This window comes from Molossus molossus, unplaced genomic scaffold (assembly GCF_014108415.1).
Source record: "Molossus molossus isolate mMolMol1 unplaced genomic scaffold, mMolMol1.p scaffold_m16_p_3, whole genome shotgun sequence".
Classification (NCBI taxonomy): domain Eukaryota; kingdom Metazoa; phylum Chordata; class Mammalia; order Chiroptera; family Molossidae; genus Molossus; species Molossus molossus.
The window spans coordinates 105,303,742-105,407,852 of NW_023425366.1; the positions used below are offsets into that span (position 1 = coordinate 105,303,742).

General features: G+C 44.2%; 6 protein-coding genes, 2 non-coding genes and 1 pseudogene across 10 annotated transcripts; 4 read left to right on the forward strand and 5 right to left on the reverse strand.

Annotated features, from left to right (window-relative positions):
* LOC118642118 overlaps nucleotides 1-6,019 on the reverse strand; it is a 7,508-nt pseudogene extending 1,489 nt beyond the window's left edge.
* A 6,717-nt stretch (nucleotides 6,020-12,736) lies between these two features.
* Nucleotides 12,737-14,427, forward strand: NUPR2 (nuclear protein 2, transcriptional regulator). Its single transcript, XM_036280305.1, has 2 exons — nucleotides 12,737-13,061; nucleotides 13,338-14,427. The coding sequence occupies exons 1-2, from the start codon at nucleotides 12,759-12,761 to the stop codon at nucleotides 13,374-13,376; spliced, it is 342 nt and encodes a 113-aa protein (XP_036136198.1). The 5' UTR covers nucleotides 12,737-12,758; the 3' UTR covers nucleotides 13,377-14,427.
* A 5,914-nt stretch (nucleotides 14,428-20,341) lies between these two features.
* CHCHD2 (coiled-coil-helix-coiled-coil-helix domain containing 2) lies at nucleotides 20,342-25,358 on the forward strand. Its single transcript, XM_036279511.1, has 4 exons — nucleotides 20,342-20,482; nucleotides 22,248-22,497; nucleotides 23,289-23,445; nucleotides 25,067-25,358. The coding sequence occupies exons 1-4, from the start codon at nucleotides 20,433-20,435 to the stop codon at nucleotides 25,075-25,077; spliced, it is 468 nt and encodes a 155-aa protein (XP_036135404.1). The 5' UTR covers nucleotides 20,342-20,432; the 3' UTR covers nucleotides 25,078-25,358.
* A 3,313-nt stretch (nucleotides 25,359-28,671) lies between these two features.
* On the forward strand, nucleotides 28,672-38,259 carry PHKG1 (phosphorylase kinase catalytic subunit gamma 1). The gene is made up of 10 exons (XM_036279603.1): nucleotides 28,672-28,803; nucleotides 30,905-31,019; nucleotides 31,564-31,742; nucleotides 32,184-32,238; nucleotides 36,079-36,144; nucleotides 36,416-36,579; nucleotides 36,981-37,071; nucleotides 37,196-37,349; nucleotides 37,513-37,638; nucleotides 37,953-38,259. Exons 2-10 carry the CDS (start codon nucleotides 30,937-30,939, stop codon nucleotides 38,196-38,198), a joined length of 1,164 nt encoding a protein of 387 aa, XP_036135496.1. The 5' UTR covers nucleotides 28,672-28,803; nucleotides 30,905-30,936; the 3' UTR covers nucleotides 38,199-38,259.
* Nucleotides 38,260-38,313: 54 nt separating this feature from the next.
* Nucleotides 38,314-50,404, reverse strand: SUMF2 (sulfatase modifying factor 2). 2 transcript variants are annotated; one of them, XM_036279604.1, is made up of 9 exons: nucleotides 50,292-50,404; nucleotides 47,985-48,141; nucleotides 45,616-45,730; nucleotides 45,129-45,173; nucleotides 44,073-44,223; nucleotides 42,743-42,798; nucleotides 40,938-41,022; nucleotides 40,619-40,763; nucleotides 38,314-39,420 (listed from the first exon to the last, which is right to left on the reverse strand). In XM_036279604.1, the coding sequence occupies exons 1-9, from the start codon at nucleotides 50,353-50,355 to the stop codon at nucleotides 39,336-39,338; spliced, it is 903 nt and encodes a 300-aa protein (XP_036135497.1). In that variant the 5' UTR covers nucleotides 50,356-50,404; the 3' UTR covers nucleotides 38,314-39,335. The 2 variants fall into 2 exon arrangements, with proteins under 2 accessions (XP_036135497.1, XP_036135498.1); XM_036279605.1 differs by lacking the exon at nucleotides 50,292-50,404 and adding an exon at nucleotides 49,276-49,388.
* A 1,302-nt stretch (nucleotides 50,405-51,706) lies between these two features.
* Nucleotides 51,707-63,809, reverse strand: CCT6A (chaperonin containing TCP1 subunit 6A). The gene is made up of 14 exons (XM_036280362.1): nucleotides 63,588-63,809; nucleotides 63,097-63,160; nucleotides 60,110-60,244; nucleotides 59,087-59,260; nucleotides 58,223-58,326; nucleotides 57,279-57,389; nucleotides 56,852-57,011; nucleotides 56,676-56,758; nucleotides 54,852-54,948; nucleotides 54,401-54,548; nucleotides 53,852-53,985; nucleotides 53,348-53,450; nucleotides 52,363-52,435; nucleotides 51,707-52,114 (listed from the first exon to the last, which is right to left on the reverse strand). The coding sequence occupies exons 1-14, from the start codon at nucleotides 63,722-63,724 to the stop codon at nucleotides 52,042-52,044; spliced, it is 1,596 nt and encodes a 531-aa protein (XP_036136255.1). The 5' UTR covers nucleotides 63,725-63,809; the 3' UTR covers nucleotides 51,707-52,041.
* On the reverse strand, nucleotides 54,212-54,351 carry LOC118643023. Its single transcript, XR_004961916.1, has one exon. It is a non-coding gene; the product is annotated as a small nucleolar RNA SNORA15 (small nucleolar RNA).
* On the reverse strand, nucleotides 59,388-59,522 carry LOC118643025. The gene has a single exon (XR_004961918.1). It is a non-coding gene; the product is annotated as a small nucleolar RNA SNORA22 (small nucleolar RNA).
* Nucleotides 63,810-78,541: 14,732 nt separating the features above from the next.
* PSPH (phosphoserine phosphatase) lies at nucleotides 78,542-100,066 on the forward strand. Of its 2 annotated transcripts, none has more exons than XM_036280196.1 (6): nucleotides 78,542-78,687; nucleotides 94,502-94,660; nucleotides 95,276-95,410; nucleotides 96,041-96,186; nucleotides 97,392-97,540; nucleotides 99,668-100,066. In XM_036280196.1, exons 2-6 carry the CDS (start codon nucleotides 94,521-94,523, stop codon nucleotides 99,773-99,775), a joined length of 678 nt encoding a protein of 225 aa, XP_036136089.1. In that variant the 5' UTR covers nucleotides 78,542-78,687; nucleotides 94,502-94,520; the 3' UTR covers nucleotides 99,776-100,066. The 2 variants fall into 2 exon arrangements, with proteins under 2 accessions (XP_036136089.1, XP_036136088.1); XM_036280195.1 differs by having other exon boundaries at nucleotides 78,663-78,687; nucleotides 96,104-96,186.
* The last annotated feature ends 4,045 nt before the right edge of the window (nucleotides 100,067-104,111 follow it).

Genomic DNA, 104,111 nt, shown 5'->3' on the forward strand with positions numbered 1-104,111 from the left:
GGGAACCGAACCTGGGATTCTCTGGTCCGCAGGCCAATGCTCCAACCACTGAGCCAAACAGGCCAGGGCTCCCTTCCTTCTCAATCGCTCAATCTGATTCTCACCAATGACCTCCAGGGCTTGAATCTATCAGACACAAGGGCTTTTAAAAAGTAGTAGGGGTGGCCCAGCCACTGTGGCTCAGTGGATTGAGCATCGTGGCATGGACTGAGAGGTCCCATTCTATTCTTGTCAGGGCACATGCCCGGTTTCGGGCTCGATCCCCAGTAGGGGGCATGCAGGAGGCAGCTGATAGATGTTTCTCTCTCACGTTGATGTTTCTCTCTCTCTCTCCCTTCCTCTCTCCAAAAAATCAATAAAAACATTTTCTTTTAAAAAACAGAGAACGGAAACATTTCTTAATTTTACTTTTTTTTTTTTTTTTCCTCACCTGAGGACATTTTTCCATTTTTTGTTCAGGTAAAGTGGGAGGGAGAGAGAGGAACAGAGAGAGAGAGAGAAACATCGATGTGAAAGGAACACATCGAGTGGCTGCCACCCGCACGACCGACCAGGGCCGGGGACAAACTGCAACCAAGGTATGCGCCCTTAGCGGGAACCGAACCCGGGTCTCTCAGGACCGCAGGCTGACGCTCTAACCGCTGAGCCAAACCGGCCAGGGCCATTTCTTAATTTTAAAAAAGTACACTCTGGTTTTTTTGTTTGTTTGTTTGTTTTTATCCTCACCCGAGGACATTTTTCCATTTTTTTTTTTTTTTGTTCCGGTAGAGTGGGAGGGAGAGAGAGGAACAGAGAGAGAGAGAGAAACATCGATGTGAAAGGCATACATCGAGTGGCTGCCACCAGCACGACCGACCAGGGCCGGGGACAAACTGCAACCGAGGTTTGTGCCCTTAGCGGGAACCAAACCCAGGTCTCTCTAGACCGCAGGGCCATGCTCTAAGCACTGAGCCAAACTTTCCAGGGCTACATTCTGTTTTTTGACATCTCATTATTTGAACACTTTCTTCACAACAGAATTTTCCAGGTCCACCTTATACATACATTCTCTGCCCAAGTCTTGTCTGAAATAAGTCATTTTTCAAGGAGCCTTGGCTTCCTTTAATGGGGAGTACTATTTAGGAGCCAACATGGGTGCTTGACATGCATGTTCATTACTATTAGAATGTCACTGTTCCCAGGCCCTCTCAGTGGACAGAACAGGGAATAAATGTATGTCTATACCCCCTCTCACACACACTTTTACATCTATACTTATATCTATAACTCTCTACATTATAAAGCATGAATTTATACCAACCATTCAAATTTTTTTTCTTTATTGATTTGAGAGAGAGAGGAAGAGAGAGGGAGAAAGAGAAACATCAATGAGAGAGAACATCAATTGGCCGCCTCCTGCATGCCCCCTACTAGGGATCTGACCCACAACCTGGGCATGTGCCCTGACCAGGAATCGAACCAGCAACCTCTTGGTGCATGGATCGATGCTCAACCATTGAGCCACACTGGCCAGGCCCAACCATTCAAATTCTGAGCCAAAACATCAAAGGGCTCATTCTAGTTTTCCCTTTCCACCACATTTATACCTCTTCTTTCTTTTTACTTTTGTAATCAATATTTTTTATTTAGTGTTTTTATTGATTTTTTAGAGAGAGAGGAAGGGAGAGAGAGAGAAACATCGATGTGAAAGAGAAACATAGATCAGCTGCCTCCTGCATGCCCCACATTAGGATCGAGCCCAAAACCCAGGCATGTGCCCTGACTGGGAATTGAACTGGGACCTCTCAGTCCATGGGACATGGGATGATGCTCAATCCACTGAGCCACACCAGCTGGGCTATAACTCTCTTCTTTAACGGCAAAAAACCTGGCTCCCAGTATTCATTCTGTGTGTGTGTGTGTATGTATATGTATATATATATATATCCCCCCCACTCCCTTGTATATAGCCAGTCACTTGACCCCATAGGGCTGCCCAACCACCCCACTCCTATGCTGCCCTCACACAGGCCACAATTACCACCTCATTTGAGCTTGTCAAACCTAAATTTGGACTGAATTAGAATGGAAGAAATAAAAGGAGGAAGGGGAAACAAGAGAAAGAAACAAGGAAGGAAGGAAGGAAGGAAGGAAGGAAGGAAGGAAGGAAGGAAGGAAGGAAGGAAGGAAGGAAGGAAGGAAGGAAGGAAGGAAGGGGAGGGAGGGAAGGGAAGGAAGGGAAGGAAGGGAAGGAAGGGAAGGAAAGGAGAGAGGGAGGGTGGAAGGAAAGGGAAGGAAGCTGGCCCCTCCAGTTACAGGAGTCCTGCCCTGCCTTTCCCATTCCCTCCAATGATTGTGCACCTTACCTTACTACCTCTTGCCTTTTCACTCCACACCCTCTCACTGGGTGAAATCATCCCCTCACGTGACCTTCATCTATTTGATGGTCACACCAAAATATGCACCTCCATTCTATATTCCTTTCCTGAGTCTCTAAGTTGCGTATTTATCTATCTACTAGAATCTATACTAGGATGGCCACAGGCATCTCAAATTTAGTATGTCCAAAAAAGCATCTTATTACAATCGCCCCAATCATGACCCCATTTCTGCAATTCTCTCTGCGAAAAACACAAACAGAAGCACCTGTTGCCCAAACAGAAGCCCAGACATTACGTTTAACTCTATTCACCAACCCTCATGATTCTGCTTTCTCAGGATCACCTACATCCATTCATCCTCTTCATCTCGTCTCCTTCTTGCTTGCTTTGGGTCTCCTGCAATCCCAAGAACCATTTGCTCCTAACCAGTGCCTTCTCTGTATAGCAACTTGAGTGATATCTCTACTCCACATATCTGATCACATCACTCCCTCACTTAAACAGTCCCTGCTCTGTCCTACTTCTGCTCTGTCCTACCTCACAAAGCAGCATTATTATTTTCCCCTATCCATTTTATCTGTGGTCTAGCCCTACTGAACCTCTCTGCCCCCCAAATGCCTCACACTCTCTCTCTAGGGAGCCTCTGGGGTGTGTTGTATCCTCTGCTTGTAACACTCTTCTTAAACCCCTACTCTTTTAAAAATAATTTTTATTTTTCAATTACAGTTGACATACAATATTATATTAGTTTCAGGTGTACCACATAGTGATTAGACATTTATATAACTTACGAGGTGATCACCCTGATAAGTCTATACCCATCTGACACCATACATAGTTACTACGATATCATTGACTATATTCCCTGTGCTGTACTTTACATCCCTGCGACTAGTCTGTATCAATTCGTACTTCTTAATCTCTTTCCCTTTTTTACCTATCCTTCCAACACCCTCCCATATGGCAACAATCAATATGTTCTCTGTATCTATGAGTTTATTGGTTTTGTTTGTTCATTTATTTTGTTTTTTAGATTCCACATACAAGTGAAATCATATGGCATTTGTCTTTCTCTGTCAGACTTACTTCACTCAGCACAATACCCTCTAGGTACATCCGTGTTGTTGCAGATGGCAAGATTTCATTCTTTTTATAGCTAATATTCCATTGTATACAAGTACACTCCTTTTATTTTTATTTTTTTCAAGTGACTTAGATTTTATCATTGGAAGAAAACTAAGTGGAAAGCTTACAATAGAGAAGAATTACATGTCAGTGCCTTTTGCAAACTGAGCTGGGACAGAAAGGTCCTGAGGCTGCCCCTCAACCTGACCCCTTCCAAACAATAGCATCCACAGTGCACCTGGCAGCCTGATTCAGGGAAGGGGCAGACTCTGTGGGTTGGGGTCACGTTACCCACCACCCACTCCTGGCTAGCATTAGGAGCCCTGCCTTGCTGGCTCTGGTGATCACCCTTCTTTCTGTGGCCTGTGATGATGTCATCAATCCACAACAGCAGAACTACCATCTCCACTGCTGTCTTATATGTTTGTAGCTTCACAGTGAGTGGTTCCTAGATGTCCAGTTCTTTATGTCCACCAGAGTACCTGTCTCACCATTTATACCCCAGGTCTCCTGGGTGTGCTTAGCTCACATGGAGATAAAAACATGGACAGTGCTTGCCCCACTGTTCTGGATAAGGGTATGAGGAATGACCTCTAGGGCCTGAGCAACAGCCCTATATGACCATTACTCCACATATAGGTCATGGCCTTAGGTTTTTGTGTCAAGCATAAGCCAGAGCTATCTCACAGGCCCCACCTCCAGCACCAGCTGAGGGTTCAAGAGAATGTTGTAGCACACTTGCCTGGCATCCGAGAAGTTACATTCTACTTCTGAGAGTATCTCCTTACTGCCCTCACTCACCACCTGGAGGAGTATGGTACAGGCCTTAGGGTCTTTACTCAATGATGAAAGTAAAATACTCATATCCAATTTTCTTTATTTCCAACAGGTCTGATCCTGTCCCAGCATCATCTTCTCTCAGTTCCTCTGGTCAGCTGACTATGTGGGCCCCACAGGCTCCAACAAAGTGATTATTGTCTGTCTTCTGCACTCTATGAATGGCTGTGATATTGGCCCAGAAAAAGTGCTGAGCTAAATCTGAGACACCCTTTTCAGTGATGACCACATCAGGCCTCAGACGGATTGTGTCCTCACAGAGCTGACTAATGTACTGTTCTTCCACTTGGAGAATTTTCGTGAAGTCTTCTTTCGTGTGATCTCAATGTCAGGCTAGCTTTCTTCTTTCTTGTATTCCAGAGAAGAATCCAGCAACACAATTTTTTTTTTTTTATGAATTTTTATTTATTTTTTTGTTACAGATATTTTACCTTTTTACCCCATTGGCACCCCCCACCCTACCCCCCCTCCACCCTGTCCCCGGCTTAGTTGTCCATGTCCATTGGTCATGCATACATGCATATAAGTTCTGTGGTTTATCTCTTCCCACCCCCCACCCCCCCCATCCCCTCTTCTGAGGGATGTCAGTCTGTGCCCTACTTCCATGTGTCTGGGTCTACTGTATTCCTCAGACTGTTATGTTCATTATATTCCGTATATAAGTGAGATCATGTGGTATTTGTCTTTTTCTGCTTGGCTTCTTTCACTTAGGATAATACTTTCCAGGTCCCTCCATGTCGTCTCAAAGGATAAGAGATCTTTCTTTCTTACCGCTGCATAGTACTCCATTGTGTATATGTACCACAGCTTTTTTATCCATTCGTCTACTGGTGGACACTTGGGCTGTTTCCAGATCTTAGCTATTGTAAATAGCAGCAACACAATTTGAGAGTTCTTAATATAGCACCACATTCATGGATGTGTTACATCTTTGTTTGTTTTTTTTTGTTTGTTTGTTTTTGGTATGTGCCCCTAGCAGGAACCAAACCCAGGACTCTCTGGTCCGCAGGCCGATGCTCCAACTGCTGAGCCAAACCGGCCAGGGCACATCATGACACCATGTAAGACACACGAGTATTCAATGATGCCCCAGGCATCTTTTCTACCCTTGCATATTTGTTGATGTTGTTCTTCCAACCATTCTCAAACTGTACAGGTTTGACGGAATCCAGGGCAATGTTGCAAGCCAAAGAGGACCACCGACTGATTGCTTTGGTAGTAATGAAGCTGTTGATAATGTTTAGCAGCCTATCTCAGTTGTTGCTGTCGATGGGGGTACTGATTTTCTTAAGGGTGCTAATCATATCATCCAATGCATTTTGGTAAGCACTGATCATTACTGTTGGGTGCATCTGCTGCTCCAGGAAGTGCTCAACCACAAACAGCATCTTCCCTGCAAGACTAATTATGGATGTGATCCCATTACCAACCTCTTTATCCTGTGTCCAGATAACTTCAATCATGAACTTGGCTGCTGGATACTGAATCTGAACCCCTTAAAGAATGGCATTTCCATCTTTAGTCATGACAATGCTTCCCTTTAGGTTAAAAAGCATCTTCATCATGAACTTGGGTCTCAAACATGTTCGGATGATATCTGCAGTAGTCTTAGCAGCACTGATATTTCAAGATTGAACTTTTCTTCCAGTTTCACGCTCTGTGTTCAGGCTGAGCATGAGCACCAGATTATGGTCCATTATGGTGGCATGATGCAGACAGAACCAGGTACCCAGAGCTGGGGAACTCACAGAAGCTTCTGGAGAGCTGTAGCACTTCTTCTTTATCCATCTATTGATGGACACTGAGGTTTCTTCCATATCTTGGCTATTGTAAACAATGCTGCAATGAACATATGAATGCATATATTTTTTCAAATTAGTGTTTTGGGTTTTTCAGATAAATACCTAAAAGTAGAGTTGCTGGATCCTTCTTTGTCTTGTTACGGACTTTCTTTTAAACTTTATTTTGTCAAGTGTATATATTGCTACCCTAGCTTTTTTTTTCATTTCCATATTCAAGAAATATCTTTTGCCATTCCTTTACTTTTAGTCTACGTGTGTCTTTTCTTTTTAATTTTTTTATCCTCACCCAAGCACATTTTTGCATTGATCTTCAAATAGAGCAGGAGAGAGGGAGGAAGAGAGAGAGAAACATCAATGTGAGAGAGACACATCGACTGGTCACCACCCACATGACCCCAACTGGGGCCAGGGACAAACCGCAACCAAGGTATGTGCCTTTGGCCGCAATCGAACCCAGGACTCTTTGGTCCAAAGGTCAATGCTCTAACCACTTAGCAAACTGGCCAGGGCTATTTTTATTTATTTATTTATTTATTTATTTATTTATTTATTTATTTATTTAAATCCTCACCCAAGGATATTTTTACATTTATTTTCAGATAGAGTGGGAGGAAGAGAGAAAGGGAAACATCGATGTGAGAGAGACACATCTATCAGTTGCCACCTTCACGACCTCAACTAGGGCCGGGGACAAACTGCAACCAAGCTACGTGCCCTTGGCTGGAATCAAACCCAGGACTCTTTGGTCCACAGGCTGATGCTCTAACTGCTGAGCCAAACTGGTCAGGGCTATACTAACTTTTTAAATTCTTTTTTCTTTTTGCTCTTCTGATCAATGTTTTCTGCTACCTTGTCTTCCCAATCGCTGATCAATTTACGAAAGGCTGTAACATGAGCCAAGGCTCAGCACTGGTGCTTCAGGCTGGGGAGCTCAGTGTAAGGATGGTACTCCTTGCTTCTCAGGGGGTGCCTCTGCAGCTAAGATATCCCTCCTGTTTCTCAACCACCATACATGGATATGGACCAGCCTGTTTTGTGTCTCCACATCTCCTACCAGTCTTGACATGGCTTGTTCTTTTTTTTTTTTTTTTGTATTATTATTTATTTACTATTGTATTTCCCTTTTTATCCTCACCCGAGAGGACATTTTTCGATATTTTGTTCAGAATGGGAGGGAGAGAGAGAGAGAAACATTGACGTGAAAGGGACACATCAAGTAGTTGCCACCCACACGACCCAACCAGGGCCGGGAACAAACTGCAACCGAGGTACATGCCCTTAGCAGGAACTGAACCCGGGTCTCTCTGGACCGCAGGCCAACACTCTAACCGCTGAGCCAAACTGCCCAGGGCTGTATTTTCTTTTTTTAATTAATTTATTTTTGTTACAGATGTTTCTTTTTCCCCACAGACTTCCTCCTCCCTATCCAGCCCTCTCCCCAATCATTGCTATGTCCGATGGTTACACATACATGTATATAAGTTCTTTGGTTTATCTCATCCCTCCCCCTTACCTCCTCCCCTTCAGGTTTGTCAGTCTGAACCATACTCCTTTCCATGTCTCCTGGTCTGTTTTGTTCATCAGCTTTTTCTGTTTGTTACATTCCACAAATAAGAGAGATCATTCGGTATTTGTCTTTCTCTGATTGGCTTATTTCGCTCAACATAATACTCTTCAGATCCCTCCATGTCTTCTCAAAGGATAAGAGATCTTTCTTACAGCTACATAGTGTTCCATTATGTATATGTACCACAGCTTTTTTATCCACTCATCTATTGATGGACACTTGGACTGTTTCCAGATCTTAGCAGTTGTAAATCGGATGAACATAGGGGTACATATATTCTTTCTGATTGGTGTTTCAGGCTTCTTAGGATATATTTCTATAAGTGGGATCACTGGGTCAAATGGCAGTTCAATTTTTAATTTTTTGAGGAAATATCATATTGTTTTCCATAGTGGCTGCACCAGTCTGCATTCCCACCAGCAGTGTATTAGAGTCCCCTTTTGTCCACACCTTCACCAGCACTTGTTTGATGATTTATTGATGGCAGCCACTCTGACAGGTGTCAGGTGAGACCTCGCTGTTGTTTTAATTTGCATCTCTCTGATGATTAGTGACATTGAGCATTTTTTCATATGTGTCTTGGCCATTTGCATGTTCTGTTTGGAGAGGTGTCTATTTAGGTCCTCTGCCCATTTTTTAATTGGGTTCTTTGTCTTCCTTTTGTTGAGTTGTATGAGCACTCTATATATTTTGGAAATTAACCCCTTTTCTGATGTGTTGTTGTCAGTTATGCTCTCCCATATAGTGGGTTCCCTTTCCATTTTGATGGTTATTTCTTTTGCTGTGTAGCAGCTTTTTAGTTTGATGTAGTCCCAACATGGCTTGTTCTTTATATCCTTAGTTATAGGACTGTATTTATTGATTTTTGAGAGAGAGAGAGGAAGAGAGAAAGAGAGAGAGAGACATCGATCAGTGGCCTCCCATATACAGCCCAACTGGGGACCAAGACCACAACCTGGGCATGTACCCTGACCGGGAATTGAACTTCTACCTTTCAGTGCATGGGAGGATACTCAACCAACTGAGCCACACCAGCCCAAACTGTCCTGCTATTATTTTCTTTTTTTTTTTCTTTATTGATTTTTAGAGAGAGAGAAAGGGAGAGGGAGAAATAGAGACATCGATTAGAGAGAACACTGGCTGACCACCTCCTGCATGCCTCCCACTAGGGATCAGGCCCACAACCTGGGCTTGTGCCCTGACTGGGAATCAAACCGGCAACCCCTTGGTGCATGGGTCGATGCTAAACCACTCAGCCACACTGGCCCGGCTGTCCTGCTTTTCTTGTCAAAATGTATTTCAGGCCCTGGCCAGTTTGGCTCAGCGGCTAAGCATCGACCTGTGGACAAGAGAGTCCCGGGTTCGGTTCCCGCTAGGGGCATGTACCAAAAAAATAAATAAATAACAATAATGAAATACCCATGAAACCATGAGATAAAAGTTTAATGTGGAACTTTACGATTGCAGGGACAGGTTGTCACCACCTGAGCCCATTAATCAATCACAGCATTACTAAAATTGGGATGAGGAGCCACTGTGAATCTTCTGGTGTGATGCCAAAACACATCACTTCCTCTTTACCGAACCTCAATTTACAGAAAATATGGGAGAGAAAGGAACAAGTTAAATGACACCACAGAAAGCAGAAAAATCCACATTTTTACAGGACAACTGACCCAGTTTCTGCCATAAGGCAACGTCAGAAAAATAAAAAGGGCAGGGGAACTGCTCTAATATAAGAGACTTAGAAGTCATACAGGCAAATTTTATGTGTAGATTTTGTATGTATTCTGAGTTGTATGTATTTTGATGTTTTTTAGACAATCAAATTTGATCTGGGCTGAGTATTAGATAATAACAGGACCAGTTGATTTTGTCAGGAGTAAAAATGGTATTGTAGTTATATAAGAAACGTCTAGTTTCTTGGAGCTGTATTTGAGATATACAGGGGTAAAATGACATAAGGTCTGTAATTTGCTCTAAAGTGCTGCAGCAGAGGAAAACAGAACATGATAGACAAAGCAAATGTTACAGGGTCTTGATAATTGTTGAATCCATGTGATGGGATAGGGATTCCTTGTTTGTTTCATCTTTGAGAATGTCTGAATATTTCCATAAGGACAAATCCTAAAGAGATTTTAAAAAAGAGATAATGTGCCCAGGCAGTGTGGCTCAGTGGCTGAGCATCGACCCATGCATCAAGGGGTTGCTGGTTCAATTCCCCACCAGGGCACATACCCAGGTTGTGGGCCTGATCCCCAGTGGGGGGCATGCAGGAGACAGCCAGCTCTCTCATCAATGTTTCTGTCTCTCTCCTTCTCCCTTCCTCTCTTTCTAAAATCAATTTTTTAAAAATTTTTTAAAAAAGAGATATAATGTATGGGAGAGTGGTATAGGGATAAATAGTAGTTTCTCTTTTTTTCAATATCATATGTAAAAGGTTAGAAAATAAAAAAATAAGAGAAATCCCCTCTGGTGTTTAATTAAAAATACTCTCCTGGGACTTGTTCATTTAAGGAACCACCAAAATTACCCTCAGAGCATGGTATGTAGGCCACGCCCCACCAGGGATAAGGCTTCATAACACAGAAGAAAAACCTCAAATCAGCAACTTGGTCACAGACAAACTTAGCAGGATCAAATATCTCAGAAGTCCTTTTTTTTTTTTTAGAGAATTATTTTTTCAAGCTACTAAAAAGAAAATCCCCAAGGGGGCCGAAGGGCTGCAATTTTTGTGGCAGTTGTCAAGGTGAGAAACTTCCAAACATATAGAGAAGTTTTTATTTATTTTTTTAATCCTCACCCAAGGACATTTTTCATTTTTTGTTCAGATAGAGCGGGAGGAAGAGAGAGAGAGAAACATCAACATGAAAGGGACACATGGAGTGGCTCTCTTCCGCACAACCCAACCAGGGCCGGGTACAAACTGCAACCAAAGTACGTGCCCTTAGTGGGTACCAAACCCGGGTCTCTCTGGACTGCATGCTGACGCTCTAACTGCTGAGCCGAACCAGCCCGGGCTATAGAGAAGTTTTATATGAGTTTATTCGAGATAAACTGATAACATATGCCAGGGAGGAAGATCTCAAATGCTCCAGAGAATAATGGTTTTGCAGCTTCTTTTACAAACTTAAAACTAAGGAGGGAATTTGTTTTTTGTTTTTATCCTCACCCGAGGACATTTTTTTCATTTTTTGTTCAGTAGGGAGAGAAACATCCGTGAAAACATTGAGTGGCTGCCACCCACACCGAGATACGTGCCCTTAGCAGGAACTGAACCCGGGTCTCTCTGAACTGCAGGTCAACACTCTAACCACGGAGCCAAACCGACAAGGGCTAAGGAGGAAATTTAAGGAAGAATATAGGAAGGCAGGAGAAATAAGCCTCTCTTGCTTCTCAAGTGCTCTCTTGAGGGTGATTACCGTGTATTTCAAAGGTATGTTAACTAATCTAAATTCACAGAAACAATGAACCTGGCTTGCTTAAGTCAAAAAAAAAAAAAAAAAGCCAAAAAGTTGCATGAGTACCCACCATGAACTGCCCAGGTAGGAATTTATGGTCAGATCACCCTGTGAGGTTACTTTCCATAGTAACCCCTTTTTTCCCCACATAATTAAACCAAACCAAAACAAAGGTCTTCTGCACAATAACTCCCAGAGTTTACTGTGCTCAGTTCACCTGACCAGATTCCTCATCTCTGCTGGTTTCTGGAGCACTCTCCCCAATGCTGCAGCTCAGGACTCTCTGCCCTCATCCAAAGCTGCCAACACATCAAGTCATCAAGTTTATGCCTCTTGACCTAGGATAAACTGAAATTTCGCTGGTTCTGGGCCTTGCAGCAGGAAGGGGGCTTTTCCTTTTAATCATTCCTAACACAATTAACTCTTACTCCTTCTCAAAAACACGAACTTGAGTAAAGGAAAAAGAATTAATGTATAACCCTACCAAGCAGAAACACTTTTAGCGTTTTGATGAATTTCCTTTCAGTTATTTATAAACAGTTATGTTTTTTAAATAGTCTCTGGAATACTGGTGGCATTTCTTCAGAAGCTAATTTTTCACTTACATCATTATTGAGCACTTTATCCTGACATCAAATAGCCTAACAATATGTTTATTTCTGATAAAAGTTCTTCCAAGGGGCCCCAGCCAGTTTGGCTCAGCAGTTAGAGCATCAGCCCGTGGACCAAAGAGTCGTGGGTTCGATTCCAGTCAAGGGCACATATCTTGGTTGAGGTTCGGTCCCCAGCTCTGGTAGGGGTATACAGGAAGCAACCAGCCAATGAGTTTCTTTCTCTCACCCTCCCACTCTATCTGAAGATAAATGGAAAAATATCCTCAGGTGAAGATTTTAAAAAAAAGTTCTTCCAAGAGTCAGCTAGTGTGGCTCAGTGGTTGAGCATCAACCTATGCACTGAGAGATAAGGGTTCAATCCCTGGTCAGGGCACATGCCAGGGTTGCCAGATCCATCCCCAGCAGGGGGCATGCAGGAGGCAGCTGATCAATGTTTCTCTTTCACATCAATGCTTCTCTCTCTCTCTAAAAAAATCAATAAAAACGTCAAAAAAAAGTTTTTCCAAGGAATACACAGCCCCACATTTTCTTTAGGCGGTCCCTTTGGACACTTGAATAGTTTACCTTTTTCTTTTTCTGTCTTAAACAACAGAAATTTATTGTCTCACAGTTGTAAAGGCTGGAAGTCTAAGATCAATTTGTCAGCAGGGTTGAGTTCTCCTAAGGCCTCTCTCCTTGGCTTGCAGATGGCCACCTTCTTGCTCTGTCCTCACGCGGCCTTTCCTCTGTGCATGTTAGTTTACCATTTTTGACCAACATAAACGAAGCGACGGTTGGATCTTGCCAACTGCCTTTCTCAGGCCGGGGGTACACAAGCCTTGGCGCAGGAAGGGGTCACGGTTCCCCAGCTGGAACTCAGACAGGGTGCAAGCCACAAGCCCGGCTCTGTGACGTCAAACCTAGGCCCCGCCTCCTCAGGCGGGGCCAATCGCAACCCGGAGTGGGGCTCCCCGAGGCGCGCGCGTGCGCGGGCCGGTGGCCACCGCGGCACGATGGACCTGGCCCTTTCCAATGGCCAGACTCTGGCCCAGCCGCCGTCGCCGGACTTGTGGCCGCCGGTGAGCTCGGAGGAGGAGCTCTCCGATTGTCTCGATTACTACTACCTGCGCGACTTCCCGGCTTGTGGGGCCGGACACAGCAAGGGCAGGACGCGGCGCGAGCGGGAACTGCGCACCAACCGGCCGGTGCCTGGAGGCCACGAGCGCAAAATCGCACAGAAGCTCGTCAACGGCCAGCGCAAGCGTCGCCAGCGCAAGCTGCAGCCCCGGCCGCGCACCCGCCTCGCCTGTGCGCTGGTGCGTACGGGCCACGACCGCTCAGGGCCCCGGGAGCGCCCCGGGCCACTTCCGTTGGTCCCCTACGACTCGACCCGGGCAGAGTCGCCCCTTCTGAGGCTGTCCCGCCTTAGCGAGTCGCAGGTGGACCCCCTTAGCCCTCAGCTTATCTCCTGACTGCGGTTGGAATGGTGGAAGGGGCTAGGAAACAGAACATCATTTTAAAAAATCCTTTCAGTGCTGATGCTCCGGCTAAAGAAAATAACAGATTTTTGTTTTTGTCTGATTTTTCTACAGGATACCGAAGGACCTGATAAAAAAAAGTCTTTTCTCTGACTCCAGCTGTAACTGTGGTCTTAAGGGGGAGAGAATCCATGTCGGTCAACAGAATTTGGTTTTGACATGGCTTAAGTTTACTGCTTCACTATCTTTTCCTTACTGGTTGTTAGCTAAGTAAGATCCAAGTGGATATGCCTTTTTAGGGATTTTAATTAAAACAGAGCAGCAGCAAGAGTGGCATTTTAACTTATGTGGTTCTTTTTTTAGTTGTTATGGTAACTCGTTTTAAGTCTACAAATATTTGCGTTCTGCATAAAGAAAAGGTCACAGATGAATGGGGGAGGAGAACAAAGATAGGAATTAGCACAGGATGTCAACAAAAGTGTCAGACTACTCTGCAGGTTTAATATTTGTTTTCCAAGAAAGGAGTCCTTTAAATTGTGTCTGTTGAATCTAGTTGCTAAGTTCTCTGCACTACAGATCCCACAACAATCATTTGAGGTAGATACTGTTACCTCCATTTTATAGAGGGGATTCTTGAGGCTCAGAGAGTTTACATAACTTTCCAAAGGCACACAACTGGTTAGAAAGAAGATGGGCTTAACAGATACTTTTATAAAGTATTTACTCCTTCCAGGATCACAGTTTTCCTCAACTGTACACAATGTTCTTTGGTTCAGAACCACCCACAAACTCCAGGTCCAACAATAAGAGCTGAGTTTTAGTTTTAAAATTATGCAGAATATGGCAGGGTAGCTTTCCTTTATCTTCAGTCTGCATCCAGTCGGGCCTCTGCACCCAGTGGTGAGTCCTTGATTAGGAGAGAAAGGTGTGTACTGGAAGGAGCAACCTTAGTATTAATCCAAGCTGTGACTGTTCATCATTCTGGCAGCAAACTTATGAATGGCAACTACTTCCAAGTTCCACTAAGCCTCAGGTTTCTCATTTGTAAAATGGGAATAATATTGGATTACCTTGCCAAACTGGGTTATAGATAAAATATATGAAACACCCAACACAGTTAAGGACCTGAAACATAGTAGGTGCTCAATAAATGAAAACTATTTTTAAGTTTACAGAATATAATCCCTCCTCCTTCCTCTATGGTCACAAAGTTTTACATTATTTCACTCACATTAATTCTTTTAAAATATGTCCAACATCATACAGTGTGGTATGATAGCAGTCCTGGCTTTGGAGTTAAATGGTACTGACTTGGGCAAGTTGCTTAAACTCTAGACTAATCTACCTGATGACCATTTTAATCATATAAAACCCTCAACCTTATAGGATAGCCTAGATTTCTTATATTGTGCTGGAAGTAATCTGAATTTTCTTAAATTTTGACCCACAACTTCCAAAAACAATGATTCTTGACACAGATTTTCTGCCCTCTAAACTCACCAGAATTCTGTTTCTTGATTTGAATTTGTGCTATCCTATTTAGCATGCCCTTCCTCCCTTTACAATTTTAATCCTGAAACTAATTCCATCTATACTTAAATGCCACTTTCTTCCTAAAGCTTTCATCCACATCGAATGTCAATTTTTTGAAATCTTATAGAACTCACATAAGCACTATTTAACTACTTGTTCATATAGTATTTTGTATTTTTAGCTGAATAGTTAAAAACCATATGTGTAAATTCTTTTATGTCTGATAGGTACAAGGCACTATATGTCATAGTTATAAAAAAACTACATTTAGAGACTAAGAATCTCAATTTTTCAAAGATCTCAGTTCCTACACAATTCCTGCTGTAAAGTACAGCATACCCAGACATAAGCCATGTTAAAGCAACACTTTAGTGTGCTCTAACTAGACTTTGCTCATTTTAGATATTAGAACGTTTACAATTAAATATAGTAACTGTAGAGATTGTGTATTAATTACTTACTGTTATGTAATAAATTACTCGAAAACCTAGTGGCTTAAAAGAACAAATATTTATCTCAGTTTCTGTGGGTCAAAGATTCAAAGTGACTTAACTGGGTGGTTCTAGGTCAGCGTTTCATGAGGCTGCAGTGAAGCTGTTGACTGAATCCAGTCATGGGAAGGCTGCTTCCAAAGTGGCTTGCTCATGTGGCTGCTGGCAGGCCTCACTTCCTTGCCACATGAGACTCTATTAGGCTGCTTGAGTGTCCTCATGAAGTGACAGCTGGCTCTCCCCAGAGTAAGTGATCTGAGAGAGTGAACAAAGATGAAGCCACAGTACCTTTTAAGACCTAGTCTCTGAAGTTGCACACCATCACTTTTCACTTTTGCTTTTTTCTATCCATTCAGAGTGAATACCTAAATCCAGCTCACACTCAAGGGGAGAGGAATCAGGCTCCACCTTTTGAAAGGAGTGTCAATCTGTGGGCATTTTAAACCACCATGGTGTGTTTAATGTAAGTGTATTCATTGAAGAAAATATGGACAAAAAAAGGAAAAAACTACTATCCAATGGATAACATCACTCCTTGGGTATATATAATGCCAGTCTTTAAAATACATAAATTTTTGCCCTGGCCAGTTTGGCTCAGCGGTTAGAGCATTGGCCTGTGGTCCAGAGAGACCTGGGTTTGGTTCCCACTAAGGGCACGTACCTCAGTTGCAGTTTGTCCCCGGCCCTGGTTGGGTTGTGCGGATGTCAACCACTCAATGTATCCCTTTCACGTCGATGTTTCTCTCTCTCTCTCCTGCTCCCACTCTATCTGAACAAAATATGGAAAAATGTCCTCGGGTGAAGATAAAAAAATAAATAAAATACATATTCTCAAAATATAAACATACTATGTATAATATTTTATAAACTGCTCTTTCATTTATATATTGTGAAGATACCTTTCATGTCATATCTTCATAACATTTTAAATGGCTGCATAACTTAAATTAATTCTATATTGTACAACGCTTAGGTTGTTTACAGGTTTTTCCTATCTTACATATTTTGTTAAACATCCTTATAACTAATTTCACATACATTACTGTTTTTCTTTTCTTTTTTTTCATGGCTGTTTCTTACATTCCCAGACATGGAATTTTTGAAACTGTTTGCACTTTATTTTTTATTTATTGATTTTTTTTTTTTTAGAGAGAGGAAGGGAGAGGGAGGGAGATAGAAACATCGATGAGAGCCCTGGCCGGTTTGGCTCAGCAGTTAGAGCATCAACCCGCAGACCGAAGGGTCTTGAGATTGAATCCTAGTCAAGGGCACATACCTGGGTTGCAGGTACCATCCCTGGCCCCGGTCAGGGCCATGGGAGAGGCAACCCACATGGATGTGTCTCTCTCACATTGACATTTCTCTCTTCCTCCCTTCCACTCTTATCTAAAAATCAATGGGAAAATATCCTCGGGTGAGGATAAAAAAACAAACTAGTTCTAATTAACTTTTTACATGTTTTTGTTGTTGAATAGAGTGAATATATTAACTGTTTCAAAATCCAAAAGATAGAAAACATTATCAGTAAAAGTCCCACTCCGTGTGCCACAGCTACCTAGTCCTACTGCCTGAAAGCAAGCAGTATTACTAGTTGCAGATATTTTATGCATATGTAATATGGTCTTTTCTATTTTACACAAACAATAGCACACTATACTCAATTCTGACCCTTGCTTTTTTCCCCCTGATAGTTTATCTTGGAAATCATTCCACATTGATAGAAAAGCTTTCTTCTTTTTTATTGTGAATGTGCCATGATGTTTTTACACCAGAATTGTACTATCAGGATATTAGATTGTTTCCAATCTTTTTCTATCACAAAATAATCTTGTACAAACAACCTAATATTCTCTCTTCAATTTAGGAATTAATGCTTAGTCAAGAATGATTAAAACTGTCTCTGTTCTGGTCTGGATGCCCGCCTGTCTTGATTGTCCAAAGTTTTCTATTGAAGATCTTGTGCCATGCCCTGGCTGTTTTGGCTCAGCAGTTAGAGTGTCACCCTGCGGTCCACAGAGCTCCGGGTTCAGTTCCTGCTAAGGGCACGTACCTCGGTTGCAGTTTGTCCCTGGCCCTGGTTTGGGTCCTGTGGGAGGCAGCCACTTGATGTGTCCCTTTCATACTAATGTTTCTCTCTCTCTCTCTCACTCTCTCCTTCCCACTCTATCTGAACAAAAAATGGAAAAATGTCCTCGGGTGAGGATTAAAAAAAAAAGATCTTGTGCCATGGTGACCTTTATAAGGTTCCTTTTCTGTGTCTCTACTTATGAATTATCCAAAGGCAGGTACAAAATCTTATCATTTATAAAGCTTTAATTTTTTATTTTATCTTATTAATTTTTTTTTTATTATAGATGTCCCTCCTTTTTCCCCTATTGACATCCTCCCCACTCCTGTTCCCACCCCCCACATTCACAGTATTGGTGTCTGTGTCCATTGGTTATTCATATATGTATATAAGTTCTTCGGTTTATCTCTTCCCACTCTCTCACCCCCCTGCCTCTGAGGTTTGTCAGTCTGTTCCCTACTTCCATGTCTCTGAGTCTATTTTGTTCATTATGTTCCACAAGTGAGATCATGTGATATATGTCTTTCTCTGATTGGCTTTTTTCACTTAGCATAATACTATTCAGGTCCCTCCATGTTGTCTCAAAGGGTAAGAGATCTTTCTTCCTTAATATCTGCATAGTATTCCACTGTGTATATGTACCACAGCTTTTTTATCCACTCATCTACTGATGGACACTTGGGCTGTTTCCAGATCTTAGCTATAAATAGTGCTATTATGAACATAGGGGTGCATATATTCTTTCTACTTGGTGTTTCAGGCATCTTAGGACATATTCCTAGAAGTGGAATTACTGAGTCAAATGGCAGCTCAATTTTTAATTTTTTGAGGAAACTCCATACTGTTTTCCATAGTGGCTGCACCAGTCTGCATTCCCACCAGCAGTGTACTAGAGTCCCCTTTTCTCCACATCCTTGCCAGCACTTGTTTGAGGATTTGTTGATGACAGTCATTCTGGCAGGTGTGAGATAACATCTCATAGCGTTTTTATTTTCTTTTTTCTTTATTGATTTTTAGAGAGAGGGGAAGGGAGAAGGAGAGAGAGATAGAAACATCAATGAGAGAGAACATTGACTGGCCGTCTTCTGCATGTCCCCCACTGGGGATCAGGCCTACAACCTGGGCATGTGCCCTGACCAGGAGTCAAACTGGCGACCTCTGGGTGCATGGGTTGATGCTCAAACACTGAGCCACACCGGCAGGGCCCTCATAGTCATTTTCATTTGCATCTCTCTGATGATTAGTGATGTTGAGCATTTTTCATATGTCTCTTGGCCATTTGTATGTCCTGTTTGGAGAGGTGTCTATTCAGGTCCTCTGCCCATTTTTTAATTGGATTCTTTGTCTTCCTTTTGTTGAGTTGTACGAGTACTTTATATATTTTGGAAATTAACCCCTCATCCAATGTATCATTGGCAATTATGTTCTTCTATACAGTTAGTTCCCTTTTCTTTTTTTTTTTAAATCCTCACCCGAGGATATTTTTCTATTTATCTTCAGATAGAGTGAGAAGAAGGGAGGGAGGGAGGGAGGGGGAGGGAGAGAGAGAGAGAAAGAAAGGAGAGAAACACTGATGCGAGAGAGATCGATTGGTTGCCTCCCACACAACCTGGACCAGGGCCAGGACCAAACCACAACCAAGGTACATGCCCTTGACTGGAATTGAACCTATGGTTCTCTGGTCCGCAGGCCAATGACGCTCCAACCACTAAACCAAACCGGCCAGGGCTCCCTTTTCATTTTGATGCTAGTTTCTTTTGTTGTGCGTACACTTTTTAGTTTGACGTAGAAAGCTTTGATTTAATAAGTCCTATGAAAATAAAACTTTGTTTTTCATGAAAGGTTTTGCATTTACCCTTCCATTCCACAACATCCTGCTGTTTCTGGAAAGGTTGTATTAAACTCTGCTACCTCTAGTGGAAGCGGGAAATTTCTGATGGCATCCAAGTAGAAATGGATGTTCTACCTCTGTTTTCTCTCCTCCAAAAATCCCACCCCATCCCCAAAGGCTTTCCCAGGAAGCCCACCATAAAATGCCACTAGTCAACTTTCCTCCTACTGAAGAATCTCTAAAATGCTATTAATAAAAGCATTTCACACCAACTATCACTAAAGCACAGACCTTTGGGGCCTTGGCAATTGCTGTTCCCTTTACCTGGAATGCTCTTACCCTTGGTAAGCAAATGGCTTACTTCACTACAAGGACTGTGTTCAAATGCTTGCCTCCTCAAAGAATCCTGTCCTCCTCCAACCTAAGTATCTCCCTTACCCTGCTTTTGTTTCCTGTCACCACTACCTGAACTATATTGGCATTGGTGTCTCCCCTCCCTGAATTTAAACTACATGAAGGTATAGTCTTGTTTTATTTGGTGCTGTATCTCAACTTAGCTAGCACTTGTAGATCATTCAGAACATTTTTGTTTATCAGTGAATACTATTGTAATTATGGGCACAAATTCTATAACATATATGAAATGACTGAAAATGTAGAGTAACACATAAGTGTAAGACTGTCTCTAACTTTTAACTGGATCCGCAGACAAGAGAAATGCAAACAGAACCAACTTTGTTTCGTCGATTCCTGCCTAAAGATCTCATTTTCCTTCAGTTCATATTGCGTACCCACACTGTACCTCAAAAAATATTTATCCAAATAATGCAATGCTGAAAAATGTTAAGTAACTTGCCCAAGGTCCAGTGGTAGTCCCGACAGAGATCTGACTCTCAAGGTTGGATTTGACGTGCCACGTTAATAACACAAAGCCTTGAAAGAAGCAACAAAGGTCCTTGTACCCTAAATCTGCTAGCGGCTCTGACTCATGGTAGGCAGGGACGGTAACATTTGCCCCGCGACCACAAGCACTTCCGATTTTCTAAACAGTCCCGGCGCCCAGCTTCTGACGTCAACCGCATGCGACGAGACGCCGACGCGTCGCCGTGCTCTTCCAGTGACCTTCAGGACCCACGGAGACGTCAGCAAACGGAAGAGCTTTGCCTGTGCGCTGATTGGTCGCGCGCTGCCAGCCCCGCCCCCTGTTTTCCGCTCTCCTGCTCAGCAGAAGTTGTGGAGGTCTCCGAGCTTCTCTGTCGTAGACGTCGAGCCCTTGTGCAGTTGTGATGCCGCGTGGAAGCCGAAGCCGCACCTCCCGTATGGCCCCTCCGGCCAGGTGAGGCCACAGCGGGGTTTGGGGCCCTGTCGGCACCGTGACGCAGAGGGAGGCCGCGCTAGGCGGAGGCGCGGCCGGGCGGAGGTTGGCGGAGGCCGTGACGAGGGCGTTTGAAGGCCGATGCGGCTTGGGCCCGAATCCGTTGGGCGCAAGCTGGTTGTAAATGGGCTTTGGCTAGGTTTTCCTTTAGTGGCAAATTTTCTAATTTCGAATGCTCGTGAATTGTCTAAAATGCCCCCTAGTTAATTTTAAGTTAAAACAGCCAAGTTGTAAAAAGAAGTGAAAATTTGTAAGTGTAAACAGGCTGAAACGTCAAAGTAGCAAAAAAGCGTAGAATAAAGATAATATAATCGGGAAATGATCGAATTTCAATTCAGTGAATAATCTTTGAGCACTTGCCGTTAGCAGTAGGCGTTTTAGGGTCTTAGCCTAATAGAGAACACAGTAAGTAAAGTCCTCGCGTGTATATGACGTTTTCTAGTTCATAAAATACTTTTTTTTTTTTTTAATCCTCATTTGAGGACATTTTTCCATTTTTTGTTCAGATAGAGTGGGAGAGTGAGAGAAACATCGTAGTGAAAGGGACACATCAAGTGGCTGCCACCCACACAGCCCAACCAGGGCCGGGGACAAACTGCAACTGGGGTACACGCCCTTAGCGGGAACCGAACCCGGGTCTCCCTGGACCACAGGCCGACGCTCTAACCGCTGAGCCAAACTGGCCAGGGCACATAAAATACTTTTAAATAAATGTACTGCTAATTACACCTCGTGGTAACCCTAGAGATCGATGTTGTTCCTTTCTTACAGAAGGCTATGAAACAGGACACTCAATAAATGACTTGCCTGAGGTCATACCTCTAGTTAAGTAGGAAAGCCAGGTCTCAGACCCTAGTTTTCCAATGACTAATTCAAGATACTTAGCACAGTACCTATTGCTTCACTGGATTGTGTCATACAGTGTGCTGGGAGTGTAGGGAAGGGATTCATTTATGAAAAGGATCGGTAACCACATTTTTGTAAAGTGAAGTCATAAACTTTGGACCTGGCCTTATTTAGGGGAAGAGCACACAAGGAAACGATCTAAAAATGGAGAGAGGGACCATAATATACATGAAGATTTTTAAAGCAGCACCGGACATATTAGTGAAATTGTTGAAAGCATCCAAATGTAGTACAGATGGGAAATCGTTTAAATTAATTTTGGTATAACAGTTCAGGCAAGCCACTTCCAGTCACTGGGCTTCAGTGTTCTAATCTGTAAAATGAAGGAATTAGACTAGATTATTTACCCAGATGATTATCTGCAGGTCTTCATTCAAATGTTATCAGCTCAGGGAGACCTCACTTGACTATCCTTAAATTATTATGTCCCACCACTCTCCTCTCTCAGTATTTTTTAACACTTGTGATAAATTTCTATAAGCATATTTTAAACTCATAATCATATTTTATGATTTTTATAAAGCATTGGAATAAGATACTGTGGGCTATGTGAATATATGGAAGTAGTTTCAAAAAAGCAGGGAAAATAATTTATATTTGGTGATTTAACAAAAGGTTAAAGGATAAAAATGTAATAAAATGGTTCAGGGAATTGTGTTCTGTAAAGTTTTCTTGTGTGTATGTAGTATTTGTGTTTAACAATTTAAAATGAAAATCCTGATGTTTGTTTTAACATACAAGTTTTTTTTTTCTTAAGTTAACAATTTCAAAACCTGGTTGGAAGTGGGAACTGCATACTTTTTGTTCTTTACATTCACAGCCGGGCACCTCAGATGAGAGCTGCGCCCAGGCCAGCACCAGCAGCTCAGCCACCAGCACCAGCTGCACCATCTGCCGTTGGCTCACCTGCTGCTGCACCCCGGCAGCCAGGTCTGATGGCCCAGATGGCAACCACTGCAGCTGGTGTGGCTGTGGGCTCTGCTGTGGGCCACACGCTGGGTCATGCCATTACTGGGGGCTTTAGTGGAGGAAGTAATGCTGAGCCCGCAAGGCCTGACATCACTTACCAGGTAAGATTTTGAGTGGCATTCCCCATCGGTAGTATATTTTATGAGAAAACCTAATTATTTGTAAGTTCCTTCTGTGTAAGAACTGTCTGTAAATTTAGAATCCACAATGCAGTTAACAGAAAATGTTTTATCAAAAGTCACATTTGGCTGTTGAGTTAGTGCCTTAGGCCAACATCAGCAAGTACTGTCCAAATAGTATGTTTTCCCAAGGAGTAGAACTGTAGTAGTTCAACCTGGTTCACTGTAAAACTGCCATTTCCCCCTTATTTTAAATATTTTGTCTTGGTTACTCTTAACTAATTTAGTCTCAATCTTTGTTAAGCATTCAAAAAATCTCTTTAATAGCTCTTTGCTCTCTGATCTCCTACCTGACATTTGCCACTGCCCCTCTTTCTGAGGTATGTGAATTTTCTCCTCTGATGAGCATGGGTGTGTACTCTGTTGTATTTCTGGTATACTTGAAACTCTCATCCATCTATTTTTCTATAGTAGCCTTATTTTCGTCCTCCATGAAACTTCACTAAACCACTGGTCTTTAAATGCCCAGATAACTATTGCACTTTATTTGCATCTTTGTTCTTGAATCTTGCTGATTACAACTGGAATTTTGCTAAAGCCCATTTTCTGCCTTGAAAACACTTCACTTTCCATGTTATCAGATGGAAACTTTAATTTGCAGCTGGGTTTAGTTCTATTTCCCCAGTTATCCTCAAATATGATGGATGCTGGTTTTTGTTCAGATGTAAATTTGATTTCCTTTTTAAACATCCTGAATGTTAACACCTTTGCAGGAGCCTCAGGGAGCTCAGCCGGCATACCAGCAGCAGCAGCAGTTTGGCCCGTGCCACTATGAGATGAAACAGTTTTTGGAGTGTGCCCAGAACCAGGGTGACCTTAAACTTTGTGAGGGTTTCAGCGAGGTGCTGAAACAGTGCAGATTTGCAAATGGTAGGTAATATATCAATTCATGATTGAACTTGCATATGCTCAATTCATTTAATGGTTGTGCTCCTGAACCCTATAGAACTTAGGGAATGTGTGTTTAATAAAATATTTGACAACTTTTGTTAAAATTACTCTAAAAATAAGCTAACTTCTAACAAGGAGCTGGTCCAGAGGTTTCTAGTCATTATTTTAATCTTTTAACAGTTATGTTCTGAATCTGATTCTTCCTTAAACAGATATAGATTTGTTGTGCCAGATCTTACTGTTGCTAACTGCATGTGAGTGATCTAGACTTAAGGCTATGAATACAAAATTCTGTTTTCATCGAAGTCCAGGACTGCACATAAAGACGCTGGGGACATTTCTGGAATACTTTGGTCAATCCCGTGGCGTTCTACATGCCTCATTTGAGAGAGACAAGTTTATTAAATTCCTCACCAGAACTCTGAGATTTTGCCTTTCCAGGATGTCAGCTTGTTTTCACATAATTTCCTTCTATCCACCTAAGAATTCACCATCTATTAAAATGCTTATTTTCATTTTCCCACCTTCGTTTGGGGTAGGATATAAGAGAGAAGTTAATCTTTTCCAGGTGGTTTAACTGTTGGAAGTAAGAGAGTGCATGTCCAAGTTTATCACAATTGTGTGGGATTTTTTTAAAGGTTTTTTGTTATTGTTAGTCCTTACCCGGGGATACTTTTACATTGAATTTTAGATAGAGTGGAAAGGAGGGAGGAGAAGAGAGAGAAAAACACGTGGATTGGCCCTGGCCTGTTTGGCTCAGCAGTAGAGCGTTGGCCTGCGGACCAATGAGTCCCTGGTTTGATTCTGGCCAAGGGCATGCCTCGGTTGCAATTCATCCCCGGCCCTGGTCAGGGTCGTGCAGGAGGCAGCCAGTTGATGTGTCTATCTTTCTCTCCTACTCTATCTGAAGATAAAGAGAAAAATATCCTTGGGTGAGGATTTTAAAAAAACAAGCAGATTTGTTGCCTCTTTCAGGACCCTGACCAGGGCTGGGGATCGAACCTGAGACCCTTCTGTCCACAGGCTGACGCTCTGACTATTGAGCCAAACTGGTCAGGGCTCTCAGAATTCTTTTTTTTTTTTTAATAAGAACATTTTGTTTTATTTTTTATCCTCATCCGAGGATACTTTTCCATTTTTTGTTCAGATAGAGTGGAGGGAGAGAGAGAGAGAGAGAGAGAGAAACATCAATGTAAAAGGGACACATCGAGTGGCTGCCCCCCACACGACCCAACCAGGGCCGGGGACAAACTGCAACCGAGGTACGTGTCCTTAGTGGGAACCGAACCCAGGTCTCTCTCAACCACAGGCCGACGCTCTAACCGCTGAGCAAAACTGGCTGGCACCAGAATTCTTTAATGAAGCTACATCTAGTATCAAAGTGGCTAATTTCTACTCAGGATTCTGTCCCCAGACATGTGCCCTGTCTTTTCTCAGTTGTGGCAAAAATGCAGAGTTGAAGTTTTGTTTCCTGCAGGATGCCTTCAGTAACTTAGGAAAGAAACCCTGGGTTATTTATCTGCTTCATAATTGGGAGGGCTTCTGTTTGGTTGAGACTATACAGCAAATGCTCTTCTAAATGTACCTTTTTTGTTTGCAGGATTAGCCTAATCAAGAAGTTCGCGTTGAAGAAATGGAAAATCTTCTCTCTTGTCCAAGTTAATTTAGTATAAAGATGTAATTGATAGTGAAAGTATAAAACTTCCAGTTAACTCTATCATCAGTAGTTTCCTTGCCTCAGAATTGCAATGGAAGGGAGTGTTCTTACTGTATAGAAAGAAGTTCATTGAGATGGTATTGAGTTTGAGTCTAGGCAGATGTTTATGTGGCCTCCAGCTTTCATGATGTTACTATTTGTGAATCTATTACAATAAAGTGATTTTCTTCCAAAATGGTGTCTGGTAAGTGTAAGGTCATAAATTAAATATGGTATATGCATGCTGAACATACGTATTTTGCATAAGAACATAATTGTCTCAACATGTGTTTAAGTTTATCTAGTTTATTGTCCTGGATATGGAATTAGTATCCACCCAGAGGGTCTGGTAGAGCTCCCTGAGGAACTTTTGTAGAGAAATAGTTATGTAAGAAGTGTTCACTAGCAAACATGCTGCTCATTAAAAAGGTTCCAGGTACTATAGGCCCTTGGAGCCAATGTTCAATAAACTGAGCAGTAACAAGAAACTGTTTAAAATATTAATTGTTCTAATCAGATGAATGACAAACGGGTTCCCTGTGGCCAGGTGAGCACATGTCACTGTTCCCCTAGAATACCCAATTAGTTGGTCAGAGATGAAAACCATTCTGTTAATGCGGTAGTTCCCTTGTAGATGTTTTTCTAGTACTTAGGGCATTGTAGCTTCCTCTTCCTGACTCGGGCGAGCTACAGTTATCTTGAGATAGACTCAATTTGAGGTACACATTATTTTTAAATGAACTAAGCTGCAAACCTCAAAGAACAGAAAAAAAATTTTAATTTTTTTCTTTATTGATTTTATAGAGAGGAACGCAGAGGGAGAGAGAGACAGAAACATTGACGAGAGAGAACATCGATTGGCCGCCTTCTTTATGCTCCCCTACTGGGGAATGGGTCCACAACCTGGGCATGTGCCCTGACCAGGAATCGAACCAGCGACCTCTTGGTGCATGGGTTGACGCTCAGTGGTTACTGAGCCACACTGGCTGGGCCAGAAAATTTTATTCACTTAGGAGTTGACTTCCAGGTCTACATTAGCTCCGACACTTTTCCAACTTTCACATGTACCTTTGATAGGTTCCGTTACCTGACTGTTTCCTCCTCTAAGTTTTAGAGATCTCAATTACAAGGTGAGTGAGTTGATGAAGGAGTGAATTACTCAGTTGCTGCCTCCTGTCCTCAGTTGTGTTCTTAAGAGTGCCCTTTTTTTTTTTTTTACCAAATTCAGTTCCTGAAAGAGGCCACATACAATTTACTCCTGGCGAGTCCTCCAGCATATTCCCTCCTGGGTTCATCAGTGGGCTCTTTTGCCCATTTTCCTGGAGGCTCAGGATTTCAAAGTTCATAGTGTTAGTTGCCCCTTAGGTCCAAGGCATGAATGTGTATAGTGGGTACTCAAATAATGTTAAATTAGTGAATCAAGGGAAAATGAATCACTGATGTGAATAAAAGCAAGAGTCTGGCTGGCCTGGCCTCTCCCTGGTAGGAACCATGACTCCACAGAGAAGGGCACAGGGAATAATCCTCTAGTTGCACTGGCCTTTTGTCCTAAGGTCAAGTCTATAGCTTAGAACCAGAAAAAAAGGCTTATTGACAGTAAAAGGAGGAGACTGACGTGTTTTCATCCTTGGAGCCAAATGTTGCGTCTCAGTAAGCTGAAGACTTTATGTCTAGAGCCCATACCTTGAAGTCATTTTCAACTCCTTTCTACATAGCAGTTCAGCAAAATAGATGGTTCACATGATATAACAGAAAGAGCACTTGGGCCCATATCTGAGGTTAATCTAGGCAGTTCTCTTTTTGAGGGAGAGAGAAAGAGACATTGGTTGCCTCCATGACCCTGACCAGGGCCAGGGATTGAAACAGCAACCAGGTATGTGCCCTTGAGTGGGAATAAAAAAAACAGACTGCCCTGGCTGGTTTGGCTCAGCGGTTAGAGCGTGGGCCTGCGGTCCAGAGAGACCCGGGTTCGGTTCCTGCTAAGGGCACGTACCTCGGTTGCAGTTTGTCCCCGGCCCTGGTTGGTCGTGCGGGTGGCAGCCACTTGATGTGTCCCTTTCACGTCGATGTTTCTCTCCACCCCACCCCCACCCCCACTCTATCTGAACAAAAAATGGAAAAATGTCCTCAGGTGAGGATAAAAAAAAACAAAAAACAGACTGGTCTGCAGGCCCCCACTAACCACTGAGCAACACCTGCCAGAGCTACTCACCCTTTTTTTTTTTTTTTTAATCCTCATTCTAGGATATTTTTCCATTTATCTTCAGACAGAGTGGGAGGGAGGAAGAGAGAGAGGAGAGAAACGTCAACATGAGAGGGATACATCTAGTTGCCTCCCACAGGATCCCGACCAAGGCCAGGGATGAACCACAACCAAGGTACATGCCCTTGACAGAAATCGAACCCATGACTAATTGGTCTGTGGGCGGACGCTCCAATCGCTGAGCCAAACTGGCCAGGGCTCACCTATGTTTTAATGTTGAACAAGTCACATTCTCTCTAAAATTGACTAATACCAGAATTTTGGGGTCCAAGTAAAGTGCTTTGTAAGATGCTAGTCAAATGGTGTTTATGGGCCCTGACCGGTTTGGCTCTGGAGCGTCGGCCTGCAGACCAAAGAGTCGGGGGTTCAATTCCAGTCAAGAGCATGTACCTCAGTTGCAATTCAGTCCCCAACCCTGGTTGGGGTCGTGCGGGGGGCAATCAATCGACGTGTCTCTCTCAAATAGATATTTCTCTCTCTCTCCCTCCCACTCTATCTGAAGATAAATGGAAAAATATCCTCGGGTGAGGATTAAAAACAAAAAAAAGGTTCTTAGGGGCTCAGCTCCTGAGAAGTACATTATATTACCCCTCCTTTCATTTTGTATATTAGAATTAAGAGTTTGAGAAAAAGTGTCTTTAGAATAAGGAAGAGCAATAACCAAGTGTGCTAGCATGTTGCAAACATTATTTCCAATTCTGTCAGCCTCATAAGGTAGAATCCTGTTGATGCTCACTCAAAGAGCAGAGTTGCACACACAGCCCACGGGCTTCTGGCACACAGGAGTCTTCCCAGTAGACACTGCAGGCTGAAAACAAAATGGGTTAAGGATGAGACAATGGCAGATCAGAGGTCAATTCCCAAAGGGGCTGTTCCCTAACCCTTAAGGTCTGCCTTTTGTGGGGCAGCCACACCAGCAGATCCTGATGTCCAGATCCCAGCGCTAGGGTGGGTGCGCCAGGTGCTCATCACAGCAAACAGAAACTGCCCCCAGAGAAGCAGGTTGGCTTTAGAGCCTCGGCCTGGAGGCCAAGTGAGCTCCAGAGGAAGATCGGTCACCTCATGCTGTCCTGCCTGGTCCCGGGTCACCCGAACTTCCCTTACCCTCCGCCAGAGGTCACCCCGGCAACACTTGGCTCTGTGGGCTGTCCCTGCTGAGCCTTGGCCGGCCTCCCGGGTTTGCAGTTGTGATTTATTTTTGGCATCTCAGCCTTCCCTCATCAAGTGGCAAAGCACGAAGCAGAGCAGCAAAATCTCCTCCTCCGGTCAGAGTGTCTGCCTGGGACACACTTCAGCCCTCTTGTCCCCTCTCCCCAAGGGGCTCTGGGACCTCTGAGATTCCTGTCAAGTCCACATAAGGGCCAGTGAGGACCCAACGGTGAGTAGCTGGGCCAGGGATGGACAAAAGCCTGGCTGCAGACGGGCAGCAGGGAGGCTGTGGGGCCAGAAGAGTGGCCGCGTTGACTCCTGAAGCCCCTTCCAGGGACTTTATCTATGGAAAGCGGGTCCCTGTGACTGTTTTCAGACTGAGTTTGGCAGGGGGGGGATGTTATGTTCCAGAAAGGACTAAGCCCATTTGATAACCCTTTTCAAAGGGGTCTTGGGAAGAGTGGGTGGGTTGCAGGTGGGGGCAGAGAACAGAGGCGCAAAGTCAGCCCCAAGTTAGGCACAGAGCAAAGGGGAGGCCAGAGAAGAGAAACCTCCCCTACCTCACCCTAGAGAGATGAATGCAGTCATAGCTAACTGAACCTGGCCATGCCATGAAATGGATCCCCAGCCAGGATGGCATCTGGGGTCTGTGGAGGGCTGGGGGAAGGGAAAGTCCTGGTGCCACCCAGTGTTGGGAACTTAAAAGGACCTGCCAGGAAATGAACTTGGTGTTACAGGGAACAGACTCTCCTGTGCTCAGCCGAGGTTGCTGACAGGGCAGAAGCAGCCCGCGAGCAGCTTGGTGCCCGCTGCTGGCAGAGGAGACTGTTACTCACCTTTCTGATGATAACCAGGCACCGAGTGGTGGGGACACCAGGCTTCCTGGAACAGCCGGCCCGAGGCAGCCAGGGCTGCAGCTTGGCTAGTCAGCAGATTGGCCCCGTGACAGGCCAGGCCTTGTTGGGCCCAGAAAGGGCAGTAGAAGTGGGGCTGGAACAGTTTCGGCCCTGATGAGGGGCAGCTTGTGGCCATTTTCTATCTGTTCTTCTTCCTGTCGGTGGATGACTTTCTCCGTTCTTCAAATCCTTCCTCTAAGGTCAGTACCCCGGTGGCCTTGACGTAGCTGAAGCAAAGCTGGCCCGCTCAGCTCCTGTGTCCGGCCCTGAGTGTCTAACTCTGTACCGCCCCACACTGTGGCAAGACCACTCGGGGCTCACGGGCCATCATTAGGTAGGGCATGGGGCATTCTGCCAACAGGACCTTGGACCAAAGTGATGCCTCCAACCATCAGCTCACATCTAGGGAGCAGCCCCTGCTACATGCCTGCACTGAACACAGAGGAACGGGATGGCTGGGGCGGGGACATCCTAGAGAAGGTCACAGTTTAATGAGGGACATGACAGCACACACTGACAAGTGATATCAGAAGCTGGGGCCAGGATCCCCCATCAAGCTCTGCCTCCCTCAGAGTACCTGGCACAGTGCTTCATAAGGAGTATCAAAGAATGAATGAAAGCATGATTATGAAAGTCTGGGTTAAGGACAAGAGTGAGGAAGGAGCAGGGGGAAAGTCAGAAAGCATGTTCTAAAAGAAGCGTGTTTCAGGGTCGGACAGCTAGGACTGGGGCAGATAAGGAGAGGCTGTAAGAGCAGCATAGTTAGAAGATGAAAGTGTGCAACTTCTCACCTTCTCCACAAGCGCAGAGAAAAAACAGGACCAGCCTCATCTCAGAAAAGAAAGGAAATGGCACTTTAATTTGTCCTCTGAAGAGTTTCTGTGTTCTCTGTGGCTCTTTCTAAATTTATTTTTATTGGTTGATTTTAGAGAGAGAGAGAGGAAGAAGGAGAGAGAGAGAAACATCGATTTGTTGGTTGATTCTTGTATGTGCCCTAACCAGGGATTGAACCCACAACCTTGATGTATCGGATGATACTCTAACCAATTGCCTAAGCAGCCAGGACCTATGGGTTCTTTCTAAAATCAAGGATGTGCCGGCCTCCTCAGAGCTGACCGTGGGGCCCAATGTCCTTCTGCAGGCCGGGGCCTGGCTGGCTGACTATGGGCTCCTCCAGGGGGAGCAGCAGCTTACGGCGAGAACATGCAGGGAGACTTGATCACCTGGGCTCACGGGAGTCCACAGCCAGTGGGAATAATAATGCTGGGCTTTTTTCAAAGCATTTTTTCAATTTACAAACATTTATTTTGAACATTCACAATAGGCCAGCTCTGTGCCAGGAGAGACAAAGATGGGTGAAAAACGGTTCCAGCCCTCAAAGAGCATGTCCCCTAGGTCACTAAGGCTGACAGCTTCTTTCTGTTTCCCTCGCAGAGCCCTTCAGCATCACCCCCCAGGAGCTGAGCATGACAAGGGACGAGGCGCCGCTGGACTCCCATTCCACACAGGGTTTCTATGAGAACTATGAGCCCAAGGAGATCCTGGGCAGGTGAGGCCCAGACCTTCCCCAGGAAGCGCTGTCCTAGGCTCCAGCAGCTCTGCAGGCCGGGCCAACCTCTGCTTGACCCTGAGCGCTGAGCCCGTTGCCAGCCCCAGTGCACTGCGCACGTGGGGAATCCCTCAGCTCGGGTCCTCCCCTCCGGAACAGGACAGATGGGGGAATAGGGTGCCCAGATCAGAGACCTCTCCTGGCGAAGAGCTTCCCACAACCCTCACTGATGCTGATGATAAGCACATCCAAACCCAGTTTGGGGCCAGGATCAGGGGTCAGGGGTCAGAGGAGGCTTAGGGCCTTAAGAGTGTACAGCTTTTGTGTGTGTGAAAGAACACTGAACTGGGAGTTAGGAGGCCTGAGACCAGGCTTGCTCCTCATCAGCTCCAGGCAAATCACCCTCTATGCCTTCTTCACCCTACTGTCCCCAGAAGCTCACAGGGAGTTGGGGGACAAGGCAAGACATCTTTGCTGTGGCCTGGATTTGGGACACACCCTGGGGTGAGGGGCCCCTGGGACCACCTGTCCTCTGCACCCCCAGGGGAGTGAGCAGTGTCGTCAGGCGCTGTATCTACAAGCCCACGTGCCAGGAGTATGCTGTGAAGATCATTGACGTCACCGGCGGGGGCAGCTTCAGCCCCACGGAGGTGCAGGCGCTGCGAGAGGCCACACTGAAGGAGGTGGACATCCTGCACAAAGTGTCAGGGTACCCCAACATCAGTGAGTGCTGGCTCCCAGACACAGTGGGGTGCTCCACCTCCCTTCTGCCCTGATAACCCAAGTCAGGGAGTGCAGCCCACTGTGCACCTAGCCAGAATTTTCCAGAGTGTCTCCTGCACCTGGAGACCCCACTGGCCTAGTGCCCCGAGGCTCGAGGTTCCCAGCTCCAACCTCCAGGAAGACTGCTCCGGGGATTCAGCTCTAAGCCTCCTCTTCCAGGCAGACAGAAGGGGTCACAGGCGGGGCTAGGACTGGGTGAGGGTGGGGGAGAGGGGGTGTGAAGTCCTTGGGCCTGCCCCCTCCCCTGGTGGACTGCCTTTCAGTACCATCCAGGTACCCCGTCCGCTTTCGAAATCAGCTCCAGCAGCTTTAATCCCCTGCCCCACTGCCTCTGTCCAGACTCCTCTGCTGCCTGACACTAGCCAGCCATTTCCATTTCAGTACAGCTGAAGGACACTTATGAGACCAACACTTCCTTCTTCTTGGTGTTTGATCTGTAAGTACCCAGCCCTGGAGCCAGCCGTCCACTGAGGCCCATCAGAGATCCTCGTATTGCGGTCCCCCACCCAGGGCTTCCTGGAGCCAGCAGCCAGCCCGCTGCACTGTGAATGCCAGATAGGGTCGAAAGAGCTCTAGGCAGGTCAGCCCCTGGGGTCAGGCTGCCAGGTTTTGAATCCTGGGTCCACCACTTACAGGCTGGATGTTTTCCTTTTTTTTTTTAGTCCTCACCCAAGGATTATTTTTCCATTGATTTCTAGACAGAATGGAAGGGAGGGTGGGAGAGAGAGAGAAACATCATTGTGAGAGAGACACATCAATTGGTTTGAACCTGCAACCCAGGTATGTACCCTTGACTGGGAATCAAACTCGAGACCCTTTGGTCCACGGGTGATGCTCTAACACTGAGCCAAACCAGCCAGGGCTGGATGTTTTCTTTAAATATCAATTTTCTCATCAGTATTGTAGGAGTAATAATAGCACAGTTACCAGCATAGTTTGCATTTACAATGCCAATGCTAATAACTCTTAGCTACAATATGATGATGGTGGTCATTCAATACTTATTCTAGACATTGAGGATACAGCGATGAACAAGACAGATAAGGTTCCTGACTTCACATAATCATTTCCACAGGCAGTGAACAGAAAGCAGTCAAGCCATAAAATATACCTTAGCGATGTACATATACATAAAGCTAAATAGTTGTTACAGAGAGGTGGGGCTTCTCTTCTTTCTTTTTTTTAAATCCTCACCTGAGGATATTTTTCTATTTATCTTCAGATAGAGTGGGAGGGAGGGGGAGAGAGAGAGAGAAACATCAACGTGAGAGAGGCACATCAACTTGTTGCCTCCTGCATGACCCCACCAGGGCCAGGACGAACCACAACCGAGGTATGTGCCCTTGGCTGGACTTGAACCCATGACTCTTTGGTCCACGGGCCGATGCTCTAACCACTGAGCAAAACGGGCCAGGGCCCAAGGATATTTATTTATTTATTTATTTATTTTATTTTATTTTTTTCTTTTTTATCATCCTCACCCGAGGACATTTTTCCATTCTTTGTTCAGGTAGAGTGGGAGGGAGAGAGAGGAACAGAGAGAAAGAGAAATATCAATGTGAAAGGGACACATCGAGTGGTCGCCACCTGCACAACCAACCAGGGCCGGGGACAAACTGCAACCGAGGTACGTGCCCTTAGTGGGAACCGAACCTGGGTCTCTCCGGACCGCAGGCTGATGCTCTACCTCTGAGCCAAACCGGCCAGGGCAGGATATTTTTTGACTTTTTTAGAGAGGGAAGGAGAGAGAGAAATAGATGTGACAGAGACACATCAATTGGTTGCCTCCTGCACAACCCCAGCCGGAGCAGGGAATCGAACCCACAACCCAGGTACATGTCCTTGACCAGGAATCAAACCTACAACTCTACGGTCTGCCAGCGATGCTCTTACAGCTGAGCCAAACCAGCCAGGGCCTTCTTTTCTGTAGATGACATGGTCAGGGAAGGTCTCTCTGGGAGGTGACCTGAGCAGAGACCTGGATGAAGTGAGGGAGGAATCCGGGCCCTGATGGATGGTCTTGGCATGTTGGAGGATCGGCAAGGAAGCCAGGGTGGGGGAGTGGAGCAAGCCTGTGGTGGTGGCAGGATGTGAGGTCGGTTAGTACCAAGGTCAGATTCCGCAGGCATTTTAGCTATGGTAAGGACTTTGTGGGGTGGACACCAGGAGGGTAATGTGATCAGATCTACTTTTGGAAAGGATTCTCTGACTGTCAGGAGGCCATAGCAGAAAGGAGGAGGCAGCAGTACTGGGGCAAGAGACCACCTGGGAGGTAGAGGTTGTGTTCGGGTGCGGTTCTAAGATGGACATCATCATGATCACCAGTGTCACTCTCCCCTGCATCTGCCCACAGGGCTACTGGGAGGAGCTCCATGCCACTCACAGGCACCAGAGGGCCCGTCAGCTCTGAGAACCTCTGTTTCCTTAAGAAAGAAAAAATGAGCTCTGGCCAGTTTGGCTCAATGGTTAGAGCATCGGCCCGCAGACCAAAGAGTCTCGGGTTTGATTCTGGTCAAGGGCACGTACCTTGGCTGTGGCTCGAGCCCCAGCCCTGGTTGAGGTTGTGCGGGAGGCAACCAGTCGATGTGTCTCCCTCATGTTGATGTTTCTCAATCAGTGGAAAAATATCCTTGGATGAGGATTTAAAAAGAAAGAAAGAAAGAAAAAAATGAAACCGACCACTCTGCCTGTCACCACTCTCGCATCACATCTGAACAACAGATAGTGCTCTGTGAATGGTGCTTTCGGCCTTATCACCACTTTTGTTAGGAAAGGTTCCCAGGGAGAGGGGTTCGCTGGCTCCGTTTCCCCACTCCACCGAGTGCTCCCTCAAGAACAGGAATCTCTGCTGCGGGCTTCACTGGCAAAGGGGGGGATCCTCCTTTCTCTGTACAAAACAGCTGATTTGGGGATTCAATTTCTTGAGAAAATTATTCAAGTGGATTTTGTATTGTTGGAACATTTCATATGGTGGCTGCACCGAAGTGTCATTTCACTTGGAGAAACAGCGTAAGTGGGCGTGTGTGTACGATTAAGCCGCCAGCTCCAGGGAGGCAGGAGCCTCGCGGCCCGGTTCCTTACAGGTAACTCCATTTGCTGCTGCTGCTGCTGCTGCTAATAGTGGGTTCTTCCAGTGCCTTTGAAATGACAAAAACTGGATTCACACGTTGCTTTTTGGGAACACAGGACAGATACTGTATAAAACAAGGCTCATCTCTGTAAATTCTTTTTTTTTTTTTTTTTTTATCCTCACCTGAGGATATTTTTCCATTTTTTGTACAGATAGAGTGGGAGGGAGAGAGAGAAAGGAGAAAGAGAGAGAAACATCGACGTGAAGGGACACATCGAGTGGCTGCCACCCACATGACCAACCAGGGCCGGGGACAAACTGCAACCGAGGTACATGCCCTTAGCGGGAACCGAACCCGGGTCTCTCTGGACCGCAGGCCAACGCTCTAACCGCTGAGCCAAACTGGCCAGGGCTCATCTCTGTAAATTCTAAGTTTCCTCAAACACGACCCCCCTCCCTGGCAGCTAAGCTCAGTGGTTTTCTCACCTCTCTGGGACACTGCCAACATCCCTGGTGCTTCCAACCGCTTTCTCTGGAGGGGCAGTGAGCGGACGCAGGGTGCACCTTTCCTACCGGACACAGGGAGGCTTCCCAGCACCCCTACAGCCCGGACTGGCCGCAGCTGTCCCAGCTCCGCTCAGTGGCACTGTCCTTGGTGGCAGCTCAGATGTCCCTAACCTTTGAGGAAGTTGCTTGGAGAATCTATTTTTAATGCTGCCCCAGGTTGCCCTCCAGGTTACAACTAGATTGTTCTAGCAGAGCCCTCTTGATAGATCATCCAAAGCAATGAGAAGATTGAACTGTAATTCTTCATCCTAAAATAGGCAAAACTGCTCTATTGACACTTGTACTGCCACTCCTTCTATCTGTGCCTGGAAACAAAGCAGATACTCCTGTTCTTCTGAACTGGGTCTGGGCCCTTGGGTCAGGGGGGCCTTGGGCCGGCTTTACACCTCCCAGCCCTGATTGGCCCTGATAGATCCAGTCCATGCTGTCACCTCCACAGATGGGGGAGATCCCACCCCTCCAGGATCCCTTGCTCTTCTTCCAACCTTCCTAGAGAACCCTCCACTCCCTTCCCAGCTCCTCCCTGCAGCCGTGGTCCTTTGCCTCTGGAGGTATTAGGTTGAGAAACAGCTCCTGGGAGCGGGGCAAGAAGGGGGTGGTCTTGGGACTGATCCAGCTACAAACCCTCTGTCCTCACAGGATGAAGAGAGGGGAGCTCTTTGATTACCTGACTGAGAAGGTCACCCTGAGTGAGAAGGAAACCCGGTGAGGATCCACTTGTCCCTCTCCCCACTTCCGAGTCCTAGTGGTACAGGCACCAACCTCTTGGAGGGGCATGGAGTGCACTTGGTGTGGCTGGGGTGTGTATCGCTGGCTTTTGTGACCTTCCTGCCTCCTGGGCTCAGCCTAGACTGTCCCAGCCTGTCCCGAGTCCTCTCTCACTTGCAGTCTGGCTGGCGTGGGCTCTGGTCTCCCTACCTGCTACCTGACCATGGAGAGTGAGAGATAAGAGTACTATGTGCCTGTCCCTCTCCAGAAAGATTATGAGAGCCCTGCTGGAGGTGATCTGCACCCTGCACAAACTCAACATCGTACATCGGGATCTGAAGCCCGAGAACATCCTCTTGGACGATGACATGAACATCAAGCTCACAGACTTTGGCTTTTCCTGCCAGCTGAAGCCGGGAGAGAAGCTACGAGGTCTGGTAGCATGGCTTGGGCCCGTGCCAGGGGCTCATGCTTTCTCATCATGTCTCCCAGAAACAGAGATGGTCTGGGTTTCTCCCCTACATCCCCCCAGAATAAAAATGCTATCATTTCAGGGCTAAATGTTTTTTCAGATAGGCCCTCTTCTCAGGACTGGGCTGAGCCAGGTTCCCACTGCCCGAGTTCTAGGCCAGAATGGCTAGACGTGAGCAAGGAACCAACAGGCCCCATGCGGGGGGCCCTACGAGCCAGCCCTGGTCCTGCTCTTGGCCCTGAAGTGGGCTAGTGCTAGGAGAGTCCCAGCCCAAGCACCATTTCAGTTCCATCTTGTTTCTTTGGACCTTCTTCTTCTAAGAGCCCCTGCTGACCTATCCGGATGGTAACTATTCCCATAGAGATCTGTGGGACCCCCAGCTACCTGGCCCCCGAGATCATTGAGTGCTCCATGAATGAGGACCACCCAGGCTATGGGAAGGAGGTGGACATGTGAGTGTGTTGGGGACAAGGGACAGGGATGCCACCATGGCCAGGAACACCTGGCTGGGGAGGGGAGGAACTGCCTGGAGCCACAGCCAGCCCTCCTGCCTTCCTCCCCACCCGCCTGGTCCAGGTGGAGCACAGGAGTCATCATGTACACCCTGCTGGCTGGCTCCCCGCCCTTCTGGCACCGGAAGCAGATGCTGATGCTGAGGATGATCATGAATGGCAGCTACCAGTTTGGCTCACCTGAGTGGGATGATTACTCGGACACGGTGAAAGACTTGGTGAGGGGCCAGGCCCCCTGGCTCCTGGGCTCAGGCAAGGGGAAGTCCACCATGGGGGGAGGGGAGGTGCCGTGCAGGATGGAGTCTGCCAGGAGACCCATGTCTTCCGGAGTGCTGACAGGGCCCTGCCTTGATGTTTTCGCTACCCACCCTGTTCTCCCAGGTTTCCCGCTTCCTGGTGGTGAACCCTCAAGGCCGCCTTTCAGCAGAGGAGGCCTTGGCGCACCCCTTCTTCCAGCAGTATGTTGCGGAAGAAGTGCGGCACTTCAGCCCCCGGGGGAAGTTCAAGGTACTTGAGGTCCCTTCCGGTCCCAGGCCTGGGGCAGCTGCTGCCTCAAGTCCCAGCTCCCAAGTCCATTCCTTCCCCCAGGGGCTCCTACTTACCTGCCTAGGGTTTCCAGGGCACCCGCCCTTCCCCAATCATGCACCCAGGATGCTTCGGGGAACTTCTGGCTTTAGGGAGGAGATGTCAGCTGATGGGCTCCGACAGACAGTCTAAATGCGCGCGGATGCGGTGGGGTAGGGGTGGGGGGACAGGGGAGGGCCCACCGCAGCCCGCAGGGCTTCCCGAGAACAGGCTCTGTGCCGGCCCTCCCTCCGCAGGTGATCGCTCTGACCGTGCTGGCCTCCGTGCGCATCTACTACCAGTACCACCGGGTGAAGCCCGTGACCCGGGAGGTCGTCATGCGTGACCCCTACGCCCTCCGGCCTCTGCGCCGACTCATCGATGCCCAGGCTTTCCGCATCTACGGCCACTGGGTGAAAAAGGGCCAGGAGCAGAACCGGGCCGCCCTCTTCGAGAACACGCCCAAGGCCGTGCTCCTCTCCCTGGCTGAGGAGGACTACTGAGGGGCTGGCAGGAGGGGGGCGGGGCAGGCAGGGAGGGGAGCCACGGAAACATTCGTCGAAGAGATGAGATGTGTGCTGGACTCTGCAGAGGGGGCACCGGGTCCTCGCCAGGAACCCTGGACCTGGGCCTCTGTCCCCTCTCTGAGGCTCTGCACAAGAAGAGCGGGCTCACCCATCACACACTGGTAAGTGCAGCTGGGGTCGGGACCAGAGGAGGGGACCGGACGTGGTCCCACCAGGAGCCTTTCTGCTTCTCCCCTGCCCAGTCGTACCACCACCTCGGTGTCTCCTCACCGGAGGCCCAGTCACTGACACTCAGATGCACTTCCCTTAGGGTCCCAGGGTGAGGATAAATGACAACTCAGAGATCTACGGTCACAGGAGACTTTACTGACTTCGCAGTGTCCAGGGACACCATGGGAGCAGGTTCTTCTCAAGGGGACAGGTTTTTAGAGGCATATGGAAGCCCTTACGTAATCAACAATAGAAAGGGAAACTTCTCGTGTTCATCTTTCTGGAGTATTATTTACTTTGACTTGCATGATGCACAGTTTGGCCTGGTAGATACTTGGTTCTCTGAGCCCCTTTAAATACTGACATTGCACTTGAAAGAGCCCACATTACTGCACTTCACACAGAGTGAAAATTAGGTTCCTCCAGACGCACATAAAACACTTCACATGACGCACACAAAAGCAGCATTTCCTTTCTGCAGCAATTTGTTGGGAAAACAAAGAGAACGGGGGAAATTCTGCCCTGAGAAGACAAGGTCAGATCCCTCAATCAGACACTGAGAACGGGGGAGGGAACAGATTTAAGATTTTTTTTTTTAACAAACTGCCTTTAAGAGTACTCTGCCCCAGCTGCTTGAGTATTTGGCCCCTATCTGGTTGCGATGTGACCTCTAAGAGAAACACTCAGCCCCGGACCACAACCAGTAAGTTGGGCTCCTTCACCCAGAAACAGTGGCCGCCTCTGCGGCCGGGCGAGGAGAGGTGCCCAGCCGGAGGGGAAGGCTGTCCTTCCCGAGGCTGAGGTTGAAGAGCGCTGAGTCTGGCTGTTTGGAATGTGGCCAGGGAGTGGCATGGGTCCCCACGGGGGAGGGGGGGAATCTTCTCCTGGGCTCTGCACGGCCCCTCACAGCTCCCCAGGCAGTCGGCCTATACTGGAAGCACAGCGGAAGCCTAGGTTGTCGGAGGCTGAATCTGGAGTGTTGCCCATCCTGCCACCAGAGAAGGGGAGAGGGAATGAACATTTGTAGGGAAAGGGGCCTTGGGCCTCACCCAGCTTCCCAGTTCCACCTCCCAGGGCTTGCTGCAGTCTGCCCCCCCCCCCCAACCCTCCCACTAGGACAGCGGAGGGCGTGGTCTGCAAAGAAGCCTGGTCAGAGGGCACTCCTGGGACGAAGTGGCTATGGGACAGGGTGGAGGAAGTGAAGGGGTCCTGAGAGACTGCACTGGAAGGCAGGAAAGGCCACGACTAATAACTCTGATTGTCAGTAGTTAGGAATAACTCAGCCGGAAAAACCTGTCTGCAAGAAGTGAGAATGTCATAGTGCCAGTCGGTCCTTCAAACTTTTCAAAGAGGTTTCACATATCATTTGCCATGTCCCAACTGCTCGGGAAGGCAGGATTTGTTCACCATTTTGGAGACCCAGGAGCAGATACTAGAAAGATTTAAGTGTCTTGCCCAAGGCCAACTGCTGCTTCAACAGCACAACAGAATCAGAGTCAAACCCAGTTTCCTGGTTGCTAGGCCAGTACTTGTTCTACCACTTTGTCCTAAAAAAGAAAGGGAGAGAATCCAGGGCCTCTATGGGTCAAAGAAACACCTGAAAATTTGATCATCCTGACTCCACAGGAACAGTGGCCTCCGAAGTCCTTATGGAGCCAAAGAATAGGAGATGCAGGGAGATCAACCAAAATAAATCTACACATGAACGAAGCAGAAAGTCCTAGAAGGGAACCAGAGCCCCGGACTCTACCCTTTGGGTGCCACCATAACCATCTGTGTGAAATGAGCAGGTCCCCGGACCCACCTGAGCTCATTTCTAACTTGACTGTACATCAAAACGGTTGCAGAAAATGATTTTTCATGTGCCCACCTGGGAAAGAGGAGTATTTCCCTGACCCATGGCCATGACCTATTCATGTGGCCATTCTACTTCCCGCCCTCTGCACAAGAAGAGAAGCCCACGTAACTGAGACGCTGGACAGTTTCCCTGGGTGCTGAGAAGAAAAGACACAAGTTGTCCTGGACTGTTTTGTTTTTCCCGGCAAGGCTGCCTGCTCCCCTTTTGGTACCCACATCTCCTGGTAGAAGCAGAGGTGCAGAAGCAGTGCCAATACCAGCTGTGGTGCCACCTGGGCTCTGAGAGGCCAGGTCCCAGACCCTCAGCCACCAGCCAGCAAGTACCTCACCTGGTGGTGACCCGGGCCCGGTGATTGGCGGAGCCATCGGATGTGTCGATCCAGGATGCCCCCCGGAGGACACGCATGTCCTGGTCAGCACCCTGGTACGGCGAAGCTGTCCACTCCCACACGTTGCCCACGAGGTCATAGAGCCCTGCAGCACAGGTGGGTCAGCTCCAGCTGGGAAGCACCACACCCACCTGCTGGCCATCAGAGCCCCGGGAGCAAATGCTTGCCCGGTGGTGCTTCTCTCTGCCCCACCTACCAGGCAGAATGCTCCCGGCAGCCCACTTGTGAATGTTGACAGCAACCCGATGAGAAATCTTACCGTAGTTATTCTGTGGGGGGAATGCGTTCACTGGGGAGACTCCATGGAAGCCGTCCTCAGCCGTGTCACCCTTGGGGAACTTTCCCTGAGCGGAAGAGATTTAGGCTAAAAGATTAGCCGTCCTGCCCCATGGCAGATGTTCCTGCCTGCCCATAGGAAAACCAAGGTCATCGTGCTCTATCATCTGGAATAGGGGGAAGGTCATGTGGCAGTGACCGGGGTTCCCGACCTGAGCTCCCAAACCAGCTGCCTCATGTCCTCCACCATGACCTCCTGGCTGGGTCAGGAAGTGTGTGGTTTCCCCTGCGCCTGCAGTGGTCAAGCACATCCCACTACCCTTTCTCCACTCTCAGAGGCTGCCTCCCCTCTGCCTCGAACCCCATGTGCTGGTGCCTCGGGAAGAAGGGCTCCTCCTCCCCTTCTCCATGCACCCTCCACCTTCTCAGGAACCGCTGATACCCGTCCTATGCCCTCTTGTCCCAAGGTGGTGGAAGAGAGGTTTAATTCTGCCTCATACTGCCTTGACTCTCCTTGCTCCTCTCCTGCTCGTTACCACCAAATTTCTTCAAAAATTAAAGTATATTTGCAAATGCAATTTGTTTTACTCATTAATGCCTCTCATTAAAATTGAGTGCAGCTGCCACGACTCTACAGAAGTTGCTCTTATCAAAGGGAAGATGAAGGGCAGTAATTTACAACACCTATTACGTGCTAGGGCTGCTACTGATGTCTTTTATTTAATTTTTACTTTTTAAGTTTTTTGCCTGGGGAAAGAAGTGGGCGAAAGGGGAGGAAAGGTGGGGAGGAGGGGAGGGAAGGAGGGGGGAAGGTGAGGGAGAAGGAGAGGGGGAAAGGAGAGGGGAAGGAGAGGGGCGAAGGTGTGAGGGAACTCTGTTGCCCAAGCTTGGATTCCTGCTTGAGGCCAACTCTTTTCCACTCCTCCACATTTGAGTAATTAGCAAACCCTGTCTGTCTTCTCAGACATACTCTTCCATTTGGCTTCCTCTCTATTGCACTTCCACTTAGCTGAAGTGTTTACAATCACCTGGGCCACTGCCACAGACTCAAGTCTAGGGACCCCCTGCCACCTCTGCAGCTCTACTCTGGTCCCGCACAAATCAGCAACAATTAGCATCCCCCAACCTGATGTTGTTGCCCTGTTTAAAAACCTCCACTGGCGCCCTGGCTGGTTTGGCTCAGTGGTTAGAGTGTCAGCCCGCAGACCAGAGTCGTGGGTTCGATTCCGATCAAGGGCATGTACCTTTGGTTCAGTCCCTGGCCCTGGTCGGGGTCACGCAGGAGGCAACCAGTTGATGTGTTTCTTTCACATTGATGTTTCTCTCCCTTTCTGTCTCTCCTTCCCTCCCACTCTATCTGAAGATAAATAGAAAAAAAAAAAAAAACAGCCTCCAACCTACTGTCTACTTCATCTCCTAACCTTTCACCCACCATTTCCCCCCATGTGTCTTCCTTCCGAACACAAAGTACCCTTTCCTACTACAGAGCCAACACTCACATTGTTTCTTCTGTTATGCTTGCAACATTACTCCACTTTTCACTTGGCAAACTCCTGTTTGCCAACTCAAATGTCACCTTCTCTGTGAAGTCACCCCAGCACTCTCAGACAATGAATGACTTCCTCCCGCACCCGCTCTGCACTACCACCTTGTCTTCCACCTCACCCTTTACCAGCTGTCCGTTCCATCTGACCACAAGCCCTCTGAATCCCACGGCCTGACAATGCCGAGGCTGCAGCAGGTCTCAATGCTCTGAGAAAGGACAGGAGTGAGGAGCGTATGTCTTACCTGCCATAGGTTGGTGCGGTTAGGCTGGAACTGGTTTCCCCAGGGGTAAACCTGACCTGCCGGGAGAGCAAGGAGAGGTGAAGAGTTGGGAAAGACAGAAAGAGTGAGGAAACCAAAAGGAAGTTATTTTTGTATCCCATGCCGGTCCCTTCCACTCTCAGCATTGCATTGGAGCCCCGGCCTGCGCAATCCTAGGTGTGGTTCCGATTAATGCCAGTCTAAACTACCTGTTACCAGTTCATGTTGAGATCAGTGCAGAAATTGAGAGTAACCATGAGAAACTTGTTAATTGTACTTAGATGGGCTAACTGAACAAGCAACCTCATTTATCACATTAATAACTTTGTTGGTATAGCCATTGTCAATCAAGGGGCGTGTAGAGGTGTTGAATATGGGGAGTTGCTATTTCACTCATAACTTTTTTTTTTTAAAGTTAGGATTGCAGAACAACAAAGGTATGAGCAAAGAGTGATTTTTTTTTTTTTTTTTTTATCCTCACCCGAACACATTTTTTGTTCAGGTAGAGTGGGAGGGAGAGAGAGGAAGAGAGAGAGAGAGAGAAACATCGATGTGAAAGGGACACATTGAGTGGCTGCCACCCACACGACCGACCAGGGCCGGGGACAAACTGCAACCAAGGTACATGCCCTTAGCGGGAACTGAACCCGGGTCTCTCGGGACCGCAGGCTGATGCTCTAACTGCTGAGCCAAACCGGCCAGGGCTGATTTATTTTTTAATCCTCTCCTGAAGACATTTTTCCATTTTTTGTTCAGATAGAGTGGGAGGGAAAGAGAGAGAGAAAAAAACATCAATGTGAAAGGGACACATCGAGTGGCTGCCTCCTGCACGACCCAACCAGGGCCAGGGACAGACTGCAACCGAGGTACATGCCCTTAGCAGGAATCGAACCTGGGTCTCTCTGGATGGCAGGCCGACACTCTAACGACTGAACCAAACTGGCCAGGGCAAGAGTGATTTTTTATGTCCATCCCCATATACCTATGGAAAAGGCATGTGGTTTGGATAACTTTTTCTATATGCTATGTTGTTCTGATTATATTTTTCTAAATGTAACATGTCTGTGGACTCTAAAACAATTTTTAGTGTTTTTTTTTTTTTGTTCCAATTTTCTGGTTAATTTTTCTGGAAGTTTACATAGTATTGGTCTGAGATACATCAGAAATTAAAATAACAACAGCAACTGGTCCTTCACCACACGCTTTAAGCAGCACTGCTCTAGGGAGCATGGACCCTTCCCACCCTTTAAAGCCCCCACGCAGGGCAGGACGGAGAGAAGAACAAGGGGAAATTGCCTTGGCATCGCTATACCCTTCAAGCCCCCTCGGGCAGCAAACTCCCACTCTTCCTCAGTGGGCAGCCGTTTCCCCTGCCAAGCGCAGTAGGCACGAGCATCATTCCAGCTCACGTGTACCACTGGGAGCTCCAGTCTTTCTCGGATGCCAGAGCCAGGACCTGCAGGCTGACAGACAGGACGAAGTGAGACGGGGAGCTCATGGAAGTCTGAGGAAGGCTAGGCTTGGGGTACCTGAGTTCAGCTCTTACTGTCATTTATTTTTTATTTTGTTAATCCTAACACAAGGATATATTTACAATGATTTTTAGATGGAATGGGAGGGAGGAAGGGTGGGAGAGAGAGAGAAAGTGAGAGAGAGAGAGAAACACATCGATGTGAGTGAGACACATTGATTGGTTGCCTCCTGAATGACCTCGATCAAGGTTAGGGACTGAACCTGCAACCCAGGTATGTGCCCTTGACTGGAAATTGAACCATGACCCTTCAGTCCATGGCCCAACGCTCTAGCCACTGAACCAAACCTGCCAGGACCTGAGTTCAGCTTTTAACACTAGGAAGCAGGGAAGCTGGCAGAGATGGCCTGGTGAGGGAGGAGAGGTCCAGGGTCAGAAAGAAGAGTGTAAAGGTGAGACAAGAGAACAATGAGATGGTGATGGGAAAAGAACCAGGGCAGGGAAAATGCAGTTGCCTGGCTATTTTCCTGAGATCTCTCTGTCATCCTTTTATTTATTTTTATTTTTTAAAATCCTCACCGGAGGATAGTTTTCCATTTATCTTCAGGTAGAGCAGGAGGGAGGGAGGGAGGAAGAGAGAGAGAAACATCAATGTAAGAGAGACACATCCAGTGGTTGCCTCCCGCACGACCCCAATAGGGGCCAGGGACGAACCGCAACCAAGGTACGTGCCCTTGGCCAGAATCAAACCTGAGACTCTTTGGTTCACGGGCCGACGCTCCACCGCTGAGCCAAACTGGCCAGGGCATCTCTGTCATCCTTTTAAACTCAGTATTCCTAGATGGGCAAGGGGTCTAGGGAAGCCAGCCCTCCAGGGTAGAAAACAAGGTGCCTTACCTGCCTCCAGAAAGCCCTTTCCACTGGAAACCACCAGAGAACAGGCTACAAAGAAGAAAGAACATGACTAAACTCAGGAGCATGACTGCAAGATGCTCGAACCCAGCTCAGGCACCTTCCTGACTGACACACAGGAGGCGAGTGGACACTTCAAGCTGAGAAAAGGCTCCGGTGGTCCAAGTGAGGCTGTGTCTGGGATCTTTAAAGCTGGATATCTCACGACCCTCATTAGAGGGAGGCTTGTCAGGGTGTATCTTCAACCCTGTATACCTCTGGGTCTTTACAGAGTCTATGCAGAGACCAGCTCAGAGGTCACTTCCTGGGAGTGGTGTTCACCTGACTCTTCAGGGAGGGCTTCTCTCGCGTCTTCCCTTTCTCTAGCTCTCAGGTTTGATATCTGCTGTGGCCCAGGTGACTCCATGTCCCACAGGATTCTATGTCCAGGCCCCACTCCTGTTCCCTCAGCTGCAAGCTCAGGTTTCCTCACCTTCATTTGCTGAGTCGCTTTGTTTCTAAGCTCATCCGAGACAAAGTCCTCAAAGACAAAGCTCCAACCAAACGTCTCAGCCTCTGTCCGGTACTTTTTCTCCCTGACAAACTCCCTGAAAAGAGATGTTTCACTTGGTTCAGTTGAAAGAGTTCTGTGCTCCACCCTCACCTCTCCTGCTTCAGGAAACCTCTTAGATCCTGTAAGTCATACATCACAGAGTTCTCATGAGCTCCAAGGAATTCACCTGAAACCCTGAGCAGGAGACTTTCTTTTAAAATCTGTTGCTGTGTGAGCAACTCACATACAGTAAAATTCAGTCTTTTTTTTTGATCCTCACCCCAGGGTATTTTTCCCTTTATCTTCAGATAGAGTGGGAGGGAGGGAGAGAGAGGGAGAGAGAAACATGGATGTGAGAGAGACACATTAACTGGTTGCCTCCTGTACAACCCCAACCAGGGCCAGGGACAAACCGCAATCAAGGTACATGCCCTTGACCAGAATGTAACCCGCAACTCATTGGTCCACGGGCCAATGCTCCAACCGCTGAACCAAACCGGCCAGGGCTATATACGTAGTTTTTTGTTTGTTTGTTTTTTAATCCTCACCTGAGGATATTCTTTCCATTTTTGTTCAGATAGAGTGGGAGGGAGAGAGAGAGAAACATCGATGTGAGAGAGACACATTGACTGGTTGCCTCCTGCACAACCCCAACCAGGGCCGGGACGAACTGCAACCGAGGTACGTGCCCTTGACCAGAATCGAACTTGAGACTCACCAGTCTGCAGGTCGATGCTCTAACCACTGAGCTAAACAAGTCTATATACATAGTTTTTAAAAGTGGGATCACACATTATGTATTATTTTATAAGCCACTTTCCTCACTTAACATTTCATAACTCTTTTTGACAACAGGATTTTAAAAGGTGAAAGATTTATACAATCTGAAGAGAAACCAGAGTCCACAACAGGATTTAAAAATGGCTGCTAAGCCCTGGCTGGTTTGGTTCTGTGGTTGGAGCGTCAGCCCGCGGACCAATGAGTCGTGGGTTTGATTCCGGTGAAGGACATGTACCTCAGTTGCGGTTTGTCTCCGGCCCTGGTCGGGTTGTGCAGGAGGCAATCAGCTGATGTGGCTCTATCACGTCAATATTTCTCTCTGTCTCTCCCTCCCTCCCACTCTATCTGAGGATAAGTAGAAAAGTATCCTCGGGTGAGAAATAATTTTTAAAAAATGGCTAAGTAGTCTGTTATATTGAGGCAATGTTTAAATAATCCTTAAATTGTTAATAGTTGTTTACATGTCATCCTTTTAGCCAAATGTTTTTGGACAACTTTATTCTTTCCTTAAGACAAATCCCTAGAGGAGGAATCAGAGTCCAAGGGCCTGAGGAGTAGGCCAACAGTTCTATGCTTATTTCAGTGTCTCCTGAATCCCTTTTCCCCTATAACCCTTTATCTTGAAAAGTTCTAACTCCACAAATGGAAGATTTAAGTCATTTCCCACATGGGCTTTATTATCTTTCCATTTCCTCCCTTTTCTCCTGCCCCCACCTCTCTCTATATTCACCCCTGTATCATTTGAAGGTAAGTTATAAAACGTATCACCTTGAGGAAACTAAGAAGGCTCAACCTGGCTTCTTAGAATGACCTGGAAGCACAATGTTTGATTCCTAAAACACCACCATTCTCTAAGTAAATATAAAGGGAATGTAATGCACTCCCAGCTAGCATGACCCTTTTCCCAATCCCTTCTCCCCTGCTGAATAGGTTTGTAGGTTTCTGTTGAGTGTTTCACTTTGGGCCATATTTCTTAGTGCTATGCCCAATGTAATAGAAAATCCACTGGCTCAAGAGTCAGGGAATTTGAGCTACAGGTCCAAGTCTGCCACTGACAGACAGCAGGGTAAACCTCTTTAAATTTTATTTTTAAATTGATTTTAGAGACAAGAAGGGAAAGGAAGGGAGGGAGGAAGAGAGAGAGAGAGAGAGAGAGAGAGAGAGACAGAGAGAGAGAGAGAGAGAGAGAGAGAGAGAGAGAGAGAGAGAGAGAGAGAGAGAAATATTGGTGTGAAAAAAAATTTTGATTGGTTGTCTCCTGTACACATCCCAACCGAGTATGTACCCTGGGCATGTACCCTGACCGGGAATCAAACCCGCCACCTTCTGGTGTACAGATGATGCTCCAACCAACTGAGCCACCCCAGCCAGGGCTGGGCTTCAGATTCTTTGTCTGAAAAATGTAGATAATACTTAGCCCACAGTATTGTTGCAAAAATATGTGATAGTGAACAGTTAGTTTCCTTTTAGATATTAAGAATAAAGTTTTGAAAAAGTTTTTACTGCTCCTGGAAGAACACCTGATATACCTGAAATCTTTGTTGGTGACAGGAAATATGTCGATGGCAAAAGGTTTTACTGTCACCTCCCGGACAGGTCCTTCACCATCTCTGCCATCTGGTGAATTTGTTCCCATCTGGAATCTCCCACCTGGTAGCTGAACCATGCTAGTCACCTGCCCATTTCCTGCAGAGAGAAAAAGAGTGTCATCAGCAATATATGAATATATAAAAAACGAATAGCAATAAATTTGTGGGTCGTATGTAATACTCATAAAAATGAATATTCATGCCCTGGCCAGTTTGGCTCAGTGGTTGGAGCATTGGCCTGTGGACCAGAGAGTCCCAGGTTCGGTTCCTGCTAGGGGCATGTACCAAAACAAACAAACAAACAAATGAGTATTCATCAACAAAAAATAAAGGCTTAAAATTATGGCTTTAAATTCTTGTTCTGACACTTAATTTGCAGGTGACCTTAGAGCCTAAGTGGTTCTCAGCCTTCCCAATGCCGCAACCCCTTTATACAGCTCCTCATGTTGTGGTGACCCCCCCCAACCATAAAATTATTTTCGTTGCTACTTCATAAGAGTAATTTTGCCACTGTTGTCTTAGGCGACCCCTGTGAAAGGGTCATTCGACCGCCAAAGGGGTCGCGACCCACAGGTTGAGAACCACTGCAGGTTTAGGTAAATTACTTAATCTGAGTTTCAATTTCATCATCTATAAAATAAGAACAGCATTGATCTCATTGGCATAGCTGAATGAATTCAAATAACATGTAAAATGTTGAGCACATGGTAGATTTTCAACAAATGTTTATTTCTTTACCTCTCTATTCCTCTACACAACACCCCTTTGTTCAAGCTAGGTAAATCTAGACTGTACCCTGAAATATATCTAGCTCCTTTCTACCCATATTTCTTTCTGCTCATGCTGTTTCTCTGTCTCTTCCTCTCTACTTGTTGAACTCTCATCAGTTCTTACCATTATATCATGTACTCCAGAAAGGAAAGGACTCTATTTTGCCAGTGTATCCCTGGCACCTAGCACAAGTGCACAATGATTATCATCAAATAATTGAATGAGCTCCTTCATATTTGCTGTTTGAAAGCCTCAAACAAATCAAATGAAAAGGATCTTTAATTCAATCCTCTTGCTTAACAGGAGGGAAACCAGGACCCCAAAAAAGGAAAGTGACTTAAAGAGCTAGTTAGCAGGAGGCAGGCCTAGATCCAGGCCTCTTTACTTCCAGGTCAGTGCTATTTCCAAAAGGCCATACTTCTCTGGCTTGATATACTACTTGATGGTATTATGTTTCTACCTAAGGATGTATGAGAACCTTCAGTTCCTCAAAGGCAGAGTCCATGTCTTTTCATGTTCCTCAGGGTCACATCTTTGGTCCTCTTCTTATTCTCATTCCGATCTACTCACACTAATGATTTCATTCACTTCAAGGAGGGGAAAAAAATGAGGCAAACAGGAAAATCTCAGAATAAAAGGGAATTAAGAAAAAAACATATAATTGCAATGTATAAAGTTTATTTTTGACACTAACTCAACAACTATAATTTAAAAAAACTTATAGCCCTGGCCGGTTTGGCTCAATGGTCAGAGTATCAGCCTGCGGACCAGAGTCTCGAGTTTGATTCCGGTTAAGGGCACATACCTCGTTTGTGGTTCAGTCCCCAGCCCTGGTTGGGGTCCTGCGGGAGGCAGTCGATGTGTCTTTCTCCGGACCGCAGGCTGACGCTCTAACCGCTGAGCCAAACCGGCCAGGGCGATGTGTCTTTCTTACACTGATGTTTCTCTCTCTCTCTCCCTCCCTCCCACTCTGTCTGAAAATAAATGGAAAAAAAAATATCCTCAGCTGAGGATTAAAAAAAAGAACAAAAACACTTATAGTAGGTCAATCTGAACACTAGCTGGATGTTAATTTCGTAGACAGAAATTGGTATAGTATTTTTTCCGTGACTGGTCTTTTTAGCTAATCAAGCTGAATTATATACGAATAAAATTATATAATGCCTGCATTTACTTCAATATGATCCCAGGGGAGGGGAAAGTGGGTTACTAAAGAAGCAAGATTAGCCATAAATTGGCAACCGTTTAAGCTGGGCAATCATTAAAGTTACAGTCTGCTCTTCTGCTTTATGCTCGCAAGATTACAAAATAAATTAAAAGTAAAATACGATAGCAGTCTCTGGGAGGTCTCAGGCAGGCTGCTCCAAGAAAGGGGCAGAAGGTCCACGGTCTCACCAGGGCGGAGCGCCCCCACCCTTCCTGACGCTTCCTGGGACAAATGGCGCCATGGGGGAGGTGGGCAGCCATCACACTGACCTAGCTCGATCCACAGGCCCGACAGGAGCGACAGCAGGGTCAGCAGCGGCTGCGAGGAACTCATGCCGGGTATGCAAGCTACCGCAGTACCAGGAACTCGGTCCACACACCTTGCCGCGCTGCTGCTGCCCTGCTGCGCATGCGCGACACACGCACGTCAGCCACCGCCCCTGCGCACCGCCCCCTTGTGCATCCTCTAGCTACTGTCAAAGGTCTTAATTAGCCCTGACGCCCAGGCATTGACTGGGGTCTGGATTTAAGAAAAAGCCACTTTCTCAGTTAAATGTTGAGAGGCCCTGACATTTCAGAACCCCCTTCACGACCTTGTGAACCGACTTCCTTCCCTTTTATATTCAGATTCCTTTTGTGCCTTGGGATACCAATGGAAGATCACAGAAAAGGTTTCAAGTTAAACATTTATTGCACTCACTGTAGGCAACTGCCAGAGTCCTTGAAATACAAAGCTTAGCAACATCATTTCACCTTCAAAGCCTGTACAGAATAGACCAACTATGTAAAAAACAACTTGTGGAAACACATTAGAATTTGAGGGGGCAAATGACACTGGAGGTTTTGGGATGAGTATTTCAGCATAAGCCAACGGTACAGAGGTATGAAAATATGTTCCACCTGAAAATCTCTTAACTAGCCCCTCAGGCACCATGCTTTCAAGCCATCTACACCTGCCTCCTCTATTTTCATTTTTGCAGCTCTTTCAATCCCTTCTTCTTCTAGTTCGCCCATCTTTCTACCCACTCCCACTTAACTTTCCTGGGGAGTATTTTAGCAAAGCTACTTCAAAGCATGAAAAGTCCCACGAAAGGATCCAATTGGCCCTGCTAGTGTGGCTCAGTGAACTGAACACCCTCCCACGGACTGAGAGGTTCTGGTTTGATTCCCTGTAAGGGAACATGCCTGGGTTGTAGGCTTGATCCCAGGTAGGCAGCGGCAGGTGGTGGCCGATGGACTTTTCCCTCTCTCCCCTTCTCTTTAAAAAACAAAAAACCACTCCCTGGCTGGTTTGGCTTAGTGGTTAGAGCGTTGGCCTGCAGATCAGTCTTAGGTTTGATTCCGGTCAAAGGCATGTACCTCAGCAGTTCAGTCCCCAGCCCTGGTTAGGGTCATGCAAGAGGCAACCAATCGATGTGTCCCTCTCATTCCCTCACACTCTATCTGAAGATGAATGGAAAATAATCCTTGGGTGAGTTTTTAAAAAATTCAATAGAAAACATTAACAAAAAAAAGATCCAATTGTTTTACCCATGGCAATTTGTACTAAGGAAACAGGAATGCTTTCAAAACTGTAAGTTACTTAAGTGTTATTTATATTAGCATAAAAATCTTAAATGCTTAATAGGGAACTATTGGATAAATTAAAATACATCATTAGAAAGAATTATTAAAAACCATTAAAATGTGTTTTTCAAGGAATATTTAATAAGATAGATAACATATGTTTTTCTAACATGTATTTTTGTATCACAGAAGCTAATGCAAAACATCCTCTGCATATTGGGTGAAAACGGCCTACTTATTGTACATACACTGAGTGCAATTTAAAAAATACTGTAATTACAATTTCAGACTTTGGAATTTGAGTAGGTAGTGCCAGTGTTCTCTCCTTTCTTCATCCGGGGAAAGAAAATTCCTTTGAAAATCATTTGAAGCTAGGACAAAAATTCCACAGCTGTATTCTTAGGATCTCTCAGTAGAGTCTTCATGATTCAGGTAATACAAGGGAAGCTTCAATTCAACCTTTTAGAGAAGACATTCCAGCTCGCATAATCTCATCGACCAGAAGAATGTTGGTAGCAATCACAGTGCTGAAAGGGGGAGAAGTCAGATGGCTCAGATTTCAGATAGGAACCCTAATCCAACTCAATTTCCAACTAAACTGTGCAAATTACATCCAATTAAATTTCCCTTTCCCCCTCCATACATAAAAGTCAACTTTCATTTCTACTCTTGTTTTCTTACATTTTTATGGGAGGAGAAATAAAACAGAATACACCAAATTAAGAGTATGATGACTACCTAAAGGTTATTTTAGTTTTGGCTTTCCCAAACTTACCAGGAGTGAAGAAGCTGTTTCTTTACACAATAGTTATCCCATATGCCTACTTCTGCTGCTACCATTGGCTCACCTGAAAAGTAATCCAGTAGTCTTAAAATCATACATAGCAGGTCATGAGATCAGAATGCTGTCTAAAAGAACAGAGTATTTTGGGCTGCTTTGCTTATCATTGATTACTTTCCTCCAGTATTGACTATGAGAACCTAAAGTTCCTCAATTAGTCCACTTTTGTACTCCAAACCGTAATTCCTGTGCATAGTATCTTAGATGAGTGACCAATCTCTACTGAAAAGACTTCAAGTGATAGGAAAAGCTCTATTTCATTACCAAATGTATGAATATCTTGTTTTTTCTGGACACATTTGTCCATATTAAATAATAGCACTTGAACTATAATCTGGGCAAAATGGGCTTATCATTTTCCTCATTCCAGAAACCATTTTTATTAACTTAAATGTAAATGATGCTGTTGCCAATACGTCTTACATTGATTGGATGTATCTCAGTTATCTCTTCCACTTTGTACTTATATAATTTGTGCTCTTACACTGGTCTAAGACAGGGCTTTAAACATTTAATTACATTTGGTCCCCTCTTCCAGCATTATTTGCTATCCTCAGCTTTTTTTTTTTTAAAACCAGTGAACATGATCACCTAATTTATTCTTACCAAAGTTTCTGATAAAAAACCGAGGAAAGTAAACCCAATATGAAACCTTTCAATATTAACCTGAACCACCTACCACCACTCAGCAATATCAACAAATCCATACTCTTTGAAACTATTCAAATGTATATAATCAATTCCCTTAATTACTATATCTAGTCATTCCATTTTATACCATTATTTTAGAAACCAGAGTTCACAGGTAGGACTAACATTAAACTGTAAAACAACTCCCCAATAGTCTTTTGATTCTTCCTGACTTTACCCTCACCTATATTGCCCAGTTTTCCCCCTACAAATAATTGCATTCTCTTACCTGTGTTCAAGTCCACACCCACAAGTTGACCTGATTCTGAATGTTCTGTTTTAACTTTAACTAGTGTTTCCTGAAGATCAAAACCAGAATTCTGAGCAAGAACCTAAAGCAAACAAATTTAATCCTTTAAAATACAAAACCTAAGAACTGATAGTCAAGTACACAATAAATAAACAGTATATCCAATTGATATTCAATAGAAAATCATAACTATCAATTGCAGTTTAACTTAAACAAAAAGCAAGCTTATACTCCATTTTATCCCCTTTTACCTTTTAAACCCTATTAAAATAGTTATCTCTTGCCATATGAAACTTCAGATATTCAAGTTTCCTTTCCAGGGAAACCAAATACATTTTGGATGTTCTAGTGTTAGGGAGAAAACTGATCAAACTTATTCAAAATCCACATTATGAAAAAAACCACATTATCAAAAAGCTTTCACATTCATCAACTAAATCATTTTGGTGTATCTTAGAAAATTAACTGTTGAAGTAGTCAGACCTTGGGAATAATGAGCAATGCATCAGCAAATGCTTGGACTCCAAGTTGGGCCCTGCCCTTTATACTGGGCTTATGTTTAATCAGGGCCTCTGCCATTGCCACTTCCACTGCACCAGCACCTGGAACTACACAGCCTGTTGGGTGGGTGGGGAGAAAAGACAAAATGCTAAGCTACGAAGAAAACTGTAAAATTACAAGAAAACATAAATTAAAACACACATACATGAAAGCCATTAACTTCTTGAGACTTCAGTATAACCACATCAATTCTAATATTGCATTTGAAAAAAATACAAGCAACATATCAAATAGCGTGATTCCATTTAGATAGCACTTAGAAGCTCTTACAAGTGCTTATTTATTTGTATCCACTTTTAGTAATGATATACCATGAAGAAACCTGGCATACCACCATAGCCATTTCAAAGGGAAGACTTTACTTTTGCATGGTGTCTGGCTGTGTAAACTACCGAATAAAAGAACACAGTATTCAGCCATGCCTTTCAGACTAGCAAAAGGAATATAGTTTGAATAAAATGAGGTTCTTACCATCATCAATAGCATTTTTAACAGCTCTCAAGCCATCTCTTATTGCATCTTTGATTTGAGTGAGTGTGTGCTTATTTGGTCCTTTGACCAATAATGTGACAGAGCGCGGATTGTTACATTTCTCGATGAAGGTAAACTTCTCTTCTCCCTATGTAAAGAGAATATTTTCAAAAAACAAGACATGGCTGTACAATTATCAGAGAAGAAATGATAAATGGCATTTATTAACAGAAAACACTTAATCATATTAAAGCAATTTGGGGGTGGGGGGATGGATCACACATAAAAGAAATGTGACTTTCCCACCAAAGGAGTATCATTGCTACACATACACATACCATTTAAATGTATGTAAACAAAGCATCAATCTTATCCCAAGTTCGAATAAGTTTTTACTACTTAAGAATTCATAAACCAGTAAGTATTATCTTTGGAAAGAAAATACACTTACCAAGGTATATTCATAGACAAGTCCTGCATGTCCCAAACAATCAGGATTTAGGTCATCAAAAGAATTTAGAGCTATCCCACCACAAGCAAGAGTCAGCCTGAAATATTGAAATATTTTAAGAAGATGTAAATTATTTTTATTAATTATGTTTAAAGAAAAGAATGATTTTTAGAAAGCAATCTTTCAGAATTACATACTAAAATTATATTCTAAAATGCACTTTAACTTAAACCTTTCCATTTACCAACCACCAGCTGAAAATCAGACTTTTCTCCTAGCCCTCCATTTAAATCACTCTCCCCAAGTCAGCAAATACTCCTCTGATACAAAATCGAAAGGTCTACAAGAGTTCTTTCCTGTATTTCTCTAAAACCCCTTGATGCTATCCTCTGGACATGGAAAAATATGTACAGCATATGTCATGTTTTAAAAATAAAACAAGTTTGCCCTGGCTGGTTTGGCTCAGCAATTGGAGCATCAACCTGCGGTCCAGAGAGTCCTGGGTTCAGTTCCCGCTAAGGGCATATACCCCAGTTGCAGTTTGTCCCCGGCCCTGGTTGGGTCATGCGGGTGGCAACCACTCGAAGTGTCCCTTTCAGGTCGCTGTTTCTCTCTCTCTCTCTTCTTCTCTCTCCCTCCCACTCTATCTGAACAAAGAATGGAAGAGTGTCCTCGAGTGAGGATAAAAAAATAAAATAAAATAAACAAGTTGCCAGGCTGGTATGGCTCAGTGGATGAGCATCAACCCATGCACCAAGAGGTCACTGGTTTGATTCCAGGTCAGGCCACATACTCAGGTTGTGGACCCAATCCCTGGTGGGGAGAATGCAGAGGTGACCAATTGATGTTCTTTCTCATCAATGGTTCTCTCTCTCTCTCTTAATAAAGAAATAATAATAATAAAATAAAACAAAACAAGTATAGTCCGGCCAGTGTGGCTCAGTGGTTGAGCATCAACCCATGCACCAAGAGGTTGCTGGTTTAATTCCCAGTCAGGGCACATGCCCAGGTTGTGGGCCAAATCCCCAGTGGGGGTATGCAGGAGGCGGCCAATCGATATTCTCTCTCATCAAAGTTTCTATCTTTCTCTTCCTCTCCCATCCTCTCTAAAATCAATAAAAAAATTAAAATAATAAAATAAGTATAAAACAATGTTCATAGCAGCATTATTCATGATAGTCAAAAGGTAGAAACCTAAATACCCACTGAGTTGATAAACAAGGATGTGATATTATCCATACAATGAAATATTTGTCCATAAAAAGGAATGAAATTCTAATACATACTACATCACAAATAAACTTTGAAAACATTATGCTAAGTGAAATAAATCAGACACAAAAGGGGAATTATTGTATGAGGTACCAAATACACAGGGACAGAAAATAGAAGAGTATTTACAGGGAAAGGGGTATGGGGAAGAAAAGATGAGACTAATTGTTTAATGGGTATACTTTTAGTTTGAGATGATGAAAAAGTTCTGAAAATGGGTAATAGTGATGGTTGCACACAATATGAATGTAACTTAATGCCACTGAATCTTTTTTACACTTATAAAAATGAGAAAATGATAAATTTTGTATTATGTGTATTTTATCACACACACACAATACAGCCCCGCAAGTGTGGCTCAGTGGTTGATTGGGGGGGCGGGGCATGCAGGAGGCAGTCATTCGATGTTCTCTCATTGATGTTCCTATCTCTCCCTCTCATCCTTCCTCTCTCTAACATCAATAAAGAAAATAAATAAGTAGAGGGAGAAAAAGGAATAATCCTATTTAACCTGCAAAAATTCACATTGCTCAGGTGATCTGCTATCTGTACCTTTCCATATTTCTTCTTTTCGCTCTGCGCAGAGCTACTATGCCTTCTTTTGCAAGAGCATCTAAGGAAAATGGGTCAATTCCCTGTAACAACAAAAAAATTAGTTTCAATATATTTCACCTGAAAAATAAAAACGGATGATTCAGACTAATTTATAAAGCAAAATTCATTCTCACCTTTTGATTAATAACAACAAATCCTTTATCTGAGTCGCCACAGACTTTCTTTTTCAGTTCTACTATTTTTTTAACTCTATCTTCAATGAATTTTCTTTCAGCTTTTACTAGTTTCTCTCTCTCTTCTGCACTCTTGTAAAAAAAGCCAGAATTCACTTCTCTATTAGAAAAAAATACAAAGGGGTGAGAGGGCGAATGTTTATTTTTTGAGAAGATAAGCCAGCAGTCTCAAACTGGGTTAGTCTTTATTTAACAAATTAGTCACTTAATTCCAATCCTGCCCCTGGTATATTGTGAGTTTAGTTCCTAGAATTCCCCAAACCCAACTGAGGCATTATTGTCCATACAGTAGAGAAAATGAGTCTCAGAAAGAAGTGACTTGCCCAAAATACCAACCAATTTCATTTGCAGGAGGATCTAAACTCACGTTTTTTCATATTCTAATGACACATTGCATGTGAGGATGTATGCATCTTCTACTCTTTTTTTCATATCAGGATGCCGTGCCCCGTGGTCCAAAACAAGACCTCTGATTAAGCTGTTAAAACACATAAAAGAGTATGGTACTCACTTCATAAAGTACAGTATATAAACATCTATCACTATGTTATATACCTTAAACTAATATATCATCTGTTAACTACAACTAAAAAATATATTGAAATAATCATATTATTGACTTTCAGATGGTGTAGCATACGCTAACAAAATTAAAACATGGATCTGAGACAATGTATTAACAATTTTCACACAATCAGCTTAATTTCTTGAGTTATTTGAATAAGACTTTTGGGTGAAACCTAGGTAGGCTCAATTTGAAAAAGCAATATTCCAGAACAAGACAAAAACAATTTTATCTTGTACGAAAAATTCTGCAGAGAAAATGTCTCAACCAGTGGATTATCAAATTGTTTTAAAGTCTTTTTTTTTTTTAATGTTTTCAAACTAGACCTTTGAAATAAATGCCAAATAACTGATGTAGCTCACTTTTCTGAATCATTCTGATTATAAACACATTACACCATTAACCTCAAGAATAAATATTACTGAGTATATTAAAAACTCATCTAGGCAATACATATTAATTTGAAGAAAAAAAACCAAACAGCCAAAAAAATGTGTTGTAGGGTGGTGGGGAAGAGATAAACCACAGAATTTATATGCATGTATGCATGAACAGTGGACATGGACAACAAACTAGGGAAAGGGCAGGAAGGGAGGGGGAGGGGGGAATCAGTGGGGGAAAAAGGAGAAACATCTGTAACAAAAATTAATTAATAAAAAATAAATTAATTTAAAAAAATGTGTTGTATAACATGCCTGTAAATTTGTAAACACACTATAAGTATTTCACAGTATTGCACCACCTACCTTGTATCAGTTTCAGATTTATGTTTCATCTCCATGATCTCAACCATGAAGAGGTCGATAGGTTCATCTTGTTTTTTAATGGCCAAAATGGAGTCAACTACAGCCTAAAATAAGGGTATAACCATTAAATGAATTTGATTTGCAGAAGTCAAGATACTTATGTTAACTTGTTCTGCAGAAGTTAGACAGTTTCAATTTTAAAATCTTTTGAATTGATCTAAGTCTTTTTCTATGAACTAACAGAATACTTATCTGCAAAGGGCTGAAGTCATTTATACTTCCTTTTTTTTAGTGCTATTTTCCCCTTTATTGATTTGAGAGAGGAAGTGAGAGGGCGAGAGAGAGAAAAACATCAATTGGCCACCTCCTGCATGCTCCCCACTGGTGATCTGGCCCACACCTGGGCATGTGTTCTAACCAGGAACAGAACCTGAGACCTCTTGGTGCATGTGTCGATGCTCAACCACTGAGCTACACCAGCTGGGCGTCATTTACATTTCTGAAATCTCAATTTGTCATTACCTAAAGAATCACTGACATTCCTCCTACTATTTTATTGAAAACACTGATAACAGTTAAGCTTTTTTAACAACAAAATCTCCATTTAATAAACCTTTTAATGAAAGCTCTGACTCTATCTTTATAACCTGGTCAAGTACACGATTATTTGATTTTCGCATTTTACTTTTTAGGGACAGAGATCAGATAGATTATCATTGCCACAAAAAAACAAAAACAAAAACAAAAAACAACCTACTTATTTCACAGCATGATACTATTAGGACTTCAGAGAGTACCCTATAGCTGAAATTGGTTAAGTATACTGATGTTTCTAAAATCAGGGGTTTTTAATTAAACACATACCTCTGTTAAGACATCAGCAAGTTCAGCATGAACTTTAGTACGCAGAGATGTTCTGGCCACATCTATGAGTGTTTCCCTGTCCATCTCTTTGCTTACTTTGACTTGTTCCAAAAACTGAAGTGCCTTTTCCTTTGCAGCTTCAAATCCTTCTGTTATTATTCTGGGATGAAGACCCTATAATAAAGACACCATTACAAAACCACCCCTAACCCTGGAGTTCTTCTATTAGATGCAACTATAGTTCATGATAAGTACATTTTTGAAGATTTATTCTTGATTATTCATACCCTTTAATACAATATAATGTGCTGACTTTCTGAATACATTTAAAAGGATAAACAGTCCTTTCAATGCAGAGGAAAAAGAACAGACGTTACTCTAGCACAGAGTCAAAGCCAAGGGAACTATAAAGCACACTTGGGTGTTCACTGTGCAAACTGCACGGAATAGTAACAAAAATTCAGTATGTCACAACAACCTACAATCAATGGGTCTATTATATCTTTTCTATTGGTAATCTGAAATAAATTCCTATCATTTACTAATAAAAAGTAGACAGGGAGACTAAGATTCTGTTTCCTCTGTTTTCCCAGGACGTTCTTCCTAATATCAGATTAGTATTTACTAAGGTTTGCTTTAACCCTGGAACTACTCAGGGCCAAAAAAGTTACAGAATTTTTATTTAAGTTTTTGGCTGGCTTTTTCCTTATAAATATGCCTAGTCCTGAACATCCCACTTTTGGATCTTAAGTTCTAATCTACATTATAGACAGATATAAATCATATATGCAATGCAACTTGATAAAAAAAAAAACCTTGCAGGCCAAGGAAAGTTCCTTTACTTGTTCAAGATCACAATAAATTTGTGTCAGACCAAGATCAAGACTCTGGTTCCCAGATCTAAGCCCCTGCTCTTCACATTCTATGGCCTCAGCTACTATTACACATCAATTTATATAAACAAAACTCAGATTATTTCTTATGCACAATAAAGTATCACAGAAGCTTAAGAATCATGTATACTTCAGAAATGTAGAGATCCGCCTGTTTCAGCAGCTCTCCAATGATTAGGACATTGGAGGTGGTACCGTCACCAGTTATGTCATCCTGGGCTGTCGCTACTTTGGCTATTAAGGAGGCTGTTGGGTGTTGAATTTGCTGAAAAGTAAAAAAATAAAAAAATAAATAAAAATTAAGTAACTTAAAACAATCCAAGTATACCTTAAAATGTGTGAAAGGTCCCCTTATGAAAAGCTATGTACACAAATCGCCCAATTGTTAAGCTATACTATTACTTTGATTAAAAACTAACCATTTGCCGTGGCGAGTCTGGCTCAGCGGTTAGAGCGTCGGCCTGCGGACCAGAGAGTCCTGGGTTCGGTTCCCACTAAGGTCACATACCTAGGTTGCAGTTTGTCCCCAGCCCCGGTTGGGGTTGTGTGGGTGGCAACCAGTCAATGTCTCTCTCTCCTGTTGATGTTTCTCTCTCTCTTTTCCTCCCTCTCTCCCTCCCTCTCTATCTGAAGATAAATGCAAAAAAAAAGGTCCTCAGGTGAGGATAACACAACAACAAAAACTATCCATTAGTTATTTTACACATTTTCATGTATAAATCTTGTTTACTTCTCAATTATTTGCAACTTACTGATAAGAAAATTTGAGGTTCATTTCAAGTTTCTTCAAGGTGATAGAGCTAACAAGTACAGTAACACATAATTTCAATCCTATGCATGCCTCTTTATGACAAATCTAGGACTCTTGTGGGAATAAAACAGGTGCCTTCTAAAATGAAAGCCCAGCAGCCTCCAGTACTACTTGGCACTGACCAAATAATTAAAAAGAAAGTAAAAAAAAATAGCCCTCTTAGCAAAGATCACCAGGGGATGCTAAATCACTGCATGGAAAAGCTTTGGAAGAACATGATATTCATCAAATGTCCACAGATTCTTAATTGTAAAACCAGTCAAGGCCCTTGCACTGCTTTTGGTTTTTACGTCTCCCCATTCACCTTTAATCTAGAACAGTTCCCAGCCCTTTGTCTTTGGGGACAATGACAGTTTTTTTCTTAAATCCTCACCCAAGGATATTTTCCCATTTATCTTCAGATAGAGTGAGAGGGAGAGACAGGGTGAGACGGAGACATTACAGAGAAACATCGACCTTAGAGTGACACACTGACCGGTTGCCTCCCACAGGGCCAGGGACAAACTGCAACCAAGGTATGTGCCTTGGCCGGAATCAAACCTGCAACTCATGGGTCCATGGGCTGACACTCTACTGCTGACCAAACCAGCCAGGGTGACACAGACAGTTTTAAGAATCCAGTCCAGTCATCTTGAAGACTATCTCATTATCTAAATTTGCTGATGTTAACTATTTTTGACACTACACAGGTGATACTGTATACTTCTCACTATTTTCTTTATAGTTTCTTGTTAAACTATAAATGTTTAATGTTCTTCTCTGTTTGTTGTATTTTACAATTTCAAACAAATCAAGTAAAAATTAAAAAGCCATGCAGATACAACTTTTCTGACATTAAGTTTAAACTCACCCCCACTGTTCTCAGCTAGCATAGGCAACCATTTGGCCCACTAAAAACAAAGAAAAACTATACCTTTTAGGTTAGCCAGTCTTTACTGAAGATAAGTTTCCCTACTTTCAGAACCCAAAATTTTATTCTGAACTCAAAACACAGGCAAGTCATTTCCTTTTCTTGGATTTAAACTGCTAAGTTTGGCCCCGGCTAGTTTGGCTCAGCGGTCCAGAGAGACTCGGGTTTGGTTCCCGCTAAGGGCGCGTACCTCGGTTGCAGTTTGTCCCAGGTCCTGGCTGGGTCATGCAGGAGGTAGCTACTCGATGTGTCCCTTTCATGTCGATGTTTCTCTCTCTCTCTCTCCCTCCCACTCTATCTGAACAAAAAATGAAAAAATGTCCTCGGGTGAGGATAAAAAATAAAATAAACTGCTAAGTTTGGAGAATTTAGAAATGTAGAAACAATTGATCCTGAAAATTAAAAAATGATTTAAATTAAAAAATTTGCCCTGGCTGGTGTGGCTCAGTCTAGCATAGGCCTGGGCAGCAAGGGTCTTGGGTTTGATTCCCAGTCAAGGACAGTATCTGGGTACATTCAATCTGATTGGGGTGCATGCAGGAGGCAAGCAATCCATGTGCCCCTCTCACATCGATGTTTCCCTCCTTCTCTTCCACTCTCTCTAAAAATCAATGGAAAAAATATCCTCAGGTGAGAAAGAAAATAAATACAATATTTAAAAGTAAATAAAACAATCGATCCTCTCAATAATCTCATATTCTTGGTCACTGGGACTTTTAAAATGGTTAAGCAGAGATTTATCTCCCCTTCAGCTGGAGGTGGAAAGATAAGATGTAATAGAAAAATCTGATCGCTGTTTTAAAAAGAGAGCCCTGGCTTGGCGGTTAGAGCATCGACAAACGGACCAGAGTCCTGGGTTCGGTTCCCTCTAAGGGCACGCACCTCCGTTGCAGTTTGTCCCTGCTCTGGTTAGGGTCGTGTGGGTGGCAACCACTAGATGTGTCTCTCTTACACTGTTTATTTCTCTCTCTCTCTCTTCCCTCCCTATCTGAAGATAAATGCAAAAAATGTCGAGTGAGGATAAAAAATATATAATGAAAATAAAAAGAGAAAAAGTATAAACTATCTCATTTTGCCTATCTGATCATGTCAACCACTTCATTTTTCAGATTTTATTAGAATTAATTTTAATAATTACAGTCCTTTAACCAGGCCTTAATCGCTCAGGAGTAGGAATTAAAAAACAAGAAGACTATAGGGCTCCTCACTGTACTGCTGTGACTACTATTCCTGATTACATTTCTTTTCTACTACTTCCACGGTCTGAAGACTTCCTGCTGAGGAGTAATGAATATGATGTCTTCCTACCTTGGGAATAAATATTAAAGATCTTCCTACAAATCAAATGTAACACGGAAAACGAAGACGTTTTTGACCTAGTACTGCGGCCTCTCACCATTTCATGAAGAAGCACATTGCCATCTTTAGTAAGCTTGATGTCTCCAGCACCAGAAACAAGCCTGTTCAATAGGCAGAAATGAATCAGTGTGACTTTTTCAGCGGAGACCAAAGTGACTCCCCCAAACCCGTGCTTTACCCAGGTCCTAAGGAGTTGGGGCCCTGGGGTCGGTCCTCTCCTCCCGGAAATAGGAATGGTGCAGTGCCCACCCCCTCCCGCCTAAGAAAGTCAGCGGAGCGCCCAGGGTCGCTGGAGTCCCAGAGCACGAGGGAGCGCGGCGCACGCGGGCAGCTTTGTTCTCCGCGGAGACTGCACCAACTACAAGAGGAAATGGCCGGGGCAGGAAACAGGCCCGACCAGGGAGAACGCGGGAAAACGGGCCGCAGCGCCCGGAGGCGGCGGGCTCCAGACCACGACTCCGGTATCAGACCGGTGGCGGCGCGAGGAGCGCGGTGCCCGCCCGGCCCTCCCCTCCGGCCCCGCCTTACATCTTCATGGTGCCCTTAGGCCCCAAGTTGGTCCTCAGCACGTCCTGCAGCCCCCGGGCCGCGCTGATGTTGACCGCCAACGCTGCCTGGGCTCGGGCCACCTCGGCTTTGGGGTTCAGGGTCTTCACGGCCGCCATGGCTTAGCCAGCAGAGGAGGAGACCCGCCGCAAAGAATGCCCCAAGCTGGCTCAGCGTGGCGGGGAGGCGCTATCCGGGTCTTCTGGAAAAGTCGGGCGCGCCCTGCCCGCCTCCAGCGTGCCCACGCGCCGCCACCATTGGGCCGCGGGGCCGCCGGCGCCGCTCATTGGGTCTCAGTCCTGCGGCCCCGCCTCTCGCGCCGGGGCTACGGCGCCATTGCGCACGGGAGGGGCCTGTTACTTCGGCAGTAGGGCTCCCGCGGTTCGTGTTACCACGGGCCGGGGCCCAGCTCTGCGGTCCCGACTCGGAGGCTGTGGGCCAGGCGCGTCTGGACGTTACTAGGGTGCGGGCGCTATTTCCTGGAGGTCTCTGACTGCGGGGTGTAGGGTGGGCTTTCTCCCTGCCCGGCTCCCGCATTTTGCCTTGTTTCCTCCCTTTTATGCCTGTTATCAGCGTTTTCTGGACTGTACACGGTGTGCTTGGCAATGTCCTAGGTCCTGTGGTGATACTGTAACGAGTCTAATAAGGGCTGTGAAAGAAAAGGGGGCTGTGCAGTAAGCCTGTCAAGCTTAGCGGGCCACGTGGCAGGCCTGACAAGCTCAGTGACCAAAAGTAACCCCATAGGATGGTCTGATCACAAATTACTAACCGGGCAGTTCATAGCAGGTGGTCACATCCCAGGCCTATATAGCTTCCTTAGCAGCGGACAATACTTACTTAAGTGAGTTCTGTCCATTGTTCTTATGCATCTAGGATAACATATCTTTTTTCTTTTTTTAAAAAACTCACGTGAGGACATTTTTCCTTCAGGTAGAGTGGGAGGGGGAGAGCGAGAGAGAGAGAGATGTGAAAGGGACACATCAAGTGCCTGCCACCCGCATGACCAACCAGGGCCGGGAACAAACTGCAACGAGGTACATGCCCTTAGTGGGAACCGAACCCGGGTTTCTGGACTGCAGGTGGACACTCTAACCACTGAGCCAAACCGGCCCGGACTAGGATAACATATCTTTGAAATGTCCTTTCCTGCCCGTGGAAGGTAAAACTGCTGGCACCAGAGCGCAGACCACAGAAGCCCTCAATTTCTTGTTCCTCAAATACCATCTTTTTGTGTTATATATGTTAATTTAAAAATACATTTTTATTGATTTTTGGGGAGAGGGAGAGAGAAAGGGTGAAACACAGATGTGAAAGTGAAACATCTTTCGGCTGCCTCCTGCACACCCTCTACCTGGGATTGAGTCCCCAACAGGGTTATGTGTCCTGACCCGGAATCAAACCAGGAACCTTTGGGTGCAATGGGGAGGACGCTTAACCAAATGAGCCACATCAGCCAAGGTGACATAAATGTTAGTTATTACCTATCCTTTACCCACCAATGTAAAAGAAATATGTGTTTCTCCATGTTGCCTTTTATTCAATCCTAGAGGTTTCCCTTCTATGTTTCCTTCCACCTCACTAATCCACCACCAATGGGTTTCATGTAACCTTCCTTACTGTCCTCCTTAATTATAATGTATAGAATAAGCTGCAAAACTGCCACTCTCTGGAGCCTTTCTCAATCCATTGAGATCTTGCTTCCCAGTGTATGTTGTCAGCTTGTTTCAAATAAACTCATAAAAATGTGTTTTTTAAAATTTGGATGTTTCTTACATAAACAGGACCCTCGCCTAATATCCTAGGTGGTTTAGGCCTAGGGAAAATGAAACAATATAATAAATGCAAGGTAGAAAGTGCTAGATACCTTTAGAAAGCTATAGGATTGGTGCGATGGCAGTTGAAGTGAAGCAAGAGTCAGTTCACCCTTCAGACCCAGAACACACTGCTGAGGCCTTAGGCCCTCAAGGCAGGTTTGAAAACTCACACTTGATTGAACAATGGTGTCCATTTTTTTTTTTTTTTTTACTTTTTTTTTTTTTTTTTATCCTCACCCGAGGACATTTTTTGTTCAGATAGAGTGGGAAGGAGAGAGAGAGAGAAACATCGATGTGAAAGGGACACATCAAGTGGCTGCCACCCGCACGACCAACCAGGGCCAGGGACAAACTGCAACCGAGGTACGTGCCCTTAGCGGGAACCGAACCCTGGTCTCTCGGGACCGCAGGCCGACGCTCTAACTGCTGAGCCAAACCGGCCAGGGCAGGTGTCCAGTTTTTTGAGAGGACTCTTTTTTTTTTTTCCATTTATCTTCAGATAGAGTGGGAGGGAGGGGGACAGAGAGAGAAACATCAATGTGAGAGAGACACATCGACTGGTTGCCTCCCACATGACCCTGACCAGGGACAGGGACCGAACTGCAACTGAGGTACGTGCCCTTGACTGGAATTGAATCCAAAACTCTTTGGTCCATGGGCCGACTCTCTAACCACTGAGCAAAACTGGCCAGGGCAAGAGAGGACTCTATTTTTAAGACAGAAAAATTCTTAAAGATGTCTACAAGAGTATTCAGTCCCCTTGAGTACCAGGTATTTAGTAATGTTTTATATTTTACTTTTATAGATAATAATGAAAATTGTTCTGAATTCAAAAGGTGCCAAAGGGTATATGGTAAAAGTTGTCTTCCTCTCTCTGGTGTATCTTCCTTGGACAAGCACAAGTTACCTTTATTTTATTTACTTATTTTTTTACAATGTTTTTATTTTTTAGAGAGAGAGGGAGGATGAGAGAGAGAAATATCTATGTGAGAAAGAAATATGAATCAGCTGCCTCCTGCACGTTCCCTACTGGGGATCAAGCCCAAAACCCAGGCATGTACCCTGACGGGGAATCGAGCCGGAACCTCTTAGTCCATGGGATGACGTTCAATTCACTGAGCCACACTGGCTGGGCCACAAGTGACCTTTAGATGCTCTGAATTTCCCCAGATGCTTTCTGAATTTATAAATAAATACATATGTATAAATAAGAGCATTTTTTCTCCACACAGTTCGGTGTATTATACTCTTATCTTGAAGATTGTACCATATCAATACAGGGATTCCTTATTCTTTTTTTTAATCCTTACCCGAGGACATTTTTATTTTCCATTTATCTTCAGATAGAGCAGGAGGGAGAGAGAGAGAGGAACATTGATGTGAGAAAGACACATCAAGTGGTTGCTACCCACATGACCCCAACCGGGGCCGGAGACAAACTGCAACCAAGGTACCTGCCCTTAGTGGGAACCGAACCCAGGACTCTCTGGTCCTCAGGCCGATGCTCTAATTGCTGAGCCAAACTGGCCAGGGCAGGGATTTCTTGTTCTTATAGACAGCTGAATGATGTTTGTTGTAAGAATGACATGATTAACCAGTCACCTACTGGTTGATGTTTAGGTTGTTCCCAGTCTTCTGCTATTCAGGCAGCAGCGAATATCCCGGTATATAATGCTTTTACTTGGATTTGTGTATTGGAAAATCAAAAAGCATCTATCTAAGTTTGAGTAATAGCATAACACAATAGGAGACTCTTGATGTTACTTGCTGTGTAAGCAGATTTGCTTAACTGCCATTAGAGATATATGTGGGGACGTGAACAGAGATGAAGATTGTAGAATTTCAGGCATCTGCTTGCAGGTAGGGAAAGGGGAAGTGGAAAGACTTTCTTCTGAGGTGCAAAATTTAAGGGGCACTAAAAGCTCAGTAATTGAGATCAATAATATTTTAACACAATATTTTTTTAAATTTGTAAATTGATTTTAGAAAGAGAGGAAGGGAGAGAGAGAAACAAACAGATTTGTTGTTGCATTTATTCATGCATTCATTGGTTGGTTCTTATATGTGCCCTGATCAGGGATCAAACCTGCAACCTTGGTGTATCAGGATGATGCTCTAACCAACTGAACTATCCAGCCAGAGCTAATGTAATAGTTTTCAAAAATCAAAATTAATGCAAAAAATTCACAATGAACAAATATCAGCATTAAATTTTTTTTTTTAATTCTCACCTGAGGATATTTTTTCCATTTATTTTCAGATAGAGTGGGAGGGAGGAGAAGGGAGAGAGAGAGAAACATCTGGGTGAGAGGGGCACATCGACTGGCTGCCTCCCCCATGACCCCACCAGGGCCTGAGATGAACTGCAACCGAGGTGCGTGCCCTTGACCAGAATCGAACCTGCGACTCTTTGGTTGGCTGGCAGATGCTCCAACTGCTGAGCCAAACTGGCCAGGGCAAATATCAGCGTTTTAAATTAGACATCTCCACTAACATCATATCAGGCATTAGACAAAGGCAGCAAAACAGAAGGATTCTCATGATTCCTCTGGAGTCTATTTACATATGTCATTTTACTAGTCTTGGTTATCATATTTTCAAACTAATTATTTACATTATATGATACAAAACAGAGTAGCAAGGGACTGTTTCTTGTATGCTAATGCATGTAAAGATTGGGAGAACTCTAGAATGTCTTTTGGAGAATTTCAAGCAAAATGTCATATTTTGGGAGAAGATCCATTTTAGTTTGTGATTGAAGAAACTGAGGTAACAGCAGGTGTTTAGCTATTTGATTCAGAAGGAATTTCAATGAAGAAGAACATTTTAAGGAAAGAACCCTAATGAGGCAAGGTGGTGTATTAGAAAGAATTCTCGAGTCAAACAATTTGAGTTTGAATTCTAGTTTTGCAATGTTTACCAGTATGTGACCTTGGACAAGTTACGTAACTTTTTGGACTCAATTTTCTAATCTATAAAGTAGGAGCCAGTTACATCTTAGAGAAAAGTAAATGAGATTGCATGTGTAACATATGTTGTCTTGTGACAGACATAGAAGGTATTCAGTAAACTGTCACTGCATTCATATCATGTAATTAACATTTAATTTTCATAGCACCTTCACATGTAGTGTCTCATTTGAGCCTAATATGAATCCTTGGAAGTTGGTAGTCATGCATTAAACCAGTTTCACAGACAATTACAACAACATAGAGGTTTAATGAACAACTCGAGGTCACACTGTTGTATTAGGGGAGAGCCAAAAGCCTAGGTTTCACCCTTGACCACTCCTTTTGCCTCCGGCCCCATCTCCACATACTCCCTGAAGGTTTTCATGTTTACTTACCAGTTATCACCTCTCTCCACTCTCTCCACTTTTTTGTGTCCCCATTTCCACCGCTCAGGTTTAGGCCGTGACCATTTCTTACTTGGATAACTACCATAGTGCCCTAATTAGTTGTTGCTCTGCCTTTATTCCCTGTGATGCTACTGGAGCAATTTATCAAAAGTAAACTTAGCCCTGGCTGGTGTGGCCCAGTGGATAGAGCTTTGGCTGGCACACTGAAGGATTATTGGTTTAATTCCCAGTTAGGGTGTGTGAATTTTATTACACATATAGACATGTGTAATTACCACCTCAATCAAGAGAATTTTTTTTATCACTGCAAAAAATTCCCTCTTGCCCTGGCCGGCTTGGCTCAGCGGTTGGAGCATCGACCTGCGGGCCAGAGTCCTGGGTTCGGTTCCTGCTAGGGGCGCATACCAAAAAAAACCAAAACAACAACAAAATTCCCTCTTGCTGTCTTTGTAGTCATACCCTCCTTTCACCTCTGTTTGTTGTCACTATAGTTTTATCTTTTCAACAACCTTTTATACATGGAATCATATCACATGTAACCTTTTGAGAATGGCTTCTTTCAAGCAACATAATGCCTTGAGATTCAGCCAAGTTGTTGCCTAGATCAATAGCAATAGTATTCTGTTGAGTTGACATAATAGTTTGTTTATCCATTCACCTGTTGAAAGACATTTGAGGTGTTTCCAGTTTCAGGTAAATGTGAATAGAGTTGCTCTAAATATTTGTGTATAAATTTTTGTGTGAAGATGTTTTGATTCTCTCCCTTGAAGTGAGATTGCTGGGTCATATAGTAAATGTATATTTATATTTATGAGAAACTGCCAAATTGGGGTTTGAATTCTGGTTTTGCCATATTGTTTTCCAGAATGCCTGTTCCATTTCACATTCTGAGCAGTAATATACAAGTGCAGTTGCTTCATATCCTTGCTTTTACTTAGTATTGTCAGATTTTTAAAAAATTTAGCCAGTCTAATAGGTGTGTAGTTATATCTTATCATAGTTTAAATTTGTGTTTCCCTAATGAATGATTAATGTTGAACATTTTTTTCACATTCCTATTTGTCTTCTGTATATTCTCTTTGGTGAAGAGCTTTTTGAAATCTTTTGCTCATTTTTCACTTGTTGAGTTTTGAGAGTTCTTTATATACTTGCATATGATTTGCAAATATTTTCACCTACTCTGTAGCTTTAAAAATATTTTTTTAAATCCTTACTCAAAGATATGTTTTATTGATTTGAGAGAGAGAAAGAGAGAAACATCAATGTGAGAGAAACATTGATGTGACAGAGAAATATCAATTGATTGCCTCCTATACAAGCACCGACTGGGGAATCAAACCAGAAACCTAGGTGTGTGCCCTGACTGGGAATTTAACCCGCAGCCTTTTGGTGTACAGGATGATGCTCCAACCAAATGAGCCACACTGCCCAGGCAGGAATTTGACTGGAACTGCAAGAAATTTATAGATCAATTTGGAGAGACTTGACATCTTCAGTATGTTGAGTAATCCAATTCATAATGTCTCTCTGTTTATTTAGCTCTTTGAATTCTTTTTTTTTTTTATCCTCACCCGAGGACATTTTTCCATTTTTTGTTCAGATAGAATGGGAAGGAGAGAGAGAGAAATATTGACGTGAAAGGGACACATCAAGTGGCTGCCTCCTGCACGAACCAACCAGGGTCGGGGACAAACTGCAACCGAGGTACATGCCCTTAGCGGGAACCGAACCGGGGTCTCTCTGGACCGTAGGCCAATGCTCTAACCGCTGAGCCAAACCAGCCAGGGCTCTTTGAATTCTTTTATCAATGTTTTAATATGTATACCTTAGTATCTCTCTTTTGTAGCTATTATAAATATTTTAGACATTTTTGTTTCAAAATTTCTAGTGTATAGAAATATGACTGACTTTTATATGTTGACCATGTATCCTGTGACCTTACTAAACTTACTTATTAGTTGTAGGAGGTTTTTCCTTGCAGAGCCATTGGGTTTTCTGTGTAGATAATTATGACATCTGAAAAAAAAGAACAGTTTTATTCTTTTTCTTGCCTTATTACACTGCTGAGGACTTTCAATAAAATGTTGAACTGGAATGCTGAGAGTGAACATACTCATCTCATTTTTTTTTATCCTCACCCGAGGACATTTTTCCATTTTTTGTTCAGACAGAGCGGGAGGGAGAGAGAGGAAAAGAGAGAGAGAGAAACATCGATGTGAAAGGGACACATCGAGTGGCACGACCAACCAGGGCCGGGGACAAACTGCAACCGAGGTACGTGCCCTTAGCGGGAACCAAACCCGGGTCTCTCTGTACCGCAGGCCGACGCTCTAACCGCTGAGCCAAACCGGCCAGGGCACTCATCTCATTTTTTATCTTAGGGAGAAAGCATTCATATTTTCTTCATTAAGTACAATGCTATCTATAGGTTTTATGTGGATGCCTTTTATCAGAATGTCTAGTTTATTGAGAGCTTTTATCATGAATGGATGTGCCCTGACCAGGGATTGAACCCATAACCTAGGTATGTGCCCTGACCAGAAATCGAACCTGCAACCTTTTGGTGTACAGGACAATACTTCAACCAGTTGAACCACCTGGCCAGGGTAGGAAGGCTTTAATTTTTTTATTGTATTGGACATTTTGGATGATACATTTTTAGGGACTTAGAATCTACTATCTTCCTCTGAAGAGTGTTCACATTTGTGCTATCAGGAAGTTAAAATACTGGCTGATTGCCTTGTATTTGTAGTATCTTGATATTATACTTTGCTAGGTCACCAGTGGGCCCCAAGTGGTCTTCACAGGATAGCCTGGGAGACACACTGGAAATTCAGCCTCTCTGGGCCTAACTAACTATAATGAGTCCAACAGCCATGTCTGTCTCACTGTCCCCTCCCTTCCGACCTCTCCAACAAACCCTTTGAGGCCTTGGCCCTTAAGTTCCATCCTCAGCCCTTAGTTTTATTTTTTTTATTATTATTATTTTTTTATCCTCACCTGAGGACATTTTTCTATTTTTTGTTCAGGTAGAGTGGGAGGGGGAGAGAGGAAGAGAGAGAGAAACATCGATGTGAAAGGGACACATCGAGTGGCTGCCACCCGCACGACCAACCAGGGCCGGGGACAAACTGCAACCGAGGTACACGCCCCTAGCGGGAACCGAACCCTGGTCTCTCGGGACCGCAGGCCGACGCTCTAACCGCTGAGCCAAACCAGCTAGGGCTTCAGCCCTTAGTTTTAGAGCAAATTATTTATTCTGGGACATAACATTTACTCCTAAGCTGTGGTCCTTCTGAGTTTTAGGGGAAACCCTAAGATGTGTACCAAACCCTTCTACTTTGGCGGGATTCAAATGACAAACTCTGTTCAGTCTGCGGTGGGCAGCAGCTGAAATTTCTATTTGGCTGGGTTTCTTTTAGCCTTCTACCTGCAAATAATAGAAAGCTCAACTGCACTGGAGTTTATATTTTTCTTTAGCAGGGTTGCTATCATTCTTTTTATTTTTCTTCATGATTGCAAGGTGACTGCTGTACCTTCTTCAGTTATCTCATTAATATTTAAGGCTGCAAGAAATAAGAAGGGACTTAGGCCAGCTGTTATTCTCCTCATATTGGGAAAGGAAAGACTTTCCCAGCAACCTCCCCAGCATGTTTCTGTCCAAATCTCAGCAGTCAAATTGGAAATGAATGGTCATCCTAAATCGAAGGGAAGTTGGGAAGGTGCAGACCAGGATTTCACAACTGACTGAGACCAATTAGCAACTTTAGACAGCTTTTTTTTTTTTTTAAATCCTCACCCGAGGACACTTTTCCATTGATTTTCAGATAGAGTGGGAGGGAGAGGGAGAAAGAGAGAGAAACATCAATGTGAGAGAGAGACATCAATTGGTTGCCTCCTGCATGACCCCAACCAGGGCCAGGGATCGAACTGCAACTGAGGCATGTGCCCTTAACTGGAATTGAAACCACAGCCCTTTGGTCCATGGACTGATGCTCTAACTGCTGAGCCAAACCGGCCAGGGCTAGACAACTTTTTTGGATACCTAATCATTTGACTTAATAGTCTGAGGCATTTATTTGTTTCTTTACTTTTTTAAGATTTTATTTTATTATTTATTTTTATTGAGCAATAATTGACAATATAACATTATATTAGTTTCAGGTGTATAACATAATGGTTTGATATTTGTATGTATTGCAAAATGATCACCACAGTAAGTCCAGTTAACATCTGCCACTATATAGTTACTGATTTTCCTTCTTGTGATGAGAACTTTGAAGATCTACTCTTTCAGCAACTTTCAAATATGGAATGCAGTATTAGCTATAGTCACTATGATGCACACTACTGTAAGATAGTAGAAAATATATAATGGTCTCTCTCTCTCTGGTTCCTGGCACAGAGCTCCTGAAACCCTTGTAATTTCCTAAGTGATAAGAACACTAAGAGCATCTTTTGTTCTTATATTGATCTTATTTATTTATTTATTTATTTATTTATTTTTAGAGAGAGAGGAAGGGAGAGGGAGAGAGAGAGAGATAAAAACATCGATTGGCTGCCTCCTGCATGCCCCCCACTGGGGTTTTGACCCACAACGTGGGCATGTGCCCTGACCAGAATCGAACCAGCGACCTCTTGATGCATGGGTCAATGCTCAACCACTGAGCAAGACCAGCCAGGCCTTATATTGGTCTTTAACTTCTGTTCCTGATGAGCTCCTGAAACCCTTGTAATTTTCTGGGTGATAGGAGTGTCAAAGACCAAGCCATGATTAGAGCTTGGAATTTTCAGCTCTGCCCCCCATTCTCTTGAGAAGGGATGAAAATGGAGTTAATAATAAATCATGCTACATGGTGAAGATTCCATACAATCCCCAAAGTACAGGGTTTGGAGAGCTCCCAGGTTGGTAAACACATTCACACTGGGAGGGTTATATACCCCAAATCCACGGAGATAGAAACTCCTGTGCTTGGGACCCTCCCAGACCTTGCCCTAAGTATCTTTACATCTGGCCATTCATCTGTATCCTTTATCATATCCTGTAATAAATGTAAGTAATTGTTTCCCTGAGTTCTGTTCGCTGCTCTAGCAAATTAATTGAACCCAAGGAGGGGATGTTTGGAACCTCTGATCTATAGCTGGTTGGTCAGAAGCACAGGTGATAACTTGGGCTTGCAACTGGTATGTGAAGTGTGTGTGTGTGTGTGTGTGTGTGTGTGCGCGCGCGCGCGCGCGCACACACACACACACAATCTTGTGGGACTGAACCCTTCCTTAACATGTGGGGTCTGATGATGCTGCAGGCAGATAGTGTCAGAATTGAGTTAAATTATATGATACCTAGCTGGTGCAGCAGAGAATTGTTTGATGTGGGGAAAACCCCATACACATTTGGTAACCAGAAGTGTTTTGTGTGACAAAGAAGACACAGAAGAGAAGAATTGGGTTCTTCCCTACATAGGAAGTAAAGAACTGAGTTTTACCCATAGTTACATCCCCATAACTTATTTATTTTATAACTGGCAGTCTGTACTTTTGGCTACCTTCATCTACTTTGCTTACCCTTCCATCCCTGAGGCATTTATTTTCATTGATTTATGAATCTTGACAAAAGTAAGACTTTTTAAAATCCTCATTAGAGGATATTTTTCCATTGATTTTGAGATAGAGTGGGAAGGAGGGAGGGAGAGAGAGAGAGAGAGAGAGAGAGAGAGAGAGAGAGAGAGAGAGAAAGATCAATGTGAGAGAGACATCAATTGGTTGTCTCCTGCATGATTCTATCCAGGGCCAGGGATCGAATCGCAACCAAGGTATATGCCCTTGATCGGAATCGAACCAGCAACTCTTTGGTCCTTGGGCCATCACTTGCTGAGCCAAACCAGTCAGGGCAGTAATAAGTATTTGAAAAAAATTGTTTTTCTTTATTGATTTTAGAGAGAGAGGAAGGGAGAAGGAGAGAGACATAGAAACATCGATGAGAGAGAGCATCATCTGGCCACCTCCTGCATGCTCTCCAATGGATATTGGGCCCACAAACTGGGCATGTACCGGTGACCTTTTGGTGCATGGGTTAACGCTCAACCACTGAGTCACACCAGCTGGGCAGCAGTAAGTGTTTTTAAACTAATTTGAATCAGTATGAAACCAAATAAAGTAGAAAGGCCACTTCTTCACTTTTTTTACTCCCCAGGATTAACTACTCCCCCAAATTATATATATATATATAAATATATTTTTTATACATATAGTAGGTAAAAAATAAATCTGAATACCTACTACCCTTAAGTAAAGGAATGTTATCAATACCATTAGAGAACTCTCTATATAATCTCATCCCAGTTTCATTTCCTTTCCTGGCCCCAGAGGCTAATTACCATCATGGATTTTATATTGTGAATTATCATTTATGATATTAAATGATATTCTCTAAGTTTATGGTCAATGACTATTATTTTTTCCTTTTTATTGAATTTATTGGGTTGATGGTTAATAGTTATTTATATGTATACAGTATTGCTGTGAACAGTCTTCTTCTTTTTTTTGTTAATCCTCATTTGAAGATATTTTCCCATTGATTTTTATGGGAAAGGGAAGGAAAGAAGGGAGAGAGAGAGAGAGAGAGAGAGAGAGAGAGAGATGTGAGAGAGACACATAGATTGGTTGTCTCTGCAAGACCCTGACCAGGGCCAGGGATTGAACCTGCAACCCAGGTACATGCCCTTGACCAGGAATTCAACCTTAGACCCTTTGGTCTATGGGCTGATGCTCTAATAGCTGGGCCAAACCGGCCAGGGCACTGTGAACATTCTTATATGTGTCTCCTGGTACTCATGTACAAGTTTATTTTTTCTTTTTTATCCTCACATGAGGACATTTTTGCATTTATCTTCAGATAGAGTGGGAGGGAGAGACAGAGGAAGAGATAGAGAGAAACATCCATGTGAGAGAGACACATCGACTGGTTGCCACCCACACAACCCCAACCGGGGCTGGGGACGAACTGCAACGGAGGTACGTGTCCTTACCGGAACCGAACCCGGGACTTTCTGGTCCATGGGCCGATGCTCTAACCGCTGAGCCAAACTGGCCAGGGCACAAGTTTCTTTCAAATGCATTCCTGAAGTATAATTGCTGGGTCATATAATAGCATTGTTATCTAGAATAATTATTCTAATTTACTACTATATTTTAGAAGATTATTTTAGTAGCACTAAATTACTTTTTAAAGAAAAACAGTGCTTGCCCGGCTGGTGTGGCTCAATGGTTGAGTGTCAACCCATGACCAAGAGATCACCGGTTCAATTCTTAGTCAGGGCACATGCCCAGGCTGTGGGCCCAATCCCCAGTGGAGGGCATGCAGGAGGCGGCCAATCGATATTCCCTCTCATCGATGTTTCTATCTCTCTCTCCCTCTCCCCTCCTCTCTTAAAATAAATAAAAAATAAAGAAAACATAGTTAATCATTAGAAAATTTGTTAGCTTATAAAAAAGAGATCTATAGAAAACCTTTCAGGAACACTAGTATTACCTGTATTATTTTTCTTTTTTTACTTTTTTTTCTTTATTTATTTTTAGAGAGAGAGGAAGGGAGAGGGAGAGAGAGATAGAAACATCAATTGGAAAGAACATCTATTGGCCACCTCCTGCATGCCCCCCACTGGGGATTGGGCCCACAACCTGCGCATGTGCCCTGACCAGGAATCAAACCAGCAGCCTCTTGGTACATGGGTTGACACTCAATCCCTGAACCACACCGGCTGGGCTACCTGTATTACTTTTTACTAACCAATTATGATTAAAGCTTTGCAAAAGATTTTGCTAATGTTCTTATAATGACTTCATTATATGGTATTGTATTTGGTTCGTATTTGCTACTTAACATTATTCCAGAAGAACAATGAAGCACATTATAATTTATTATTTTTATTATTTTTTAATCCTTACCTGAGGATATTTTTCTATTTATCTTCAGAGTGGGAGGGGAAGAGAGGGAGAGAAAGAAAGAGAGAGAGAAACATCAACGTGAGAGGGACACATTGACTAGTTGCCTCCCACACCACCCTGACCAGAGCCAGGGAAGAACCACAACCGAGGTATGTGCCCTTGGCCGGAATCAAACCCACAACTCATTGGTCCATGGGCCAACGCTCTAACCGCTGAGCCAAACCAGCCAGGGCTTGTTTATATTTTATGCCTTGTCTGGTAAGATTACTTCCTGATTCTTACATGTACCTGTGACCACCCATTAGCTTTCTTGGGACTTTTTTTTTTAATGTTGTATGTGCTCTAGCTAAACAGTGTCTACAACACTGCCATCTCATGCCCACAACTGTTAATACAGGTATGAATGTGAGGTTGGCATAGGTAGTAAGAGCAGTTGACAGATTTTATTCAGTGTAAATATTTTATTTAAAATCTATCTGATATTATACATCTATGAAACATAAATAATTGTAGAAATGAACTCTTTTACTCTTTTGCATTTATTGTACTTGGGTTTCTTTTCCCCTTTAAATAAATTCTCAATTACCATTTATACTTACAGTATATACAAATATATGGTGTTTAACATCTTGTTTCCTTTATTAGACTTGTTTGTAAATTACTTACCCCAAAACATAAACAGGTTCTTGACTAGATTATTTTAAACTCCCTTATTTTGCCTGGCCCCCATTAATTATATTAACTTTTACCTCATATTTCAAAACATCAAAATTCCTCCCCTGCATCCTTCCTCAGAACCATCCCCGGCAGATCTGGGGGAAATTAAACAGGGTGTGCCCCAAGCCTGCATCCATTTTCTTACCAATGAAATCTGAGAACATTGAACTTAAAAGGCACATCTAACCAAACAGCATCAGGCCTCTTGTTTCTGAATAGAACGATGGTTTTTGAGGGCTTCTGTAGCAAAGGGCAGGGAATCCGTGACCAAGTGTGTTGCTGCAGCAATTGCATCCCTCTGCCTGAGTGACCATCTTGGAGGGAACTTGCAGGGCTGACTGTCAGCATCTGAAGTTTCCGGTTGTATTCAGGGTGGGACCTCACTGCCCAGCTCCAGCCAGTTGTACCCTAAGGTAAATGTTTGGGGGCAAACAGTTTTACTTATTGTAGTCAATATAAAAGTAAATACTGGGCAAATGACACCTAGAAGAAAACAAGATAGAAAGAAAAGAAAAGAAAAGAAAAGAAAAGAAAAGAAAAGAAAAGAAAAAAGAAAAGAGGAAAGAAGGAAGGAAAGAAAGAGAAAGAAAGAAAGAAAAAGGGTGCAAAGTCTCACCTTGTCACTCATGGTTTTCTGTGTTTTAGTTGCGAATAAAAGTGGTTTTAAACGTTCTCTCGGGACCTACATTCCTACAAGAGCTTAATGTCAAAAAAGGCCCCTAAGAGGCTTTTGTTAATTGCATTCAGTGCAGAGGAACCTCGTTTCTCTCACGTACCCTGATCAAAGTGGCGGTGACGGTGGGGAGAGCTGAAGGTCGGATGCTCTTTCGTTCCTTCTCTGCAAAGAGGAGGTAGTGCAGCCACCGGCTTTGAGGCAAAGCGTCCGCCGTGAGCTCTGGTCGAGCGAGGTCCCAGGCGCTGAGCCGCGGGAGGGGGGAGGGGCGGGCTCAGGGAGCCCCTCCCCGGGGGCGGGGCCAAGGGCTTCTTCCCAGCCCGGCTCTGCAGCCTACAGCTTAGATGAAGCACTTGCAAAGAGACCAGAAGCCACCGCACTTACCAGCAGATTTCAAATGATTGTTTGCTAAAGAAAGGTTCTGCGGATCTGCACCAGTCCCCTCCCTTGGAACTGCGCGACTGAACTTCAGAGCCAGCCTCGGCCCTGCAGTCGGAAGGTTACGGCCGCGGGAGTCCTGGAGGCGGCGGCGGAGGCGGCGGCGGCGGCCCAGGAAGGAGCAGCAGCACCAGGGTAAGTCCTGGCATGTGTTCATCAGTTGGTGGACCCAGCTTTCCGATTTACTCGTCTGCCTCGTCTACATTTATTTTTCGTAATCGGGAAAGGGAAAATATTTCATGGGATTTCAAGGCTTTCTTTTCATCCATTTAGTTTAGTGTAGTTTTGACTTGTTTCATCTCACCTCTGCCTGTTACCACACAACATGAATGAATGATGCAATCCTGCATTAGGGGAATCATCAATACCAGTTTAGGAAAATCTCCAAAATTTGGAGTTGCTGTGCCCGACTTTTAATAAGTATTTTAAATAAGTACTTACCAGATACATTGTTGTAGTTGTAGAGATACAGCTTCAAATTGGGAATTAAACAAATAATTATTTCATTCATAAACTTATTAAACTCTATTTTCTTTAGGTGACTTGCACATTATGGTTACCCTTCCTTCCTTCCTTCCTTCCTTCCTTCCTTCCTCCCTCCCTCCCTCCCTCCCTCCCTCCCTTCCTTCCTTCCTTCCTTCCTTCCTCCTTCCTTCCTTCCTTCCTTTGTAGAAAAGCAAGCAAGAATTTATTGACTGCAGCAAAAACACACTTAGGACAGCGAAACAAGGAAGGGCATGGAAGAAGCAACTGAAGAGCCTAGACTGGGCTGCCTTGGCTCACTGGGAAGTCAGAGAAAAGGGGGCCTTGGAGACAAGTTTAGGGGGTCAGCCTTGGATGAGCTAGCTGCTGCTGCCCATTGCTCCCTTGGTTGCAAATCTGGTGGGGTCCCTTGGAGTTTAGGAGACAAGTGCCTGTGGGGGAAGGAGAAGGGGAAGCTAATGGCACGGGTGTGCTCCCAGGAGGTCTTTAAATATTTGACCAGTACTGGAATGAGGATCAGGGAAGAAAATAAAATCCAAGATTTCTATATTTTATTACAATTGCCTGGTAGATTTTCGTTATAATAATGATCATGGTCCTGTCACTTTCATATTGGTGAAACAAAATAATTGGGATGTTTTAAGTTTTTCAATAATTTGATACATGGCTAATAACTTTTTAAAGCTAATGTTTTATTGATTTATAATTTCATGCAATAATAGGCACCCATTTTAAGTGTACATTTTGATGAATTTTGACAATTTTATACACACTTAGTCACCACCACAATGGAACATTTCCATTACCCCTGAAAGTTTCCTAGGGCCTCTTTGCACTCAGGTCCCCCCATCTCTAGCCCCACTGACCTGATTTTTGTCATTTGTTTGTATAATGCATTTGCTTGTATTTTCTAAGGTTTCATATCAATGGAATCATATTGTATGTACTCTTTGGTATCTGGCTTCTTTTGGTCAGTATAATTTGTTTTTATATTTATCCATTTTAAAGCATGTATCAGTACTTAATTTCTTTTTATTGCTGAGTAGTGTTCCACTGTGGGGATATATCACAATTTGTTTATTCATTTATCTACTGATCGACATTCTAGTGCCTATCATGAATAAAGCTGCTATGACTATGTTTTCATTTCTCTTGGGTAAATCTCCAGGAGTGAGATTGCTGAGTCTTATGGTAATTATATGTTTGACTTTGTAAGAAACTGCCAAACTGTTTTCCAAAGTGGTTTTACCATTTTACATCCCCACCAGCAATGCATGAGTTCCAATTATTCCATGTCCTCACCAATACTTGGTATTGTCAGTCTTTATTCTTTTAGTCTTCTTCTTTTGAGTTTATTTGCATATCTTCTTTTTAGATATGTCTATTCAAATCTTCTGCTCAGTTTTTAATGGGTTGTTTGTCTTATTATTGAATTATAAGACTTCTTTATTCTGGATACAAGCCCATTGTTAAACATATATATTGTGAATATTTTTTCCCAGTCTGTGGCTTGCCTTTGCTTTCTTTTTTTCTTCTTCCCTATAGTGGTATCTTTTGAAGGGCAGAAGTTTTTAATTTTGATGAAATCCTATCTATCACTTTTTTCTTTTGTTGTTCATGCTTTTTGGGTTTTATTTAATAAAATTTAATATAGCCTACTCAAGGATGCTATATATTTTTTTCTTTATTGATTTTTAGAGAGAGAGGAAGGGAGAGGGAGAGAGAAAAAGAAACATCGATGAGAGAGAACATCGATTGGCCGTCTTCTGCATGCCCCCCACTGGGGATTTGGCCCACAATCTGGGCATGTGCCCTGACTGGGAATCAAACTGGCAACCACTTGGTGCATGGGTCAACGCTCAACCACTGAGCCACACCGTCCAGGCTCAAGGTTGTTATATTAATTATGGTTTTTATTTTTATTTTTTAGTGTTAGGGGCAATTTTCCTCCTACCACAAAATGAAACAAATGCATTACATTGTGTTTTCAGAAATCTCTTGGCATTTCGTATGTATATGCTTGCCTTCTGTCCAGAGACGAAGTAGTTCTTGGGCCATAATGCTGCCCTTCGCTGTAAGGATTTGCCTGCTTTTTCTTCTTAAAAGAATTTTTAAAAAATCAGTTACACTTGATATACATTTTTTTCCCCCGTTTCTTTATTGATTTTAGAGAGAGAGGAAGGGAAAGGGAGAGAGAGATAGAAAGATCAATGAGAGAGCCCTGGCCGGTTTGGCTCAGCGGTTGGAGCGTCCGCCTGCGGTCCGGAGAGACCCGGGTTCGGTTCCCACTAAGGGCATGTACCTCGGTTACAGTTTGTCCCCGGCCCTGGTTGGTCGTGCGGGTGGCAGCCACTTGATGTGTCTCTTTCACATCGATGTTTCCCTCTCTCTCTCTCCCTCCCACTCTATCTGTACAAAGAATGGAAAAATGTCCTCGGGTGAGGATAAAAAAAAAAAAAGAAAGAACAATGAGAGAGAACATTTATTGGCATTGATTGGCTGCCTCCTACATACCCCGCACTGGGGATTTGGCCCACAACGTTGGCATGTGCCCTGACCAGGAATCGAACCCATGACCTCTTGGTGCATGGGTCAACACTCAACCACTGAGCCACACCGGCCGGGCTTGATATACATTATGATATTAGTTTCAGATGTACAACATATTGATTTGCAGTAATCACTCCAATAGTTTAATACCCATCTGATACCATACATAATTATTACAATATTATTGACTATGTTTCCTGTACTATATTTTACATTTCTGTGACTGTTTTTGTAACTAGCAATTTGCACATCTAAATCCCTTTCCTATTTCACCCATCCTGCCAACCCCTTGTCTCCTTATTATTATTTTTAATCCTCGCCTGAGGATATTTTTTCATTTATTTTCAGATAGGGTGAGAGGGAGGGAGAGAGAGGGAGAGAGGGAGAGAGGGAGAGAGAAACATCGATGTGAGAGAGACACATCGACTAGTTGCCACCTGACCAGGGCCGGGGATGAACCACAACTGAGGTACGTGCCCTTGACCAGAATCAAACCCACAACTCATTGGTCTGCGGGCTGATGCTCTAACCACTGAATAACTGGTCAGGGCCTCTGCCCATTTTTAGTTAAAAATTTTTGTTGGTGTTGGTGTTAAGTTGCACGAGTTCCTTATATATTTTGGTATTAACCCCTTATCTGATGTATCTTGGACAAATATCTTCTCCCATCCAATAGTTTGTCTTTCTGTTTTGTTGATGGTTTACTTTGCTGTGCAAAGTAAAAAAAAGTCCCATTTGTTTATTTTTGTTTATTTGTTTTCCTTGACCAAGGAGATGTATCCAAAAAAAATGTTACTGAGAGCAATGTCAAGAGTTTGCTGCCTGTGTTTTTTTCTAGGACTTTTATAATTTCAAGTCTTACATTTAAATCTTTAATCCATTTTGAGTTTATTCTTGTTTTTGGTGTAAGAAAGTGATTCAGTTTCATTCTTTTTCATGTGTCTGTCCAGTTTTTTCCAATACCATCTATTGAAGAGATTGACATTATCCCATTATATATTCTTGCCTCCTTTGTCATAGATTAATTGACCATCTATTAATCTGGGTTAATATTCTATTATTTCTGGATAATATTTCTGGATTCTTTATTCTGTTCTCTTTTTATAACAATACATGCTGTTTTTATGCCAGTGCCATGTGTCTGTTTTTATACCAGTATACTATGCTGTTTTCATTACTATTGCTTTGCAGTAGAGTTTGATATCAGGTGGTGTGATACTTCCAACTTTGTTCTTCTTTCTCAAGATTGCTTTGGCTATTTGGGGTCTTTGGGGATTCCATATAAATTTTAGGATATTTGTTCTAGTTCTAGAAAAAAAATGCCATTGGTATTTTGATAGGAATTGCATTGAATCTGTAGATTGCTTTGGGTTATATGGACATTTTAATGATATTAATTTTTTTCTATCCATGAACATGGTATATCCTTTTATTTATTTGTATCTTCAAATTTTTTCTTCAATGTCTTTTTTTTACCTCTTTGGTTAAATATATTCCTAGGTAATTATTCTTTTAGATGCAATTGAAAATAGGATTTTTTTAAAATTTCTTTTTCCATTAGTTATTTTTCGGTGTATAGAAATGCAACTGATTTCTGAATGTTAATTTTGTATCCTGTTCCTTTAGTGAATTTATTTATCAGTTCTGGTGAAATCTTTAGGGTTCTCTGCATATAGTATCATGTCATCTGTAAATAATGACAGTTTTATTTCTTTCTTCCTGATATGGATGCCCTTTATTTCTTTTTCTTGTCTGATTGCTGTGGCTAGGACTTTTAATACTCTATCAAATAAAAGTGGTGAAAGTAGAATCTTTGTCTTGTTCCTGATCTTAAAGAAAAGGCTTTTAGCTTCTCATTGTTAAGTATGATGTTAGCTGTGGGTTTGTCATATGGCCTTTATTGTGTTGAGGTGTGTTTCCTCTATTCCAACTTTGTTGAGAGTTTTTATCATAAATGGATGTTGGATTTTGTTAAATGCTCATTCTGCATCTATCGATATAAGAATATGATTTTTATTATTCATTTTGTTTATGTGATGTATCATGTTAATTGATTTGCGAATATTGAACCAATCTTGCATCCCAGAAATAAATCCCACTTTATCGTGGTGTATAATCTTTTTAATGTATTGCTGAATTCAGTTTGCTAATATTTTGTTGAGGATTTTTGCATCTATATTCATTAGGGATATTGGCCTCAAATTTTCTCTTTTTTTGTAGTGTCTTTGCCTGTGTTAGGTAGGTGGTAATGCTGGTCTTATAAAATGAGTTTGAGAGTCTTCCCTCCTCTTCAATATTTTTGGAATAGTTTTTGAAGGATAGATACTAATTCTTTGAATTTTTGGTAAAATTCATCTGTGAAGCCATTTGGCCCAGGGCTGGGTTGAAGGAGCCCTCACAAACAAACAATGGCACCTGCCAGCACTTCTGTCCCAGGAGAGAGCTGCCCTGACCCCTCCCTCTTCAGCCCTCTCCCTGAAATTAGTCGATTTAGCTCCTCCCCTATGTTTCTGTGCTTTTTGAGCTGTTGCCCCAGCATTGGAGCCCAGAGTGAGTGAGTTTGTGAGTGAGTTTGTGTGAGGTCCCTTTAAGATCTGCAATGCCTAGCTCCCTAGCAGCCTTTTGTATTCCTCAGCCACAATTTCTCCTGGTTTTCACAGCCAAATATTATAGGGACTTTTCTTCCTGGCACTGGAGCCCTGAGCTGGGGAACCCTATGTGGGATTGGGACCTCTCACATTTTAGGTGGGACCTCACAGTTTTAATATCCCTCCTGATTCTTAACCGTGGATGTGGGATCAGCTCATTTCCTGTCTCTACCCTTCACACCAATTTCAATGTGGCTTTTTCTTTATAGCCTTAGTTATAGGAATTCTGTTCAGCGAGTCTTCAGTGATTCTTAATAATGATTTTTTTCCTATAATTTAGTTGCAATTTTGATGATGTTGCAGGCGGAGGTGAGCACAGTGTTTACCTACTCTGCCATTTTTTTTTTTTTTTTAATTCCTCACCCAAGGATATTTTTCTACCTATTATCAGAGTGGGAGGGAGGGAGAGAGAGAGACAGAGAGAAACATCCATGTGATAGAGCCACATCTACTGGCTGCCTCCTGCATGACCCAGATTGGGCCAGGGACAAACTGCAACTGAGGTATGTGCCCTTGACCGGAATCAAACCTGAAACTCATTGGTCCACAGGCTGACGCTCCAACTGCTGAGCCAAACCGGCCATCTTGACCAGAAGCTCTCTATTGCTGTACAACAAATTACCTCAAAACCTAGCAGCCTAAAACAACAGACATTTGTTTTCTCACAGTTTCTGTGTGTCAACCATCTTGGAGCAGCTTAGTAGGGTAGTTCTGGCTTAGGGTCTTTTTTTTAAGAGGTTGCAGTTGGTCAAGGTCAACTTACTTGAAAACTTTGTTGGGGGAGACTCTGCTTCCTATCCCACTCACATGGTCATTGGCAGGATTCAGTTCCTTGAGGGTTGTTGGACTGATGGCCTCAGTTCCTTAGTGGCTGTTTGCTGGAGCCCTCCCCACCCCAGTTCTGCCACATGTGACTCTCCATAGGGCAGCTGCCAACATGGCATTTGCCTTCCCTCAAACAAAGTAGGGTAGAGGGACAGGGACAAGACTGAAGCTACTACTGTCTTTTGCTTTGTGTTTGAGATTAGCTCACTTAAAAAACAAACAAATCTACTTTTATTTCAAAATAATTTGAAATAATTGTGGGTTCACAGGAGTTTGCAAAGAAATATACAGGGAAATCTCATTCACTCCTTCCCCTCGTTCCTTCCCCTGAGGCCAGTAGCCCAAGTAATTGACAGTGGCACCATCCATAGAGGTTATTCAGATATCACAATTATACATGCATTTGTTTATGCCACAGTCTAATCTGGCAAGTGATATCCTGTCACCTCTGCCTCATTCTATTCACTGGAAAAAAGTCACTAAATCCAGCTCATAATCAAGGACAGGGGTGCTACAGAAGGGTCGGAATACCAGGAGTCAAGTTCACTGGGAGCCGCTTTAGAGGCTGCCTACCACATTCGTGAAAAATGTCTCCTATGTTTTAGAAGTTTCATAGTTGTAGCTTTTATTTTATTTTTGAATTGGATCTTATTTTATTTCAAGTTAATGTTTGGCATTGGAAATCTATGAATTGTAAGGGTTCTACATTTTATTACAACTACCAGGTAGGATTTCAATATAATAATGATCATAGTCCTGTTATTTTCATGCTAATAAAACAAAATTGGCCCTGGCTGGTTTGGCTCAGCGGTAGAGCATCTGACCGTGGTCCAGAGAGACCCGGGTTTGGTTCCCGCTAAGGGCATGTACTTCGGTTGCAGTTTGTCCCCTGCCCTGGTTGGTCATGCGGGTGGCAGCCACTCGATGTGTCCCTTTCACATCGATGTTTCTCTTTCTCTCTCTTCCTCTCTCTCCCTCCCACTCTATCTGAATAAAAAATGGAAAAATGTCCTCGGGTGAGGATTAAAAAATAAATAAATAAATAATAAAGCTTCTACTCTTTAAAAAAACACAAAAACAAAAACAAAATTGAAGGGACTTCTTAAGTTTTCCCACGATTTAATACATGCCCAATTAAAACAAAAGTCAAGTAGCAATATATGAATTTCAAATTAGAAGAGAAATATGGCAGGCCTTTATAATTAAAACTGTTGTCTTTCAGATGTAAATGGTATCAAAGGAGAAAACTACACTAAAGAAGAAAATTCGAAATATTACTTTGATGGTCCTGCCATTCCAGGCAGTGGGTCTTCTCTTAGGATTAGCATCTTTGGGGGAGGCTACCCTAGGCTGCAGTTCTCCTTGGCCAGTAGGGGAGTGGCCAGTCATGCTCAGCAGAATGGGAGAAGAAATGCTAGATTTTTTTTTTTTTAATAATGTGTTCCAATGAAGAAGACTGATCTTTTTTTTTTTCTCTTTTCTTTATTGATTTTTAGAGAGAGAGAGAGAAACATCAATGAGAGAGAATATCGATTGGCCGCCTCCTGCATGCCCCCCACTGGGGATCCGGCCCACAACCTGGGCATGTGCCCCGACTGGGAATCGAACCGGCAACCTCTTGGCACATGGGTTGATGCTCAACCACCGAGCCACACCGGCCGGGCGAAATGCTAGATTTTTTGGGGGAAAGGAGGGACATCTGTAATAAAAAATAAAAAAAAATAGCCCTGGTCGGTTTTGCTTAATGGTTAGAGTGTCAGTAATTGGACCGAAGGGTTGTGGGTTTGATTCCCAGTCAAGGGCAAGTACCTGGGTTGCAGGTTTGTCTTTGCCCTGGTTGGGGTCATGCTGGAGACAACCAATCGATGTGTCTCTCTCACATCGATGTTTTCCTCTCTCCCTCCCTCCTTCCCTTCCACTTTATGTAAAATATCAATGGATGCCCTGGCAGGTTTGGCTCAGCAGTTAGAGCGTCGGCCCGCAGACCAATGAGTTTCAGTTTGATTCCAGTCAAGGGTGCATAGCTTGGTTGCGGTTTGTCCCTGGCCCTGGTCAAGGTCGTGCGGGAGGCAATCACATCGATGTTTTTTTCTCTCTCTTCCACTCCCTCCCACTGTATCTAAAGATTAAAAAAAAAAAAAAGAATATATTCTTGGGTGAGAGTTAAAGAAAATATATATACCAATGGAAAAATATCCTCAGGTAAGGATTAACCAAAAAAAAAGCTAGATTTGCCTAGGTTAGAAGAAGCAACAGGAGAGGGACGAGGTAGGGAAATGAACGTAGGCTGGGCTGCTTTGGCTCACTGGGAAGTCAGAGAAAAGGGGGCCTTGGGGACAGGTTCAGAGGGTTAGCCCAGATGCGCTGTCACTGCCCATTGCTCCCCTGGTTGCAAGTCTTGTGGGGTCCCTTAGAGTTTATGAGATGCATGGCTACGGGGAAGAAGAGGGGAAGGGAAAGGTGTGGGCCCCTGGAAGGGAGAGCCCTTGCTGGGACCCCTTCGTTTTGAAGGGTTTTAAAGGCTGGGCATTTAGGGGAGGTCTTGGGGAAGATCTCAATAGAATATTCATCATCTTATTGCTGATGTACCAAAATGAGATTCATTCCCTTAACTTCATCTGCCCTTGGGTGTGTTTGGCAAATGGCACTAATTGGCTTTCTGCTGTCTATCTCCCTGAGTAGGGTGGTGTGAACTATTTACCCTCTGGATGGGGAGAAGTATAAACCATTTACTCTTAAATGCCCTTGGTTACAGAAGATAGGATTTTGCCATTTGCTAGATGGCTGGAAACTGCTTGGCAGTTTAACTATCTCTCAGTTTCCCTACCCAGCTTGTCCTGGCTTACTAGCCTGTCTTAAGAGGACGAGTACACGGAATTTTTTTTGAGTTCTGTAAAGACCGTATTTGAATTATTTCCATTCTGGATCCCTTCCTCTTCAGTCTCACCTTTGCTTTTCCTTGCCTTGTGTTCTTAACCATTTCTTTTTATCTTTTGTTTTTTGTCATAGATTTTGCACCTTTGTCTACGTCTATTCACAGCTTTAATTAGGAGGACTGTAACTAAAGTTATTGGCTTTGTTCCCTTGTGATTTGGCAGCAAGACTCTTCTCTGTTCTTGGAATGCCGTGGACTTTGTCTCCTCATTTTGAAAATAGCAGGGGCTGTTTTGTAGAGTCTGGAGTGTATCTCTGTGGTTGTCTTGTGTTTGCATTTTGTTCTCCAAGCAGATCCCTTTTCCTTTTCCTCTCTTTTGCATCCTTCTAATCAGGGATTGGGTAATTTTCTGCCAGACCTGAATCTTTTTTTTTTTTTTTTAATTATTTTTTTTAATCTTTATGATTTTAGAGAGAGAGGGAGGGAGAGAGAGAGAGATAGGAACATCAATGAGAGAACATTGATTGGCTGCCTCCTGCATACCCCCCACTGGGGATTTGGCCCAAAACTTGGGCATGTGCCCTGACTGGGAATCGAACCGGAGACCTCTTAGTGCATGGGTCAACTGGTTGCCTCCTGCACGACCCAACCAGGGCCAGGGATGAACCGCAACTGAGGTACGTGCCCTTGGCCGGAATTGAACCCGTGACTCATTGGTCCACGGCCAGCACTCTACTGCTGAGCCACACCGGCCAGGGCTGAATCTTTTGCAGAGTTAAAGAAAAGAATGTGTCCCGGCTGGTGTGGCTCGGTGGTTGAGCATTGACCCATGCACCAAGAGGTCGCCAGTTCGATTCCCGGTCAGGGCACATCCCCAGGTTGTGGGCCGGATCCCCAGTGGGTGGCACGCAGGAGGCGGCCAATCGATGTTTCTCTTTCTCTCAAATCAATAAAGAAAAAAAAATGGAAAAAAACAAACAAAAGAAAAGAATGTGGCTCTGGCCGGTTTGGCTCAGCGGTTAGAGCATTGGCGCATGGACCAAAGAGTCCCGGGTTCGATTCAGGTCAAGGGCATGTACCGTGGTTGCGGTTCAGTCGAGGCAACCAATCAGTGTGAGAGAGTCTCTCACATCGATGCTTTTCTCTCTATCCCTCCCACTCTATCTAGAAAAAAAAAAGTAATGAATGGACCTGGTGTGGCTCAGTGATTGAGCGTCGACCCATGCACCAAGAGGTCACCAGTTCGACTCCTGGTCAGGGCACATGCCCAGGTTGTGGGCCAAATCCCCAGTGAGGAGGTGGCCAGTTGATGTTCTCTCTCATCGATGTTTCTATCTCTCTCTCCCTTTCCCTTCCTCTCTCTCTAAAACCAATAAAGAAAAAAATTAAATAAAAAAAAAAATGTGCTTCACTCCTCTCTGGTGCTAGAAGGAGGCAGAAGTCAAGTGTGTCCCAAAGGAAGCCGTCTTGGGAAACTGCATCCGACTCTTTGTACCAGGCCTAGTAGGAGGCAGATCAAAGCCAGACAGTCTCCCTCTTCCTAATCATTTCAGGACCTTGATGTTCATTTCTTGTACTTTGTTTCTAGGTTCTTCTTTTTGAAAAATAGGTTTTCATTGATTTTTTTAGAGCAAGAGGAAGGGAGAGAGAGATAGAAACATCAGTGTGAGAGAGAAACCCCGACTGGCTGCCTCCTGCATGCCCCAACCAGGCATCCAGCCCACAACCCGGGCATGTACCCTGACTGGGAATCGAACCGGGACCTCTCAGTTCTTTGGTTGACACGCAGTCCAGTGAGCCACACCGGCCAGCCAGGCCCTTCTCGCTCTTGCAGAACTCACAAGAGCTCTCTTAAAGAAATTTGTAGTCAGAACCGTATGCTGCATTTTTATTAAGGAAAGAAGCAGGAAGAGAAGAGTGTCTCCTAGGGATCCGGCACTGGAGGAACGTGAGTCAGATTTGTCTCTTGTCTGTGTGTTAGCATTCCGCTCCTCACAATTCTAAATGTTAAAACTTGTTTGCTGTAACCTATGTGATATGCATAAAATCTCAGGTTCCCCAACGCATATCTATTATTTTTTACCCTAAAATGTAGTATAAGTAGGAACCCAAGTCCTAGTTACAGGGAATAATTTTGACTCTCCTCCAATCCAGAAGCTTCTCAGACTCCATTGTTCACTGTTTCAACAGCGTAGGGGGCCAGAAACAGACTTACCTCTCCTGCCATATTGGCTCTATTTCAATAAGACTTTATTTATGAACACTGAATTTTGAATTTCATGTAACTTTCATGTGTCTGTAAAAAAAAAAATTGGGGTCCAGCCAATCTGCTCAGTAGATTGAGGGTCGGCCCTTGGACAGAAGTCCCAGTTTGATTTTCTGTCCGTCAGGGTGCAGGCCCAGGTTGCAGGCTCCATCCCCAATTGGGGGCATACAGGAGGCAGCCGATCCATGTTTCTCTCTCACATCCATGTTATTGTCTCTCCCTTCCTCTCTCTCTTAAAAAAAAGAAAACAAACAATAAAAACATATTTAAAAATAAATAAATAAATAATTGGCCACTAAAAAAAAATTTTTTTTTTGTTAATCCTCACCCGAGGATATTTTTCCATTGATTTTTAGAGAGCGTGGAAGGGGATGGAGGGATGGAGAGAGAAACATCGATGTGAGAGGGACACACAGATTGGTTGCCTCCAGCAGGACCCTGACCAGGGCCAGGGATTGAACCTGCAACCCAGGTATGTGCCCTCGACCAGGAATCAAACCAGAGACCCTTCCATATGCCAGCCCATGCTCTAATGGCTGAGCCAAACCAGCCAGGGCCAGAGCCACTTTATTTTATTTTATTTTATTTTTTTTATCCTCACCCGAGGACATTTTTTGTTCAGGTAGAGTGGGAGGGAGAGAGAGGAAGAGAGAGAGAGAAACATCGATGTGAAAGGGACACATCGAGTGGCTGCCACCCGCGCGACCGACCAGGGCCGGGGACAAACTGCAACCAAGGTACATGCCCTTAGTGGGAACCGAACCCGGTCTCTCGGGACCGCAGGCCGACGCTCTAACCACTGAGCCAAACCAGCCAGGGCCAGAGCCACTTTAAAATGGAGTTGGAGCCCAGCCAGTGTGGCCCAGTGGTTGAGCGTCGACCCAGGCATCAAGAGGTCGTCAGTTCGATTCCTGGTCAGGGCACACGCCCAGGTTGTGGGCCAGATCCCCAGTGGGGGGCATGCAGGAGGCAGCCAATCGATGTTCTCTCTCGTTGATGTCTCGATCTCTCTCCCTCTCACTTTCTCTCTCTCTAAAATCAGTAAAGGAAAAAAAATGATTAAAAAATAAAAATAAGCCCTGGCCGGTTTGGCTCAGCGGTTAGAGCGTCGGCCTGCGGTCCGGAGAGACCCGGGTTCGGTTCCCGCTAAGGGCGCGTACCTCGGTTGCAGTTTGTCCCCGGCCCTGGTCAGTCGTGCTGGTGGCAGCCACTCGATGTGTCCCTTTCACATCGATGTTTCTCTTTCTCTCTCTCTCTGTTCCTCTCTCTCCCTCCCACTCTTCCTGAACAAAAAATGGAAAAATGTCCTCGGGTGAGGATAAAAAAATAAATAAATAAAATAAAATAAAAAATAAAAATAAAATGGAGTTGGAGCTGTCATCCTAGAGGGACTGCCTTTCGAATCTATGTCTCAAGTTTTTAGAATGTTAAAACTGGGCAAAATAGCCTTTGGATTGGGCCTAAAGCAGCACTGTATCCCAGACCACTGTTTGCAAAGGTAACAGGAAATCAGATATGTGACTCTAGGGACCTACTGGACTGAAAATTAAAAACATTGTTTGGAATTAGTGCCACTATGTCATCTTATCTGCACCTATACAAATTCCTTCCTTCTTCTGATATAATCATTCCCTTTCCTTTCTCATAAATACTCCTTGACTTCTAATCAGAGCACTCTCTGGGTTTCATTCAGAATCAGTGCTTCCCAAATATCTATTCTTGTGGATCGCAAATGCTTGTTACCTCTCACTTGGGCCCTTTATCTTTAGGTGACATGTTACAAAATATTATTCTCCTGTTGATTTTTTCAACTATTTGAAATGTAAAAACCATTCTTCGTAGGCCACACTAAAACAGGTGGCAGGTGGATTTGGCCTGTTGGCTGTAGTTTGCCAACCCCTGGCTTAAAAGACATTTTTTTCCCCAGGTCAGCTTTGAACTGGATCGTTCTGCCACATTCATTGTTTAGAAATCAGTCACGAAGTGAGTTGGTCAGCTCCTGTGAGTCTGTTTTCAGACTGTCTATTCTAAATACAGATTACTTACATCATTCATTGTGGTCTTGTTCATGACACATTAGTCTCTTTGGGGGGAGACTGGTCTCAGCAACCTCTAGGATCCCGTTTACTCCCATGATTCTTAAAAAAAAAACAAACCTCGCCCTGGCCGGTTTGGCTCAGTAGTAGAGCCTTGGCCCACGGACCAATGAGTGTCGGGTACGATTTCAGCCAAGGGCACGTACCTCAGTTGCATTTTGTCCCTGGCCTTGGTCAGGGTTGTTGGGGAGGCAACCAGTTGATGTGTCCCTCTCACATCGATGTTTCTCTCTCTATCCCTTTCTCTCCGTCTCTCTCTATCTGAAGATAAATAGAAAAATATCCTCGGGTGAGTATAAAATAAATAAAATAAAAAACCTCAAAATTCTTTTTCTTTCTTTCGTTCTTTTTTTTCATTTTTTGTTCAGATAGTCTGGGAGGGAACAAACTGCAACTGAGGTACATGCCCTTAGCGGGAACCGAACCCGGGTCTCTCTAGACCGCGGACCGACGCTCTAACCGCTGAGCCAAACAGGCCAGGGCTTTCTTTTTAAAAAAAATCCTCACCCAGCCCTGGCCGGTTTGGCTCAGCGGTTAGAGCGTCGGCCTGCGGTCCGGAGAGACCCGGGTTCGGTTCCCGCTAAGGGCACGTACTTCGGTTGCAGTTTGTCCCCGGCCCTGGTTGGTCGTGCGGGTGGCAGCCACTCGATGTGTCCCTTCATGTCGATGTTTCTCTCTCTCTCTCCCTTCCTCTCTCTCCCTCCCACTCTATCTGTACAAAATATGGAAAAATATCCTCAGGTGAGGATTAAAAAAAAAAAAAAATCCTCACCCAAGGACATTTTTGCATTTATCTTCAGATAGAGCAGGAGGGAGAGAGGGAGGAAGAGAGAGAAACATTGATGTGAGAGAGACGCATTGACTGGCTGCCACCCACATGACCCCAGCCGGGGCCGGGGACAAACTGCGACTGAGGTGCGTGCCCTTAGCGGGAAGCGAACCCGGGACTCTGGTCTGCGGGCTGACGCTCTAACCGCTGAGCCAAACCAGCCAGGGCTCAAAATTCTTTTTCAAACTGTCCTCCATAGCTTCTGCAGCACTGTGGTCTCCCAGAATTTCTTCCTGTGATCTCTCCTTTTCATTTTTTTCCCAGGCTCCTGACATGATGGGTCCATTCCGGTGCGTTCTGTTCCCAGCTCTGTTCTTTTTTCCCTCTTCTTCGCTCTGGTGACTGTGATCAGGCCACACCTTCAGTTACCGCCTCTACACTGCTGACGAACACACGTGTATGTTTAGCTCTGACCTCTCTTCTGAGGCATACAGCCTTCCAAGGTTCCCCATTACCTAGAAGTTAAAATCCAAACTCCTGAGCCTGGCCCAAGGGCCCTGTTGGTCTGAATTCCTGGTGCACTGCTTGGGAGCTGGACTGAGCCATGTGGCAGCTTCCAGCACGTTATCCATTATTCCTCCATGCCTTTGTCAGTGCCTTTCCCCGCTCTCTGCCATCACCACCCTCTCTCCTTGCCTCCATCTCCCTCCTTCCTACTCCCAGCACACCCCACATTGATGCCCTGCTTTTTGAGAACCCACGCAGAGGGCCACTTGCCCTTCAAGATCCAGCTCCTATGTCCATGCCTCCTGGGAGCCCTGTTGCATAGACAAGATTTAAAGATTTTCTTCGTGTGTGCCTATTTTAGTACTTGCCTTATTGCTATTATTATTAGGTCAAAAATAGTCGCGTATTGATTGAGCATCAATATATATTCACAAGTTGTTACCTTTACTAGACTGAGTTGCTGGGAACAGACTTTTGGGTCTGCTCATCTTTGTAACCCCAGAGCCTGACATTTAGAAGGTGCTTAATCTGTGTTAAAAAATGAATAAGTCGCCCTGGCCGGCTTTGCTCAATGGTTAGAGCATCAGTTCGTGGACCAAAGAGTCGAAGGTTCGATTCCGGTCAAGGGTACCTACCTTGGTTGTGGTTTGGTCCCTGGCCCTGGTTGGGGTTGTGCGGGAGGCAGCCAACCGATGTGTCTCTCTCACATGGATGTTTCTCTCTCTCTCTCTGTCTCTCTCCCTCCCTCCCACTCTATCTGAAGATAAATGGAAAAATATCCTCGGATAAGCATTTAAAAAAAAAAAGGAATGAGTCCATGAGTGCATGCTTTTGATACAAATCAAGGTACTTTGGCATTAGTAGGCAAAATTGGACCATTGTATGCTCATATTTTATGTCTTTAAATAGGTTTATCTTTTTTTGTTGTAGGAGGAAAATTCTTCTCAGGATGGTCTCCCACTCGGAGCTGAGGAAACTCTTCTGCTCGGCAGACGCAGTGTGCTTTGATGTTGATAGCACCGTCATCAGGGAAGAAGGAATTGATGAGCTGGCCAAAATCTGTGGAGTTGCAGATGCCGTGTCAGAAATGTAGGAACAGTATTTCTACTATATGAAATGATAAAGAAGTTCAAAAGAGAAGAACTTTTGGATGACATGCAGCATCAGAGCCACAATTCCCTGATTTTAGTCCCTGGTTATGAAACATGGGCACGAGGGTTTTTCTCCCATCACTCAGAGCTGAACTGAGTAGTATCCATGGTCTCATCATCCACTTATATAAATATTTAGGGCAAAAAAATTGCTTCTCATAAACAAATATGGATGAGACACTCTTTGCTTGGTCAGGGGAACAGGGACCATCACTCACCAAAGACCACGTGGTGGACAGTGTGGCCTCAGTGGTTTGCTGGAAAGCTAGCTCAGTGGATGCCTGGGTGAGAGCCCCCCCTGCCCCTCTTGGTGCTGTCTGCAGCTGTCAGGTCAGGGACCATTGCACGTTCAGCTGCATTTAGCTTATTAATGTGATTCTCAAGCACACCTTCAGCAGTTTACTCTCACAGCAGCATAGCTTGTCGGCTATACAGTGGGGCTGTAGGCAGCACCTTCCTCGTGGGCGGGTGTTGTGAGGAGCTGGGAAGGTTAGGCATGGAAACCTGGAGAACAGCTGACTGGGCTGGCCTGATGGTTGGGTCTTCCCCCTAGGACAAAGCGAGCCATGGGCGGAGCAGTGCCTTTCAAGGCTGCCCTCACAGAGCGCTTAGCGCTGATCCAGCCCTCCAGGGAACAGGTGCAAAGGCTCCTAGCAGAGCGCCCCCCACACCTGACTCCTGGCATAAGGTAAGAGGAACCCTGGTCTGGGTATATTGTCTCCCTATCAACACCTGCCTTCCGGGGTGCGTCCTTTTCCTGAGAGCATCTCACTATTCCCCCCTTTTTTTAAAAAAATGAGGACAAATAATAAGTTTAATTTTTTTAAATTGTCCCCCGCTTCCACCCAGCCCCTGCCCCCACTCCCTGGCCATCACCACACTGTTGTCCATGTCCATGGGCTATGTAATGTAAATACGTTCTTTGGCTAATCTCTTCACCTTCTTTCCAGTCCCCTCCTCACCATTACTTTAGAGCTCCCTTCTGTGGTTCTTTGGCACTTACGTAAGTGATCCGCCCATGTCTGCCTTCCCCCTCTCCCTAGGGAGAGCATAAGCCTCCTCTTCATCTTGTGTTTCTAGGTCTAAAAGGGAAGAAAAGAGTTGCGAATGGTTTCCTAGAGCAGTCAAGCCCCCTACCCTTTAATTTATAAGTGCATTTAGAAAAACATATATAAAACATGAATTCACCAGGCAATATCCTTTGTCCGATGTACCTTGGGCAAATGCACTAAGGAGAAAAACAACATTTTAGTGTCCTTTTTATGTTTTTTCTTTTATATTAATCAGTGTTTGGTTATTTTACATTTATTTTGTGCAGGGAGCTAGTAAGTCGCCTACAAGAGCGAAATGTTCAAGTTTTCCTAATATCTGGTGGCTTTAGGAGCATCGTGGAGCACGTTGCTGCGAAGCTGAATATCCCGCCCACCAATGTATTTGCCAATAGACTGAAATTCTACTTTAATGGTAAGACTTGAATGGTAACATTTTCCCTTTCTTACCAGTTTTAATTTCCAACATTCTAGGGAATATCTGTTGGAAGGCGACCTAGTGAGGAGGCATCAGGGTTAAATACCGAGATAAAGAATTCTCTTGATTGACGTATGTTGTTTGCTCCTTGGAGTCCTTTGCTCAGCAGAGTAGACTTCGGTGGTCATCTCTCCTAGCTTTAATATTCACATCAGCGTCTATCAGTATGCAAATGCCTGTACTTAGTAAAATGTTCATTTCTGTGTAACGCACATGACTGATTTTGTTACGCATTATATTTCAGTTTCATGAACGCTCTCGTGTACTTGAACCGATTTAGACTCAGGAAGGAGAGTTTGTTAGCAAGTCACCGCACTGTAGCTGCCTCTGGCCTCTTTAAGGACCGTCACAGAGCCACAGCTGTAGTTTTCTATTATCTTAAGATGTCTCCAGATATAATATTAACAATTTTAATAGAACACTTTCAAACGGTCTATAGATAGAAATCATTAAAAAAAAGAAGTAGAGAATGAGTGTGGTAATTACTGTAAGAATGGCAATAAGTGATCGAATATAAGTTAGAATCTCCTCTTAGATGAAGTTATGTATTATTTATTTTTTTTAATCCTCACCTGAGGATATTTTTCCACTGTTTTTTTTTTTTTTTTTCTAGAGTAGGGGGGAGGGAGGGAGAGAGAGAAACATTGATGTGAGAGAGACACATCAATTGGTTGCCTCCTGCACGACCCAACCAGGGCCAGGGATTGAATCCACAACCGAGGCATGTGCCCTTGACCGAGAATCAAACCTGCGACCCTTTGGTCTTTGGGCCAATGCTCTAACAACTAAGCCAAACTGACCAGGGCTCTATTAGCTTATTTTAAATGTAATATATTACTATTTCATGGTAGTCTGCTACCTTCCTTCAAAGGTTTGAGAATTACCACACTGGAAGCTTAGAGGATAAAACAAATTTATCCCGAGGTATTTATGTCATAAAGGAGTAACCTTGTATATGTATTTTAAAAGCAAAGCTTGTTTATTCTGAGGACCCCATGTGGAAATCCAGGCTGTGTCACTTTTCTGAGGCCCAGTCTTAGTTTTCTCAGTGACATGTAAGTGAGGATATCATCCATGCAAAAAGCTGACCCTACCGAAAGAATTCTGTGTGTCTTTAACACTGTTTTAACTTCTCTTTTAAGGTGAATATGCAGGTTTTGATGAGATGCAGCCGACAGCTGAATCCGGTGGGAAAGGAAAAGTTATTAAACTTTTAAAGGAAAAATTTCACTTTAAGAAAATTGTCATGATTGGAGATGGGGCCACAGACATGGAAGCCTGCCCTCCTGCTGTATGTATGAAGTGTGCTCATCTTTTTCTGGTTGCGCTTTTGTTTTAGCTGCTTTAGAGTTCAGTGGGATTTATGAGAGCTAAGCAAAAAATCTAAATATCATTGTAAGATAAAAACAATAAAGAAAACAAATTTAATCTCAATATGTCAGTTGGCCTTTTGCAAACCCAAGAAAGGTCGCAAGTAAGGAACTAAGCTTTTTTTTTAACTTTCATCCACCTCCAGTCCCTGCTGTGTGGCCACCTTGGGCCTGTGTGTGTGCTTCACAAAGTCTGGCTTCATTTCCTGAAATAATACCACAAATAATACAGCTCTTATAACTGTAATCAACACTTTTATGACTTTTTATATTGGATAAACTATTCCCACATCCATTATGTCATTTAATCCTCATAACAGCCCTGTGAGGTGAAGTATTACCTCCTTTTTACTGACTGGGGAGCCGAGGCTCCTGGAGCTTCTATAACGGGACCTGTGTTAAAACATTCTTCTGAATTTGTTTTCTGAGACTAGCAGGACACAAATGCTGTATAGTAAGTGTCCTAAATGTCAAATGTGTCCATTTCACATAGGACTTTGCCTTTATCATCTCATTCTACCTCAAGAAAAACTGAACCAAAAATATAGTGGTAAACTTTTTTACTACCTAATTTCCTGAGATCTAAAAATAGCCATTGCCTCTGTAAATGATTAATCAAAAGTGGTTAAAGAATATTTTTGGAAACTTTTAACATTGCTTGAGTCACTTCAGGATAACACATTCTTAGATGATCTATAACCCACCTTGGGTTGACTGAGTAAGGAGCTCGGGCTGGTGTCGCAAACACTGATTAATGTCTGAGGGGTACACAGACATTAACGCAGTGTCTCTCAGGGAGCTCCCAGTCCGTGTCGAGATATGGCAGATTCTAAATTCCAGAATAGAATGGATAATTATATTCCAAAATTATCAAGAGCCTGACTGAAGCAGAAGGTGGTGCGTATGCAGGTGTGTAGCCCTGGGAAGGTGGTCAGAGGAACCTGTGACGAGGTTAGCAGCCCCAGGCGCAGGCCTGGCCGGGCTCCAGGGCGAAGTGTGCAGAGAAAGGGAGGCAGCAGAGCGGGGCGGGGGCGGGGGTCCTAGGCCTAGTTCTCGGCTGGTCAGTGGCGAGGCCGAGCAGGAGTGGGCTTTCTCTTCAGCAACTGATACAGACCCCGCACTTCACCAGGCACTTGGGTGTTACCTGTGAGTCCTGGGAAGCCCTAGACTCTGGGGAGAGGAGCGTTACAAGGCAGCACAGCCCGTGGGCCTGGCTGGGGACAGGGCTGCCCCGAGGCGGGAAGCGCAGGGAGGAGGCTAGTTTAACTGGAAGGTAAGCATCTAGTTATGTGTTTTCCCCTATGGGGTATGAAAGTGAAAATGAAGAGAAAGGACAAGTAAGAGAATTTTGGACTTCCAGACTAGTGTATATAGCGTGTCTGTATCCTGGCACAAAAAGAGAAAATATCATTTTAAAAGACTTGGAAAAGGGCCCTCACTTGACCATGTTGGCACCCTGATCTCAGACTCTCAGCCTTCCAATTTGTGAGAAATAAATTTCTGTTGTTTATAAGCAAAAAAAAAAAAAAAAATCATTGAGTAAAAGAAGGTATCACTTAACAGAAATTAGTGAAACAATATAACTTGAAACAATTTTAATGATGAAAAGTAGAATGCTGCCAGCAGGTATCGTGTCATCTGCAGCCGAGGACAGCGCCCCTCGAGGGGGTGGCTCACCAGGGCAGCAGTAGGGAGACGCCGGCTGCGGCCGATTCCAGGCCCTGGGGAGTTCCACCGCAGCACCGGCTTCCCGTCCCTCTCTCCTCCGAAATCTCCTGGACTGGATGTGATGGCTGCATAGTTTAGAACTCAGACATTCACCACCTGATGAGACTTTATCTCTGTGAGCAATTGTCTTGGTTTAAAGACGGCTTCCATGTGCCCTGGGCTCTTACTCGTTCAGCTCCGAGGCACCGAGTGACCTGGGCTCAGGTCTCTGCACGAACAGTTTATTCTTCCAAACAACACTTACTGCCCTAGGCTGCTAGTGTACTTTTCTCTTCTTTAAAAAACCTATCACTCCTCTTTTTTTTTTTTTTTGTCCTTAGGATGTTTTCATTGGATTTGGAGGAAACGTGATCAGGCAGCAAGTAAAGGACAACGCGGAATGGTACATCACTGACTTTGTGGAGCTTCTGGGAGAGCTGGAAGAATAATCGATTTTTCTGTAGTTCATAACTTCAGATGAATTTTTGAAAGTGATACAGTTTGATACTGTTTGTTTACAGTTGCCTGTGATAACTTAGTGGATAAATTTGGTACTGATGATCAGTACTTCCAAACTTTAGAAAGTTGCTTTTAAAAACGGTAGTTCCAGTGTTATTATGACCATCAATTACCTGGAGAGTTTTATAATCTGAATTCTTTATGTATTTTCCTACTTTTATTTTATTTGAAGCTTTTTAAAGGTGGAGAGTAAATTAAACACCTTCCCTATTGAGAATACGGATTAGGCAGTGAATTACTAGAAAATTAATATGAAGTGAATATTAGTTTTCTCTTTGGTATATAAATAAAAATGTATCTGTATCAGAATGAATTTGTGGAATTTTTATTTCTGCCTGTCACATATTTCAATATCCAGTATTTCAAGTACTTTAAGTGTTCCAGTAGAAACAACCTCAAGGCAGGCAAGGAAGCAAGAAATGAAATGGGACCCCTCTGAGCACAGGGCAGGGTGCTTGTCACATGTCCCCACCACTCAGCCCTCTCCACCTCATGCTGAGTGAAGGTCTGAGTCAGAATGAAGGAAGCACTTTTATTACCTCTTGGAGTTTGTCATATACGGAATGGTTACAAAGGCTTTTAAAAAAACAGCAATGGAGCCCGGTCCGTGTGACTCAGTGGACTGAACATTGTCCCATGGACTGAAAGTTCCCAGTTCGATTCCTGGTTGGGGCACATGCCTGTGTTTTGGGCAAAATCCCTAGCAGGGGCATGCAGAAGATAGTTGATGGATGTTTCTATCTCTCTCTCCCTAAGAAATCAATAAAAACATATTTTTTTTTAAAAAAAGCAATGGAGTCTTTTTTTTTTTTTCATCCTCACTCGAGGACATTTTTTGTTCAGGTAGAGTGGGAGGGAGAGAGAGGAAGAGAGAGAGAGAAACATTGACGTGAAAGGGACACATCGAGTGGCTGCCACCCGCACGACCAACCAGGGCCGACCAACCAGGGCCGGGGACAAACTGCAACCGAGGTACATGCCCTTAGCGGGAACCAAACCCGGGTCTCTCCGGACCGCAGGCCGACACTCTAACCGCTGAGCCAAACCGGCCAGGGCAAAAAAAAAAGCAATGGAGCCTTAAACAAAAGTTCTGACCCTAAAAAAATGAATGGGTATTTGATAATCACATGAAGTAAAAGAACTGCAAACTGACTTACTCATCCCAAATGAAGGTCTGCACTTCCCCCGAAATGAATTAAACAACTCCTAACAGCACACACAAACTGTTTTTCCTTAAAGATGACTTGGAAAAACCTGGAAGCCAGGTTCATGTTTATTCTGAGCAGTGCCAAGAAAGGGAAATCGCAGAACATGACTTTAAAATATGGGGTTATATGCCCTCCTTCGTGGAAACATCTGGGAGGATAAAGACATGGGTTTAGGGAGCGGCACGCAGTGGGTACTGTTGGATACTTAAGTAGAAAAGGCTGGAAGGGTTTAATATTGGAAATTATTTGAATAATTTAACCAAATAATCCAATCAGAGGAATCAGATTTCCTTCATCAGAGTATCTCGGAGAGACATGAGCTAGGTTTGGCAACGTGTACAAGAGCACCGACAACGAGGCGGCTGTTCCCGGTTGTGAAAGCTTCCTGGCAGCTCTCCTAGAAGCGGTTGCTGCACTTGCACTTTAGGCAGCGCTGTGCTCTGGGCGGGACCGGGCAGGCCAGGCCTCGGCCTTGCAGCAAGGAGCAAGCCTTCCGGCGGGGGGCGGGGCCTGAGAAGCTGGCCTGCCGTGCCCAGGGCCGTGGCCTGCACCCAAGGTGCACATTGAATTTGGCTCCGAGGAGTCCGATCTGCTGAGAAATCGTGACACCCACATAAAACCTTTTATACCAGCGACACAACCCCTCCTCTGGCCCACAGGCACCCAGCTCTCCGCCAGCAGCACAAAAGCGGTTCTCACAATTCCTTCTTTGTTGTGTCAGTGGGGCGAGTTTGAAATGAGGCAGCAACTGCGCTCACCTCTTTCATGTGTTTCCGACTCATGGGAAACAGCGACGGCAGGGCTCTCCCGGGAGGGACACAGGAGGCTCCAGGAGGAGGGGGTTCAGGGAGGGGTGGCAGTGTCACATCGCTTCCTAGCCTCGTGATCCTGTCCTTCCTGCTGGTTAGCAACACTGCTTGTGTGAATGAAAGAAGGTAAGAGGGAGCCATAAAGTTAAGAATTGAAATTTGTCATGGTATTAAGTTGAAACAAGTCCCTTAAAACTTTTATGTGCTTAAAAAAACAAGGCCTTCGTCCCCTACACCCACCCCCATCTCCTCAGGTTCGACTGCTGCTGTGATTCTTCTCTCCTACTTGGAGACAGGTGTTTCTCCATGACACCTGGGGGCCCACCTGGCTGCCACCCCCAAGAGCAGGGGGCAGGATGCTAGATCTGGCACAGGGCCAGAGCCAGGGATGCAGGTGGTTGCCTTCAGTAGTGGCCCATGCATGATGGCTGTTACCTCTGTGACCCTCAGGGTCTTTGTGATCAGGTTCGGAAAACTTGGGGAGTGAACTGACCACAAGTCACATTGCTTATTTTCACATTTTCCAAGGTGTTTTTGTGTATCTTTTTTTTTTTTTTTATCCTTACCCGAGGACATTTTCCCATTTTTTGTTTAGATAGGGTGGGAGAGAGAGAGAGAGGAAGAGAGAGAGAAACATTGACACGAAAGGGACACATTGAGTGGCTGCCACCCGCACAACCAACCAGGGCTGGGGACAAACTGCAACCGAGGTACACGCCCTTAGCGGGAACCGAACCCGGGTCTCTCTGGACTGCAGGCCGATGCTCTAACCACTGGGCCAAACCGGCCAGGGCCCAAGGTGTTTTTATATTTCTTCTTGACCCTCACAACCCTGAGGTCAGCTATATAGAAATCACTGTCCTCTTTTTGTTTTTAAATCCTCACCTGAAGATATTGTTCCATTGATTTTCAGATAGAGAGGGAGGGAGGGAGGAAGAGAGAGAGAAACATCGACGTGAGAGAGACACATCAATTGGTTGCCTCCTGCAGGACCCCAACCAGGGCCAGGGACCAACCATAACCGAGGATGTGCCCTTGACCAGAATCAAACCCGCAACTCTGGTTCGCAGGCTGACGCTCTAACCGCTGAGCCAAACCGGCCAGGGCCACTGTCCTCTTTTTAACAGATGGGAAATAAGCTCAAAGAGGTTAATGACTGCTACAGGGTCACATTTAGAGCTGGAGCCCAGGCCGTGATTCCACAGCTTTCTTTATCTGTATTAACAATTTACTGGGGCCAGAAGATTCTACCCTAAGCTAATACTTTTGGTTTTTTTTCTTTATTGATTTTTTTTAGAGAGCAAGAAGAAGGGAGTAGGAGGGAAAGAGAGATGGAAACATCGATGAGAGAGAACATGGATTGGCTGTCTCCTGCATGCCCCACTGGGGATCAGGCCCACAACCTGGGCATGTGTCCTGACCAGGAATCGAACCAGCAACCTCTTGGTGCCTGGGTCAGTGCTCAGCCACTGAGCCACACCAGCCGGGCAGCTAATACTTATTAACACTGTAATCATAAGTGTTAAAATATATTAATACAGTAGATGAAATTTGACTTCCTAGGATGGAAGGCCTGTTTTACAGAAACCTCATTCCATTTTTATTTTTTATTTATTTATTTTTTGGTACATGCCCCTAGTGAGAACTGAACCCTGGACTCTGGCCCGCAGACCGACTCTCCCACCGCTGAGCCAAATTGGCCAGGGCTTGTTTCATTTTTTTTTTTTTCCTCACCCGAGGACATTTTTCCATTTTTTTGTTCAGGTAGAGTGGGAGGGAGAGAGAGGAACAGAGAGAGAGAGAGAAACATCGACGTGAAGGGACACATCGAGTGGCTGCCACCGAACGACCAACCAGGGCCGGGGACAAACTGCAACCGAGGTACGCGCCCTTAGCGGGAACCGAACCCGGGTCTCTCAGGACCGCAGGCCGACACTCTAACCGCTGAGCCAAACCGGCCAGGGCGCTTGTTTCATTTTTAATGGTCACTGACTCTGGAAAAGTTTTAGTACTAGTTAGAGGATTGTCCAGTACTTTGCTGATCAGTTTCCAATCCTGAACATATTTCTGTTTTTGTCTTCCTTTTGAATTTTTACTGAGCTTATTTAGGCATATCATATCAAATTCTAAGGATTTCTATAAATTACATAAATCATAGTATGAACAGCCCTGGCCGGTTTGACTCAGCGGTTAGAACGTCGGCCCGTCGACCGGAGAGTCCTGGGTTCGGTTCTGCTAAGGGCATGTAC

Bases quoted from the DNA above. Each gene is read 5' to 3' on its own strand.
- NUPR2 (XM_036280305.1), top strand. From the start codon at position 12,759: ATGGACCTGGCCCTTTCCAATGGCCAGACTCTGGCCCAGCCGCCGTCG. The intron at 13,062-13,337 runs GTGCGTACGGGC...ATTTTTCTACAG, and splicing joins CCCGCCTCGCCTGTGCGCTG to GATACCGAAGGACCTGATAA.
- CHCHD2 (XM_036279511.1), top strand. From the start codon at position 20,433: ATGCCGCGTGGAAGCCGAAGCCGCACCTCCCGTATGGCCCCTCCGGCC. The intron at 20,483-22,247 runs GTGAGGCCACAG...TTACATTCACAG, and splicing joins CGTATGGCCCCTCCGGCCAG to CCGGGCACCTCAGATGAGAG. The intron at 22,498-23,288 runs GTAAGATTTTGA...ACACCTTTGCAG, and splicing joins GGCCTGACATCACTTACCAG to GAGCCTCAGGGAGCTCAGCC.
- PHKG1 (XM_036279603.1), top strand. From the start codon at position 30,937: ATGACAAGGGACGAGGCGCCGCTGGACTCCCATTCCACACAGGGTTTC. The intron at 36,580-36,980 runs GTCTGGTAGCAT...CTATTCCCATAG, and splicing joins GCCGGGAGAGAAGCTACGAG to AGATCTGTGGGACCCCCAGC. The intron at 37,072-37,195 runs GTGAGTGTGTTG...CGCCTGGTCCAG, and splicing joins TATGGGAAGGAGGTGGACAT to GTGGAGCACAGGAGTCATCA.
- SUMF2 (XM_036279604.1), bottom strand. From the start codon at position 50,355: ATGAGTTCCTCGCAGCCGCTGCTGACCCTGCTGTCGCTCCTGTCGGGC. The intron at 48,142-50,291 runs GTCAGTGTGATG...TTCTCTCTGCAG, and splicing joins GGGCCTGTGGATCGAGCTAG to GAAATGGGCAGGTGACTAGC. The intron at 45,174-45,615 runs GTGAGGAAACCT...TCTTCTTTGTAG, and splicing joins AAGCGACTCAGCAAATGAAG to CCTGTTCTCTGGTGGTTTCC.
- CCT6A (XM_036280362.1), bottom strand. From the start codon at position 63,724: ATGGCGGCCGTGAAGACCCTGAACCCCAAAGCCGAGGTGGCCCGAGCC. The intron at 57,390-58,222 runs GTAGGTGGTGCA...GTGTTTTAACAG, and splicing joins AAATCTGAAACTGATACAAG to CTTAATCAGAGGTCTTGTTT. The intron at 54,949-56,675 runs GTACAGATAGCA...TCAATATTTCAG, and splicing joins AAAAGAAGAAATATGGAAAG to GCTGACTCTTGCTTGTGGTG.
- PSPH (XM_036280196.1), top strand. From the start codon at position 94,521: ATGGTCTCCCACTCGGAGCTGAGGAAACTCTTCTGCTCGGCAGACGCA. The intron at 94,661-95,275 runs GTAGGAACAGTA...TCTTCCCCCTAG, and splicing joins GCAGATGCCGTGTCAGAAAT to GACAAAGCGAGCCATGGGCG. The intron at 97,541-99,667 runs GTATGTATGAAG...TTTTGTCCTTAG, and splicing joins TGGAAGCCTGCCCTCCTGCT to GATGTTTTCATTGGATTTGG.